A 144,179-nucleotide genomic window follows, 5' to 3' on the forward strand; every position below is an offset into this window, starting at 1 on the left:
ATTTTGTTTTCAATGGCGGAAACGTCCTGGAAGTCCACAGATTCGCTTCCGGGACGCTTTCGCCATCGAAGAACAACAATAGCCGACTCCCTGAGTCGTCAGGTCTCCGCCAACGATGTCACACATCCCATGTGCACGCGCTCTCTCGTTCTAAGGGGAAGGAGGTGCTGATCCCGTCACTTCCTGCGTACTGCACCCTGAGGTTGCCTTGAGCAGGAAGCGAGGTCATCGGGGGCAGTGATCGGATGACCCGGATGTCAACCATCTTTGCGCGTCTTGGCTCAACGCGTGCGGATTGTGAGGGTGAGGGGGGTGGGGGATGGTGGTCAGGGGTATGTCCGAGCTATAGATCTGTAACCCCACCATACAAGGGGTATGTGTGGGGGGGTTAGACTGAACCACATTCTGTGCCAAGAACAAACACAAATCGAAACTGTTGACTCTGCCTCGAAGTTGGACAGAAGGAAAATGTCGTCTGATATTTCGTAGGAGGGTGGGAGGGGTTTGCGGGCGAAGGGAGGGGGGGAAGGGCGGGGTGGGGCGGGAGAGGAGAAATGTAGCCTATTTTATATTTCACTTTATTAAAAATCGAATGCCAATTAACGTGACCAGTAATTTGCTTGAACGGAAGATTTTGTTTCCTTTTCTCCTGATTGAAGATTGAAAGATAAAGTTTCCTTTCACAGGAAGAACGTTAAAAGTCATTTACATCGGGCGACAGGTTTGAACCCATGTTACGGACCGAGAATTTAAGGCGGGGCAGACGTCTGACAAACTTAAATGTTTAAACCCAGTCCTTAATTTGAAAAGACGGTGGGCCGAGGTGCTCAAAATTAATCGTGTGTGCGAGGCCAAGACGTGGAATTTGTTATTTAAGGTGGAATGCGGTTTCGTAGAACCATAGATTTATACAGCACAGAAGGAGGCCATTCACCCCATCGGCTCTTCGAAAAGAGCTATCCAATTCAATCCCACTCCCCCCGCGCTCTCCCCATAGTCCTGCAAACTCGTCCTCCCCAAATAATTATCTACGGACGGACACCGGGAGAGTCCCAGAGAGCTGGGGGCAGATCTGTAGGTTGGACTGAAGTTCAGGTAACTCATCAAACAAACTCAACACCACTGAAACCTCAGTCATTTATTTGTGTGCGCGGTGGGGTTGGGCGTTGTGTGTTGTGTGCGCGGATGCTCCAGTGCAGTGCCGGGAGGGAGCGCTGGATCGTTGGAAGTGCGGTCCTCGGGATGAGACTTTGAACCAAGGTCCCCCGTCTGTGCCTGTTCAGGTGGTCACTTACGGCGCTACTCGAAAAGAGAAAGGAAGTTTCTCTCTCCCGGTATCCTGGACAACAATCCCCCCAAATAAAATCGGTCACTCGCTTCATGGCTGTGTCTGTGGGGAACGTCGCTGTGCGCAAACTGGCTGCCGCTTTCGCTCACAAAATACAAAAACTTAGGAGTCCCATGGCGTTGTGGTGAACTCTCTCGCAAGCGAGAGGACCCGGGTTTGATTCCCGGACAGGGCGAAACCTTAGGCACGTTTCCTTACTCTGCACGCCTCTGTTTACCGAGCAGTAAGTAAGAACCCAGTTATTAGTGATTGGCTTTCCGGGGGTAATAGTCCCTCGAAAAAAACATTTGGTCACTCAATCCACGACCGTTTGTGGGACGCTGCTGTGTGCAACCGGCTGCCGCGTTTCACCCACAGAATACAGTCAATTCACTTTATTCTGCGAAATGCTTTGAGAGCCTATAAGAATATTATTATATTACGATTGTCATTGTAACGTCTTTGAGTATCAAATCCAAGCTGAATTTAAGAAATTTTCCAGCAGTTCAGCGCAGCATCACCTTAGATTTGAAGATGCTGCATTTCCAAAGGCTAAGACTAGGTGGAATTTCAGACCCTAACCCCCCCACCACCCACCCCCCACCTCCCACTCCCATGATTGACGTTTGAAACCAAACAAACACCCGCTGCTGATCTGTGTTCACTGTCGGCTGGTCCCACAAAGAGTCGTGGATCGAGTGATCAAATTATTAATTATGTATTTCCAAATCACCGCCAAGTTTGAGCTCATCCTACTTCGCAACTCCTGCTCGTTGGCACAAGTCAGACAGACAGAACACACAGGCAGAGAGGGTCGATTTAAGGTGGAACCATTTCCCTACGCCACACGCCTCTGTTTACCTCGCAGTAAGTATGAACCCGGTTGTTGGTCGATTGCCAGACAGGGGGTAATAATCCCCTTCAAAAAAATATTAATAATTTGGTCACTCAATCCACGACTGTTTGTGGGACGCTGCTGTGCGCAATTGGCTGCCGGGTTTCACCCACAAAATGTACAGTCGCAAAATGTAGTCGGATCGCTTTACAGTATAGTCTGTGAAGCGCTTTGAGACGTCTCGAAGACGTGATAAGGCGCTAGTTCAAATGCAAGGATTATTATTATAGGATTATTATTACACGCGATGCTTAAAGTAGAGTTAGTTTATTTTTGTAATAAAAATGAGGGAAGGTATTTCAAACCACGACAGATTCTTGGGTCTGCACTCTTACACCCACCACACCTCTGGTTAACACTACAGGACGGATATCTTTAGGGCAATTTTCGTCTATAGTCACTTTACAGTCTGCGATCTTATAGACCCGCACACTGTGAAGCACTTTGAGATGCCTTAGTGACGTGATAAGGTGCTACCGACCATATCCACTCTCTTTCCGCCCATTAATAATAACAATACCGATAATAATAATAAATTTGGTCACTTTAATTCGCGACTGGTTTGGGGGACGCTGCTCTATGCAATTGGCTGCCACGTTTCACCCACAAAATATACAGTCACTACACTTTACAGTATATTCTGTGAAGCGTTTTGAGACGTCTCGAAGACGTAGTAAGGCGCAATATCAAATGCAAGGATTTTATTATCTCTCTCACTCACAAATACACACAGTGACACTCTCTTACTCACACACTCTCACACTTGTGCGGATATTTTTGACTTGCCCCCGCCAGCCACTTCTAGCCATGGGCCACAGGTTGGTCTAGGTTGATGCTCCAGTGCAATGCTGGGGTGTAGAGGGTGGAGGGGTGTTGGTGGGGGTGGGCGCTGCATTGCAAAAGATGTCCTCCAAAAGAGACATCAAACCGAGATCCCCGTCCACGCCTGTTCAGGTGCATTTTGATCCCTTCTCTTCGCGATCGAAAAGAGAAGAGAGTTCCTCTCTCTTTCTCGGTGTCCTGAGCAACAATCCCCCAAATAAAATTGGTCACTCACCTCGTGGCTCTTTGTGGGGACATTGCTGTGTGCAAATTGGCTGCCTCGTTCGCCTCCAAAGCACACAGTCACTGCGCTCGAGAATAAATCCTGTGAAGCGCTTTGAGACGTCCTCCCGGCCTTTCTAACGCAACCTCCGACTTTGAAATCTGTGGCAGCCATCAATACAGGCACGATCATTGACTTTGATACAACGTCTTTCACGCCTTCCACATTTACGCAGCAGCCTTTACTGCAGGATAGCGTCTCAGAGCGCTGCCCAGTGACAGGGTTGGGCGCTGAGCGAGGGAGAAGGGGGAGTGGGAGGGAGAGGTGAGTTCCAGAGAGCAGGGGTCTGAATAGTTGAAATGGTGGGCGGGACAGACGGGAGCTATGAAACGGGCCAGAGCCGAGGGAGTGAGGTCTCAAGGCGTTGCAGAGGTAGGGCTCAAAACGTTTCATCCACAAAATATACAGTCACTCCTCTTTACAGCGTATTGTGTGAACCGATTTGGGACGTCTCAACAGTTGGCATAGCGTGATAAGGCGCTATATCAAATGCAAGGATTATTATTATAATTATAGGGCTCCAAGGCCTGCCTCCAAGGCAATACCGTCAACTGAACGTGGCAATCGAGCCAACCCTCATTCGCTGAGCCAGGCAGGTCCGCAGTATTTCAGGGCACTGATGATGACAGCACAGCCCCAGTCTGGCTCATCAGCAGGACTCGGAAAGGCAGACCAGTCACTGGGAGCAGGGAATCATGCCACTCGGCCCCTGCTAACCCTGCAAGCCAAAGCCCTAACGGGTAGTGAGATCCCAGCTAAACACGCAGCGGGAAAGCTTGGCCAGACAGCCCTCTCCATGGCAAGCTACGCGGTTTTAGCCGGTTAGACTCCAGCAGTTACCCCCAACGCACACTCTGGGGTCCCCCCAAGCCTTGGCTCTTGCCGACCGGCGCCTAATACTCTCCAGAGTTAGGTGAGCAGGAGTGCGTCCCTCTAGAGAGAGAGAGAGAGAGAGAGAGAGAGTACGGATTCCATTCCAGATCCAGGGATACACTCTCAGTCTGGTTTGGATATTGTTAAGCACGGTGATGGGTTTCCGGGAGCGTCAGCCAATAATAAAAACTCCTGCGTTCCTAACACAGCAAACCCGAACGGTACAGAACCCGACCAGGACCACTAGATGGCGGTGTCATCCCACTGGATCAAACACCTCTCACCGGAGAGACTCAAACCAAACCAGGGGCTCGTTTCCGACCATTGCTGCACTGGAGCCACATCCTCGTCCTCTCTGCGTTCGGCACTGGAGTGAGGAGCAGAACACCGGCCGCTTTCAGCCAAGGGCCTCCCCACATTGCGGATCAGCAGAGAGCACCGGAAGCATTGTGGAGTCCCGCAGCGTAGCCGTTAGAGCACTCGCCTCGCAAGCGAGAGGACCCAGGTTCGATTCCTGGGCGGGGCGAAACCTCAGGCAAGATAATTCCTTGCTCCACACGCCTCTGTTTACCCTGGTAGGGTAAGTAGGAACCCTGTTGTTAGTCGATTGGCAGATCGCTTTCCAGGGGTAATAATAATAATAATAATTTGGTCACTCAATCCACGGCGGTTTGTGGGACACTGCTGTGGGCACTTGGCTGCTATGTTTCACTCAGAAAGTATACAGTCAATTCACTTTACAGTATATTCTATGAAGCACTTAGAGATGTCTCAATGACATGATAAGATGCTATATCAAATGCAGGAATTATTATTATTATTATTATTATTATTATTCCCCCCTGGATTAGCATAGATGGTGAGAGTAGACAATGAGAGTAGACAGGGAGAGTAAAATAAATTTTACAGAGATAAAGTCTGTATTTAAAAGCTTGCTAAATTCTGGAAGCACTGAAATGTTATGTTAACAGAGTAAATCTAGTCGAGTGGAAATTCTACCCATCTACGTGAGGAGCGAGTCTCTATTGACTAACTGCACAGTTACATAGATATATAGAATTAACCCTGGTAATTGCAATCCTTCCAGACTCTCCTGACCTCCTCCCAGAACTAAGCACAAAGGGGGAATGTCTCCAAACGTAGTCTCCTTGGAGCTAAACTGGCTTCAGGGTGACATGCCTGGCAACAGAGTGTCGCAATCGAGTCTCAGCCCTCTGCGGCGGTCTCTCGTCCGGTTCCTGAGCCAGGCGGGTCCTCAGTATTCCAGGGCACTGCTGATGTCGGCACAGCCCCAGCCCGGCTCATCGGCAGGACCTGGAAGGGCAAACCATTCGCTGGGGTCAGGGAATTATCCCCCTCAGTTCCAATGTTAACCCTGCAAGCCAAAACCCTAATGGGTAGGGTGGTCCTAGCTGGACAAGCAGTGGGAAAGCTTGCCGGGTGGCAATATCAATGACAAGCGACGTGGTTTGAGCTGGTTCGGCTCCAGCAGTTACCCCTTCGCACACTTCGGGGTCCTCAAGCCTTGGCTCTTGCCAACCCGCGCCTATTACTCTCCAGGATTAGGTAAGCAGGATGAGTCCCTCCAAAAAGAGAGTGCGCACTCCATTCCAGACACGGGGAAATTTCCATGTGCGGGTGGCATATATATGTGGAATTCTCGGTTTGGTTTGGACACTCTTGAGCGCGGTGATGGGTTTCGGCGTGTAAAACTGACCCAAAGAGCAAAACCCTCTTCCGAACTTGCCTTTGCCTCGCAGTTTGAGGTACGAGGAACTTGGGTGGGGGGGGGGGGGGGGAAAGGGGAAAAACAAACACTGAAATAAAAGCCAGGTTTAGTTTAATACAAGTTATATTCTGCATCCTATGTTGCTAAGAGTTTCGTAATGTAAACGTAAAGCAGATTTCATTAAAACAGTTATAAAACAAGATCGTCGATGTTGCAATCCATACCTTTTCTCTCTTGCTTTCTCTCTCACTCTCTCTCTCTCTCTCTCTCTCGCTCTCTCTCTCTGTCTTTCTTTTTTTTTGTTGCTTTTAGTCTATAGGTCTATAGTTGGCCGAGGTCAACTCGTAGTGTCAGAAAACAGGAATATATATATAAACGCATAAGTTACAATAATAAGTGTTACAATATAAAATGCAAAATAACCTTGATTTGAATACTTATTTCTTACAAACGCACAGCGTTCGCGAATCTACACAACTGGCGTCTGCCCCGGGTTAAACAACCACAACAACAACAACAACAACAACAAATAAAACAAACAAAAAAAATACTTTTTTGTCTCTTTGGTAAAAATGCCAATTGAAATCTTTCTCCTCTCTTTCTCTCTCATGCTGTCTTCTCCCCCCACCCCTCTCTCTGTTTCTTCTCCTTCTTTCTCCCTCTCTCTCTCTCTCTCTCTCTCTGATTCTTTCGAGAACAAATTAGGAAATAATATCTCGGGATATCTCTTTCTCCATCGCTCTTTTTCTTCCCCCTCCCCTCTCTCACCATCTCTTCCTCTTTCCTCTCCCTCGCTCTCTCTTGCCCCCTCTCTCACCCTCTCTCTTTCTCTTGCGCTCCCCCCACTCTCTCTCTTCCTCCTCTCTCCTTCTCTCTCTCTCTCTCTCTCTCCCTCCCTCCCTCCGCCGCCGCAAACCACTGCACCCTCAAAATAAACACCGCTTGATCAACCAGTTAAAACGTCATCCCATCAGGCTCACAGTTGTCCCCCAGTTTTTTGTCCACCCAAAAATTTCGCCAATTTCCAGTCCTCCAGAGCTTAGCGCCGTCGCAGCGATTGGCGTCTAGTTGTCGGAGCCGAAACTCCCAAAGTTTCAGTTTATTCCCATTTTCATCATCATCATGACCCTACCACACCTTCCCCCCCCCACCCCCCACCCACCCCACTCAACCCTGCCCTCCCCATCCCACCCTGCCCTGCCCTCCCTCCACCCTTCCCTTCCCCAATTGAAGTCCTCAGTCAATTCCTCCAGTATTTCCATTCCCAGAACAGCGTGCCGACAGGATTCAAACCGAAGGCGCGCCGATCAATAGTAGGTGCCCAGGTGCGAGGGCATGTGGGCGGACGGGTGCCGTGCATTGGGATAGATGCTTCCGGTCGGAGAGTTCCAGTAGGCGGCGGGAGCGGCGAAGAAACCGGAGGAGGTGACGGGCATCGGCGGAGGGTGGGCGCTGACGAAATTCATCTTCTGCTGGTGGGAATGGTAGGAGCTGACGTAGGAGAGATCGCTGGGGTACTTGTACATGGAGGACTCCGGGGGGTGAGGCTGCAGGGCCTGGGCAATGCCGTGGAAGTCGAACTTGTAGGCGTAGCGCTTGCCGTGGACCTTGGTCATGATGTTCTTGTCGTAGTAATAGCGCAGGGCCCGACTCAGCTTGTCGTAGTTCATGTTGGGTTTGCTCTTCCTCTCGCCCCAGCGTCGAGCCACCTCGTCCGGATCGGTCATCTTGAACTCGCCGTTGGTGCCCTCCCAGGTGATGCAGTTGGCGTTTGAGCTGTCGGACAGGAGCTCCAGGAGGAACTGCCACAGTTGGATCTGGCCGCTACCTGTAACACAGCAAGAGATGCCGTGCCAGAGAGTCAGAGAGAAAGAGAGAGAGAGAGAGAGAGCAAGGGGTGGGTGGGCATGCAGGGGCAGGGGAGGGTGTCTGTGCTAGAAGAGGCTGAGGTCACACTTCCACGAGGGGCTCGATGTCAATCCAAAGTGTTTTAGAATACAATAATCATAATAATTATAACAGGAACCCTTGCATTGATACGGCGCCTTATCACGTCTTCGAGACATTCTCAAACCGCTTCACAGGACATATTGTGAAGTGGATTGACTGTATAATTTGCGGGCGAAACGCGGGCAGCCAATTGCGCACGGCAGTGTCCTTCTGTGGATTGAGAGACCAAATTATCATATTAAAAAAAAGGTTGTTCAATTTTTTTGAAGGGATTGTTATCCCCGGAAAAGCGATCCGCCAATCAGGTAACAACCGGGTTCCTATTTACTGCGGAGTAGGGAAAGTCGCCTAAGGTTTCGTCCCCGCCTGGGAATCGAACAAGGGTCCTCTGGCATGTGAGGCGAGTGCTCTAACCACTACCCTACGGGGACTCCACGGATCCACCATCATCAGTATTGGTGACTGGGTGGGAGGAGGTGGGGTGGGGAAGGGGGGAGGCGAGGGGGGCAGTTTCGGTAACTTGCGTGTCACTATTTGCAGCCATTATCAACCTCACGTTGACGGGCACTGATAATAATCAAAGGCCTCATCACGTCTACGTGACATCTCGAAGCGCCTCACAGAATGTACTGTGAAGAGAATCGACCGTATATTTTGTGGGACTGCAATGCTTTTGACGGAACGTCATCATAATAACAATAGCAACAATAATAATCCTTCCATTTGATGCAGCGCCTTATCACGTTGGGAGGGTCTCAAAGCGCCTCACAGGGTTCACTGTCGAGTGCAGTGAATTTTCGTAGGCGATCAGTGATACGTACCTGGGTTGGCGAGTCGGCTGCTCGTTGGTCCCAGTATCTGGTAAGGATCTGTGAAAGGCAGACGAGGGTTGGTGAAACAAACTAAGATGCCTTATTTACTTGAGGCGAGGGGGGAGGGAGGGGGTTCCGGGCTCTGACCATGCATGGATCAGACCCGCGTAACCACAAGGTTAAAAGGCGTTTCGTTCCTCGATGAAGGATTATCAGTGAATGCGGTGTGAGATTGGTGCTCACTGGGAGATTGTTGGCCCAGGACACCCGGAGAGAGGAACTCTCTTCTCTTCTCGGGTCCTTGCCACGGAGTCATTAAGGACCACCGCAACAAGCATAGATGGGCCCTTGGTTTAACGCCTCACCTCAAGGACGGCACCTCCGAGAACACAGTGCTCCCCCCATATCATTCTCTACCCGCGCCCCCCCCATCCACCCTCCCACCCCTGGTGTTGTATTGGAGCTTCATTGAGTTCCAAAGTCCTGACTTGGAGGCTTTGAACCTACAACCTTGTGACTCAGAGGTGAGAGTGCAAGTGACTGACACTTGATCAGAGACAAATCGCAGAATGTCGGCTGATGGTGGGCTTGATAGGGTGGGGTGGGAGGGCACGAAGCAGGCCGGTGATCGCCGATTGAAGGACGCAAAGGCCTGGTTCGCTCGGGTTGAAGGGGGCAAGCTCGTGGAGGGAATTACGCTTTACAGTGGCGGAGCTTGACGCTGAGCTGGCAGGGGAGGAAGCAGATGACCGTAAGCACGGTCGAAGAGGAAGGTCTTCAGTTGTGATCTAAAAGAGGACAAGGAGAGGGCAAAGGTGGAGGGATTGAAGGAGAGATTTCCAAAGCTTCAGGTCGTAGCGGCTGAAAGTGCAGCCGCCGATGCTGGAGAGGAGGGGACAAGGGACAAGCAGGAGGCCGGAACCAGCCGAGAGGAGGCAGCTGGTAGTGGAGTGGGGAGGAAGGAGATCAGAAAGATAGGGAGGTGCCAGGGTGTGAAAGGATTTGTAGATAGGTGAGAGGATCTTGAAATCGATCCGTTCTGTGATAGGAAGCCAGTGGAGCCTGGTGAGGACCGGTGTGATGGGGGTACGGAGTTTAGAGCGGGTGAGAACGTGGGGAGGCGGAGTTCCGAATCAGTTGCAGTTGGTGGGTAGTGGAACTGGGGTGGCCGGCGAGTAATTGGAGTAATTGGAGTAATCCTCAAATCCAAAGGACGCACCTATTTGGTGACGTTGCTGATCTTCCACTTTGGTCACACTGGAGGCTGAAGGGGGAGTTCCTGGAAGGAAGGGAAGGAGTGTGAGACAAGGGACGTCTTAACAAACCCGCAAAGTTTTATCCCCTTCTCTACCTAACCGAACTTCGATTGTACTTTGCACATCAGAACTGGTAAGAGGGGTCTGAAATTTGATTTCCACAGCCTCATCCCCCCAACCCCTTCTCCAAGCTTTGCACGTTCATCACTCCCCAACCCCTATGGCAGGTAATTGGAGTTGAGATACAGATCAGCCATGATCTAGCCATGATAGAATGGCAGAAGGGGCTCGAGGGACTGAATAGCCTACTCCTGTTCCTATGATCCTATGTTCCCTACCCCCAGCCCAAGCAGGCTTTACTGTTTCCGCTATCTCCTCTGTCTCCCAGCGGATCAACTTCAAGATCCCCTCCCTCCCTTCCTCCCTCCCTCCCTCACCCTTACTTCGCTCAGCAAACATGGACCCTGCTGTGTGTCCTTGACCCACTATTAGCAGCTTCAATTACTATATCCCCCAACCTCCCATCCCTCTGGAACCCCTTCCCTAAATCCCCCCCCCTCCCCCATCTGTCTTGAAAAACCTCCTGAAAACCCACCTCTTCAACCGTGACTAAGGTCACCTCCCCTTCCTCCCCACCCGCCTTACACTCAGTGCCTGACATTGATTCTGTGAAGCGCTCAGAGGCATAAGAATAATAATAATAATCCTTGCATTTGATATGGCACCTTATCACGGTTGAGACGTCTCAAAGCGCTTCACAGAATATACTGTAAAGTGAATTGACTATATTTTGTGGGCGAAACGCGGCAGCAAATTCCGCACAGCAGCGTCCCACGAACAGTCACGGATTGAGTGACCAATTTACTGTTATCATTGTTTGAAGGGATTATTAGCCCCGCAAAGAGATTTGCCAATTGACTGACTTACTGCAAGGCCGGGTTCCAAATTACTGCAAGGTAATCAGAGGCGTGTAGAGTTTGCCTAAGGTTTCGCCCTGCCCGGGAATCAAACCCGGGTCCTCTCGCTTGTGAGGTGAATGCTCTAACCAATATGCTACAGGGGTCCACAAGGCACTTTACCATGCAGGTTGCCTCAGCGAGTCTCTGAAAATAAACCTAACACTCTGCCATGGCTGTCCTTCCGGTTCGCCTTCCACCATCCTAGCAGTCGCAAGTACATGTCAAACCATTACTGTACCCCGCGATATTGCCACATCTCACCAGTTCTGGCCCAGGCTCTACTGGCCCCCCCGTCACCGAAAATATCGACTTCAAGATCCTCACTCTCGTGTTCAAATCCTTTCACTCCCTGGCACCTCCCCTACCTCTCCGACCTCCTCACTCCCCAATCGACCACCCGACGCCTCTGCTCGACTGGCACCGGCCTCCTGCTCGTCCCTCGCCCCCTCCACCCCACCATGGGAGGTCGCACTTTCAGCCGCTACGCCCCAAAACTCTGGAACGTTCTCCCTCAATCCCTCCATCTTGCCCCCACCACTCTCTCCCCTCTTTCAAGTCCCGCCTGAAGATTTTCCTCTTCGACCGTGTTTACGGCCACCTCCCCCTCCCCTGTCTCGGAGTCAGGCTCCCCCACGGCTAAGCGCTCTGAGATATTACCCTGTGCGGAGGGCGCTGCAAGTTATTGTTGTTGTTGTATATTATTTCCTAAAAAGAAATCCGTGTCATTTGCTTTCGAATGAATCAACGCTTTCCGTTTCCGCCGTCTCCCTCGGGAGCCGGTTCCATACTCTTACTACTCGCACACTTTGCTCTCTTAACACAAAACTCTTTTTTACCCTTCGGCTGAGTTGCTGGATGGCTCGCCCATCCTGCCCGTCTGGCTGCGTCGTAAGGCACGTCTAAAAATAGAGGAACACAACACGTGGTTATACATCGACGAAAGGAGAGCAGCCGCAAGCCTGGACTGACCCGTTCACCACTGCTGACTATCTATCGCCTGCTGATCAGTCTAGTCTGGGCCAGGACATCTGTTGAGAGAACACATCTGGGTTATTCTCCTCCGCAAGGAGGGTAGAGCGTGGGTGGCTGGCTGGCTGGTTGGCTGGATGGCTGGTGCTGCAGTCAGGCTCCATTCCAACTGGGGAAGAAAAATAACTTGTTACATTTTAACCCCGTGAGTTAATTTGAGCCTAATTGCCTCCTCCTATTACTGCCCGTTTATTAATGACAAATAATTATATTTGTTTAATAATACGGCGCCTTTCACGTCGGGTGCATGTCCCGAGGTGCTTCACAGGATTTACTGTGAAGTGACTGTGTACGCTTAAGGCGGAAGCCGCAGCCAATTTTGCCAATTTGCCAATCGACTGACAACCAGGTTCCTACTTACTATTAGGTAAACAGAGGCGTAAGTGGAGTAAGGAAACTTGCCTCAGGTTTCGCCCCACCCAGCAATGTCAGTATCCCACAATTAGCCATGAAGTGAATGATTAATTTTACATCTAATGATAATAATCCTTGCATTTGATACAGCGCCTTATCACGTCTTCGAGACGTCTCAAAGAGCTACACAGAATATACCGTGAAGTGAATTGATTGCATATTTTGTGGGCGAAACGCGGCAGCCAGTTGTGTGTGGATTGAAGTGACCGATTTATTGATTTATTGATTTTTGAAGGAATTATTACCCCCGGCAAAGCAATCCGCCAATTGACGAACAACCAGGTTCCTACTTACTGCGGGCTACACAGAGGCGTGTGGAGTAAGGAAACTTGCCCAACGTTTTGCCCTGCCCGGGAATCAAACCCGGGTCCTCTCGCTTGCGAGGCCAGTGCTCTAACCGGTGCTTCTGTGTGAGCGATGAAACATGCGTGACGCAATACTTATACCAATGTACAGGTAGCAGGTTTTGCTTACATTGTAGTTTCCTACCTGGTCTCGCCGTGACCCTCTGGGGTGGCTCGGGATACACCGATTGGTTCGGGAAGATGAACGTTGCACCCCCTGGAAGGAAAATGAGAGACAAATGGAACCGGGCGCAAACAGGGATTGAACCGAGTTGCGGAGAGACTGTACGTCGCACATTCCTGGGCCAACACAGAACAGGAAGGAATCACAAAGCTCGTCTCTCTCCAGAGTGGATACAACTATCAGGAAAGGCTGTCGCCTTGTGACCATTTTGATATCATAATAATAATGATAATAATCCTTGCATTTGCCTTATCACATCGAAAGAACATCTCAAAGCGTTTCACAGGATATACGGTGAAGTGGAAGTGAAAGTGACTGTGTATTGAAGACAAACGTGGCAGTAAATTGGGCACAGCAATGTCCTTCTCTCGCTGGTTAACCTCTGGTACCCCCTCCCCTATCCCTCACCCCACTACCCGAGTGACTACTGTGCATGCATTGAGCCTTGGCAAGAGTATTGGGCAGCCAATACCATTTGGAACTCCATCCCACAAACTCTCCGCCTCGCAAACTCTCTTGCCTCCTTCAAAGTCCATCTCAAGACCCTCCTCATCGACCACGCTTTTGGTCGTCCTCCTACCCCCGCCCTCCCTGCCTCTCCACCCCTCCTGATCCCACCCCCCCCCCCACCCCCCACCACCACCACCCCCAGCTCAGGTGCAAATCCCTGACCATCCAGGGCCTTGGGACGTCCTCCTGAGGACGCTATACGCACGTAATTAGTTGTTGTTGAGCCTTGGTAGTGAGTGTTGGGCAGGTCACTCAACTGTAGAAGGCGTCACAGCCAAGCCTGAGCCTCTCCTCAGTCTGGTTGTCATACACAGGCACCGCCAGTAGAAGGTGCTATAGAGAGACCAGCAGCAAGAATCCCTGGCTGTTTTTTACCTCCCTGACCCTTGGGAGAACCAGAGCAAATTCAACCTCTCAAAACGTATCCGGTTAAGACCTCTAAGCCCTGCCCACCCCATGCCCCGCCTGAGTTGGGAGTTGGGGAGTGAGGGGCGGGGGGTGGGTGGCGGGGGTGTGGGGTTGGTCTGTGCTCCAATGTTTACCTGTGTTTCTGGCATGCATCAGGCGTGGTGAATTTTGTAAGGCTTTGTCAACATCGTCTGAAGTCAAATGAGGAAGTGGCGCTGCAAAACAGGAAGCGATTCAACAGTCACCAAAACAGACAGCAGCCCATTCAGAAGTGACAGTTACCAAAAAAAAAAGCCTCTTTTTTGTGACAATTTTCAAAAAAAAGAGAGAAAAAGAAAATCAAACGCCGGGTTGGTTCGAACGCTCTGGGACTCTAACCTGCGTAAGGGGCACTGTATAAATGCGAGTTGTCGTTGCTGTCGTCGTTATGTGGCAGCCTCTCAACAACGTCAACATCTTGCATTTACACAGCGCCCCTTTCACGCCGGGTAGAGATTGACCATGGCGGACTTTGACGTCTAGCTGGGGAGAGAGGGGAGGTGACCATAGAAAGGGCAGGGAACACTGTGTGAGGTGGTGGTTCTCGGTTTGGTTTGGATACTCTTAAAGCACGGTGATGGGTTTCCGCGCGTGTCAGCAACACGGCTTCAGCAAAAAAAAAACATTTTGTGACCATTGGAAATGGAAAGAGGACATTTAAACCATCAAGCCAGTCCCGCCAGTTTATTACTCCAGGGCAGATATTTTAATCCCATTTCGCTGTCTTTTCTCCATGTCTCTGATTGTCCAACAATCCCCCAGGTAAAATCGGTCATTGCTGTGTGCAAATTGGCTGCTTCGATCGCCTACGAAATAGAATACAATAAAAGATGCCTCGAAGACGCTATCAGGCATACACCAAATGCAAGGATCATCATTATTATTACATTCTTACCAGCCAATAATTCTCACCGCCCCCTGGATAAGTTTAGTCATTTGCTTTTAGACTGTTGGTGGGGACTTCAAGATCTGCTGTGCGCAAATTAGGTCCTTCATTCACCTACAAATGCACAGCGACTCCACTTCACAGCAGAATTCCGTGAAGCTCTTTGAGACATCTTAAACGCAATGGTAAGATCATCACCAAATCATCAAACGCAAGCATTATTTGTATGACTTGTAATAATCCTTGCATTTGATACTGCGCCTTATCAAGTTGTTGAGAAGTCTCAAAGCTCTTCACAGAATATATTGTAAAATTAATTGACTGTGCGTTGTATGAGCGAAACGTGGCAGCCAATTGCGCACAGCAGCGTCCCGCAAACAGCTGCGGATCGGGTGACCAAATTTGTATTTTATTATTTTTATTTTTTTGGGAGGGAATTACTACCGATCCGACAATTGGCTAACAGCTGGGTTCATACTTACTGCTAGGTAAACAGAGGCGTGTGGAGCAAGGAAACTTGTCTAAGGTTTCGCCCTGCCCGGGAATTGAACCCGTGTTCTCTTGCTTGACGAGGCGAGTGCTCTAACTATTAGGCTACAAGACTCCACTAGTCCAGTATGTATGTCCCTGTTTTCCCTTTTCTAGGAGATGAGTGAACCAGCAGTTGGGAAGGGCAGTGAATGCATTCCTTACTCTCTCTGAGGTAGTGCAGATGGGAGAGGAGCACGTCAGCGTTGTAGCTTGGGGTGAGGCGTTGAAAATCCTCCTTGGACATTTTACAGAGCTCCTTCCCGTCAATGTTCTGAAAGAGGGACACCTCAACGTCGATCAGGCTGTACTCCTTCACCGCCCATTCCAGCCACTGCCTCACGTGGTCAGTTGACCACAGCGTGGGATCTACAGGTCAGAAGCAAAAATAACGTCTGTTAGGTTGTTGTTTTTTGGACAGCTGGGTGTCTGACACACGCGGAAATCCGTCACCATGCTTAAGGTTATCCAAACCGAACTGAGAATTCCATCCACCCATCCCATGGAGTGCGTGACCAATTTTATTTGGGAGATTGTCGACCAGGACACTGGGAGAGAGAGAAACTCCCTCCTCTTTTCGAATAGTGCCATCTACCCAAACGGGACCTTGGTTTAACGTCTCATCAGAAGGCAACGAAACACTCCACCAGCACTGCATTGGAGTGTCAGCTTAGACTATGTGATTCCAAGTCCCGACGTGGGGTTTGAACCCACAAACTTCTGACTCGGAGACGAGAGCGCTACCGCTGTTCCAGGCTGACGCATCAACCATTTCCACTGGAAAGCGATCCCCCAATCGACTAACAACCGGGTTCCTACTTATTGCTAGGTAAACCGAGGCGTGTGGAGTATGGAAACTTGCCACTTGTGACGATGCAAGTGCAATACAAAATGACAGTTGTGAAGCACCGTCGGGAGGATGTCCCAAGGCGCTGAACAGTCAGGGATTAGGACCTGAGCGCGGAGGAGGTGAGCAGGAGGGGCGGAAGACAGAGAGGGTAGGAGGGTGACTGAAGGCACGATCGAATGGAAGGTCTTGAGGCATTAGAGGGTTGCAAGGCCATGGAGGGCCTTGAGGTGAGGACGAGAATTTTGAACTCGATCCTCTGAGGGATGGGGAGCCAGTGGAGCCGGGTGAAGGTGGGTGTGATGGCATCACGGAGCCTGGTGCAGGAGAGGACATGAGCTGCAGAGTTCTGGATGACCTGCAGCTTGTGGAGGGAAGAGTTGGGAAAGCTGACAAGTGGGGCATTGGCATAGTCGAGCCTGGTTGTAATGAAGACATGTATGAGGGTTTCGGCAGCCTGAGATGAGAAGCAGATGCGGAGTCAGGCAATGTTGCGGATGTGGGGGAAGGCAGAGCGGGTCATGGCATGGATGTGGTGGAGAAATGACAGTTGAGGGTCGAACAAGACGCCTAGGTTCCTGACTGGCTTGGCAATTTGGAGCGTGCATCTTTGCCTGCTGATGCTGGCGTGAGTCGATCAGGAGAGTCTCGGCCTTGCTAACGTTCAACTGTAGAAAGTTGGCTCTCATCCAGGACTTGATGTCTGACAAACATTTTGTCAGGACAGCAGTGGTCCTGGGGCGGAGGCAGAGAGATACAGTTGGGTGTCAACCGCGTACATGTGGAAGTTGACCCCAAGTCTGCAGATGATGTCACCAAAGGGGAGCATGTACAGGTTGAAGAGGAGAGGACCGAGGACAGAGCCCTGAGGAACACCGCACAAGACGGTGCGGGGGCTGGAGGAGAAGCCATTGGTGGAGACAAAGTGGAGCTGGTGTGAGAGCTAGGATCTGAACCATTCAAGGACGTAACCTTGAAGGTTAAGGTGAGGAGGAGAGGCGGTGGAAGAGGATAGAGTGGTCCACGGTGTTGAAGGCAGCAGAGAGTTCGAGGAGGACGAGGACGAGACAGAGGGAGCACTGGTCACAGATGAACAGAATGTCATTTCTCACGTCGACCAGGGCCGTTTCCGTGCTGTGGGCACGGAAACCAAATGCACATCGGTATCCAAACGCGCTTGGAGAAGGGAAGGAAGCCTTACAATTGTCCCAGCTGCAGGGGCGCTGACATTGAACGAGGGAGGCTGGCCACGGACATCTTTTTTTGGGAGTCCCGTGAGGCGACGGTTAGCGATTTAATTTGGATTCTCGGGCGAGGGGAAACCTTAGGCAAGTTTCCTTACTCAGCCCGCCTCTGTTTAGCTAGTAGCAGCGCTGCTATGAATGAATACATATAATAATAATAATTTGGTCACCCAATCCACTGATTGTGGGACACCGCTGTGCGATTGACAATCCGCTTTACAGTGTGTCCTGTGAAGCGTTTGAGACGCCTCAATGACGTGATAAGGAGCTATATCAAATGAAAGGATTATTATTATTATATTATTATTATTATTATTATTACCTGCTGGTACGATGACACGTCTCTCGTTGGTGGTCATGTTGGGAGGCGGTGCATGTTTCTCCTCCATGTAGCTGCTGTAGCTCATGGGCCCGCCCTCCGCGCCACTCACCATCTTGCCTGCCTTCGCCACGCTGCAGTTCTCTGCGGAGTTTCTGCGTAAAACAAGAGCAGGGATGAGACAAGAGGACCGGAGGGCACAGGTTGAGGTTGGCGTGGACAGACATCAGGAAGTAATTCTTTAGAGTCCCGGGTAGAATCCTGTAGCGCATTGGTTACAGCACACGCCTCGTAAAAGCGAGTGGACCCGGGTTCAATTCCCAGGCGGGGCAAAATCCGTGCATCCCAACTACACATCCCACCGAGGAATTCTGCAGCTCAGTGGTTAGTGACTCGCCTCGCAAGTGAGAGACCTGAGTTCGATTCCCAGCAGGATGAAATGTTGGGCAAGTCTCCTTACTCCAAATGCCCCTGTTTATCTAGCAGTAAGTCATCGATTGGCCGATCGCTTTCCGGGGGTAATAGTCCCTTCGGAAAAAATAATAATAATAAATTGGTCGCTCAATCCACGACTGTTTTTGGGACACTGCTGTGTCGCTCACAAAATGTAGTCAGTTCCCTTTACGGTATATTCTGTGAAACGTCTCAAAGATGTGATCAGGTTCTGTATCAAATACAAGGATTATTATTATTACTGTAGAACTCACACCCAATGCCACCGAAACCCTCACCCCCACTAAACTCCGTACCCCCATGACACCAGTCGTCGGCTGATGTGAAGTAGCGCTTTATCCCGTCGTCGAGACGTCTCCAAAAACGTTTCATAGGACAATAATAATGAGAATTATACAGTATACAGGATATACTGTAAAAGTGGATTGAGTGTGTATTTTGTGGGTGAAATCAAACGCAAGCTCTCGTCTGTCCGATCGGTGTTTGAGCTGGGAGTACGCAGTCACTACAGTGCATGTTTTGAGGCAGGTCGATGTTGATCGAGTGCAAAGGTCTTTTATCCGTCCCGTCTCCGTAACACCCAGCAGCGGAGGCTCACAGGAGATACGGGAGAACAGACGTGCTCCTGTTCTGTTCCTGTGCACAGAGAGGTCAGCGCACAGACAGGCAAAGGGAAGTGGAATGTTTTGATACCAGTGGAGCAGAAACCGAACACAGCTTCTGACCTGACCCAACACTAGGCAACTTGTGTGTGTGTGTGCGCGTATGTGTGTGTGCTCTGTATTAGCCACATCTCTACACACCGATAGGTTCCGCTGTTGTGAATAAAAAAATATCTTTTTAAACCCTTGGTTCGACACAGCGCCTTAACATGTTGCCGAGACGTCTCAAAGCGCTTCAGAGGATGTATTGTAAAGTGAAGTGACTGTGTATTTTGAGGGCGAACGCACGGCAGCCAGTTTGCACATGGAATCGTCCTACAAACAGCCATGGAGTGAGTGACCAATTTTATTTGGGGAGTGGTTGGCCAGGACAGAGAGAGAGAGAGAGAAACTTCCTTCTCTTTTCAAATAGTGCCACGGGATCTTTAATTTCAACTGAACAGGCACAGACGGGACCTCGGTTTAACGTCTCTTCTGAAGGACGGCACCTCCGACACTCCCCCACACCCCAGCGCTGCATTGGAGCGTCAGCTTAAGACTACGCGATTCCAGGTCCTGACGTGGGGGCTTGAACCCACAACCTTCTGACTCGGAGGCGAGAGAGAGCCCCACCACTGAGCCAGGCTGAGACACACGTTATATCAAATACGAAGGGAGATTATTAAGATCGAAAGTGCGGAATGGCAAAGTTACTGAAGTTTGTCAATGAACGCAAGAAACACTGCGTTCGACCCTTTGCTGTTCTCGTCTTTGGCTGCACCCAGTGCTACCTGTTATAATAATAATAATAATCCTTGCATTTGATATAGCGCCTCATCACGTCTTCGAGACATCTCAAAGCGCTTCACAGGATACGCTGTAAAGCGGATTGACTGTGTATTGCGCGAGCAAAATGCGGCAGCCAATTGCGTACAGCAGCGTCACACAAACAGTCGTGGATTGAAGTGACCAAATTATTAATTATTAAGTAACTGCAGTATTATAATGATTGTAATATTAAAATTATAAATGTGCGCCAATAAACACGTATTTGTCCCGACAGGGAAAAAAAAACAGGTAAAAAAGAGATTTTTACTTCCCAAATCTGCCCCCTACTCAATTGCTGGGGGCAAGTTTTCAGCAAACTGCAACTTGTCGGTACACTACCTGACAGGATTTAACCTGTTTTGCTTGACTCAACAATAAAAAAAACAGATTAAATTTAAGCAGCGCCTTTCACGTCCCAAGGCACTGGGAAGGGTTTGCATCCGAGCTGGGGGTTGGTACCAAGAGGAGGGGCTGGAGGGCAAGCTGGTGGGGAGGCAGAGGAGGGGAGATGACCGAAGATACGGGCGAAGAGGAAGGTCTTGAGACGGGCCTTGAAGGAGGTGAGGGTGAGGTGGGGGGGGGGGGGCGAGGCGGAGGGATTCATGGACGGAGTTCCAAAAGGGTGGGGGCAGAAAGGCTGAAGACCTGACTGCCAACGGTGGAGAAGCGGGCAGGGCGGGTGACGTGGAGTAGGCCAGTGTGGTTTTAAGAGGTCACAGAGGAAGGGAAGAGCACGAGGGCAAGAATCTTAAGCTCGATCCTCCGAGGCTAAGCTCCTCTAAGGCCGGGCGAGGATGGGTGGGGTGGGGGTGGGGGGGGGTGATCGGTTTACGGAGCTTGGCACGTGCAGTGCCGGGTGAGGGCGGGGGGGGGGTGTGCTCTGCATTGTCAGAGGCACCGTACTTCGGATGAAACATTAAACGGTGGTCCCGCTGCGCCTGTTCAGGGGGACGTTAAAAATCCCGTGGCGCTATTGGAAAAGAGAGTCCATCTCATCCCTCGCAAGGTTTGCCATCCCCTTCTCTCCCCACCCACTCCCCTCCCACTCTCCAACCTACCCCCTCACCCAGGAAGCCAGCATGGCAGAACTGTTCTTTTTTTTTTGAAATAAAATAATATATGACAGAATCGTATGACTTCCAGATGACGGGGACAGGAGTTATTTCGGCCAAGCCATCACGCTCACACACGTGTTCACCAACACACGCGTGTGTGCTCGAGACAGGCTGTAACTCTCCGAGATGATTCCGATTAGCCAAAGAGTTTGGGAATTTTTTTTTATCTTTCTTGGCAAATCAAAGAAAAAGAGACACAAACTGTCTGTAATTGTCTCTCGCTGCCCCTGAGCTCAGGCACTTTTGTGTCTGCCTTTAGAGCGACCAGATGTGCTATAAATATTAGCAGTGTGTGTGTGTGTGTGTGGGTGTTTTTTTTTTAAAAAAAAACGTTACAGTGCACAGAAGCATCTGGTTTTAGTTTGACCGCACACTATAATTCCTTCTTGTCTCGGTCACAGTCAATGTGGCAATTTTTTTCTCTCTCCCTTTCTGTCTCGTGTGCGACGTTGAGCTGAAATGATTAAAGCAACATGCAAGGCCATATCTCCTACGTATATGTTTGTTTCCGTGTGTGTATGTGTGTGTGTGTCTGTGTGTGTGTGTCTGGGTGGGTGTCTCTATCTCTCTATGTGTGTATCTCGCGCTGTGTACGTGACTGGGTGTATGTCTATGTATGTGTGTCTCTCTGGCTGTGTTTGTGCTTGTGTGTGTGTGTCTCTTGCTCACTGTATCTGGGTGTAATTGACTGATATATCTCTGTTTGTGCGTGTGTGTCTATCTCTCTGTGTATATGACTGGGTATCTGTGTATGTGTGTGTCTCTGTCTGTGTATATGTGACTGCGTATCTGTGTGTGTGTGTGTGTCACTCTATCTGTCTGTGACTGCGTATATATCTGTGTGTGTGTGTATGACTCTCCCTGCGTATATGACTGCATATCTCTGTGTGTCTGTATGTGTGTGTCTCTCTCTGTGTGTGTGACTGCGTATATAACTGTGTGTGTGTGTGCGCGCGTGTGTTTTTTTCTGACGGAAGCTTTGCAGCAAAGTTAACTGGAGCTCTCGTTTTCACTGGTGCAGGGAGGGCAGCAAAAAAAGGAAGAAAAGCACGTATTCTTTTTCCTCTTTCTCTCTCTCCAAAGAAAAAAATGATTGGGGGCCAACTGAGAGGAGAGAGAGAAAGAGACACAACGAGAAGGGTGCAAGGAAATGGGATGCGGTGACCGGGGACCGAGGTTTCAGTCCAGCCCAAACCAACAAGATTTTTTTTCGGTCAGCCTGGATGAAACATATTCTTATATATGTATATACAGTACAACAACAATCACAAATTATTATAATAATAATCCTTGCATTTGGTATAGCTCCTTATCACGTCCTCGATATGTCTCAAAGCGCTTCACGGGATGCGCTGCAAAGTGAATTGACTGCGTATTTTGTGGGTGAAACGCGGCAGCCAATTGGGCCCGGCAGCTTCCCACAAACAGACGAGGATTTGAGTCACGTTTTGAATTTTTTCTTTTTTTGGGGGAAGGATTATTACTCCCTGGAGAGCGATCCGCCAATCACCTAACAGCCGGGTTCCTACTGACTGCTGGCCAAACAGAGCCGTGTGGAGTAAGGAAACTTGCCTAAGGTTTCGTCCCCGCCCGGGAATCGAACCCGGGTCCTCGCGCTGACCACTACGCTACGGGACTCCACGGGAGTAGCGGATAAAGACCTTTCTTTTCGACCGCGCCTTTAGTCACCTTCCTCCCCCTCCCCCTTGGCTCGACCCCGTGATCCGTCACTGTGAAGAGAGCTCTGAGACGCCGACCGGCGTGGCGGGCGCTATATAAATCCAAGTTGTTGTTGTTGTTGTTGTACAAAGTAACTTGCGGCACCGATAGGCGGCAAATTCTCCCGATTTAAAAAATATGAAGCGAGAGAGCTGGTAAAAAAAACAACAATAACTTGCATTTGTTTAGCGCCCTTCACGTAGGGTAGGGTCCCGGAGCTCTTGATAGAAATAAAAAACAGATAGAGATAAATGGACAAGATTCTGCAGCGGGACGGGGTGTGAGGAGGGGGCGGGGGTGAGGGGTTGGTGGTGGAGTGGGGATCGGGAGGGCAGTGAGGAGCAGCATTCCAACACAGCCTTCGTTGGATTTCCTGCTTTATTCGCAAAGCAGATGGAAAAGATACTTTCCAATTATATAAAATTAGTTTACGATCCTGACCTATTTTGCCATGATGACTAGTAGCAGCAACTGGAGGACTTGAAGGCGTATGGGGACAGAGGGTGGTAATGGGATTCAGTAATAATAAATAATATTATTAATTAATAAGTCATATTATGAATAATTCATGTTATTAATAGCAATAATCAGCTGTAACAGACCAGATATCGTCATTAAAAAAAAGGAAATAGATTGGACATATGGTATCATTGATATGGCTATCTTAAGTGATTGCAATTAGAAATTTACAATTTACCATTGAGTCCTGTAGCGTATTGGATAGAGCACTCGCCTCTGTTTACCCAGCAGTAAATAGGAACCCGGTTGTCAGTCCATATACTTTACACTATATTCTGCGAGTTTAATACAGAGAAACAGTACCGTTATTCTGGGAATTTAACACAGATACACAGGACCGTTTATCTGCATTCAATCGCATCTATAAATACACTAAAGATAACACTTCCACTTTGAGTGCCAACCAAGAATAGTTAGTCACACTCTTGCATTTGTGTCAGAAGATTGTGGTTTCAAACCATACCAATCGCGACTTGGAGCTCAAGAGTCTAAGCTGACTGTCCAGTGCAGCATTGGGGGACAGCTGACAAAGACTAAGCTGACACTTCAATGCAGTGCTGGGGGTGGGGGAGTATGTGTTGCATTATTGGTGGTGCCGTCTTTCAGATATAACGTTAAACTGAAGTCCCGTCTGCCTGTCCAAGTGGACATTAAAGAACCCGTGGCGCTATTCGAAAAGAGAAGGGAGTCTCTCTCTCTCTCTCTCTCTCTCTCTCCCGGGGGTCCTGGCCAACGATCCCCCAAATAAAATTGGTCACTCGCTCCATGGCTGTTTGCGGGACGTTGCTGTGCGCAAACCGGCTGCCGCACTTTGCCAACAAAATACACAGTCACTCCACTTTACAGTATATCCTGTGAAACGCTTTGAGACGTCTCAACGACGTGATAAGGCGCTGTGTCAAACGCAAGGAATATTATTATTATTATTAACTCTTGCACAAGGCTCTGAATGAAACATTTTGCCACATCAGGGCATCGTGAAATCTTCCTCGATGCCCTGTCCCATATCGCTTCCCCGCTGCTCACCCCCCCCACTCCCCCCACTCCCCCCCACCCGCCCCGTCAAACGAAAAAACAATTCCCGTCAGCGCAGTTTTTTTTCTTTACCAGTTCCTGACGGGCAGATCAGTTGTTTTGGGTTTTTTTTGGCCCCTGAATGTCTGGTGCCAGGGACGGCAGAAAGAATGGAAAGCTGACGAAAGCAATAAAGGGAAGAGAGGGGTTGTTGGACTGAAGAAACAGCCTCAGTTTCCTACAGAGTGAGAAAAAGAGAAGAGAGAAGGAACAGGTCAGCATTCGAAACAAGAGCAGAAATACGGGGAAAAGGTTAGACCCACAAACTGCCAGGAAAGCCAATGGGAAAGATTAAATAAACGAACGAACAAGCAAGCAAGCAAGCAAATAAATAAATAAATAAATAAAGATAAAAGGTTCAAAGAATAAAGTTGCGGACCTGCTTGGCCCAGTAACCGGATCACAGAGATCGCCACAGAGGGTGAAAGCTTGACCGACAGGGCTCTCAACGCCAAGCTACGCGGTTTTGGCTGGTTAGACTCCACCAGTTACCCCCAACGCACACTCTGGGGTCCCCCGAGCCTTGGCTCTAGCCAACCTGCGCCTAATACTCTTCGGAATTAGGTAAGCAGGATGTGTCCATCCAGGGAGACAGGGAGAGAGAGATAGAGAGAGAGTGCCTTCCATTCCAGCAATCTATCTCTGGGATTTCCACGTGTAGTTGGGTTTCATGGAAATCCCAGTTCGGTTTGGAGACTCTTAAGCGCGGTGATGGGTTTCCGCAGGTGTCAGACACCCGGCTGGCCAAAAAAAAACAAGGAATAAGGTTGACCGGTTAATCGCAAACTCGATCTCCTCCCTGCGCACACGATTTTCCTGTCTTGTTCTCTCTCTCCAAGCTCCCACTTCAATCGCCGATTTATAACGACAATAAGAGAATGATAACCCTTACATTTGATGCGACGCCTTTCACGTCAGGAGTCTTTTTTTGGGGGGTGGGGGTGAGGGTCAGCCGGGTACCAGCCGCTTGCGGGAACTGGTGTAGGAGCAGGGGCAGGGCCCAGCGAGCGGAGGGAGCGGCCAGGTTGGTGAAGCTTTTAGCAGGTCGCAGAGTTAGGGAGGAGCGAGGCCGCGGAGGGCTTTAAAGGTGAAGACGAGGAACTTGAACCCGATCCTCTGGGGGATGAGCGAGGATAAGGGTAATCAACTCACGGAGCTCAGTGCGAATCAAGTGTAGTGACTGCGTGTTTGTAGGGAACCATCCTTTCAACAACAACAACAACAAGATTGCATTTATAGAGCGCCTTTCACGTCGGGAGGACGTCCCAAGGCGCTGGACAGTTGGGTCGGAACCCAAGCAGCGGGGAAATGGTCAGGGTGAATGCGTGGTCAAAGAGATAATTCTTAAGCCGGGTTTTCAGACTGGGATGGAGGGGAGGGAGAAGGGCAGAATTCCTTTTAGATCAGGCTGGCCCAGCTCAGCTCATGAGAGTGCCAAGAGGCTTGCTTCGTGGCGTTTCTGGCAGAGCTCAGTGAACAGCGAGAGCCACAAGGGAAGCCCACGGGATACGACACATTTCTGGGCATAAATCATCGGGAACATTGGCACTGATTAGAGTGGACCTGAGGGAGGGAGGGAGTGAGGGTGGAGTGAGGGAGGGAGTGAGGGAGGGAGGGAGGGAGGGAGGGAGGGAGGGAGTGAGGGTGGAGGGAGGGACATGGTCAAGAACCTTAGCTTGATGAAAACCCAGCAGCTCAGAACAACAGCTGCTTAGTCCATTTGGCTGCCTTGTTCGACTGCACCTCACTCACTCGTTTACTGGGACGTGTTAGCACAGCCCACGGTGGGACTTGTCAGGCAATTTCTTACACACAGTCGCTACACATCGCAAGCCCTCGGAGAACCTTCAAGCAATGCCGTTTCAAACGCGATAAGAATTATTCTTGCCAACTTGGTGGGCAATTGCTTGTAAATTTACGCAGTAGCCACACCTCGCAGAAAGAAGCGCTTGGAAGAGGTCGACAACGCGATCAGACACCGTTAAGAAATGCAAGGAACTCTCGAGGGTTTGGCTTTCTTACGGGGACGTCGTAGTGGGCAAGGCAGCCTCCTCGCTTGCCTGCAAATTACGCAGTCACTACGTGTTAGAGAAACGTTTTGCGAGGCATCAGTGTTTGAGCCATTACAGGTGTTGTGTCAGGTGCGAGGATCAATGTTCCACGTTATACCAATATCTTTCCATTTTACGTAGAGGCTTATTACGTTGGTGAGATGGCTTAGGCTGATCCTATCCCTCGCTTTTTCTGCCATCCTTTCTATAACAACGTAACGACTTGCACGTAGACAGTGACCCTCACGTGGAGCCAGGGTTTCGGAGCGCTTATCGGTGGTGGAGCCTGACGCCAAGCCAGGGGTTAGGAAGGGGGGGAGGACTAGTGGGGAGGGTGGAGGAAGGTCGAGCAGGAAGATCTTCAGTTGTGATCTAAAAAAGGGGGAGGAAGGGGGTGAAGGCGGAGGGATCGAGGGAGAGTGTTCCAGAGCTTCGGGGTGCAGTGGTTGAAAGCAACGGCCGCCGATGGTGTAACGGAGGGGACAAAAGGGACAACCAGGAGGCCAGAGCCGGCTGAACGATGGCGGTGGGTAGCGGAGCGGGGGAGGGAAGAGCCAGGGAGGTACCAAGAGCGTGTCACCTGGACCCGTTGACCTGGTTGGGGTTGTACTCCATCTTGACGGTGACGCGAGCCGGCGGGTGGGGCAGCCACTCCTGCTGCGGGTCTCGGGGGCTGATCTTCGGGGTCTGCCCGTAGTCACCGGCGGCCGAGGAGGCGGTCATCTCGGCTTTGGCGAGGTGTGGCGTTCCGTAGGCGCACTCAAACAGAGACTGGTCCTCACTGACGACAGAGAGCGCTTCCTTTATAGACGAAAACAACAACAACAACAAAAAACAAATTACATTTATACACCGCTTTCACATCGGGGAGGGAAGCTTCCCTCCCACCCACCCCATCCCATCCACGCCCCTTCCCCCCGCAAAAAAATAAATAAAAATTGGCCGCTCGAGCCACGATTGTTTGCAGGACGCCACTGGGCGCGATTTGGCTGCCGTGTTTCGCCCAGCAAAATACGCAATCAATCCATTTTACAGCATACACTGTGAAGCGCTTTGAGACGTCCTCGACCACGTGATAAGGAGCTGTATCAAATGCGAGGATTATCATTATTATTATTATTATTATTAGGATTGTCAAGGGTAGTGACCGTGTGTTTGTGGAGCACCGTGCTTTCACAGCAAACGCGCTACACCAAATGCAAGGATTATGTTGCTTGTGTTTATTATCTGCGGCCGTCTTAACCCACAACACCAACGGTGTGGTAAGCTCCGGGGCCAGGCTGACCGTAACCGATTGCCACATTGCACTAGGGCCTCTCTGACCAAACTACCGTATCGTAATCCCACAAAAGGTTACGACACACTGGCTGCCGCTTAGGAAACTGGTCAGGAGAGGATTTAGCAAAACCCTCTGGGTCTTGCGTTAGTCTCGGGTGAGCGGTGCAATTACGTAAGACCCTGAGGAGCTGTTGCATGTGGCACAGGAGTGCCACAGAGAGAGGGGGCACTGTGCCTAACCACTGGAACAACAACAGTAGCAACAACATTTCACCCACCCAATTCCACTGTTTGGTGGAGGGCAGGGAGGTCGGAGGTAGGAGGGTGACTGAAGACATGACTGTTTGTGGGACGCTTGCTTGTTCAATTGGCTGCAACTGTGCCCCTACCCATTTCTCCCCTCTCCCTCCCCGCACACCCAGCAAAACAGTGCAAAGAATTACTTTTCCCACAGAGTGTCATTTAGCGTGTTGGCTAGCGCTCTCGCCTCACAAGCGAGAGGACCCGGGTTCGATTCGCGGGCAGGGTGAGTTTCCTTACTCCACACGCCTCTGTTTTCCTAGCAGTAAGTTGGAAATCGGTTGTTAGTCGATTGGCGGATCGCTTTCTGGGGGGCAAAAATCCCTCGCCAAAAATTAAAAATGTGGTCATTAAATCCATGACTGTTTGTGGGACACTGCTGTGCGCAATTGGCTGCCCCGTTTCGCCCACAAAATACCCAATCAATCAATCCAATCAATACAGTATATTCTGTGAAGCACTTTGAGACGTCTCAATGACTCTATATGAAACCCAAGGAGTACTATTATTATTATTACTTAAACGTGATTTCTTTCAGAAGACACGAGTTGGAAGAAACAGCACAGTTCCCCCCCCAGATTGATTGTCTGGCAAAGGTCAAGCAAATCCCAGCTCGTGTCCCAAATTCCAATAAATTAGTTTTGTAAGTCCACCAACTTTCTTATCAACAGCAGCCAGGCCTGTTAAGTCCACTTCCTCTCGGCCTACCCCATCTCAATGCCTGGAAAGAAAGTGTGAGAAGGTGCTCCATCTGCCAAAAGATGCGTGGACAGAGGATCAGCAGATAGTAGGAGGTGTAACAAACACAAACAGAGCTGACTTTTGTCTGAGACGCAGAAATTTATAGCTGATGGATCACAAGACTCCCTTCGACCCATCTGATCCCATCGTTCCACCCGCCCTACGGCCTGCCCATCGAGCTGTTTTTTTAAATGAATCCCAATGTCCTGTGCTCAACCACACTTCCTGGCAGCCCCATTCCAATGACCCTCCGTCGGATCAGTCGGGAACATGACATTTAATGCGACTTAAGCGAAGTCCGAGTTGCAGGCAAAGTTGTGTAACATCGCATTTAATCAATAATCGACACGGCGTCCATGTAATTTAATGCAGCCGGTAAGTGCGCCTTTGGTGACGGGTCAAGACTACGGTTACCGCGATTCAATGCGTCTTGACCCGTCGCCGCATGTGCACTTACAGGCAAACATTGGAGTCGCAATGAATCCGACAAATGAAGCTCTTCTGCCCACCTGGCGACCGATCAACGCTACATATATTATATATTATATTATCAATTGCTGTGCACAATTGACTGCCGTGTCTCGCCCACAAAATACACAGTCACTTGACTTTACAGTATATCCTGTGAAGCGCTTTGAGACGGCTCAACAACTTAATAAGGCGCTATATCAAATGCGAGGGTCATTACTTATATATTATAAAGATAAGACTTACGTGAGTTTTACTGTATATGTTTTCTGCCATGAGGGGCAATACTGTATAGGGAAAGAATGGGCTGCCATAGCTTTAATATGCATGGGTTAAACATGGTACAGAAACCTTGCCTTAATATCACTAGCCAGTTCAGTACTCGTGTATTTGTTACGTGTACGTCACATAAAATCCGGCTCACATACTTTGCATAAAGTCACATTAAACGTATGGTCCCAACTGATACGCCTTATGTAGAGGATTACTGTATAAACGAGCCAGGTTGCAGTGCAAATGGGTTACACCGGGAATTTTATTGTGCAAATCCATGACCTTTTCAGGTCCCGTATCCTTTCATTCGGATTCCTAGGAACGCAGCAGGAAGAGCAAGTGACAAACACTGAATAAACAACTTCCACAGAACAATGCAATGGCGTAACACAGCCCATTCAGGGCCACTCAGGACATTTGCTGGCTGCGTTTAAGACTTTAACCGTGCTCATTGGAAATATAGTGCATAACTTTAATAATAATATGGAGTCCCATAGAATAGCCGTTAGCGTGCTCGCCTCTCAAGCGAGAGGACCCATGTTCGATTCCGAGGCAGGGTTGAAATTTAGGCAAGTTTCCTCACTCCACACGCCTCCGTTTAACTTGGAGCAAATAGGAAACCCGGCTGTTAAGTCGATTGGCGGATCGCTTTCCAGGGGAAATAATCCCTCCACATACAAAAAAATTGGGTCACTCAAAATTGGGACACTGTTGTGCGCAATTGGTGCTGTGTTTCGCCCACAAAAATACACAGTCACTCCACTCTGCAATACATTCTGTGAGTCGCTTTGAGGCATCTCAACAACGTGATAAGGCCCTATACCAAATGCATTGATTATTATATTATTATAATACAAAGGATTCTGAGAAATGGACATCGACGTGTTTCGGTAACACTCTGCTCTCTGAGTCAGAAGGTTGTGAGTTCAATCGCCCACATTAAAGTCACATCGTCTAAGGTGAAGCTCCAATGCAGCACTGGGGTGTGCTGCATTGTCGGAAGTGCTGTCCTTCGGGTGAGACGTTAAATCGCGGTCCCATCTGCCTGTTCAGGTGGATGTTAAAGATCCCAGGGCACTATTCGTAAAGAGAAGGGAGTTTCTCTCCTGGTGTCCTGACCGACAATCCCCCAGATAAAATTGGTCACCCACTTCACGGTTGCTTGCGGGGAAATGCTGTGCACAAACCGGCTGCCCGTTCACCGAAGATATCCACAGTCACTACACTTTATCATCCCCCCAACCCTCCTCGCCACCCCCCCCCCCCCCACCACCCGCCTCCACCCCGGCTCGGATGCCCAGTCAGCTCTATGAGCGCTGTGACACATTCAACCAAAGTAAAAGGCGCTGTATATAATATTGTTACTGCTACTAATACTATTGTGCTTATTGATAAATAATCAATAATCATAATAATATTTATTTCGCACACAAAATACACAGTCAATCCACTTTACAATATATTCCGTGAAAGTGCTTTGCCACGTCTCAGGGACGTGATAAAGCGCTATATCAAATGCAAGGATTATTATTATTATTATTATAAATCTGTGGCTCTCGATTTTCAGTCCACAAGGATTCTCAGCTTCAGTGACTCCGCACGTTCATTACTCCGCTCCTCACCAGCCTCCCAATGGATAGGCTTCCAGGACTTTACGCAGGACTGCGCTTTGAGACGTCTCAAGGACGTGATAAGGGGCCACGTCAAGTGCCAGGATTGTTGTTATTATAAATTCAAATTGTTGTTGCTGTTTTCTGACACTGAACGCTGTGGTTAGTTAATGAGGATCAGAGACGTAGAGCACCCATACATCAGGCCTTTGTTACAGCTTTGGGTTTCCTATGTTGGTTACCCACATTTGCCCATAGCAACCAATCCCACAAGATCACTTCTCCATCAAAGCAGTGTCAACTCGATTGAAAGGAGCATGTTTTGTAACGTGTTTTTCAAGTTGACACAAAAAAAATTTGGTCGCTCAATCCACGACTGATTTGTGAGACGCTCCTGTGCGCAATTGGCTGCCGCATTTCACCCACAAAATACACAGTCAATTCACTTTGCAGTATATTCTGTGACGTGATTTGAGATGTCTCCACGACATGATACGACGCAGTATCAAATGCAAGGATTATTATTATTATTATTGTTATTAAAATTCCTTGTATTTCATAGAGCGCTTTTTCAAGTTGGGAGGATTCCTCAAAGCACTTCACAGGATATAAGTGTATATATATATATAAATATATATAAATGTAGGGACTAAGTATTTCGCAGTACATTTCAAGTACATATCGAATTCTCTTTGAAAGTTATTATTATTATTAAACTTTTGGACAAACTTTGAAGTTAGGAATCATGTAATATTATCCCGAACAGTTTGACTGAGCATCATTATGAGTTAAACTTGTTAATACTAGGTTATTAGTAAATATCATTATTACGTACTAATAATCACCAACAATAATATTAAGAATAACTGAAAATTAAACTCAATTATATAAATATTATTATTGTTAGCTATTTGTACCCCAAAAAAGCAACAACAACAACAACTTGCATTTATATAGCGTTCCTCACACAAGGGGACTTGTCAACAGAGGCTTAAGGCAGTTAGAGGCAGAGTCCAATGTGGATTTGAAGAGGGAAGTAGACAGGTATATGAGATATAGAGGAGTGAAGGGGTGTGGGAACAGGGCAGGGCAGTGGGACTGAATGGAGAGAATAATAATCATTGTACAGCTCTGTTTGATATGGCATCTTACGGTGACAAAATGTCTGAAAGTGCTTCGCAGAGCTTTGGATTGACTGTGAATTTATCGGCAGGCAGCCAATGTCTCACCAACAGCCAATTTTATTTGGAGAGATTGTTGGCCGGGATTGCCTTCTCTTCTCCAATAGCACCGCGGGATTTTTAACCTCCAACCGAACAGGGCGGAGATGGGACCTGAGTTCAATGGACGGCACCTCCCCAACCCCACCCCACCTCACCCCACCGCATCACTGGAGAGTCTGCCGAGACTGCAAATTTGAAGTCCCCCCAATATGGGGCTTGAACCCACTAATCTCTGAAGCAGAGGCAAGAGAGTTATGGACTGATATTGCAGGGAAATCTGAGTAATTACACTCAGTTGGTTGAACGCCAGTTTGACATTCCATTTTGTGATCTGCGACGGTAAAGTGTTATTGAAGTATGACCTGATTATCCCGTTAGAGAGACACATCATGTTTGTGCCACAACTTCAACTCCACAACCCCCCCATCACCCCACTCCTTCCCAGGGCTCCATTAGTTCCCCCTTGCTGAACGGATCGATTTCAAAATCCTCACTCTTACTTACTTCCAAATCCATTCGTGCCATGGCACCTCCCGACTTCTCCAACTTGCTCACACCCCACTCCGCTGCCCGCCCCTTTCGCTCAGCCAGCTGAAGCCTTCTACACGTCCCCCGGCCCCTCTGCCTGCTCCACCATTGGCGGCCTTGCATTCAAACCTGGAACTTTCTGCCTCATTCCCTCCGCACCAAACTCCGTGACCCTATCACCCTCATCCTCGCCCGGCTCTATTGGCTCCCCGTCCCCCAGAGGCTAGAGTTCAAAAGCCTCGTCCTTTACTTCAAAGCCCTCCATGGCCTAGCTCCTGCCTACATCTGTGACCCGGTAACTCCACATAGCCCTGTCCGCCCCCTACGCTCAGTGGGCTCCAGCCCCACAATCGGCGGTTGGACCTTTAGCCTCTCTGCCCTCACCCTTTGGAACTCCATCCTGCAGTCCCTTCACCTCCCTCCCCTCCTTCAAGGACCGTATCAAGACCTTCCTCTTTGACCGCGCCTTCGGTCACCCTCCTAACCCCTACCCTCCCTGTCCCCCACCCCTCCTGATCCCAGCTCGGGTCGAAATCCCTGACCGTACAGCGCCTTGGGATGTCCTCCTGACGTGAAAGGCACCGTTCAAATGTAATTTGCTATTGTTGTCATCCCCGCACTCAACCTGACTCAGAAATGCTCTTTCCTCTGGGTCAGAAGGTTGTGGGACTTTGAGCTCTCAGATTTTGCTGACGCTCCAGTGCATTCCTTGGGTGGGTGGAGAGGGCGGAAGGGTGTGCGCTGCATTTGTCAGAAGTACTCTTAAGAGATGTTAAACCAAGGACTCGTCTGTGCCTGTTCAGGTGGATATTTAAGACCCCATGGCACTGCTTAAGCAGAGAAGGGGGTCTCTCTCTCTCTCTCTCTCTCTCCTGGCATCCTGGCCAGTGATTCCCCCAAATAAAGTTGTTCGCTCACTTCATGGCTGTTTGTGGTGTCAAAGCTGCGTGCAAAAATTGGTTGACGTGTTTGATTGCAAGTACAGTTACTAAACAGAACATCTGTTAAGAGCTTTAAGGTGATACAGGTGCAAGTCCTATTTTTAGGCGTCTATCTCTGTCCTTTTCAAACATGCCAATTGATTCCGCATCGCTGGTGTTGTAAATCTGCATCCAAGTGAGCTCGTACCGTTGTCTGTTACTCAAGATTATCACACTGTTCTGTGGGTGCAGGTTGACTGAGCACAGCTGCCCTGGTTATGTTGTAACCTCTCAGCTAGTCACAGATGTCGAGGGACAAGGCACGGAAACAGACCATTTGACCCAACTGGACCATGCCGTCGTTCATATTCCACACAGGCCCCTCCGATCGCTCCCTCCCGCTCCCCCCCACCGCCTCAACCCCTCACTATTCCCTCTCCCGCATTGTGTGAACAAAATAATTCGATCAAGATATTATTTCGGTTACAAAATGATTCAGTAAAAAATTATTATTTCATGTCGTTTCCGAAAAAAATAATATATAAAAGCTTGGAAGGAAGCATGAAAGGTATTGGACGTTAAAGACCCTCGTGGCGCTATTCGAAAAGACAAGGGGGCTTCCCTCTCTCCCAGTGCCCCTTGCCAACGATCCCCCGAATAAAATGCGGTTGTTCACTGCGTGACTGTGGGACGCCGCTGTGCGCAATTGGCTGTTGTGTTTCGCCCACACTCTACGCAGTCGCTTCACTTTACAGCGTATCCCGTGAAGCGATTCGAGACCTCTCGATGACATGATAAGGCGCTATATCAAATGCGAGGTTTATTATTATTATATTATTATTATTATTGTTGTTATTATTAACGGCGGGGACATTGAGGGGATATCCAAACAGGACGAAAGCACTCGGCCCAACAAGCCTCTGTGAGTGTCTGGTGCCTGCTTACCTCACTCCGTTGCACTCTCACCTCTGACTTGAAAAGATTGTGGCTCACGTGGGATGTTGAGCTCGGCCCAGTCACACAGTCTTGGCTGACGCTCAGGGGCAGAGCACTGCGCTGTGAGAGGTGCCGTCCTTCAAATGAGACGTTTAAACTGACTATGGCTATTCAGGTGGACTTTAAAGATTCCACAGCACTTTGCCAGACAGCGTTCTCAACGGAAAGCTATGCATTTTTAGTTGGTTAGACGCCAGCAGTTACCCTCAACGCACATTCCAGGGTCCCCGCAAGCCCTTGGCTCTTGCCAACCTGCGCCTAATACTTTCCGGAATTAGGTCACCAGAAAGAGTCTCTCCAGGGAGACAGGGAGAGCGTTCATTCCATTCCGACAATCTATCTCGGGGATTTCCACGCGTGGGTTGGGATGAGTGGAATTCTCAGTTTGGTTTGGGTACAACACAGCACTTTGAAAAGTGAAGGTAGAGTATTTTCCTCCGGTTGTGTTGCCCAACCGTGCTTAAATTAGCCGCCGAGTTCACGTACAGATTGGCGCAGGCACCAAACTGCGCAGTAAACCCTGCGAGGGGCTTTGAGAAATTCCGAAGGAGGTTTTCCCAAATGCAAAGATTAATTGTAATGCAACGACAGCAACACGAACAGCAACTACAACTATATAGGGGAGCTTAACAGTGGCGGAGCCTGACTCCGAGGTTGGGGGGAGTGGTGGAGGGGCGACTCTAAACACGGTTGAAGGGAAAGGTTTTCGGTCGTGATCTAAAAGAGGGGTGGGAGGGGGCAATGCGGGAGAGAGTTCCAAAGCTTCGGGGGCGCAGTGACCGAAATCGCGGCCGTCCATGGTTGGAGCGGAAGGGGCGAGGGACAAGCAGGAGGCCAGAGCCAGCCGAGCGGAGGCAGCGGGTTGGTGGGGAGCGGGGAGAAAGCAGGTCAGAAAATGTTTTGAACGCATCTTGTTGGGAAGCCACGGTAACAGGTGATTCTGAGAACGGGAATGAAACCCTCTTTGAAGTGGGGGTGGGGGGGGGGGGAGAAGGATTTTTTTTTTGGCCGGTCGGGTGTCTTTCACGTGCGGAAACCCATCAGCGCGCTTAAGGGTCTCCAAGCCAAGCTGAGAATTCCACGCTTCCCACCCGCAGACGGAAATCCCAGAGATGGTTCGTTGGAACGGAATGCGCACTCTCTCTCTCTCTCCCTGGAGGGAGTTTACCTATTTCGGGAAAGTATTAGGCACAAGGAGGAGCGGCGGAGGGAGGTATGATGACGATCCTTGCATTTGATGCCTCAAAGCGCTTCACAGAATATACTGAAAAGTGGGGTGACTGTGTATTTTGCAGCCAGCTTCGTGCGCAGCGACGTCCCACAAACAGCCGTGGAGTGAGTGACCAATTTTATTGGGGGGGGGGGTGGGGGGTGGGTTTGTTGACCAGGATCCGCATGTTTAGAATTTACCGCCTACTTGTGTTTCTCTGTAACCAAGGAAAATTTGTAAATCACGAATTAGAGCAACAGTTTGGAAGAGTAGGGTAATGGATCAACAAACTGTAAATTAAAAGGTATTAATAACAACCCTTGCATTTGATATAGCGCCTTATCACGTCTTCGAAACGTCTCAAAGCGCTTCACAGAATATATTGTCCAGCGAATTGACTGTACATTTTGTGGGCGAAACACGGCAGCCAATTGCCCGCCACAGTGTCCCACAAACAAGTCGTGACCCAATTATTATTATTTATGATTTATGAATTTATTTTTCAAGAGATCATTATCCCCCGAAAAGCGATCCGCCAATCGGCTAACTTACTGCTAGGTAAACAGAGGAGTGTGGAACGAGGAAACTTGCCTAACATTTTGCCCCGCCTGGGAATTGAACCCGGGTCCTCTCGCTTGCGAGGCGAGCGCTCCAACCACTAAGCTGCAGGGACTCCAAGTAGGTGGGCGATGCCAAGCAAGTTATGCATCACGGAGCAATCCTGCTGTGTTATTGTATAATCAGAAAGCTGTGGCGAACGGCAAGTCGACCCAGTCAGATGGCCAACAATAGAAGCAGGGGCTGAGCAAGAATCAGTTTAAGGAAGGGGAAGTGGTGTAGGAAATGAGATTAGACCTGCTGCAAGTGTTTGGCTCTGATAACCCATCATTGCAGAGAACTGGTTTAACCAAAGGCTAATTAACCTTCACCCGTCTGTCTCAAGCCAACCGTTCCACACAGCGCAGCAAACATAGAGAGAGAGAGAGAGAGAGAAAGAGAGGGAGAGAGAGAGAGAGGAACGTTATCAAATGCTGATTTCACAAATGCCTTTGCTGAGCTCTGTGCAAGGCACCGAACAATCATAGACGGGTGGAAATTTACAGCGCAGAAGGAGGCCATTCGGCCCATCGAACCGACATCGACTCTCAGAGCAAACCGTTCGCTGTATAATTGTCAGCAGCATAATAATAATAATAATAATAACAGTAATTGTTGCATTTGATATAGCGCCTGATCACGTTGTTGAGACAAAAACAACAACTTGCATTTATATAGCGCTGTTTTCACGTCAGGTTGAGACAAACGCTTCAAAGAATACATTCTAAAGGCCCCGTGAATAATGAAGATAATAATAACAATACTATTACCAATAATAATCCTTAGAATTGATACAGTGCCCTTTCACATCTGGATGAAGTCTCCGAGCACTTCATTGGATTTCACTGTAAAGTGATTGTGTGTTTTATAATAATAATAATAATAATAATAATCCTTGCATTTGATAAAATGCCTCATCATGTCGTCAAGACGTCCCAAACGCTTCACAGAATATATTGTCAAGTGAATTGACTGTACATTTTGTGGATGAAACAATGCGACCAATTGCGCACAGCAGTGTCCAAAAACAGTCGTGGATTGAGTGACTAAGTTATTATTTTTTTTTTGAACGGATTATTATTCCGGAAACGATCTGTCAATCGACTAACAATGGGGTTCCAACTTACTGCTCGGCAAACAGGCGTGTGGAGTAAGGAAACATGCCTTAAGGTATCATACCGCCCGGGAATCAAAACTGGGTCCTCTCGCTTGCGAGAACCTCCAACCGCTACCCTACAGGACTGACTCCATATTGATAAGGGCTAAAAGTAGCCGAGTTGATTGGAGCACCGTGACACCCTTTAACTGAGAAATTCCTCTGCGATAATTTCAGCTGCTGCAAATGTATTAGACAAAATATCGCCTAATATAGCTGCTAATATAGGCACGTGTTAGACCGATCTGTACCCCACTTTACATCAACTGTTTTGTGGTCAGCCGGGTGTCTGACAACAACAACAACAGCAACAGCAACAACAACAGTAAATTGCATTTACACCGGGGCCTTTCATGTCGGGAGGACTTCCCAAGGTGCTGGATAGTCAAGGGTTTGCACCCGAGCTGGGGGTGGGGATCAAGAGGGGTGGAGGTCAGGGAGAGTGGGGTAGGAGGGTGACCCGAAGGTGGGGTTGACGAGGAGGATCTTGAGACTGGCCTTGAAGGAGACAAGAGGGGGGTGGCGAGGCGGAGGGACTGTGGGATGAGTTCCAGAGGGTGGGGGTAGAGAAGTTGAAGGCCTGACCACTGATGGTGGAGCAGGGCGGGGGATGTGGAGCAAGCCAGTGGCTGCTGAGCAGAGGAAGGACGGAATGACTTCACTCCAGGGAATAAGGAGTAACGTGCTCCGGGAACTCTGCCTTCAATCGTTTACAAACCAAATATTGTTTTTTCAGGAGCAACGTTTAAGGTTTCGAGTGTTTTCTTACAAAGGAAATTCCACTTCCATCAAAGGCATTTTATTTCCTCCACAAAACAACAACAAATTACATTTGTGTAGCAACTTTCACGTCGGGAGGACGTCCCAAGGCCCTGGACAGTCAGGGATTTGTACTTGGTGTTTCTCCCCCAATCAATATGAATTTTCGCTCAAAATCCCCCCAATAAAATTGGTCTTTCGCTTCATGGCTGTTTGTGGGACACTGGTGTGCGCAAAACACACAGGTAACCAGACATCACAGCACATACAATGAAGTCCTTTCAGATGTCCTCTCGAAGGAAAGGCACGATATTAAGTGCAAGCAGTTTTATTGTTTCGTTTCATGTTGAGTTAGGGAGCTGGTTTACGGCAGTTCTTAGAAAAGAAAAGCTTCCGAATTGAGGTCTGAATTTAAGGATTTTCCACAGTTTGGGATGAAATGGCCTTTAACAAATTAAAGCCAAGCCCTCTGGGGCGGATTGGGTGGGGGTTGGGACAATGGGGGGGGAGGGGTGCGGGGGTTCGAGGACAAGATTTGGGCAACTAAACCCCCCATCCCACTACCCCGCCCGCCAGACTGCCAGTCAGTCAGGGGCCAGGCTGTGGGTGATGTCTGGGCTTTGATTGGCAGTATTGGTTGTCAGTCAGGGTCAAAGCGCTTCACAGGATAGACTACAAAATGGAGTGACGGTATTTGTTGGGTGAAACGCGGCAGCTAATTTGCACACAGCGGCGTCCCACAAACAGCGAGCGATCTTATCGGTCAATAATCATTCTCGTATTTGTCTTTCACGTCGGGGGGCGGGGGTGGGTGGGGGGGGGTGTCTTGCACGATTGTTTTGCACGAAGAAGCCCCTTCAGCCCATCCGATCTCATCCCACCAGAACATCCTCCCTACCGACCCCCCCCCCATCACAGCATCGAGCTGTTTCGTAAGTGAGTCACAGTCTCCGGGCCTCAACCACCCTTCCTCTTTGGGTCGTTAATTGCCCTCTGGATGAAGAATAATTTCCTGGTGTCTGTCGTGAAATTACCCTTTGCCTCTTCAAACCCACGTCCCCTTGTTCTACTGTTTCCTTGGATCCTAAAGTATTGATCTGGGTTTTACTTTTTCAATCCTGTTTAAAATGTTATATATTTTGTACGCGAGGTCCTCTCTGAATCATCCTTACTCCACAAGCACGCCTCTGTTTACCTAGCAGTAAGGAAGGCACCTGGTTGTTAGTGGATTGGTGGATTACTTTCCAGGGGTAATAATTCCCCTCCCTAACCACCACCGCCCCCCCCACCCCAAAAAAAAAATTGGGTCAGTCAATCCACGACTGTTTGCGGGACTCTGCCGTGCGCAACTGTCTGCCCCGTTTCGTCCACAGAATACACAGTCACTCCACTTTACCGTATATCCTGTGAAGCGCTTTGAGGCGTCTCGACGAAGCGATAAGGCGCTGTGTCAAATGCGAGGTTGTACTTCGCCAAAAGAAAAAAAGATTCCGAAACGGTTAAAAATAACCGAACGTTTCAGTCGGAGCCGATGGTCAAAGTGAAAGCAGAATGAGGACATGAGCATCAGGGCATCTGGGTGCAGGGGACAAAGTCCTCGCTGTTTCGCAGGAACCCGACTGACTTACTCACCATCAGCGGGCAGGCTTTCAGCCATTCTGTCCCCGTGCTCTCTGCATTTTCATCTCGGAGTTTCCCCCACCGCCACCTTTTACCCCCCCCCCCACCGCCCGCCTCTCCTCTCCCTCGTTTCGGAATTACGCTTTCGCTCCTCTTTTTACCCCCTTCCTCCCCCTGCCTCAATCCACACCGCTAATCAGCCCCGCTCCTTCAGGTGCTATCCTTCAGGTTAAACCGAGCTCCCGTCTGTGCCCGTTTGAGGGTTCGGTTTGAATTTTTCTGGGATTGTCGGCCAGGAAACCGGGAGAGAGAGAGCGAGAGAGAGAAACTCCCTTCTCTTTTCAGAATGCCGCGGGATATCTGATGGCCGACCTCAGTTTAACGTCTCTTCCAAAGGACGACAACTCCAACAGTGCAACACCCCCCAACACCTGCACTGGAGAGTCAGCTTAGACTGCGCGATTCCAAGTCCCTGACGTGGGGCCTGAACCCACAACCTTCTGAATCCGAGGCTATTGACTGGGATGTGTCTGGGCTGAGCCCCTTGTCCAGCGAACTTGTGAGCGAGCTGACAAAATGATTGTACTACTGAAAAATAATCTCCCCCTCCCTCTTCAAAATTGTTGAATTGCAGATATCTCTTCTGTCTCTCCCCTCCCCACCCACCCCCATCCCCACGCAAACACACACACCCACTTCCACGAAAAAAAGAGGCTGCATTTAACATTGAACTTAGTTTCATCGCCCAGTCTCGTCCCCACTTCCCCCCACTGAGCCCCCACCACACACACACACACACAGACAGACAGACAGACAGACACCAACAAGCCCCTGTCAAGCAGGGATTTAAGACTCAACCCGAAATTAAAGCAAAATACAGGTTTTGTTTTGCAACCAAACGGTTTCCGGAAGCAGACTGGTTTTGAACACTCACAATGAATAATCTCTCACACAACGAAAATGCGATCACTCAATCCACGACTGTTTGTGGGGACGCTGCCGTGCGCAATCGGCTGCCGTGTTTCGCCCACAAAATACACAGTCGATCCACTTTACAGTGTATGCTGCGAGGCGGCTTTGCGATGTCTCGACGATGTATCAAATGTGTCGAATGCAAAGGATTATTCTTATTATTATGTTAACCCAAACTTCCCTTTCAATACCACGCAGTCACAGAATCACATTGGAACAGGTTTTGTTTCAAGCTACAAGGGCAAAATTAGCGTCTCGATTGCAAAGAGAAATGAGGGAGGGGTTGGAGGCCGGGAAGGAGAGAGGAGAGTGGAATAATTTCCCATTGCAGAACCAGAGAAATTCGGCCTTAAGTTTTCAAGCTCAAAGTTTGGTCGCTCCCGAGAGGCGAGTTTGGAGTTTAAAATCAATTATGTATGTGTGTGTGGGGGGGGGGGGGGGGGAGGCCGGGGAATTAAAATTAAAGGCTGCGTTTTAAGTCATTAGCAAATTCTGGAAAGTTCTGAAACGCTGCATAAATGGATTGGCATCAGCACACACAGACACACACACACACACAGACACACACACACACACACACAAGCCCTCTTCCTCCTTCCCTCGCCCTAAAGAACAGGGGGGGGAAAGAAAGTGAACGGTGGTGGTGGTGGGGGAGGTGGAGTGGGAGAGAGTGAGAGAGGCAGAAACGCGGGAGAAAACAAAAAAGCAATTCGGTTCTTTCATCCTGGTTCTATTTGGCTCCTTCTTTCTCTTTCTCTCTATCCCTCAGACACGTTAAGGACGGCACAAGTGCAGACCAGTCACTGGGGTGCAGGGAAGCCTCCCGCTCAGCTCCTGTTAATAACCCTGCGAGCCGAAGCCCTAATGGGTAGGGTGGTCCTAGCTGGTCAAGCAGCGGGAAAGCTTGCCAGACTTCTCTCTCCAGGAGCAGTTGAAACGTCCTTGGTGGCTTTGAACTAACGGACTCAACAATGGTCTCAGGCTTAAGCCGCGTCTGTGAAACAGGGTTGGGTTTCAGGCTCTGTGCCACACAGCTCTGTTTCGCCTCCTGAGCTCCGTTTGTGCCAATCTAATCATGCCGACCGCACAAGCCAGCCAAGGAACAGCTTCTCCCTTCCCTCGCTTCTCAGACAAACCACTTGCGTAGGGGTCTCCATTTCCAAATCACGGCGCGAAAGAAAAGAGCAAGAACGCTAATCCTTGCATTTGATGTAGCGCCTTATCACGTCTTTGAGACGTCTCACAAAGACTCCCATCAACTCACAACTCACACGCACACAGCCACACACGCAAACTCTCTCTCTCCTTCCCTCAGCCTTCAGGACGTACGCAAAAAAGGGAACATGAGAGAGAGAAAGACAGAGAAACGAGGGGGGATAAAAAGCAATTTGGTCCATTGGTTCTGCCTCGAATACTCCCCGTGAAGTGTGGTTCTTTTTCGCTCCTTCTCTCTCTTTCTCGCTCTCGCTCTCTCTCTCTCTCTCTCTCACACACACTCCCTCCGACCACCACCTCGCGATCTCTATCTGAGGTTTTTCAGACCGTGCAGGATGGTTCAAGTCGGAAAAAGGAAATTTTTCCAGGGAGTTAAAGGAAACGAAAGGAAATCTGCTCACTGCCTTCCATTGTTAGAGGTGATGGCGGCAACACTGGGGGTGTGGGTGACGGGGTGGTGGGGGTGGGGGAGGGTTGTAGTGGGGGTAGGTGGGGGTTGGATGGTGGTAAAGGAAGGGAGGAAGGGAAGGATGTGGCGGCGGGGGAAGGAAAGAGCAGCGTGTGTTACTCGAAATCTCCGTTCAACTCTGTTGCTGAGAGGCAAAAAAATAAGCAAAGAGAAACGAGAGGGAGAAAAAACAAAGGACGCCTCTTACCTTTATCGTACTCGCCATTGTTGCAAGTGGTAGAGAGCGTGTTTAAGAAGGGGGTGGGTGAGGTGGGGGAACGAGAGAGCGATCGAGCGAGGGGTGGGGGAGCGAGCGAGCGAGCGAGCGAGGGGGGGGGGGGGGAGGGAGGGGGTGGGGGAGAAAGAAAGTCCGCTTTTAACGAAAATAAACCTGTTGGCTCCAGCCAAAGTTTCGAAAGCTTCTTTTTTTTTCGAGGCGGATGAGATTGTGTTAAGAGTGGGAAATGAAGTCAGCCCCCAGCAGGAAGATATTTCTATTGGTCGCTGCCTGGTTTAGCTCTAAGAACAGGATATTTTGGAGCACCGAGATAAGAGAGCAGACCAGAAAACAATGCCGCGTTTTTTTTTCTTCTTCTCGGTCATCTGGGCATTTTTTTTTGTTGCGTTGCAATGGTTCATCTGAATGGGGCAGGTGTGAAACGTGAGGGGCTCCTGGTCACTCCCTCACTCACACTCGCTCGCTCGTTCGCTCACACTCGCTCACACTCACACTCACACTCTATCCTGTGGAAGTTAACATGTGCCGCATTTTAATACACGACGCTCTGTGAAGCACTCAACGGCCTGATGAGGGGCTATATCAAATGCAAGGATAATTACTCACAGTGTTGGTGTCCAACCGACAGAAAGCTCACACAGTCTAGAGAAGCTTTTAGACAGTAAGGATCAAGCCCAATATTCCATATAAATAATAATCCTTGCCTTTGATATAGCGCCTTATCACGTCGTTGAGACGTCTCAAAGCACTTCCCAAAATATATGCTGTAAAGTGGATTGACTGCGTAGTTTGTGGGCGAAACGCGGCAGCCGATTTGCGCCCAGCAGCGTCCCACAATAAATAAATAATTCATGCATTTGATAAAGCGCCTTTCATGTCATGAGAGCGTCTCAAAGATATTCACAGGATATCCTGTAAAGAGTAGTGACTGAAGATGAACGGGGCAACCAATTTGCTCGCTGCAACATCCCACAAACAGCCATGGAGCGAGTGACCAATTTTTATTTGGGGGAATGTCGGCCAGGACACGGGGAGAGAGAGACTCCCTTTTCTTTTCGAATAGCGCCGCGGGATCTTTAACGTTCACCTGAACAGGCGCAGACGGGACCTCGGTTTAACATCACAACCGAAGGGCACAACTTCCAACAATGCAAACCCCCCCTCCCAGCACTGCGTTAGAGTCTCTGAAGGATGAGACATTAAACTGAGGCCCTATCTGCTTGGTCAGGTTGGATATTAATCGAATACAATACAATTTACACTTATACACAGGATAGCTACAGCTTACACATGTACAACAACAATAACAATACAGCGCCCTTAATACCAGACGGCGTCTCAGAGCGCTTAAACTCTGAAACTCTATTTACGGAGCTGACTGGCAACCAAGCCGGGAGGTGGTGGGGGTTATGGGGGGGGGGGGGAGGGAGGGTTGGTTAAAGAGAGTGTGTGTGGTGGGGGAATGACTGAAATCCCATCTAAGAGGTAAGGCTTGAGGTGGACTTTGAACGTGAGGAAGGAGTGTGTAAGTCGGACGGACTCCGGGATGGAGTTCCAGAGAGTTGGGGCAAAGTGGCTGAAATCCCAACAGCCGATGGTGGATGGGGTCGATCGGGCGAGGGACATGAAGCTCAACCGTTCACGTACGAGTTAATTGTTGACTTCCCATTAGTCACTCTTCCCATCCACTCCCATCAGTCGGCCTTTTAGAGGGATGAGCCACCTATGAGTAACGATGAAACAAGCTGGGGCTCTTCCAGTCTTGAGAGAAGATGACTTAGAGCGGCCCTCACTGAGGCGAGTAACATAAGAATTGTTCGGGAAAGGATCAACATTTTCTCACAAGCCCTTGCGCTCGCCTCACAAGCGAAGGGACCTGAGTTCGATTCCCGGGCAGGGAGAAACATTGGGCAAGTGTCCTTACTCCACACGCCTCTGTTCATCTCGCAGTAAGTAGGAACCCGGTTGTTCCCGACGTGAAAGGCGCTATACAAATATAATCTTGTTGTTGTTAGTCGATGGACAGATCGCTTTCCGGGGCTAATAATCCCTTCTCCAAAAAAAACAACAACAACAACAACAAGATTCCATTTATAAATAAAAAGTGGTCATTGGATCCACGACTGTTTGTGGGACGCTGCTGTGCGCAATTGGCTGCCGAGTTTCTCCCACAAAACGTAAACTATAAACTAGTTTACAATGGTCTACGTTTGGAAAGGGATTGAAAAAGTCAACCCAGATCATTACTTGGGGATGTATTAAGACGTGTAGAACAAGAGGAACACAGGTTTAGAGTTGCAAAGGGACAGGTCAGACACCAGGAAGTGTTTCTTTACCCAGAGGGTAATTAACGATTGGAACAGAGTTACCAGGAAGGGGGGAGTTGAGGCCAGGACACTGGGACTCATTTAAAAAAGCAGCTCCATAATGATAATAATAATATTAATAATAATAATAACAGTCCTTGCATTTGACATAGCACCTTATCACGTCATTGAGACGTCTCAAAGCGCTTCACAGGGTATACTGTAAAGTGGAGTGACTGTGTATTGTGTGGGCGAAACGCGACATTGATGCTGCGATGCGGACACGGTGAAGGCGGGTGTTCCGGAAGGGATGAGATGAGATCAGATGGGGCCGAAGGGTCTGTCTTTCTTTTTTTCTTTCACCTGAACAGGTCTCGCGCTACGGCGTTGTGCTGCTTGGCACGTCGTGGCTTGCGTCCTGCTCGGGTCCCGGCATCGTGCGAAATCAGCGGCGCGGTGCAAACCAAAACGGCTGAGTCGCTCAAAAAATCCCTGTGGCTGGGATAGAGTGATAACACTGCAGATTGACGCTTCCTGTTTAAAGGCCTGTCCACTTTGGCATTGTTCTCGGCAGTGGTGAGCCCATGGGCGTTCACACACAAGTTTGCTTGTTTAGTTAATGATCAGGGTGTTTTTTTTTTTCTTTTTGCTCTTTGCTCCAAAGCTCTCAGGACTCTACCATCGATGGCCAACCTTCCCCTCCCCGCACTCCCCACCCCGCTCCCCGCTTTCTCCACCGCTACTCACGGATAACGGGGCCGAACCTTAGGCGGGTTTCTTTACCCCCACACGCCTGTGTTTACCCGGCAGTAAGTAAGAACCCGGTTGTTAGTCGATTAGTGGATTGCCTTCCGGGGTTGATAATCCCTTCCAAAATAATAATAATAATAATGATGATGATGATGATGATTCAGTCATTCAATCCACGACTGTTTGCGGGACTCTGCTGCGCGCAATTGTCTGCCGCCTTTCGCCCACAAAATATACAGCCTCTATACACTTTTACGATGTATCCCGGGAAGCGCTTTGAGACGTCTCGATGACGTGAAAAGGCGCGGTATCGAATGCAAGGATTATTATGATGACTGTTATTGTAAACGGGCAGACCTTTTGGGGAAAAGGGAATTGACGGTGGGGTCGGTGGGGGTCGGTGGGGGGCGTGGGGTCGGGGGAACCGGTCACAGTGGATCGAGCTGAGTCAGGTTAAACGAAGGAGTGAGTGAAGTGCATAGCAATGCTCTCGCTCCCTTTCTCTCTGTGCGTGTCCTGGACAGGAAAATACGCACACAAAGGAAAGAGCGAGACACTTGTCCTTCCCACCCCCCCCCCCCCCCCACCACCCCCTCCTCCAGCGCATACGCAGCCCTAACTACTGGGAAATGCCATTCAGTTCATTCAGGTCCCATCGTTAAGCGGAAAAAAATCATCCAACAGCCAGCAGGAGGGTGCTTCAGGGCTAGCGAAAGCAACAGACGAGAGATGCGCTCAGCTCCACGCCAGTTTTTCAGGGCTTATTACGACCCAGAGTGGGTTTTATTACCCGCTTTGGTCACCTTCCTACCCTCCCTGCCCTCCGCCCCTCCTTGATCCCAGCCCCCTTGCTCGGGTCCGATTCCCTGACTGTCCAGCGCCTTGGGACGTCCTCCCGACGTGAAAGACGCTGTGGAAATGTAATTTTGTATTAGGGTTACTCCTGACGCTCGCATTATTGATGTGACACACTTTTCTCTCTATTGTTTCTCCTCTCTCTCTCTCTCTCTCCCGCTCTCGCCATTCTCTTTTACTTCCTCTCTTTTCTCTCTCACTTCTTGCTCTCTCTTCTATCTTCCTCTCTCTCTCTTCTATCTTCCTCTCTCTCTCTTCTATCTTCCTCTCTCTATTCTGTCTTCCTCTCTCCCTTCTGCTTCCTCTCTCTCTTCTGCCTTCCTCTCTCTTCTGCTTTCCTCTCTCTCTTCTGCCTTCCTCTCTCTCTTCTGCCTTCCTCTCTCTTCTATCTTCCTCCTTTCTCTCTTTCCTTCCTCCAGCTCCCACCGTCCATTGTGGAAGCTAAGAACAATTCACTGAAGTCTTTTCTGTTTAATAATAGTAATGATAATAAACTTTGCATTTCATATAACTCTGTATCACATCGCTGAGACGTCTCAAAGTGCTTCACAGGATGTATTGTAAAGTGGAGTCACTGTAATTTGTGGGCGAAATGTGGCAGCCGGTTTGCGCACAGCAGTGCCCCACAAAAGTCATGGAGCGAGCGATCAATTTTCTTTGGGGGATTGTTGGCACCTGAACATGCAGCCGGGAACTCGGTTTAACGTCTCATCCCAAAGGACGGCACCTCTGACAATGCAACACCACCCCCACCCCAGCGCTGCATTGGAACGTCAGCCTCGACTATGTGATCCCAAGTCCCCGTCGTTGGGGGCTCGAACCCACAACCTTCTGACTCAGAGGCGAGAAAGAGTTACCCACCGAGCCAGGCCGACACGCACTATTTGGTGACCGGAGGAACGTTCGAGCCTGCGCGAATAAAGTCGTGTGTTTCGGGGCTGACTCGGGGCTGGCTTAATAGAAGGAACGAAAAAAATGTTTGACAAAATAGCAACCAAAGAACTTTTTTTTGAACGTAAGAAAATGGCTCCTTCCGATTGCAGTTCGATTGCGTAACGTTTTACAAAGTCGGGGTGAAGCTTACGTAGCTGAACACGGAGCTTCCCCTTTTGCAAGTTCTGAGCGAGCGACTTATCCACAAACTATTGTTCTGTGAAGAAGTTCTGTGACTCACAGAGTGGAAACATGGGTGCAAGATGTCAGCCTGGCGCAGCTGATCGCACTCTTGCCTCTGAGCCAGAAGATTGTGGGTTTGAGTTCCCAGTCGCATTGTCAGGGATGAGAAAATAGGGCCTTGGGACGTCCTTCCAAACACAATAAAAGCGATTCATGATGGTTTATCGTCGTCCTCTCACCCGATGTCGCTTAATAATAATAATCCTTGCCTTTGATAATAGTCACTGCACTTTATAGTAAATCCTGTGAACGCTTTGAGGCAACCTCCCAACGTGAAAGTTGCTGCATCAAACACAAGGAGTCTTATTAGCAGAATAATAATAATCAACCTTATCGTTGCCGCTGAGACGTCTCAAAGCGATTCACAGAATACCTTGTTAAGTGGGTTTTGTGGGCGAATGACAGCAGCTAATTGCGCACAGCAGTGTCCCCACAAACAAAACATAGTCAATCCACTTTACAGTAAATCCTGAGAGGCGCTCTTGAGATGTCTTCCTGACGTGAAAGGCGTTATATCAAATGCAAGGATTGTTTTTATTGTTATTATCTTTAACGGTCACCAGAACAGACACAGACAGGACCTTGGTTTAGCTGCTACACCAAATGGCACTACACTTCAAAGCGATTCCCTGTGATGCGCTTTGTAATGTTTCAGTGTTTTAGTCGCTGTACGATAATAATAATAATAATCCTTGCATTTGATACTGCGCCTTTTCACGTCTACTAGACGTCTCAAAGCGCTTCACAGAATAGACTGTAAAGTGAATTGACTGTATATTTGTGGGCAAAACGCGGCAGCCAATTGCGCACATCAGCGTCCCCACAAACAGTCGTGGATTGAAGTGACCAATTTATTATTGTTTTTTTTCTTGAGGGATTATTATCAGGCACCTATAAAACTCCAGGGTTGTTAAATTACTGCTTCCCACACAGCCGCCGCTCACACACATTCTATAAGTAGCCCAGCTCATGTTCTAAACAAGGAAAATAAACATTAAATGCAAGGTTAATAATAATAATAATAATAAAATAATAATAATAACAGTACCAATAAAAATAATTTAATGTCACGCCTTATCACGTCATTGAGACTTCTCAAAGCGCTTCACGGAATATATTGTAAAGCGAATTGACTGTGTGTATTTTGTGGGTGAAACGCAGCCGCCAATTGCTACCACAGCGACGTCCCACAAACAACCGGGGATTGAGTAACCGAATTCATAACCCACGGAAAGCGATCCGACAATCGACTAGCAACCGGGTTCCTATTTGTAAGCAGAGGCGTGTGGAGTAAGGAAACTCGCCTACGAACCAAAACGTTGTCATTTTTTGGGGGGAGGGGGGTCAGCCTTGCGTTTGAGACACGCGGAAACCCGTCACCGTGCTTCAGGGTGTCCGAACCAAACTAAGAATTCCATGGCATCGAAGCCTGACATGTCCTGCTCCCCGGTTGCTGAACAGCACCCTCTGTTGACCGTGTGTGGGGATCGGGTGAGTGGAGGTCAAGCCGGGCTGGATACCTCCCTGCAGGCGAATGACCTGCTGAGACCCATTCCGAGCCTCGACACGTGAATTGACGGGTGGCTTTTCCGGGGGTAAGAATCCCTTCCCAACCGAATATTAAATCAAAACCCTTCCACAATTGGCTGCCACGTTTCGTCCACAATATGTACAGTCAATTCGCTGTTACAGTATATTCTGTGAAGCGCTTTGAGACGTCTCGAAGACGTGATAAGGCGCTGTATCAAATGCGAGGATTATTACTATTATTATTATTATTATTAACTGGGGCGAGAGGGGGGGAGGGGGGGAACGGATGTACCAGAGGGCAACCAGTAGCCCGTGGAGCTAAACTCCTGGGAGAGGAGGGCAGACCCGGGGCAGAGAGGCAAATGCCAGCAAGGGAAAAAGTGAGAGAAATAATTGCACCCAGTTAACTTTTAAAACTGGGAAATAATCTATCGGTTAACAATAAATAATCTTTGCATTTGATATAGCGCCTTATCATGTCATTGAGATGCATCAAAGCACCTTGCAGAATAGTTTGCCAATTGCGCACAGCAGTGACCCACAAACACTCATGGACTGGAGGGATTATTACCCCCAGAAAGCGATCCGCCAATCGACTAACAACCAAGTTCCTAATTACTGTCAGGTAAACAGAGATGTGCGGAGTAAAGAAACTTGCTATAAGGTTTCGGCCCGCCCGGGAATCGAACCCGGGTCCTCGCCCTTGCGTTAATCACAACGCTACCGGACTCCACAAACTGCTTCTTCTCTCAACAGATTACAAACTGTTCAGCTTGAGCTGGATTCATACCCAAACATCCTCTGACGGGCTCAAAGTTTCCTGTCTCTCACAGCTGTGACTCTCCAGCTCTGAATCAATGAGTTTGGGTTGCTCCAATAACCTTGCTTAAAGGGCGTTGGTCCAATGGACAAAACAGGCTATAAACAAGCTCTGTGCTGACAGATAGACTGTGGGGTTAGGATCAGAGAGTATGATACTATCTGGTGTGTCAGCCTGTCTCAGAAAGGAGCACTCTCGCCTCTGCAACAGGAGATTGTGGTTTCAAGCTCCCACGTCAGGACTTAGATCTCACAGTCTAGGCTGATGCTCCAATGCTTTGCGGAGCCCTATAGTGTAGTGGTTAACGCTCTCACCTCACAAGTGAGAGGACTCGGGTTTGATTCCTGGGCGGGGCAAAATCTTAGGCAGGTTTCCTTACTCCACACGCCTCTGTTTACCCAGCAGTAAGTTGGAACCGGATTGTTAGTCAACTGGCGATTAATTTCCGGGGGGCAATAAATTATGATTTGGTCACTCGATCCACAACTGTGCGTGGGACACTGCTGTGTGCAATTGGCTGCTGTGTTTCGCCCACAAAATACGCAATCAACCCACTTTACAATCTATTCTGTGAAGCGCTTTGAGATGTCTCAATGACATGATAAGGCGCTGTATCAAATGCAAGAATTATTATTACTGCAGTGAACTGCTGGGGGCAGCACTATCGGGAGTAGCTGTCCTTCGAAGGAAACGTTAAACCGTCTTACTGTCTGCATTTCTTCAGGTAGATTTTAAAGATCCCATGGTAATTTGAGGGCTATGGAGATATTTTATCCACAAAAAAGTCAATCCACTTTACAGTACATTCTGCGAAGCGCTTTGAGACGTCTCGAAGACGTGATAAGGCACTGGCGTGATATCAAATGCAAGGATTATTATTATTATATCGTTATTATTATTATAAGGGAATTTCTCCCATTGTTCTGGCCGACAAGATAAAAAAATCGGTCAATCGCTTCATGGTTGTCTCTCCAAATTGGCTGCCTTGTTTCGCCCACAACCTCTCAGTCTCTACCCTTGACATCAAATCCCTTGAAGTGCTTTGAGGCATCATGACGACATTATGACGTGCAAAATCAAAGGCAAGGATTTTATTCAAGCTTTGAAACCTGTTTCACACAGAGGTGTGGGCCGTTGAGGTAGAGTCCGTTCTGGGTTTCAAGCGGGAAGCAAACACGTGTATGAAGCATAGAGGCGCGAAGGGGTGTGGAGAGAGGCATTGACCGCACTGCTTTTAAATCATTTATCAATCAATCTATGAAGCAATTAAATAATTGCATTTGATACAGCGCCTCATCACGTCATCGAGACGTCTCAAAGCGTTTCACAGAATGTATAGTAAAGGGCAGCGACTGTATTTTGTGGGCGAAATGCAGCAGCACAGCAGCGTCCCCACAAACAGTCGTGCTCTGGCGAATAATCCGCAAGCGAGTGAGGGGACCCGGGTTCGGTTTTTCCTTTGGAATAATTATCAACCAATCGACTGACAACAGATCCACTAATTAATGACTTAATTAAGCTCTGGATCTAATCGTGAAAGGGAAGTCTGACCTGTTGTTGCCGAGCAGAGGGAAGGTTTTTCCGGACGGACGGCGTCATGGTCAACAGTGAGGGACAGTGCTTGCCATTCAGTCAACGAGTGGTGACATCCTCACTGAAAGATTCAATTAGCGAGCACGTCACTGTGAGATACCTGAGCACTCATTTCCCCCCGCACCCCCACCCCGGTAACGCCGAGGGTAAACAATCTTAACATCGCCTTTCACATCACGCGGAGGTCTCAAAGCGCTTCACAAGGTCTACTGTGCAGTGTAGTGACTGCGTATTCGTCGCCAGTGTGCGTACAGCAGCGTCCCACCGATAGCCTCGGAGTGAACCCTCTGATTTAATCTGGCGGATTGTCAGCCAGGACACCGGGCGACAGAAACTCCCTTCTCTTTTCGAATTGTGCCACGGGATCTTTAATAAAAATTAATAATCGTCGCGTTTGATACAATAAATAAATAACAGTATAACATAATAACAGCGCCTTATCACATCGTTGAGACGTCTCAAAGCGCTTCGCAGGATATACTGTGAAGCGAACTCACTGTGTATTTTGTGGGCGAAACGCGGCAGCCAATTGCGCACAGCTGCGTCCCCAAAAAACAGTCTCGGACTAAGCGATTCCCTTTCTTTTTTAACCCCCGGAATGCAAGCTGCCAATCGACCGACAACCAGGCTGGATAAACAGAGGCGTGCGGAGTAAGTAAACTTGCCCAAGGCTTGCGAGGCGAGTGCGTTAACCACTACGCTACGAAACTCCTGTAAGATCGATCAACGTACCCGCGCAGGGCTCCAAACCACGACCCTCTGACTTGGAAATAAAGGTGCTAACGCTAGCACACCCCCTCAGCCTCCTTAAAGCGAACGCCAAAGAAAAAAAAAATGTCTCTTCCCGTCACTCTCAAGACAAGGTCTGAGCTAAAAACGAATGGTCCCGCACCGAGCAAGCAAGGTCCCGAGACACGATACATGCAGGAATTCGGGGCTGCACTGCGCACAATTAGGAACAGCTGAAAGAGATTTTCCACTTAAACAACCCTCACATTTCTTTCTTAGAACGTGTCAGTCTCACTCCCTGGCGCGTGGCTTTATAACGGCTAAAAGGCCTGTATCACGGGTGGATCTCATTCGTACACGTATCCCGTGTCGACCTGGCTCTCTCTCTCTCTCTCTCTCTGTCTCGCTCTCTCTGGTAACGCTCTCGCTTCTAGGTCAGAAGTCTGTGGGTTCAAGCTTCCCCTCGTCAGGTGCTTGGAGCTCACACAGTCCAGGCTAACGCTCCAATTAACACCCAACGTCGGCTGCTTGAGAGACCTGTAGTGCAGTGGTTAGCGCGCTCGCCTCGCAAGCGAGAGGACCTGGTATAAAGCGTGACGCTTGATCTTGACTAGGTGTAGGTAATTGTAGGCGAACCTTGGCGGCCGGTTTGTACAACGCAATCGTAATAATAATAACAATCCTTACGTTTTGTTCTAGCGCCTGATCACATCGTTGACACGTCTCCCGGAGCGCTCCGAGATGCCGTCCAGTGCGAAGGTCGCTCTACAAAGGCAGATTTCTGTTGTTGTCTCAAAGAGCTTCACAGAATAGAGTGGAAAGTGGATCTACTCTATATTTCGTGGCCGAAAGGGCGGCAGCCAATTGTGCCCAGAGGTGTCCGACAAACAGTCGTGGTTTGAGTGACTGTGTTTTGGAGCGATCGACTAACAACCAAGTTCCTACGGCTTGGTAACCCAGAGGTGTCTGGAGTGAGGAAACTCGCCTACGGTTTCAACCTGCCCGGGGCATCGAACCCGGGTCCTTTGGCTTGCGAAGTGAGTGTTCTAACCACTTTGAATGATGCCAGAGCCATGAAGCGAGCGATCGATTTTATTTAAGGGATTGTCGACCAGGATACCTGGAGAGAGAGAGAAACTCTCCTCTCTTTTCCAACAGCACCGCGGGATCTTTAACGTCCACCTGAACAGGTACAGACTGGGCCTCGGTTTAACGTCTCATCAGAAGGAGGGCACCTCCGACAATGGAACACCCCCCCCCCAGCGCTGCATTGGGGCGTCAGCTTAGACTATGTGATTCCAAGTCCCCACGTGGGGGTTTGAACTCACAACCTTCTGACTCAGGTGAGAGTGCTACTGACTGAGCTCCTCCCTACCTCTGTGACCTGCTAACTCCATACCAGCCTGTCTGCTCCCTCCGCTGAGTGGACTGTGGCCTGCTCCACGTCCCCCGCTCCCCGACTGCCCACCCACCATTGGCCATCGAGCCTTTAGCCTTTCCACCCCCATCCTCTGGAACTCCATCCCACAGCCCCTTCTCCTCGCCACCCCCCACCCCTGCTTTGCCACCTTCAAGGCCAGTCTCAAGATCCTCGTCTTCTCCCGCACCTTCAGTCACCCTCGTACCTTCACCCTCCCTGCCCTCTACCCTCGCTGCCCTCCACCCCTCTTGATCCCAACTCCCAGCTCGAATGCATATCCTTGAGTGTCCAGTGTTTTGGGACGTCCTCCCGATATGAAAGGCGCTGTGTCAATATAATTTGTTGTGGTGATTGCTGTTGTTAATCGGGATAAGTATAGACTGAGTCGATTGAATTCTCCAAGGGACACAAGGGGATTGAAACTGCAGTGAGGTCTAGATTGACTCTGGCATTTTGGAACGTCTAGAATTTGGCAAATTCACAAACAAAGCCTTCATTTTGAAGCCGCTTTTTCTGCGAGTTGTTTTTAAGAATAACAGGAAACGGGCTTCAAGGTTAAGGCTGAATTCAATGATTTGCCAAATTCTGGACAGTCTGAACTGCTGCCTGACGTCTAGACGGGGGGCTGGAATCTCTCTAGTGCCGAGGGGGTGGGGGAGGGAAGGGGACACGTGCTCAGGACAGCGTCAAGATATAATAACAACAACAACTGATTGCATTTACACAGCGCCTTTCACGCTGGGAGGACGTCCCAAGGCGCTGCACAGTCAAGGGTTTGCACCTGAGCTGGCGGTTGGAGTCAAGAGGGGTGGAGGGCAGGGAGGGTGATGGGGGGAAGATATAATAATAATAATCCTTGCATTTGATATAGAGGCTTATCACATCATTGAGACGCCTGAAAATGTTTCACAGAATATACTGTAAAGTGAATTGACTGCATTTTGTGGGCAGCCAATTGCGTACAGCAGTGTCCCACAAACAGATATGGATTGAGTGATCAATTTTTTTTAAAAGGTATTACTACACCCAGAAAGCTAACGGCTAATAGACTAATAACCAGATCGCTACTTACTGCTAGGTAAAAAGAGGCACGTGGGGTAAGGAAACTTGTCTGGGGTTTTGCCCTGCCCGGGAATCAAACCCGGGTCCTCTCACTTGTGAGGCACATTCAAATAATAATAATAATCTTTGCATTTGATACAGCGCTTTTCACATCTTCTAGACGTCTCAAAGCGCTTCACAGAATATACTGTCAAGTGAATTGACTGTCTATTTGTGGGCAAATCACGGCAGCCAATTATCCCACAAACAGTCGTGGATTGAAGTGACCAAATTAATATTGTTTTTTTTTCTTGAGGTATTATTATCGGGTATGTGGCGTAAGGAAACCTGTCCAAGGTTTTGCCCGGCCGGGAATCGAACCCAGGTCTCTCGCTTGCGAGGCGAGCGCTCTAACCACTGAGCTACAAGACTCCACGACTCAAAGAGGAAAATCTTGAGACGGGGTAAGGATGAGGAATGCGAATGTGTGGGGACTGCGAGCGTCCTGGAGGTGTGACCAGGCAGAGTTGATCAGAGCTGAACTCTCCCTGACCGAGGTTCAGCAAAGAGTCTGAAAGGGCCAATGCAGATGTCAACAACAACAGCAACAACAACTTGGATTTATATAGCTCCCTCCACGCCGGTCGGCATCTCAGAGCGCTTCACAGTGACGGATCCTGGGGCCGAGCCAAGGGGAGGAGGAGGAAGGCGCGGTCGAAAAGAAACGTCTTCAGCCGAGACCTGAAATGGGAAGAGAGGGGGCGAGGCGAAGGGAGTGAGGAAGGGAGTTCCAGAGCCTCGGGGCATAGTGGCTGAAGTCACGGCTGTTAATGGTGGAGCGGAGGATTCGGGGGATCCAGACCCACTACGCTAGAGGGCTCCACCGTCTCTGTTTAAAGACGGCGTCTCTGAGGTTGCAGTACTCCTCCCGGCACAGCACTGGAGTGTCAGCCCTCCCCACCACACCCCTACACATGTGAGGCTTGAACCCACAACCTTCTGACCCCAGAGGTAAGTGTGCTCCCAACCGAGCCAAGCTGACACCGATGAGGTCCATTTAAACAAGTGGAGAATCTCTCTCGCTCTGACTCTCTCCCTCTCCGTCCCTTAGTCTCTTTCTACCTCTCTTTGTTTCCTTACTCCACACGCCACTGTTTACCTAACAGGAAATCGGCACCCGGTTGTTAGTTGATCGGGGATCGGTAATAATCCCTCCCCCCAAAAAATTCAATCCACGACCATTTGTGGGGACGCTGTTGTGCGCAATTAGCTTCCGCATTTCGCCCACGAAATACACAGTCAACCCACTTTACAGTAGGTTCTGCGGAGCACTTTCAGACGTCTCGAAGACGCGACAAGGCGCTCTACCAAATGCAAGGATTATTATTAATATTATTATTATAACCCACAGCCAGAAATGATTAATAAAAAAGAAAAAAAAGTAGAAGGGGAGGTCAGGCTGCCAGCAGATAGCCCAGACCTGCTGCTTCCAATAACTTCACAGTTAGACACACAGAGCAAAGTCAGATGGAGAGAGCTTGCTCAAATCTCTCAATAAATGTCTGGCTCCTGGCTGTGAACACAAGGTTACTATTTACTGCGCACAAAGACCCAGCCAAAAGGATATACGCTGTGGAAAAATGATAGGGCTTTTTACCTTACACAAGACGTGTAGCCATAACAGATAGTGTGCGGCTTAACATAATGGTGAGAGTCAGTTTCTTGGCTGGGGCTGAGATTGGCGCTAGTGTAATCACCACTCGCTGTGTGGAAAATCTTACCATTACATCAAGATAAAGAGAGAGAGACCTGAGCTGGCTACAGAGCCAAGCTCACTGCCAAGATTGGGGCTTTCAGTTTTCCTTTTGCTAATGCTGTGTTCGTACAGAAGTGATCAGACTGACTTTGCTGTTGAAACGAAATCTGCTATCGCCAGAGAGAGAGAGAGAGGGAGAGAGGGAGAGAGGGAGGAGGGGTAGGAACAGAGAAACAGAAAGCGAGAGAGAGGTAAAAACAGAGAGACAGAAAAAAGGTAGAAGCAGAGAGAGAGAGGTAGAAACCAAAAGACCGAGAGGGATAGAGAGAGAGGAAGAAACAGGCACAGAAAAAGAGAGTGAGAAAGATATCGTTAAAGGGTCAGAGTGAACAAGGATGCTGGACCATTCAGATTTTCAAGACTATTGTGGAGAGATGTTTGTTAGGTCAGGGTATCAAGGGATATGGGGCAAAGGCGAGTCATTGGAGTTGAGGTACAAATCAGCCATGTTCTTATAGAATGGCGGAACAGGCTCGAGGGGCTGAATGACCTATGGCTGTTCCTATGTTCCTACGAGAGACGAAGAGAGACGGAGACTGAGAGACACACAGAGAGAGAGAGAGAGAGAGAGAGAGAGAAAGTCAGAGCGAGAGAGCATCTCCACTTGTTTAAATGGACCTCACAGCTGTCAGCTTGGCTCGGTTGGGAGTATACCCGGCTCTGGGTCAGAAGGTTGTGGATTCGAACCTCACATGTGTGGGGATGTGGGGCGGGCTGACACTCCAGTACAGTGCCGGGAGGAGCACTGCAATGTCAGAGACAGCATCTCGGAACAGGTGGATTCCTGTAGCGTAGTGGTTAGTGCAATCCCCTCGCAAGCAAGAGGTCTCGAGTTTGATTCCCGGGCAGGACGAAACCTTAGACAAGTTTCCTTACTCCACACACCTCTGTTTACCTAACAGTAGCTTTAACCCAGTTGTTGGTCGATTGGTGGATCGCTTTCCAGAGGCAATGATCCCTCAACAATAAAAATTGGTCACTCGATCCACGACTTGCTGTGCGCAATTGGTTGCCCCGTTTCGCTCACAAAATATCCAGTCAATCCATTTTACAATATACCCTGTGAAGCGCTTTGAGACGTCTCAACGACGGGATAAGGCCCCATATCAAATGCAAGGAATATTATTATTATTATTATTAGAGGTGAGCAAAAGGGTCTTCTCCTTGGGTCCTGACAAGCAAATCTCCAAATACGTTGGTAGTGTACTGAAGTTCGGCAGAAAGCTGACTTATTTCTTCCTTGAAAATCTATTCTCCGCAAAAAGGTTGGCCCTAACGTACTCCAGCAAACTGACATCCTTAAGAGCAGCCTCCTGGCTGGAGCCAGCATGTGGAATCCAGGAGTCTAATGTGTCACAGCCTGGCTCAGTCAGCAACACTCTCACCTCCCGAGTCAGAAGGTTGTGGGTTCAAATCCTACGTCGGGACTTGAAGTCATATGATCTTGGCTGCCACTCCAGTGCAGTTCTGTGCGTGTGTGTGTGTGTGTACACGTGTGTTTGGGGGTGGGGGTTGTGGGGAAGGAGGCACTACACTGCGTTGTCAGAGGTTTCATCCTTTGGATGAGACATTAAACCCGAGGTCCAATCTGTGCCTGTTTGGGTGGTCACTGGCTCTCTATCGCCGAACGGATCGATTTCAAGACTCCCGCACTCGTTTTCAAATCCCTTCATGCCCTGGTACCTCCCTTATCTCTCCGACCTGCTTACGCGCCCCCCCAACCCACAACCCGCTGCCTCGGCTCGACTGGCTCAAGCCTCCTGCCTGTCCCTCGTGCCCTCCTTTCCACCATTGGCAGCCACTACATCCCGAAACTCTGGAACGCTCTCCCTCTATCCCCTCCGCCTTGCCCATCCCTTCACCCATCTTCAGGTCACGTCTGAAGACCTTCCTCTATCAACCGTGGCTACGGTCATCGTCCCCCCTCGCCCCGGCTCAGCATCGTGCCTCATCGCCGTCAAACTCACTGGGACACTACGCTGCGTGAGGGGCACTGTATAACGCAAGTTGCTGTTGACGTTAAAGATCCCTTGGCACTGCTCGAAAAGAGAAAGGAGTTATTCTCTCCACGGTGACAATCCCCTGAGTAAATCCTTTGTGATCGTGGGATGCTGTTGTGTGCATTTCGCCCACAGAATACACAGTCACTCCACTACACGGTATATTCTGCGAAGCGCTTTGAGACGTCTCAACGATGTGATAAGGCGCTGCATCAAATGGGGGTGGTGGTTGCGGTGGGGGGGAGGGGGTTGCACCGTAAGAGGTGCCGTCCTTCGGATGAGACGTTAAACCGAGTCCCCGTCTGCGCCTGTTCAGGTGGACGCTAAAGATCCCGCGGAGCAGAGAAGGATGTTTCTCTCTCCCAGCGTCCTGGCCGACAGTCCCCACCCACACCCCCACCAGATAAAATGAGCCGTTCTCAAGGCTGTTTGGTGGGTGAACACCATGTGCAAATCTGCTGCCTCGCTGACCTAGCAAATGACGTCTCTACGTAAAAAGAAAAAGAGAGAAACTTTTGGGGGAAAAAAATGCACGTGGGCTGCAGGCTCCATCTGATCATTGGGAGCATTGCTCCCCGAGCTACGTTCCTGCTTCAAAACATTTGTCCGTCAGCATTCTTTTGCGATTACAATCTAGCGAGTGATTTCCTGTTGCAGGCTTTGGATGGTCTTCATTAATCTCGGCTCCGCATGTGTGTGTGTGCCGCTATTTAAAGGGGCAGTGACGTGGGGTCAGCTTCCTCCAACCCCCCCACCCCCCCCCCCCACCCCATCCCCCCACTGCCGGTGCGGTCCGTGTCCCGTCGGTCCCCATCAACGATAGCGGTAACAGTAGTAATAATAATCCTTTAGATTTGTCACAACGCCCTTCGCGTCAGGAGGACGGGCTCGAAGAGCTCCACAGGGGATTTTTTTTTGACTTCAAAGTGACTGTGAAGGCGATTACGCGCGGAGAATATCAATAATAACCCTCGCATTTGACGGGGCTATAAATGTTCATTCTGCGGCTCTCTAAATCGACAACATATGAATTATTCTAACGCTGACTTATTTCATAATAAAATCCTCCCTCTACTGAAGGCCAAAGCTTGATTAATGTGTCCCGTGGAAACGCACTTACGCACCCACCTGCTGTTTAGAGTTTACCTAACCGTATGTCAGACTGGCTCAGTCGGTAGCGCTCTCGTTGCCTGTGGCTTGTGGGTTCTAGCCACGTCGGGAACTTTGAGCTCGCACGGTCTAGGCTGACACCCCCCCCCCCCAAGTGCAGCGCTGGGGTGGTGGGGTTTGGGGGGAGCGACGTTGTCGGAGAATTTGAAACCCGGCCAATTCACAAACACGTACAGTATAAAGACAGTCTCTGGTGGGTGTTTTTTCTGCACCCTCACCCGCTCGCACTCACGCTCCCAAAGTCTCCACCTTTTTAAAAAGGAAAGCTCCCTGTCCCATCCCTTCGCACTTTCCTGCACGACTGACAACATGCAGCAAATACACACACACACACACACAGGGACACACACGCAACATACATACATCCACATAACACACAAAATACACAATATACGCGCACACACACAATACACCGTACGCAAGCACACACACAGACAAACACACAACATAATAATTATCCTTGCATTTGACATAGCGCCTTATCACGCCTTCGAGACGTCTCAAAGCACTTCACAGAATACACTGTAAAGTGAATTGACTGCATATATTGTGGGCGAAACGCGGCAGCCAATTGCGCACAGCAGCGTCCCACAAACAGCCACGGATTGAAGTGACCAATTTATTATTTTTTTAAGGAATTATTACCCCCGGAAAAGCGATCCGCCATTCGACTAACAACCGGGTTCCTATTTACTGCTTGGTAAACAGAGGCGTGTGGAGTAAGGAAACTTGCGCAACATTTTGCCCTGCCGGGAATCACACCCAGGTCTCTCGCTTGCGAAGCGAGAGCTCCAACCACTGAGCTACAGGACTCCACGCACAACAAAATACATACCCAAAATACACAACACGAACACACAACAAACACGCAGAGAACACACAACACAGCACCCACACACGCGCAAGCCTGGCAACAGATCAACGCTGACTTATTCGAATCATAGAACCTTACAGCACGGAAGGAGGCCATTCGATCCATTGTGCCTGTGTTGGCTCTTTGAAAAGAGTTACCCAACCATTCCCACACCCCACCCTCCACCCCGCTCCTCTCTTACTCTCTTACCCCCCCACCCCCCCACCCCCCCACCCTCCTCGCACTGTAGGCTTGCAATTTTCAAGTATAAGAGTTTAAACAAGTCCGACTCACACACAGCGCAAACGGCCGCTACCTCCTCTCAGTGAGTGAGTGAGTGAGTGAGTGAGTGGGTGGGTGAGTGAGTGAGTGAGTGAGTGAGTGAGTGACAGGCATGTGCTCAGCCTCGCTGCCGTCAGCCTGACATCTGGAGTGCACTGGTCGGGCGGTGCTGTGTGTGTGTGTGCCTGCTGTCTATTTGGCAGTGACATCCCTGGCCCGAGAGTATCTGTGCGGAGCCTGACCAGATTTTTCCCACATGTATCCGTGGTTGGATTAATGAACGTGACTAGCCCACATTATCTCGCCACCCCCACCCCCCCCTCCCTCCACCCAATACGCCCGGGTGCCGCCTGTGTGACACCGCACGATTCCTAAAAAGTTATTTTCCGTAACAGACCTACGTTTTACTCCCGTTGGTAGCGCCCCGGCAATGCTCGTCAGCGGCGGAGCCCGACTCCGCGGAATCACCCGCGTGTTGAAGCCGCCCTTTTCCCCCCCTTCCGACGCAGATAAGCAAAAGAATAAGAATAATAAGCCTTGCGTTTGATACGGCGCCTTATCACGTCGTTGAGACGTCTCAAAGCGCTTCGCGGGATACAACCGTAAAGCGAATTAACTGCGTATTTGTGGGCAAACCGCGGCAGCCATTCGCGCACAGCAGCTTCCCCACGAACGGTTGTGGTTTGAGTGACCCGATTATTATTATTTACTTATTTATTTCTTATTTATTACTTATTTATTTCTTGTTAGACCGACTAACAACCGGGTTTCTACTGACTGCTAGGTAGACAGAGGAGCAAGGAAACTTGCCCAAGGTTTCGCCCTGCCCGTGAATCGAACCCGGGTCTTCTCGCTTGTGAGGCGAGATCTCCAAGCAAATAAGCTACAGGGCTCCACGTACAGCGACTTATCACGTCGTCGAGACGTCTCGCAGAACTTATTGTGAAGTGGGTTGAGTGTGGGCTTTGGGGCGAAGACGGCAGCCAATTGCACACGGCAAAGTCCCACAAACAGTCGCGGGTTGATTGACGGAGGAGGGTTTAATATTAAATGCTTCATTTTTTTTTTAGTGTTCGTTTTAGCCCGGCTGAGTTTCTAAAAATACACTTGAGGTTTGTTTTTCTGGCATTTTGTTTTTGGGAATAATTACGCACATTATGTCCGTCCCTCCATTGAAAAGTGAAACTGCTGGTCATCATTCAGGAATCTCTGACAACCTCGCTGGGTGGAAACAGGACAACACCCAGACACACACGCACCATTTAGTGATCTTAACCATGTTCTGGGAAGAGAGCAGGTGCCTGCGGACTTTGAAAACGTCTCTCTTCTCCCCTTCCCACTCTCTCCGAGGTCCCGTAGCGTAATGGTCAGCGCGCTCGCCTTGCGAGAGAGAGGAAACGGGGTTCGATTCCCGGATGGGGTGAAACCTTGGGCAAATTTCGACACGGATTTCTCAGCTTGGTTTGGGATATTCTTAGACATGGTGATGGGTTTCCGCATGTGTCAGACACCCGGCTGACCAGAAAAAAGACAACGTTTGGTTTGTAGTTGCCTTAATCCACACCCCACTGTTTGGTTTGTAGCAGTCAGTAGGATCCCGGTTGTTAGTCAATTGTCGGATCGCTTTCCGGGGGTAATAATCCCTCAAAAAAAAAAGATTGGTCACTTAATCCACAGCTGTTTGTGAGACACTGCTGTGTGCCAGAGGTCGGGCTCCGCCACTGCTAAGCGCTCTGAGACGCTACTCTGCGTGGAGGGCGCTATATGAGTACAAATTGTTGTTGTTGTTGTGTGCAACTGGCTGCCGAGCTTCGCCCACAAAACGCACAGTCAATCTACTTTACAAATGAAGCGCTTTGAGACGTCTCGAAGACGCGATAAGGCACTACATCGAATGCAAGGATTATTATTGTTATTATATTCTGTGAAGCAAGCGCTTTGAGATGTCTCAGCGACATGATAAATACAAGGATTATTATTATATTGTAAGATCTGACTCTTAAGAGGCTGAATTATGCATCTATCGCCGGTTTTGATTAACGCAACCGACGGATACCGAACCCGAATACCCGAATTCGTAAAGTTTAGTGTGAAGGACTCAACGGATATGAGACACTTTCCCACTAGGGTTAGGGTCTGGGGTCAGTCTGGCTCAGTCGGTAGCACTCTCGCCTCTGACTCAGAAGGTTGTGGGTGAAAGTCCCACTCACCCTCTAGGCTGACGTTGCAGTGCGTTGCTGAGGGTGGGGATGGGTGGGTGGGTGGGGAGGGTGGGGGTGGCAGGGGGAAGAGCACTGCATTTTCAGAGGTGCCTTCGGAAGAGACGTTAAAGCAAGGTCCTCTTTGCCTTGACTGGGTGAACGTTCAAGATACCTTGGCAGTGTTCAGAAAGAGAAAGGAAGATTCCTCCGGAGTCCTGGGCAACAATCCTCCCATTCACGTCTTGGCTGTTTGTGGAACGATTAACGTGTGTAAATTAGGCTCCCACTTGGGACGTTCTCCTGACGTGAAAGGCGCTCTATAAATGGAATCTTGTTGTTGTTGTTGTGGGACACGTGCATATATAATTAACTTAAATCCTACATCCTTTAATCCCGCACAGGGCTGCACGAGTTCAAAGTCCTGACGTGGGGCTTGAACCCACAAAGTGCTGAATCAAACCCAAACCTACGCAACATTATTTTGAGTCTGTAAAGTCACAATTAACCATTAAAAGCAAACGGACCACACTCAGCGAATGCAGCAGAGACCAAAAATAATGATTGCATTTAATGTCAATTTGAATTGGATTATAATAATGATAATAATCATTGCATTTGAAAATGTCACAAATTCTGGACATTCGGTCCACCTGTGACCAGGGCTCTCCCCCTGCCTCCTTGATCTCTCAGCCGCCATAGACACTGCCGACCATTCTATTTCTTCTCCATCACCTTTCCTCTCAGCTCCACCATGACGGTTTGTGTCCTCTCCCGCACTAAACTCCGCGAGCCCATCAACCCCATCCTCGCCCGGCTTCGAGTTTAAAATCCTTGTCCGTCAAAGCCCTCCACGGTCTTGCTCCTCCCTTCCTCTGTGATCTACTAAAGCTTTGCCAACTTGCCAAAATGTGCAGGGCTATGGGGTAAGAGCGGGGTAAGAGCGGGGGAGTGGGACTAGTTGGGTAGATCTTTCAAAGAGCCAGCACAGGCATAATGGGCCGAATGGCCTCCTTCCAACTGGCCGGCTCCATGTCCTACGTCCTGCCCGTTCCACTATCATCAGTCGGGCCTTCAGCCTTTCTGCCCACATCCCCTGGAACTCCATCCTGGAGCCCCTCCGCTTTGCCACTCATTGACATTTCAGAACTTTCTGTTTCCCTTTTGGGTTTCTGCCCCTGGGCCGCAGGTCGTAGGTCACGTGGTAGAGGCCACTGGCCACTGGCTATGGGTCACGGGTCATGCGCCGTGGGTCACGAGCCACAGGAGGTGGGTCAGGGGTCATTGAGACCGGGTGGGAGCAACAGAGCTGCTGCTCGCCATGTGGGGTTGGCTCTGCTTTCCCTCTCTCCCATTCTCTTTCTCTTTCCCTCCCTCTCTGCAATTCTCCCTCTCTCCCTCTTTCCCTTCCTCTGTCTCCAATTCTCTCCACCCCTCATTTTCATCCCCTTTCTCTCTCTCTCTCTCTCTCTCTCTCTCTCTCTCTCTCTCTCTCTCTCTCTCTCTCTCTCTCTCTCTCTATCTATCTATCTATCTATCTATCTATCTATCTATCTATCTATCTATCTATCTATCTATCTATCTATCTATCTATCTATCTCCATCTTTCTATCTCTATCTGTCTTTCTCCCTCTCCCTTGGCCGCTTTCTCCCTCTCTCCCTCATTCCCGGCTTCTCTCTCCATTGGCCCCTTTCTCTCTTTTTCAATCATTCCTTCCTTTGCTCTCCCTCTCTCCCTCTCTTCCTTTCACTCTCCCTCTCTTCCTTTCCCTCTCTCCCTTTGCCTCTATCTTCCTTTTCCTCTCGCTCTCTCCCTTTCTGCCTCCCTCTCTCCATCTCATTTCCCCTCCACCCCCCCCCAACCCCACCCCACCCCACCCCACAACCTCTCACTACCTCTCCTCTTCCCATTCACTCATCCCCTTCCTCTCCCGCTTCCTGTTGGGAGATGATCCTGATTTAGCGGCTGAAATCTGCAGCCCAGAAGAGTGAAGATCAAAACGACATCCCCTCCCCCAGCACCTAGTGCGGAGCAGCCAACACAGGAATGTGCAAAACCGGAAAAAATCATTCCTGTCTGTCTAGCCGGTTTCTAAATGCCTTTGCTCTCTGTGTCCCCTACCCCCTGTCTTCCTAATCCCAGCCAATTCGCTCTTGACGTCAGCCACGCTCTCCAGGCACGCATCTCAATGCACTCTTCTGCACATTTTCCTCCCTCACCCCCACCCCCCGCACTCCCCAGCGCCCACTCCCCTACCCCCCATCCACAATCTCCATCCCCAGTTCCCAAACGCCCCCCACACCGCCTCCCAACCACATCAACCACCAAAACTACCTTGCTAATGGTTTTCCGTACTGACCAGTCGGCTCCCTCCTCTCGGTGGGTACTGGCCTGCTTCATGTCCCCCGCCCTGCCTGCCCCACCATTGGCGGTCAGCCCTTCAGTATTTCCGCTCCCGTCCTTTGGAACTCCATCCCACAGGCCCCTCGGCCTCTCCCCCTCCCTTGCCTCCTTCAAGGCCCGTCTCAAGACCTACGAATTACCGAACGGATCGATTTCCAGATCCTCTCAACTGTTTTCAAATCCCTTCACGCCCTTGCACCTCCTTGTCTATCCAATCTGCTTAAACCACCGCATTCCACCACTCGCTGCCTCTGCTCAGTCAGCTCCGGCCTCTCATTTGTCCCTCATCTCCTCCGCTACACCATGGGTGGCCGTGCCTTCAGCCGCTTGGCCCCGAATCTCTGGAGCTCCCTCCCTCAATCCCTCCGCCTTGCCCCCTCATTCCCCACTTTCAAATCCTGCCAAAAGACCTTCTGCTTACGGTCACCTCCCCCCCCTCCCTCTTCCCCTGGCTGATGTTGTTGTGACTTGTTTGCAGTGACATGATGCAGGTGAGCCACGCTTCCCTTTCCAATTCCTCCTCAGGGTGTAAGTCTCCTTCAAGCTGAACTGGACTCCAAAGTGTCGTGTATTAGCAATGGATTGTCCACCCTCTGTGTGTGGTCTCAGTTCCTGAGCCAGGCGGGTGCGCAGTATTCCAGGGCATGGCTCATCGGCAGGACTTGGAAGGGCAGACCAGTCACTGGTTCGAGGGGCTGAAGGGTACTCCTGTGAAGCACTCCTGTTTTTATGGAAGACCCTCATTTTCGCCTTCATCGCATCCAGGCTCAATTATTCTGTGGCTGCTCGCTGGACATCCCAACTCTTCCCTGCACAAGTTGCAGACTATCCAGAACTCTGCAATCCGCAGGAGGCTCCGTGAACCTATCGCACATATCTTCGTCTAGCTCCACAGGCTCCCCATACCTCACGTCACATACTTTGATGAATTGAATCCCAGCAAATCTTTGCTCCATAATTTACCGCAAAAAACAAACAAACTCACAAACACCCAAACACATCAGGAAGCTCTCAGCCAGCACAGACAAGGTGGAGGGTGGTGAGGAGGGGAAGGGGAGAGGAGGGGAATATAGTTTGAAACTAACCTTACCTTGATATGAACCACTGAGTCTGGGACAGTCTGAATCATGTCCTTGTAATGAGCTGCAGATGGAACAGCAACACAGGCCTGCGAGCAAGCAAAAGAGATGGAATTACAACTAGTGGAGTCCCCCATAGCATCGTTGTTCACGCCCTTGCCTCGCAAGTGAGTGGAGCCGGGTTCGATTCCCTGGCGGAGTGAAACTTAGGCAAGTTTCCTTACTCCACATGCCTCTGTTTACCTAGAAGTAAGTAGGAACCTGGGAGCTGTTGAGGGGAGGGGACAGCGAAAGATGTCTGAAAGCGCGGACAAAGAGACAGACTTTAAGACCGATTTTGATGGCGGAGAGAGAGGAAGAAGATATCGGGATCGCAAGATGGGTTTGGACGAAGAAGGCCCTTTGACCTATCTGATCTTATCCTCCCTACAATCCTCCCATCACAACATCAAGCTCCAACTGACAGCACACTTTGACAGAGGCAGATATGGAATAAGAACAATAGATGAGAAGGTTAGATCACAAGATCTTGTCAGAGTGTTCAAGACCTAGATCATCAAAAAAAATTGGTCACTCAATCCACATCTGTTCCTGGGACACTGCTGGGCGCAATTGGCTGTCACGTTTCGCCCACAAAATACAGCCAATTATCATATATTCTGTGAAGCGCTTTGAGACGTCTCGACGACTTGATAAGTTGCTATATCAAATGCAAGGATTATTATTATCATCATCATTATCATCAATATTATTATTATTATTATAAGACAGGTTTGGATGAAGAAGGCCCTTCTGCCCATCCAATCCCTCCAGAGCACCCACCTTACCGTCCCCCCCATTACAGCATCTGGCTGCTTTTTTATAATGAGTCCCAGTATCGTGGCCTCAACCACCCTCTCTGGTGACCCTGTTCCAGTTGTTAATGGGTAAAGAAACACTTCCTGATGTCTGTCCTCAAATTGCCCCTTTACAACTCTAACCCTGTGTCTTCTTGTTCTACTGTCTTGGTGCATTGTAAAGTAATGATCCGGGATTACTTTTTCAATGCCATTTACAATCTTACACATGTCTCTAAGGTCCTCTCTGAGTTGTCTTCTCTCAAGACTGAAGAGCTCCAGCTCGTCTAATCATCGCTCATTCCTCTAACATCCTCGTCGTTAGGATTAGTATTATTTATTCTCACAGGTCACTGCTCCCATTTGGTGAGTGAATTCACTATTAACAAGAATAACACTAATCCACGCATTCGATACAGCGCCTTTCAAGTTGGGAGGACGTCTCAAAGGCACTTCACGGGATTCATGGTAAAGCGCAGCAACTGTGTATTTTGAGGATGAACGCGGGAGCCAGTTTGTACACAGCAATGTCCCTACAAACAGCCATGAATTGAACGGGTAAATTTTATTTGGGAGAATTGTTGGCCCAGACACCGGAAGCGAGAGAAAGTCCTTTCACTTTTCGACTAGCGCCGTGGGATCTTTAACGTCCGCCTGAACAGGAACAGACGGGATCATGATTAACGTCTCATCCGAAGGTTGGTGCCTCTGATAATGCAGGGCAATACCCCCCCCAGCAAAGTACTGGAGCGTCAGCCCAGAGGTACAGATCAGCCGTGGGCTAACAGAATGACGGAAGAGGCTTGAATGGTCGATTCCTCTGTTCCTCGACTGTGTAAGCTCGAACCCGTGACCCGCGAGAGTGGTTGGAGCACATCACGATGGGTTAGCTGCGTTCCTGAGCATGGGAAGCAGCTGGTGGGAGGTCAGAACTGTAATAACGGCAAACTGAGTCAAGCCGAGCCTCGAGCATCAACAACTGCATTTAACAGTAGCGTGACATCTGCTGCTGCTAACCCACTGCTGGCTCTGATCCTTTTTAATATCACAAGGGCACGTTTGATCTCCTTCCGTAGAGCAATGGTTAGCGCGCTCGCCTCGCAAGCGAGAGGACCCGGGTTCGATCGATGGGAGTACGACACGTTGGACAAGTTTCCTTACTCCGCATGCCCTCTGTTTACCCAGCAGTAAGTAGGGAACCGGTTGTTAAGCTGATTGGCGGATCGCTTTCCGGGGGTAATAATCCCTTCCGAAAAAGATTAAAATAAATAAGAATACAAATTTGGTCACTCAATCCAAGCCTATTTGTGGCAAGCTGCTGCGTGCAACTGGCTGCAGCGTTTTGCCCACAAAATGCACAGTCGATCCGCTTTGCAGAATAGTCTGTGAAGCGCTTTCAGACGTGAAAAGGCGCGATATCAAATGCAAGGATTATTCCAATCATTATTATTAATATTGATGTAGAGTGCCGATGGAGTGTCAGCCGAGACCATGAGCTCAAAGTCCCAATGTGGGGGGCTCGAACCCGCTCTGACCCAGAGACAAGAGGCCACTTGACTGAGCCAGGATGCTAACGGTAAGGTAAGATAGCGTGGCTAATGCAACAAGGAATGTAAGCTCCTTCCTCTCCCCTCTCTCCTCTCCTCTGCGGGAGATTCTGCTCCAGCCTGGAAATAACGTGACATGGTTTACAATCACACTGGACGGAGTTAAAAAAAAACATTCCTAATATTTAAAACTTCCACTATCACTCCAACTCAAGTAGAACCAAACACACAGCTTAAGTCAATCTAAACACACCGAGCAGGTCAAACCTAACTCACAATTTCCTCCTTCTTAGAAAGAAGGGTCATTGGCAATCAGCCAAGACTCCAATCCCTAGCTCCAGGTCGGGACAACCAAGGAAGGAGCCATTAGTCATTGGTTGTTTATCTGTTCTGTTGGACAGCCTTTCCCTCGTTGCTGGGGAAAGGATCAACCCTGGGGTCGAAGTTGCTGTGTTTCTTAAAGGGATAATATATAATCCTTTGCATTTGATATAACGCCTTATCACGGCGTTGAGATGTCTCAAAACGCTTCGGAGGATAAAGTGGAAGTGGATGGTCGACGAAACGCGGGAGCCAGTGGCACACACAGCAGTATCCCACAAACAGCTATGGAGTGAGTGACCGGTTTTATTTGGGGGATTCTCGGCCAGGACACCGGGAGAGAGAGAGAAACTGCCTTCTCTGTTCCAACAGCACCGCGGGATCTTTAACGTACACCTCGACGAGACAACGGGACCTCGGTGTAACGTCTCATCAAAAGGACGGCACCTCCGACAATTAAACACCTCCCCCCCCCCACCCCCAGCGCTGCATAGGAGAGTCAGCTTAGACTATGGGATTCCAAGCCCCGCCGAGGGGACTTGAAACCCACAGCCTTCTGACTCAGAGGCGAGACTGCGTGTTTTGTAGCCAAATGCTTCAGAGTCTCCACAAACAGCCATTTTATCTGGCAGGAACTCTCTCTTTCTTTACAAATAGCGCAGTGGATTTTTTAGCATCCACGTTTAACACGTTGGGGTGGGGATGGGTGGCGGAAGGGGAAGCAACCTTCACTGTATGCGTTCAAAGTCCCTGACACGGGGAGTGAACCTTGTGACACAGAGGCGAGAGCGTTTCCAGCTGAGTCAGTATTACACTGCGGAACACGATGTGTTTCGTGCATATACAGACCAGAAGGCAGTGGCGGGGTCTGACCTCGAGCCATGGTGGGGAGAGGAAGGGGGGAAGTGACCGTATGCCCGGTCAAAAGTGGGGAGGGAGGGGGCAAGGGGGGAGGGATTGAGGAAGAGAGTTCCAAAGTGTATTCCCCCCCCTGACATATTCATCTGAAGGGAGGAGCTTTATAATCCTGCGTTGATACCTTCGCAAAGCTGTAAAATGTGCCCACGAGGCACACAGTCACTACGCTTTACAGTATATCCCGGGAAGCACTTTGAGACGTCGCCCCGATGTGAAAGGTGCCGTATCAAATAATAATAATTATTATAATCCTTGCATTTGATATAGCGTCGTATCATGTCGTTGAGACGTCTCAAAACGCTTCACAGAATACAGTACACCGTTAAGTGAAGTGACTACAGTTTGTGGGCGAAAGGATTATTTACTGTTGCTGATTGTTACTGTTATTCAATTATTACTGTTATTACTGTTTATTGCTGTTATTATTACTGTTATTAAAGTGGTTCCCAAAATTTCTGTAAAGCGTGGTGACTGGAGAGCTTTGTGGGCGAAAGCGCAGTCGATTTGCGTACAGCGACATCCCACAAACAACCGTTCAATGGATGATCAATTTGACCTGGGGGATTGTCGGCAGGGACACCGGGAGAGAGAAACCCCCTTCTCTCATCGAACAGTGTCGCTGGATCTTTATGGTCCACCTGAACAGGCACAGACACAGGAGCTCAGTTTAATGTCTCTTTCGAAGGATGGTGCCTCCGTCAAAGCTATATACAAAGCAGGGAAAATTAGCCATCTGCCTTGACTGGTCTGACAGTATGAGTGAGATGCTTGCAGGCACGGTGCCAAAAGACCTACAGAAACAGCCACAAAGCACTTTAGCTTCATTGTTTATACAGATGAGGACACACAGCTGCCAGATGTGGTACCACACTCCAGCAGTGTGTCCTCATCAGTGTAGGAAGAAAGGACCTGGATTTAACTGAGTAAGTTATGTTTCCTGGACTTTAACTTTTACAATATGTTAACGAGGTAGCGTAACTTTTATTTAATAAATCCTAGGGTGTAACTATAGATGTATACATAATACAGATATGTTGTACACATGTACAGGGTGTAATGTCTCAAGACTGTCCTCTTCAACTGCGCCTTCGGTTACCCCCACACCCTCCCTGCCCTCATTCCTCCTGATCCCAACCCCCCAGCTCGGGTCCAAATCCTTGACTGTCCAGCACCTTTGGGATGTCCTCCCAACGTGACACTGATTGATATGTTACAACAACAACAACAACAACAACACATCAGGTGTCAGCCTGGCCCAGTGACCCTCTTGCCTCAGAGTCAGAAGGTTGTGGGTCGAAGTAACAGGCCATTGGAACGTGAATACAGCACTGGGAGGAGCGCTACATATTTGGAGGTGCCTTCCTTCGGGTGAGATGTTAAACCGATGCCCCGTCTTGTGCCTGTTCAGGCGGACGTTAAAGATTCCCCAGCGCTATTCGACAAGAGAAGAGAGCCTCTCCTCTTGTCCTGGTCCCCGATCCCCAAATTAAAATGGTCGTTCACTTCACAGCTGTTTGTGGGACACAGCTGGGCACAATTGGCTGCCGTATTTCTCCCCAAAAAACACAGTCACTCCACTTTACAATGTATTCTGTGAAGCGCTTTGAGACATCTTGACGGTGTGATAAGGCACTATATCAAATGCAAGGATTATTATTATAAGCATTTATTATTATTATTATTATTATTATTATCAAAGCATTCACAGGTAAGGCAGCCTTTACAAGCTTCCTAATTCTATTCTACTGTTGCTAAATCCTTTGGTTCCAATGTGTTGCTATTTGATCAGACAGATCAGCAAAGCTCACAAGATTGGTTGAATGAAGAAGACTTTTCGGCCCATCTTATCACCTTCCTCCATTCACACGAGAACTAAGGTCAGATAACCGATGGCATATTTTGTGCTAAGCAATAATAATATAATAATCCTTGCATTTGATATAGCACCTCGTCGCGTCTTCGAGACGTCTCAAAGCGCTTCACAGAGTATGCTGTAAAGTGAATTGACTGCATATTTTGTGGGTGAAACACGGCATACAGCAGCGTCCCGCAAACAGTCGTGGATTGAGGGACCAAATTATTTATTTCTTTATTTGAAGGGACTAACCGCTCCCAAAAAACAATCCGCCAACCGACTAACAACCAGGTTCCGACCTACCGCTCGGTATGCAGAGGCCGTGTGGAGTAAGGAAACTTGCTTGGGTAAACATGATATGCCCAGGAAGAGAGTACGCATTCCATTCCAACAATCTATCTCTGTGTAGAGATATCTTCCCAACGTGATAAGGCTCTATACCAAATGCAAGGATTATTATTATTATTATTATTATTAATATATCCCACAATGCAGACTGCTTAGCCTCTGCTCCACCTGGCTTTGTGTCCTGTCTGGTTAGCCCTCTTCAATCGGAGTTGAGGGAGGTGCAGACAGCCACGATCTAATAGAATGGCGGAACAGGCTGAATGGTCGACTCCTTTTCCTATGTTCCTCAAATGGTTTTCCAGGGGATTTCTTTGGTGTATAATTCCTGCACGTTTTCCAAGGTTCCTGGTAAACACAGAGCATCGATTCATCTCGATGCAAAAAAAAAACTGGGAACAAACCCACATCCTTGCAAAAAGAAATCAGATCTGTGATCTCAAACCCACTGAGCACCCAGACATCATTCCCTTCCCGCTAACACACAATGAATGCTCACAAAAGTCCTCCGATCTGTTTTTTTTTTGCTAAGCATACCTTTTCCCTCGGCTGCAAATTTAATTAAATGTTTTTTTTTTTGAGAGGATGCAGGTTAGAGAATAGCGTGAGTTGTTTCAAATCTTCAGAGGAGCCCCGTAAAGTAGCAGTTAGCGCGCTCACCTTGATACCCGGGCTGGGTAAAACCTTACGCAAGTTTCCATACTCCACGCACCTCCATTTACCTAGCGTTAAGTCCCTCCATTCCTTGGTAAATCACCACTGTTTGTGAGAAATGGCTGCCGCGTTTCACCCACAAAATACAGTCAACCCACTTTACAATATATTCTGTAAAGGGCTTTGAGACATATCAACGGCATAATAAGGCGCTATATCAGATGCAACAACTTGCATCTATATAGCTCCCTCCAAGCCGGGTGGAGTCCCAGAGCGCTTAACAATGGCGAGCCAGGGGAAGGGTAAAGGTGACCCTAGGCACGGTCGAAGAGGGAGGTCTTCAATGGCAACCTGAAAAAGGGGGCAAAGCAAAGGGATTGAGGGATTGAGTTCCGTAGGTTCGGGGCGTAGTGGCTGAAGGCACGGCCGCCGATGGTGGAGCGGAGGATTCAAGGGACACGGAGGAAGTCGGAGCTAGTAAAGCGAAGGGAGTGGGTGTTGCTGTGAGTAAGAGAGAAGGTTGGAGAGATGGGGGGGGGGGGGGGGGTTACCAAGGCTTGGAGGGATTTAAACACTAGAGTGGAGGATCTTGAAGTCGATCCACTCTGTGACAGGGAGCCATTAGAGTTTGGCACAGCCTGGAGTAATCGGGGTGTGGAGTTTAGTACGGGTGAGAATGTGGGCAGCGGAGTTTTGGATGAGTTGAATTTTGTGAATAGTGGAGGAGGGGAGAGCGGTGAGGAGGGTGTTAGAGGAGTCCAGCCAAGAGGTGACGAAGGCATGGACAAGGGTTTCGGCAGCTTGTGGAGTGAGGTATTGTCAGGGATGGGCAATGTGGTGGAGATGAAGGGACTGGACGTGGGGGAGGAAGGATTACTGGGGATCGAACCTGACGCCAAAGTTGCACACGGGTTCAGAGAGTTTTAAGGACAGATCGGGTAGGTTGAGGAGGTCTGAAGTGCAGGACAGAAGATGTCGACGGGAGCCAAAGAGTATCGCTTCCATCTTGTTGACGTTTATCTGCAAGAAGTTTGCACTCATCCAGGCCTTGATCTCTGTCAGACTAATTGACAGAACATCAGAAGACTTCGCAACTGAAGGAGTAGAGTTGAGTGCCATCCGCATAGGGTTAGGGTTAGGGTTAGGTATGTGGATGACCTCACTGAGAGAGAGCATATAGATGAGGAATAAGAAAGGGGCCAAGGATGGAGCTTTGGGGAACCCCGTAGGTGACCGGGCGGGGGCAAGAAGAAAAAACATTTACGGAAATGTAATGTTGGCGGTTTGTAAGGTAGGACTGGAACCAAGGATACTGTCTCAAAGGATACTGTAAAGTGGATTGACTGTGTATTCTGTGGGTGAAACGCAGCAGCCAATTGCGCACAGCAGTGACCCACAAACAATCGTGGATTGAGTGACCACATTTTTTTTTAACGGGACTATTAGCCTTGGAAAGCGATCTGCCAATCGACTAACACCAGGGTCCTACTTACTGCTAAGTAAACAGGCGTGGGGAGTGAAGAAACTTGCCTAAGGTTTTGCTCTGCCTGGGAATCGAACCTGGGTCCTCTCGCTTGCGAGGCGAGTGCGCTAACCACAACACCATGGAACTCTGTTAATATTTTTTAAAGCACTGGAAAATGATGCATGCCAAATTGCTTGATCCCATAAATGTGGAACAGAAATGGGGATGACAAACTAGCTTAATGGTGACACAGTCTTAAAGGAGCCAAAGACATTGAATGCTTGCTTCATCGCACACTCCGCACACATCAGAGGCAAATGACATACTTCTGTGGTAACTATGTTGTGATCTGTTGTAATGTTGATGGTAACAGGCAGCCTGGGGCCTCACCATATCAGTCCCAGTAGAGCCGCAGTTTTGCTGGCAAGGATGATGGACGCTGGCTTGTATTTCAACCCCCTCACCCACCACCTCCGCGCGCAACCACATTTCAGACTATCTAACACAGTGGCGGAGACACAGAGCAGCTCATTGCACAAGTTAAACAATCCTCGCACTTGGTACTGCGCTTATACCGTCTCCAAACACTTCACAGAGTTTCTATAGAGTGTGGCAACCGTGTATTTAGTAGGCGAGTCCGCCCAGCCAATTTGAGCACAGCAACATCCCACCAACAGCCTGTCAGCTTAGGCTCGTTCAGTAGCGCTCTCGCCTCCGAGTCAGAAGGTTGTGGGTTCAAGCCCCCACATCAGGACTAGGAATCACATAGTCTAAGCTGACCCTCCAATGCAGCGCTGGGGTTCTGTTGCATTGTCGGAGGCGCCATTCTTCAGATGAGACGTTAAACTGAGGTCCCATCTACCTGTTCAGGTGACGTTAAAGATCCCACGGCGCTGTACAAAAAGATAAGGGAGCCTCTCTCTTCCGGTGTCCTGGCCAACAATTTGGTCACTCACTCCATGACTGTTTGTGGGACACCACAGTGCACAACTGGTTGCTGCGTTTCACCCACTTTACAGTGTCCTTTGAGACATCTCGACGACTTGATAAGATATTTCATCAAATGCAAGGATTTTTTATTATTATTGTTATGTTATTACAGTTTAAATCACTCTGTGGAGGTAATTTCTAAATGTTTTTCAATGATGCTCAGCCAGACCAATAACACCCCCACCTTACATATGAATGGATGTGACTTTTCTTAATATATTTGAGCTTCCTAAAATAGCTACTTTTTGCAGGAGGTTGATATTCTGTTCACCAGGTATTTTGTCAGCCATTTCTGAACAGTCTTATTAACAGTCCCAGTTGCACCGATGACAATAGGAACTATGTTTGTTTTACATTACCACATATGTCCTCATTCAATTTGTAGATCAATATATTGCCTGATATCTTCTAGTGCCTTATTATAATCACTTGCGATAGCCACATCGATAATTCTATCTTTTGACGAGATGATAAGACTCTGTATTAAATGCAAGGAATATTATAAATATAAACTCTGAGAGCTGGGGCAGACTCAACAGGCCGAACGGCCTCCTTGTGCACTGCACATTTCTGTGACTCTGTCATTCTCCCTGGGATGAACATGCCACTGCTGTCAGTGACCTGCCTAGGAAATGCTCACGATCTCTCGATTGTTTACTATCCATCAACTTCACCACAATCTTTGCTGTCTCAGCTGCTTGATCTCTCCAGCTCCGCTTAATCACTCACAGAACACCTGTAACCAGCCGCAAGTGCCTCACAAGACACGTGAGAGGAGTCCAACCAGCGCTGTCTTCCTGAAGTGAAAGGCGTTACACAAATGTGATGGATGCATTCCTTGATACAGCCATTGGGATTAGACAAACAATTTGTTTTGCTCGGCCGAGTGTCTGACACGTGCGGAAACCCATCACCGTCCTGAGTCTCCAAACCAAACTGAGAATTCCATGTATCCCACCTACATACGGGAATCCCAGAGATAGACTGTTGGAATGGAATGTGCTCTCTCTCTCCCTGGAGGGAAGCATCCCGCTTACCTAATTCCGGAAAGTATTAGGCGCAGGTTGGCAAGAGCCAAGGCTTGGGGGGACCCCAGAGTGTGCGTTGGGGGTAACTGCTGGAGTCTAAGCAACTAAAACCACATTAGCTTGCCATTGATATTGAAGGGGTCCATTGCATTAAGTTGGAGAAGACAACGGTCAAACAATAAGAATCCTTGCCTTTGATACAGGGACATAGGATCGTAGGAATTGCTAGTCAAAAAAAGACCAAAGTCCATCCAGTTCGCTTTCCGCCACCCTGGCAATCTCTGCACATGTCATGTAGTAAGAACTACTCTTACACTGTATCCCAAAGTATTATTTCCTAAAAGAAATCTATCCAATTTGTACTTGAAAGAATCGACACTTTCTGCTTCCACCATCGCCCTAGGGAACCCGTTCCATAGATTTCCGCCTTATCCCGTCTCAATACCACAACAAGCACTTGCATTTACATTGCATCCCTCGCACAGGATATCATCTCAGCGCACTCGACAGTGGCAGAGCAAGGCACAGTTGCTCAACTTTACAGTGATATACCCTCTGGCCTCCTGCTTGTCCCTCGTGCCCTCCGTTCCACCATCGGAGGCTGCACTTTCAGCCACTATGCCCCGAACCTCTGGAATATTCTCTCTCAATTCCTCCACCTTGCCCCATCCTTCCCTATGCAAAGGATGGCACCTACAACAAAGGAGCACACCCCCAGCGCTGTATTGGAGCATCAGCCTGGATTATACGAGTACTCAATGTGGGGTTTGAACCCACAAGCTTCTGACTCAGAGGCAAGAGAGCTACCGACTGAGCCAGGCTTGCCACTGGCCCTTCACGAGGGTTCATTTACCCAAGAAACGCGTGGAAATTCACCAACTTTACCCTGTACGTTATTACAGCAGTTGGAAACCAGCCAACAGGCTCATCAAATCTGCACTGAAGAGTTGCAAATGGTCAATTTCAAGACATACACCAGAGGGAAATTAACGACTGGAACAGGGTTACCAGGAAGATTGGCTGAGGCCAGGACACTGGGATTCATTTAAAAAGCAGCTGCGAGGGGAGAAATGGTAAATTGGGTGTTCTGGAGGAATGAGATCAGTTGGGCTGAAGGGACTTCTGCATCTGAACTGATCTTATGATTTGTCTTGAAGACCGAGAGGAGCCCTCTAACCTTCGGATCTATTCTCCCTATTGCACGTCAAATGATGGCGTTAGCCTGGCTCATTCAGTAGCACTCTCACCTCCAAATCAGAAGGTTGTGGGATCAGGCCCCACGTTCGGACGCTGAGCTGACAGTCTGTACTCCTCAGCACCACCAACCCCAAACTACAACCTGATTCAGAACACCGCCGTCCTCTATTCCCACTCACACTATCCTCATCGCACCATCCTCGCCAGTCTCCGCTGGCTCCCTATTACGGAACGGATCAATTTCAAGATCCTCTCACTCATCTTCAAATCCCTTCAAAGCCTGGTACCTTCCTAACCTCTCCGACCTGCTCTCTCCCTACTCCGCTATCTGTTTCCTTCCTTTCGACTGGCCGCGGCCTCCTGGTTCGTCTCTCGTCGTCTCCTCCGCTCCACCACCTGTGGCCGTGCGCAATTGGTTTCTCCCGGTGTCCTGGCCGACAATCCCCCAAATAAAATTGGTCACTCACTCCGTGGCTGTTTGTGGGACGCTGCTGTGAGCAGCGCGTTCCGCCGTAAAATACACAGTCACTACATTTTATGGTAAAGCGCTTTGAGATCTTCTCACGGGGTGATTAAGGCGCTGCATCAAACGCAAAAATAATTAGTTATTATTATAAAAGGCGGCTCCTCCGACAATGCAATACCCCTTCCCCCCGCGTATGCATTGGAGCGTCAGCTTAAACCATGTCGATTCTAAGTCCTGATGTGGGGCTTGAACCCACAACCTTCTGACTCAGAGGCGAGAGCGTTACCGACTGCGCCAGGCTGACACACTGCCTCTAAATGCCGTATTTGCCCCAGTAACTTTCCACCCTCCTCGTTCTCGGCCAGCTCTTTTTTTTGGAGCTAAAACGGTTAAATTACGAGGAGAGGGTTGCATAAACTTGGTCTGTATTCCCTTGAGTTGAGAAGGTTGAGGGTTGATCTGATTGAGGTGTTTAAAACGATAAAGGGATTCGATGGGGTAGACACAGAGAAACTATTTCCTCTGGTGGGGGAATCCAGAACAAGAGGGTGGGGGGGGGGGTGGAGGCATCATCTAAAATTAGAGCCAGGCCGTTTAGGAGTGAAATCAGGAGGCAGTTTTTCACCCAAATGGTAGTAGAAATCTGGAACTCTCTCCCCCAAAAGGCTGTGGATGTTGGATCCATTCAAACGTACAAGACTGAGGTGGGCAAATGTTTGTTAGGGATATGGGTATCGAGGGATAGGGGGTAAAGACGGGTAATTGGGAATTGAGGTACAGATCAGCCGTGACCTAATACAGGGTGGCTCAACCGGTGGCCCGCGGGCCAATTTCATCCCCCGCCCTCCCATCCATTTTATCTTACCCACCCGCTCCCTCCATAACCCGCAAAATGTCACGTTACGTTTCTGGAAGGGAAACACAAAAATCTTGCTTACGCGGCCCTCGGAGGTCTCTCAAGTAGGGCATCCGGGCTCCTGAGCGGCCAAAGGGGTTGGACAACCCTGATCTGATAGTAATGGCGGAACGGGGCTCGGGGGGCTCAAGGGCGCAGTCCTGTTCCTGTGTCGCAGTAAATCCACCGACAGCTTTAAACGCGGAGGCTAAAGTTCCCAACCTTTTTTTTTTGCCGCTGAGCTCTTAATGAAACGGCTCGGGCTGACATCGAGCCTCTGTTTTCTCAACGCAGAAAGCGGAGCCGACGGAATCGCAAAGGCCATAATAATTAAAACCTGCAGGGAATGCAATGCCTGGAAACCACCTCCAGCCATGCAAACAATTAAAGGTCTGGATTAATAACAGGATGGATATTGTGTGGATTTAGCAGGTGAGGCTGCAATTTACACCCACATCTGCTGCTTGAGAGACCTGTAGCGCGGTGGTTCTAGAGCGCCCGCCTGGCGAGCGAGAGGGCCCGGGTTCGATTCCTGGGCGGGACGAAAACTTTAGGCAAGTTTCCTCGCCCTCTCACGTCTCCGTTTGCCTTAGCGGTAAGTTGGAACCCGGTTGGTAGTCGATCGGCGGATCGCTTTCTGGGGGGGTAATAATCTCTTCCAAAAAAAGAAGTGAAAAAATAATAATTTGGTCAGTCAATCCACGACTGTTTGCGGGGGACGCTGCCGTGCGCAATCAGCTGCCGCGTTTCGCCCACGAAACGCCCGGGTCCAATTCACTTTAGAGTGTATTCCGTGAAGCGCTTTGAGACATCTCAGCCACACGATAAGGCGCTGTATCAACTGCAAGGATTTTTAATTAGCATTATTATTACCATTGTCGAGAGACGCAGAAACAACCCGAACGGCGTTAAACTTGCTAAACGTGATGTATTGCCCTTTTAAAAAGGTTCAGGCTTTCTCTCTTTCTTTCTTTTCTCTCTCTCTTTCTCTCTCTCTCTCTCTCTCTCTCGCAACTGGTAGCAATCAGGCAAGAAGCTGCACTGGACAGGAAATCTAAAATTAGCTTTTACTACCTATAATAGAAGATTTACGGTATGGTTTAATTTGTCGTCTCCGGGCTAAACTGTAAAAGGAGAAGCAAGCCAGCCACTGGCTGGACATGAGCTCCAGGTTTCTCACGTATTGACTGGAGGCTCTCTCTGAGTTAGCTCACTCCACGTACTAACCCCACGTCTACCGCTTTCATGAACAGTGACTGCGCGAAACCTTCCGTAAAAATTGCCCTCTCATTCTCTGCTTCTATTTCTTTCTCTCTCTGTCTCTCGCTCTCGCTCTCTCTCTCTCTCTCGCTCTCTCGCGCTTTCGCTCTCCCTCTCGCTGTCTCTTTCCCTCTCGCTTTCTCTCTCTCTCTCCTTCCCTCTCCCTCTCTCTTGCTCTCCTTCTCTTTCTTTTTCTCTTTCTCTCCCTCTCTCCTTCGCTCTCTCGCTCGTGCTCTCTCCCCCTCTCTCTGTCTCTCTCACTTCCTCTCCCTCTCTCTTTCCATCCCCAGGAGTTGCTTTGGTTTCTTAATTCTAGTTTAAACTGTCTCATTCGTCCAACCACCAAGAGAGAGAGAGAGAGAGAAAGAAAGGGAGAGAAAGAGAGTGGGAACGAGAGAGAGAGAGAGAGGGAAAGAGAGGAAAAATGTGCAGTTAATAAAGAAGGATCCCGGTTGCAATTGTACACGTAAAATGAGCCAATTTGATGGATGATTCTAACAAACAGAACCTTTGACACTTAAACGCGACATCAAATGCTGACTTTTAAAATCAATTCAACTTACATTTTCACTCACTTCGGCAGCAAAAAAAAGACACCCCTTGATCCACGACATATCTCATGCTTATGATTATATTAGCTCTTATAAGGAAAATAAAAACCCTTACGGTCATGATAATCTGCATCATATTCATTATATTATTATTAATTCTGGATCATAGACATTCTTGACTAACGTACTTTCGTTAAAAAAGTGCATTTTTAAGATGATATTAATTTTTTAAAGGGAATATGAATTTTTTTGACTTTTCTAAAAATATATATATTAATGAAATTGACAAACACAGACACGGTGGGGGTGGGGTGGGGGTGAAAGAGAGCGAAATAAATATAACTGACGTCTAAAATGTATTTGATTAGAACCACACGTGTGGAGTCTGAGGTCTGGGACTTGTGAGACCATTTTAGTCTGAGACATGTGAGATCCCACAGGAACTGCAGAAAATTCTTAAATGGAGCTTTAATATATAACATATAATAATAATAATAATAATAATAATAATAATAATACTAAGACTTCAGAAATGGCTTGACAAAAAAATACCTGGTGAACAAAATATCCGCCTCCTGCAAAATGTAGCTGTTTTAGGAAGCTCAAATATATTAAGAAAAGTAACAACAACAACAACAACTTGTATTTATATTGTGCGCCTCACCTATCCCAGACAGATCACTGTATTAAGAAAAGTCACATCCAATCATATGTAACGTGGCGGTGTTTTTGGTCTGGCTGAGCATCACTGAAAACCATTTAGAAATTATCTCCACAGAGTGATTTAAACTGTAATAATGTAATAATAATACTACTACTATCTGCTAATAATAATGGACAGGAAAATCATCTAACGAACCAGATCTTATCATAAAAAAATCAAATAGATTGTAGACGTCAATATACAGTCACTGCACTTTACAGTATATCCTGTGAAGTGCTTTGAGATGTCTTGACGATGTGAAATGACGGTATATCATATGCAAGGATTGTTATTATTGATGTGGCTATCGCAAACGATTACAACGTGAAAAATAAGGAACTAGAGAGTATCGGGAAATATATCGATCCGCAAATTGAATGTGGACGTGTGTGGTAATGTAAAACAAACATAGTTCCTATTGTCATCGGTGCAACTGGGACTGTTAATACGACTGTTCAGAAACGGCTGACAAAATACCCGGTGAACAAAATATCGACCTCCCCCGAAAAGCAGCTATTTTCGGAAGGGCAAATGTACTAAATAAAGTCACATCCATTCACAGGTGACGTGGCGGTGTTTTTGGTCTGGTTGAGCATCACTGAAAACCACTTAGAAATGACCTCCACAGAGTGATTTAAACTGTAATAATAATAATATTGATAATAATAATAATCATCCTTGCATTTGATACGGCACCTTTCACATCGGTACGCTAAAGCGCTTCACAGGATTTACTGTAAAGTGAAGTGACCGTGTGTCCTGTAGGTGAACGCGGCAGCCGATTTGCACGCAGCGACGACCCACAATGACTAATGTTTACTCGGGGGGGAATTACCGGCCATGAAACCGGGAGAGAGAAACTCCCTTCCCTTTCAGAAATAGCGCGGCGGGATCATTCATGTCCACCTGAACAGAGCGCACAGCCGAGGACATCATTTTAACGTCTCAGCCCAAAGATGGCACCTCTGACAATAATAATAATAATCTTTGCATTTGATGTAGCGCTTTTCACGTCGGGAGGACGTCCCAAAGCGCTTCACAGCACACACTGTAAAGCGAATTGACTGTATATCTGTGGGCGAACGCGGCAGCCAATTGCGCACAGCAATGTCCCACAAACAGTCGTGGATTGAAAATGACCGATTTATTATTGTTTTTGTTTTTGGAGGGATTATTATTAGGCTCTGTGTGGAGTAAGGAAACTTGGCCAAGGTTTCGCCCTCTGCCTGGAATTGAACTCAGGTCTCTCACTTGCAAAGCGAGTGCTCTAACCACTGAGCTACAGGACTCAACTCCAATGCCCACCCCACGCGCACCCCCCCCCCAGCACCATGTTGATGTGTCGGCCTGGACTGTGAGCTCAAAGACTTGAACCTACAACCTTTCTGATTCGGAGGGTGAGATTGCTACCTGTTGCCAACTGAGGAAGCTTGAACAGCACAAATTGGTACATCAAGTATGGATGGTTAAGTGTGTTCTGGGATGCTAACCCTTCGTGAGGGGCTCTGCATAAATGTTGTTGTTGGTGTTGTTTGGCACAGTGTTGCTTTAGGGCAGAGAGCGAGAGAGAGAGAGTGAGAGAGCAACGAGAGTGAAAGTTGTCCACTGCGCAGATTATATAGGGTTGATGGAACAAGCCTGGAAACAGAGAGAGAGTGAGAGAGAGCGCGATGACTCCATGTGAGAAATCCAGTGATTAATAATCGAATGAGTGCATGCAAACAAAAACAATAAAACATTTTGAAAATAACTATTGCACATGAAACGAAAGGAAAGAGAAACAGAGAGGGAGAAGGAGGGAGGTAGGAAGTGAAAGGGAAAGAAAATTCTCCGAAGCAGATCTGGGGAGTGTTAATTTAATGCTTCACTAAAGTCTAAAGTAAATATTTAAAGCTGTGGCTTCAACATGAGGTTAGAATAAATGCTAACACTGTTTCAGGGTGGTTTAAGATGCAGAGAAAACTAGACTCTTTTGCTAAACAGTGCGCATTCTGACTCTCCGGTCTCAGCTGATTCGAAGGGAATTTTATTTGTGTCTATTATTCTGTTATTTCCATCCAAAATACTCTATAAACAGTGACGACTTCCCACCCATCTCCCTCTCTCTCTCTCTCTCTCTTTCTCCTTGTCCGTTTCTCATTTGATGTTGATAAAAAATATGACATAATAATAATAATAATAACACTTGCATTTGATAGAGCGCCATATCACGTCTTCGAGACGTCTCAAAACGCTTCACAGAATATTACTATGAAGTGGAGTGACTGTATGTTGTATAGTGGGGGAAATAAACACATCAGACTATTTCAACCCCGATAATTTTGCCTGACAACATTTACTTCGAAAGACGACAGGCAAAACATCTATATCGGCCACTTTAAGAAACAAATGCACAGTAAATAACACCCTCATCGCCGCCCCTCACACCCCCGACCCCCCACCCAAAAAAATAAAATTACGGTGCAAAGAAAAACTTTAAAACAAAACGTTTCGAACCTTTTTTTTCTCTGCAAAACTTTCCAAAACATATTCTCCCTCTCGAAAACTTTTTTCCTCCTTAAGACTTTTTTTGCTCTCAAAAACTTTCTCTCTTTCACCCCCCCCCCACCCACAGCCCCCACCTCACACCCCCACCCCCCCCCACCACCACAAATTCCCTCCCCTGCAAAAAAAAAAGTTTTGATGCAATTTTGGTTTCAAGAAATATAAACCATTTGGATAAACGAACTCAGTTGGCAACGTGAATTTATTCTAAATTGTAAACTTATAAGAAAGGTACTTACTTATTACGGCTTACAGGAGTCACTGAGTTAGAGAGCTGTGGATGTGTGTGTGTGTGTGTGTGTGTGTGTGTGTGAGCGTTGTGAATGAGAGAGAGAGAGAGCGAGTCAGTGAATGAAATTCCTTGTTTCCTTCAAGTCTCCAATCACGGATCACTGAGAGTGCCCAGACTCCCCATACACTAACACAGGCAGACAAAACCCAGAGGGAGAGAAAGAGAGAGAGAGAGAGAGAGAGAAAGAAGGAGAAAGAGCGTGAGAGGGAGACGAGAACGACATAAACCTAGGGATATGAAAAATGAGTCAGGCAAGGGGAGGGGAGAGGAGGGAAAGGGAGGGGGGAATAGAGAGAGAGAGAGAGAGAGAGAGAGCGAAAGGGAAAATCTGCGGGGAAAAAAGGAGAGAATTGAGGGAACAGAAGTGTTTGCGAAAGCGGCAATAAATAAAGGGAGTTTCTTTCCCCCCCCCGATGTGCTGGCCAACGATCCCCCAAGTAAAAATAAATGCAGTCAGTCAATCCACGACTCTGTTTGTGTGGGGGACGCAATTGGCTGCCGCGTTTCGCCCCACAAAATGCGCGGTCGATCCACTTTACGGTCAGTACAGTTCTGCGAAAGCGCTTTCAGGCGTCTCGACGACGCCGTACGGCGCTGGGGTCAAACTCGAAAGTCCGGTGGGACCGAGCACTGCGTTCAAAGTCACGGCACAGAGGAAGCATCGTTTTAACGGGAAAAAATGTGTGTGCGTGCGTGTTTGTTTTTAGAAACAAGGGGAGAGAGAGAGAGAGAGAGAGAGAGAGCGATCCAGGAAAGGAAAAAGAGAGAGAGCGAGAGAGAGAGAGAGAGAGAGAGAGAGGTAGAGGAGAGGAGAGGAAAGACGGACAGAGGAAAACGATGAGAGGAGAGGATACAGAGACGGTTTGGATGCTGAGAAAAAAAGGTGCGATTGCAAACCGTGAAGGGAAAAGCGTTTAATAAGTTGAATTGGCTGCCGCGTTCGCCCACAAATATACAGTCAATTCACTTTACAGTGTGTTCTGTGAAGCGCTTTGGGACGTCCTCCCGACGTGAAAAGCGCTATATCAAATGCAAGGATTATTATTATTAACAGCTGAAATGTGAGGCAGCTGTTAACTCTATCAGTGACTTCTAAACAGCTTTTGCGAACGACACGTCTCAGAGTTGGTTTGAAACGTATACGTTTGAGCGTTATAGTCTTATTCCTGTTCTTGCAGTTATTTTCCTTCGTCTTCCCCCCCCCCCCCCCCCCCCCCCCAAACCCGCTGTTTTTTTCTCTCCCTGCAGACGTGTTTACATTTCTGTGGGTTTTGTTTTTAGAGAAAAAAAATTCGATCACTTTCTCTCTCCCTCGCTCTCTCTTTTCGGAAAGTTTCGAACCAAGTTTTGCGCGCACACACCCACAAACACCACCCCCACCCCCCACCCCCCCACCCCACCAAACGCGCTCCCTCCCTTCCCCCCCACCACCACCCCTACTCCCCCCGCCTCCTTCTCCTTCCCCAAACCATTAGCCAAGCTCTCAGACATTCCAGAAGTCTGCCAAAAAATATTAGAGAGAGAGAGAGAGAGAGAAATATAGAAATAAGAACGAGGGGAAAAACCCCTTCGCTTTCCCCTCCCACCCCCTCCTCTCCACCCACCCCCTCCTCTCCACCCTCCCACCCCCCCCCCCACCCCATCAACCTCCAATCTCGCCCACATCACCAGCAAGTCTGGGTCGCACAACAACCACAACAACAACTTGGATTTATCCAGCGTTCCTCAAGCAGGGTAGTGTCTCAGAGCACTGGACGGGTGAAGTTTGAGCACCCACCCCACGCCCCCCAAACCGCCACCCCACACCCCCGCCCCCCCCCCCAACCCCACACACACATACACACAAGGGGAAGATCCCCAAAGCTTGATTTCCTGTTTTTCCCAGCACAAAAATAAGAGACGTAGCTTCAAGCAATGGGATTAGACAAGGTAAAGGGAAGGATGGTTACTGAATGCAAACTACACATTTTTTATTACAGCCACACTCTCCCCTCCCACCCTCGCCCCCTCCCCTCCTCCCTCAATTTCTTTTCTACGCTGTGTTTACTTTTTTAAAAATGTCTCTCTCTTTATTTCTCGTTCTTACTTTCTCTCTTTCTCTCTTTCTCTCTTTCTTTCTTTTTCTTTCTTTCTTTCTTTCTTTCTTTCTTTCTTTCTTTCTTACTCTCTCTGTCACTTTCTTTCTTTCTCTTTCTCTCTCTCTCTCTCTCAATCTGTCTTCTTTTTCTTTCCTTCTTACTTACTCTCTCTCTCTAATCCTTTCCATAGCCTTCGATCGGTCCCGCTCTCCTTTTTTCTCTCTCTCGCACACTCTTTCGTTCCTTGATTTTCACACTCTTTTGCTCACCTTAGTGCTCTCCTTGCTCTCTTATCGTCATTCCACTCTCACTCTTTCTTTCATTCTCTCTGTCATTCTTTTTCTTCTCTCTCTCTCTCCCTCTCACTTTTCTTTTCCTCTCTTTCTTTCCCGCAGGCTGCAATAAGATAACTGTCTGCCACATTAACATGTCCCGAACCATATCCCTTTATGCACAACCAGACAACAGCAGCAATAAAGAAAATGCACTTAATGGGTTTATAGTAATAATAATCCTTGCATTTGATATGGCGCCTTATCGTGTCATTGAGACGTCTCAAAGCGCTTCATAGAATATACTGTCAAGTGAATTGACTATATATTTTGTGGGCGAAACACGGCAGCCAATTGCACACAGCAGCGTCCCACAAACAGTTGTGGATTGACTGATCGATTTTATCCATCCACTGGAGAGGTTGAATCCTGAAATCTACATCTTAATATACTGTTATAATAAACTGAGAATTAATTATTAGTAGTTATTATTATTATTATTTATTATTATTATTTTTATTATTCTGAAGCTCAGAATTATCAATACTAAATACATCCTGAAACTGACTCCACTTTCACACAAATTCTGAACCGAGTTATGTTGCAAACACTACAATAATAAGTATGTTATTAAAAGCTCTGGAACACTACCCTGCGTGAGGGACGCTATATGAATGCAAACTGTCGTTATATTATTCATTATTGTTATTAAGCACAATGATAATAATGCAGCTCAGGGGCCCATCCCGTAGACAGACTTTGTGACATCCGCCCGACATGAAAGTTGCTGTGCAGATGTGAACGTGGAATCCTGTAGGTTAGTGCTTGGGTCCCTCACCTCACAAGAGAGAGAGGATTCAATTCCCGGGCGGGGCAAAATCTCAGGTAAGTTTCCTTACTCCACACGCCTCTGTTTCCCCAGCAGTAAGTAGGAACCCGGTTGTCAGTCAATTGGCGGATCTCTTTCTGGGGGTAAATAATCACTCTAAAACAAAATGTGGTCACTCAGTCCATCCATGCCTGCCGTGCGCAACGGGCTTCCGCGTTTCGCCCCCAAAGTACGCAGTCAGTTCACTTTACTCTACATTCTGTGAAGCGCTTAGAGACGTCTCAACGTCGTGAGAAGGCGTTATATCAAATGCAAGGATTATTATTATTATAAATTGTATGGTCCTGCATAGATGATGTCTAATATACGCTTTGCGTGTGAGTGTGTCTGTGCATGTATGTGAGTGTTTGTATGTATGTGAGTGTGTGTATGCATGTGGATATGTGTGAGTGTATATGTATGAGTGTGTGTGTGTGTATGTATGTATGTATGTATGTGAGTGTATATGTAAATGTGTGTGTGCATGTGAGTGAGTGTATAAATGTGTGTATGTATGTGAGTGTGTGTATGTATGTGAGTGCGTTTATGTATGTGAGTGTATATGTATGTGAGTGTGTATGTGTGTGTATGTATGTGAGTGTGTGTGCGCGTGTGTGTATATAAGAACATAAGAAATACTAGACGAAAAAAGACCAAGGTCCATCTAGTTCGCCTTCCACATTCCTGGTGATCACATGCACATATGTCACAAACTACCTTTGTACTATGTGAGTGTGTGTGTATGTGTGTGCGTGCATGTGTGTGTATGTATGTGAGTGTGTGTATGTATGTGTGTGTGTATCTATGTATGTTTGCTGATCCAATGAGCTCAGATTTTAGAGCAATTCTCTGTGAAGCGCATTGAGGCTGTTTTCATAGTCGCTGTAACAAATCCTGTACATTGAATGTTTTTTAGATTTGTGACATGTATGGTGTAGTTATGTACACGTGGTGTGTTTGTACACATACGTACCAATCCATACGGTGTTCTGTGTGATAGTGTATGTGTCCACAACAACAACAGCTTTCAATTATATAGTGCCCTTCGTGCGGGACAGTGTCTCGGAGATCTTAAATTATATGTGTGCATGTACACGCATGCTGTGACTGTGTGTATATATGCACATAGTATATATATGCACGTGTGTGTGTGTGTGTGTGTGGTACCATGTCACTGACTTTGTGAATAAAACACTTTGCCCAATAATTATGTTGAAGTTGTTCGCTTAGAGTTCATTCCAAATGTATCTTTCGGTGAGATTTCCAATTTACCAGTTACCTTTGAGACACCGCAGTGTCTTTTCTTCATGTCATATATTGCGACAGCAGCAGCTGTATTTTTTTTACACAGCGCCCGTCACTCAGGACAGCATCCCAGAGCGCTTGAGAGTGGCGGAGGACGACAAGAGGGTGGTGGGGGGGGGAGCGGGAGGGCCGGGAGGTGACCGTAGGCACGCTCGGAGAGGAAGGTCTTCAGGTGCGAACTGATGGCGGGGAAGGAAGGGGGCAAGTCGGACTGAGAGAGGGAGAGTGTTCGAAAGTTTCGGGGCGTAGCGGCTGAAAGTGTGGCCACTGATGGATAGAGCCAGTCGAGTAGGATGGCAACAGGTTGTGGGCTGGGGGTGGGGAGGGGGGTTCAAGCAGGTCGGAGAGTTAGGGGAGGTGTCAGTGCCTGAAGGGATTTGAAAATGAGCGTGAGGGTCTTGAAATCGTTCTGTTTGGAGGGTGACAGGGAGAGAGCGCGAGAGCAATAGAGAGAGTGAGCTTGAGAGAGCGAGAGAGCAAGAGGGAAAGCTTTAGAGAGAGATAGAGAGAGAGAGGAATAAAGAGCGAGAGTGATAGAGAGAGCGCACGAGAGGGTGGGCAAGAGAGAGCGAGAGTAATAGAGAGAGAGAGAGAGAGAAAGAGAGCAAGGGAGAGCGATAGAGAGAGAGTGAGAGGAAGAGTGATAATATCGATAGAGCGAGCGACATACACAAACACACACACATACATACATACATACATACATACATACATACATACATACATACATACATACATACATACATACATACATACATACATACATACATACATACATACATACATACATACATACATACATACATACATACATACATACATACATACATATGTATACATATGTTTACATAGAAAATAGAGAGAGAGAAAGAAACAGGCAGAATAAATCTTAAAATAAAAAGTATCCCAAAGCTATGCTCTGTACCAATGAAGAGACAGACCCTTTTTTTTTAAGCCTCATATTTTGTACAGAAGCGAAAAACGAGAAAGAGCGAGAGAGAGAGAGAGAGGGAGAGGGAGGGAGCGAGGGAAGGAGGGGGTGGGGGTGGAGAGAGAGCAACGTAGAGTCTAGACAGGGGAGATTGTGTTGAAATCGAAATCTGGAAGCCATTGGGCCGGGCTGGGAACACTTACTGAGGCTCGGAGTGGCTCAGGGAAGTGAAGGGCTCAGGTTTCACTGCTCGGCACAGCTCCATTCTCTTCATTAAAGAGAAAAAAATGAGGATTTGGGTTTGTTATATACTTCAAACACGTGATTCTGTATTTTTTGTTCAAGTATTTCATCAAAACACTGAACAGTTCTCTCCCCGCCCAACGTTTCCCTGGTATTATCAAATCCATTGTGTCTGTCTGTCTGTCTGTCTGTCTGTCTGTCGGTGTCTAAATATCTATCTATGTGTGTCTATGTCTCTGTGTGTCTAACTGTCTGTGTCTATATGTGTGTTTGTTGTCTGTCTGTGTCTATTATTCTGTCTCTCTGTCTGTGTCTCTGTGTGTCTGTCTGTGTCTGTCTGTGTGTTTATCTGTGTCGGGATCTATGTGTCTCTCTCTGTCCGTGTTTCAGGACATTCATTTTTTTACATGAAGGTGCAACATGAATATAAGTTTCTACAATATTCTCCATCTATTTATAATTATCCAGATGTTTGTCTGTTCATCTCATCAGCAACTATTCTGGCTTATCTCTCCTTCGATCCGCCTATCCGTCCCATACACACCAGCAACGTAATGGGGGTAAATACACGACAACAACTAATTGCATGCGTTCAGCGCCTTTCACGTCGGGAGGGTGTTCCAAGGCGCTGGACAGTCAAGGACTGTCACCCGAGCTAGAGCTTGGGATTGGGATCGGGAGGAGTGGAAGGCTGGGAGGGGTGGAGGTAGGAAGGTGACTGAAGTTTTGGTCGGAAGCCAAGGTCAGGATATTCTGCGAACCGCTTTGAGGAGTCTTGTAGACATAATAAGGAGCTATCAAATGCACGGATTATTATTATTATTATTATAAGTCCGTCAAGCAGAAAGTTGGCATTGTCAAGCCCGGACGTGATAAAAGCATAGAACATAAGAACATAAAAACATACGAATTAGGAGCAGGAGTAGGCCATTCAGCCCCTCTAGCCTGCCCCGCCATTCAATAAGATCATGGCTGATCTATTCTAACTCCACCTATCCGCCTTATCCCCATATCCCTTAATCCCTTTATCCACAAGAAATCTATCAATCTCAGTCTTGAATATGAGCACTGAGCATCTACAGCCCTTTGGGGTAGAGAATAAATTCACTACCTTCTGAGTGAAGAAGTTTTTCCTCAACTCATTGCGAAAGGGCTTACCCTGAATTTTAAGACTGTGACCCCGGTTATAGTTTCTCCAACCAGGGGAAAAAGTCTCCCACTATCTATTCTGTCGTGCCCCTTAATAATCTTATAGGTTTCTATAAGATCACCTCTCATTCTTCTATATTCTAGAGAATATAGGCCTAAATTGCTCAACCTATCCTCATAACTCATCCCCCTCATCCCAGGTACCAACCTAGTGAATCTACGTTGTACCCCTCCAAGGCGAGTACATCCTTTCTTAAATAAGGAGACCAAAACTGCACACAATACTCTAGGTGCGGTCTCACCAGGGCCCTATACAGTTGCAGCAAGACTTCCCTACTCTTATATTCTAACCCTTTTGTAACAAATGCCAACATACCGCAAGCCTTCCTAATTGCTTGATGTACCTGCAAACTAACTTTTTGTGACTGGTGTGCAAGGACACCCAAGTCCCTCTGAACGCTAACACTATCTAGTCTCTCCCCTTCTAAAAAATAATCTGCTCTACTGTTTTTGCCACCTAGGTGGATGACCTCACACTTCCCTACATTATACTTCATCTGCCACCTATTTGCCCACTCCCCGAGCCTATCTATATCTCATTGCATTTTTTTAATGTCATCCTCGGTGTTTACTCCCCCTCCTAGTTTAGTGTCATCCGCAAATTTGGGTATATTAAGTTCGATGTCCTCATCTCGATCGTTGATGTAGATTGTAAATAGTTGAGGCCCAGGCATTGATCCTTGTGGCACTCCACTAGTCACATCCCGCCAATCTGAGAAGGACCTGTTTATCCCTACTCTTTCTTTTTTTCCCATTAGCCATTCTTCAATCCATGCTAATATATTCCCCTTAATTCCATGGGCCCTAATCTTGTGGATCAACCTTTTATGCGGCACCTTATCGAATGCCTTTTGGAAATCTAAATACACTACATCCACTGATTCCCCCCTATCTAATCTACTTGATATGTCCTCAAAAAAATCTAAAAGATTTGTTAAGCATGACTTCCCTTTTGTAAAGCCATGTTGACTCTGTCTAATCATATTGTGATCCTCTAAGTATCCCACTACGACATCCTTAATTAAGCACGGCCATGGGAATGAACACCAGCAACAACTCGCATTTAATAATAATAATCCTTGCATCTGATTTAGCGCCTTATCACGTCTTCGAGGACATCTCAAAGCGCTTTGCACAATATATACCGCAGAGTGAATTGATTGTATTAATTTGTGGACGAATCCAGTACTATTGAGACCTCCGTGAGGCAGACTCTCTCTCTCTCTCTCTCTCCCTCCCTCTGCTCGTCCGCACGCATTTCGCCAAAAATAATTACAAGTGATTCGAGACTTTCAGTTACGCTTGCAGAACAGGGGGCTGTTGTGTATCTTAGACGCACCTACGCTCGTTGCGAGAGAGGTCGTTTTAAGGAGGCGATTTTTCTTTTCGACTGGTTTTAATTTTGCTCTGATTAGGCCCCTGAGGAAAAGCATTTCCAGAAAACACTTGGAGTCACTGTGCGTGTGTGTGTGTGTGCGTGTGTGTGAGTGTGTGTGTGGGTGCGTGTGTGCGTGCAGGGTGGTGAGGACCAGAGGAGAGGGTTTGAGGTAAGTGGCGGTAAAAGGAATAGGCATTTACCAGCTCTCGCCAGCAGGCGACGCCTGTACCCTTTTCTAATAATAACCCTTGCACTTGATGTGGAGCCTCACCAACGTCTTTGAGACGTCTCAAAGCACTTCACAGAATGCACCGTAAAGTGTAGTGACTGTGTACCGTGTGGGCGAAACACGACAGCCAATTGTGCACCGCAGCGTCCCACAAACAGTCGTGGATCGAGTGACCGAATTGTTATTTATTTGTTTTTTGAGAAGGGATTATGTACCCCCGGAAAAGCGATCCGCCAATCGACTAACAACCGTTTCACAGCTGCCGAGCCCCTCCCACCGCCCCCAAAATTCCACCCGGTCGTAGCCCGCGACACACGTTCTGTCGTAACATTTCAGTCGGCGTAGGATTGCGGTCACATTCTTAAACTCCTGCTTTTTGGAAGCTAGTTTTCCCGTGGGTCTCACAGAGAAAAAAAGAGAAATTTTCCTACCATGTGCCGTCCCGGAGCATAGTGGTTAGCACCGCTCGCCTCGCAAGCGAGAGGGCCCAGGTTCAGTTCCCGGGGGGTGGGGGGGGGGGAACAAAACCTTAGGCAAGTTATCCTACTCCACATGCCTCTGTGTACCTAAAATTAAGTAGGACTCCTGTTTTTAGTCGATTAGCATATCGCTTTCCTGCAGTAATAATCCCTTCCCTCCCCCTTCCCCTAAAAAAATGTGGTCACTCAATCCACTACTGTTTGAGGGACAGTGCTGTGTGCAAATGCCTGCCAAGTCTCACCCACCACCACCACCAACAACAACAAAATGACATTTATAGAGCGCCTTTCACTTCGGGAGGAACGTCCCAAAGCGCTGAACAGTCAGAAGTTGGGGCCCGAGCATGGGGGAGGGGTGGTGTAGGGGTTGAGGGAAGGCGGAGAGGTGGGAGGGAGACCAAAGGTACGGTCGAAGAGAAGGGTCTTGAGACCGGCCTTGAAGGATGCGAGGGAGGAAGTGAGGCGAAGGGACCGTGGGATGGCGTTCCAGAGTGCGGGGGCAGAGAGGCTGAAAGCCCGGCCACCGATGGTAGGGGGGGGTCGGGCGGGAGACATGGAGCAACATGCGTCTGATGGACGGAGGGACCGGGCAGGTTGGTAGGGAGTCAGCAGGTCAGAGAGGTAGGAGGGGGCAATGCCATGGATGGCCTTATAGGTGAGGACGAGGATCTTGAAAACTCGATTTTCTGGGGGATGGGGAGCCAGTGGAGTCGGGCGAGGGTGGGAGTGATGGGGTCACGGTGCCTGGTGCGTGAGAGCACACGAGCTGCAGAGTTTTGGATGATCTGCAGCTTGTGAAGGGAAGAGTTGGGAAGGCCGACGAGGAGGGAGTTCCCGTAATCGAGCCTTGAGGTGACGAATGCGTGGGTGAGAGTTTCGGCCGCCTGAGGGGTGAGGCAGTGGTGGAGTCTGGCAATGTTGCGGAGGTGGTAGTAGGCAGTGTCAGTCGTGGCATAAAATTCACAGTCAATCCATTTTACAATATATCCTGTGAAGGGCTTTGAGATGCCTCAACGATGTGATGGAAGCGCTATGTCAAATGCAGAGATTATTATTAATATCTAAATTAATAAAGGTAATAATAAAAATATTTGCATTTGATATCGTGCCTTATCAAGGTCACTAGGACGTCTCCAATTTTATCTGAGGGGATTGTTGGTTAGGACACTGTGAGAGAGAAAATCCTTTCTCTTTTTGATCTTTAGCGTCCCCCGGTACAGGCAAAGGCGGGACCTCGGTTTAACGTCTCATCCGAAGGACGACACCTCCGACAGCGCAACACACCCTTCCCCCACCCCCCAGCGCTGCATTGGAGCATCATCTTAGACCTCGTGATTCCAAGTCCCCGATGCGGGGGCTTGAATCCACAACCTTCTGACTCAGAGGTGAGAGTGTTACCACTGAGCCAGGCTGACATAAGGTATTCAAGGGGAATGATTTAATACAGAAGATAATGGACATGTGGAAACAGTTACCGGGGAAGGCTGGAGAGTTATTTTTTTTCTTGTTATTGCTGAGAAATCGAGCTGACAGCCAAGCTTTGTAACTAACGCAGGGCGCAGCCAAGGCTGAGTAGAGCAGGAGCGAGGGTGAGATTAATCACTCCTCTAATGGTTAGCTGACATCCAGTTCTGCTCTCTTTTAAGGGGCCTTTGTGCGCTGAGTAACGGGCTGGGCGGGCGGGCGGGCGGACGGGCAGGGGGATTTATGAATGGGTTCGGAAGGCGGCTTGCTGGGTTTCTGGGGGACGGGGAGAGGTGGGTAGGGTGGGAGTGGGTGAGGGCGGGGGGGGGGGGGTGGGGGGGTTTGGGGGGGATGGGGGGAAGGAATATACAGAGGGCCAGGACGTGAAGGGGGTTTATAATAATCCTTGCATTTGACACAGCACCTCATCACGTTGACAGGGCTTCTCGAAGCGCTTCACAGGATTTTTACTGCAAAGTGCAGTGACTGTGTACTTTGTAGGCGGATGCAGCAGCTAGTTTTGTGCACAGTGAACCCCCACCCCACACACACACACACACACACACACACAGCTGGGGCAAAACCGTACTCCACACGCCTCTGTTTACCAGCAGGAAGTAGGAACCCGGTTGTCAGTCGATTGGCGGATCACTTTTCCGGGGATGATAATCCCTCAAAGTAAATAACGATTGAGTCACTCAATCCACTGGGTCACTGCTGTGCGCAATTGGCTGCCACCTTTCGCCCACAAAATATACGGTCAATTAATTCACTTTACAATATATCCTGCAAAGCGCTTTGAGATGCCTCAACTATGTTCTGAGGTGCTATATTAAATGCAAGTATTATTATTATTGTTATTAATATTAATACAATAAAAGAATCATCCTGTGAGACCACTGGGAGGTGAGGTTGTTTCGGGTTCGCCAGGTGTCTGACACACACACAAAACGAAAACCCATCAACGTGCTAAAGAGTATCCAAACCAGACTGAGAGATCCACTTATGTACACCATCTACACACCGCACCGGCAAGCTCTGAACCGTTAGAAAAAAAATAATACGGAAATAATAATCCTTGCATTTGGTAAGGGCACGTTACAACAACAATGACAACAACAACAAATTGCATTTATGTAGTGCCTTTCGTGCCAGAAATACGTCCCATAGGTTGACACGTCGTCAAGAGACGTCTCAAAGTGCTTCGCGGGGTCTACTGCAAAGTGCTGTGACTTTACGGCTTGTGGGCAAATACAGAAACCAATTTGTACACAGCAACGTCTCCACAAACAGCCATGGAGCGAGTGACCGATTTAATCTGGGGGATGGTTGGCCAGGACACCGAGAGAGAGAGAGAGAGAGAGAACCTCATTTCTCTTTTGAAGATCTTTAAAGTCCACCTGAACAGCCCGACAGGACCTCAGTTTAACGTCTCCTCCGAAAGACGGCACCTGCGACAATACCGCACCCCACCCGCCCCCTCCCGCAAGCCTCCAGCACTGCGTTGGAGAGTCAGCCCCAAAATCCCAACGGGGTGGGGGGGGGGGTTGAACCCACAACGTTCTGACTCAGGGGACGAGAGAGCGCTACCGACTGAGTCAGGCTGACACTTCGGGCGAAACAGAAAGCAGCGGAGGCCATAAATGAAGTATGAGGTTCCTCTGCACCAGTAGAAATCTATATTGATATTTCCTGCCTGGCTTTGGGCCACATTTCCTGTTGAGTCAGTATTTCATTCTTTAGTGGAATAGATGAAAGCTTCCATCTGCACGGCATTCCTGGACAGGAAACACAGATGAATTCCATGTGGTTAAAAGGGCTTAAGCCTTGCACTTTTCACGCAGGCAACACAAAGCTATTATTAATTATCATTATTAATAACAATACGGCGCTGATAACAGCAATAATTTGATGCAGTGTCTTATCATCGGGACTTGGCCCACTTGGTCCGGACTTGGAATCGCGTAGTCTAATCTGACACTCCACCGCAGCGCTGGGGGTTGCTGTCCTTCGGGTGCGACGTTAAACCGAGGTCCCCGTCTGCGCCTGTTCGAGCGGACGTTAAAGATCCCGTGGCGCTGTTCGAAAAGAGAAGGGGGTTTCTCACTCTCCCGGTGTCCTGGCCGACAATCCCCCAAATGAAACCAGTCACTCGCTCCGCGACTGCTTGCGGGACACTGCCCGGCGCGCAATCTGCAGCTAAACGTCGACAAGTCGGAAGCAATGCCCCTTGGCTCCCGTCAACGTCTTCTATCCTGCGGCTCTGACTCCTCAACATCCCCGGCCTATCCCTCAGACTCGCTGAACGGGTGCGCTACCTAGGCGTCAGGTTCCAACCCACAGCTGTCCTTCTTCCCCCGCGTCCGGTTCCTGCCCAGGACCTGGTTTCTTTCAGCTCCCCCACATTGCCCACCTCCGACCGTACCTTATCCCAGACACAGCTGAAAGAATTGTCCATGCGTTCGTCACCTCCCGACTCACCTTCTCAAATGCCCCTCTCGCTGATCTCCCCAGTTCCACCGTGCACAAGATCCAGCCGATCCAAAACTCCGCCGCCCGCACACTCACCCGCACTAAACTCCGTACCTGATTCACGCCGGTCCTCGCCAGGCTCCGCTGGCTCCCTGTCGACGAATGGATCAGTTTCAGGATCCTCTCACTCGTCTTCAAGTCCCTTCGTGCCCCGGCACCTCCCTACCTCCCCGAGCTGTTTACCACCCAACCATCCGCTCGACTGGCTCCTGCATGTCCCTCCGTTCCACCATTGGTGGCCACACTTTCAGCCACTACATCCCGAAACTCGAGAAGGCTCTTCCTCTAGCCCTCCGCCTCTTCCTTCCTCATTTTTATATCGCGCCCGGAAGAACTTCCTCTTTGACCGTGCCTACGGTCGTCTGCCTCCTCGCCTCAGCTTGGAGTCGTGCTTCTCTTTTCCCAATCGGATTTAACGTCCACCTGAACAGCCACAGACAGGATTTGGGGTAAATGCATGCAGGCAGCACCCCATCTGCTTCGTTTGAGTTAATCTCCGCAAACCTCTCATAGGGAACTTTGTCAAATGCCTTCTGGGGGGGAAAAAAAATAGTTTAATCGCTTCCTCGTAAAATTCTGTGGGAAAATGGATTTCACTTTGAAAAATATATTAAAAANTAATATATAATAATAATCCTTGAATTTGATATAGTGGCTTATCTTCCAGCTCCATCATCACTGTTTCGCGAGCGCATTGGTTGGCTCGCTCGCCTCACAAGCGAGAGGACCTGGGTTTGATTCCCGGGTAGCGCAAAACCTTAGGCAAGTGTTCTTACTCCACAAGCCTCTGTTTACCCAGCAGAAAGTAGTTGATAGTTACCAGTTGTTGGTCGATTGGCTGATTGCTTTCCGGGGGTAATAATCCCTTCCTCCCAAAAAATGTGGTCACTCAATCCACGACTGTTTGTGGGACGCTGCTGTGCGCAATTGGCTGCCGCGTTTCGTCCACAAAATAATCAGTCAATCCACTTTACGGTATATCCCGCGAAGCGCTTTGATTTGCCTCAATGATGTGATAAGGCGCTATATCAAGTGCAAGGATTATTATTATTAAGAAGAATTCTGTCTGAGTTCTGCAAGCACTGAAATGACTTAAGCCCCAAACCAGGTGGATTTTCTGGCCTCATCCTCACATCTGGTGTGGAAGGAAAGAAACAAAATGTAGATTGCAATGGAATGTATTTATACTGTACTTATATTGCATTTATTCTGCACCTTTCATGTCGGGAGGACCTCCCAAGGTGCTGGACAGTTAAGGGTTTGCACCCGAGCTGGGGGTTGGAATGAAGAGGGCATGGAGGGTGGCAGTGGGAGGGAGACCGAAGGCGCGGTTGAAGAGGAGGATCCTGAGACGGGCCTTGAAGGAGGCAAGGGGAGGGGGGGCGAGGGGGGAAAGGGCTCCAGGTTGGGGTTTCACACGGCTGAAGGCCTGACTGACGATGGCGGGACGAGCAGGAGGGCGGAGCGGGGGAACTCTTCAAAAGTACTTGTGGGTTTACGTGTGCAACTTCTTTCTGTGTTGGACTCTCTGCGTGCTATCGATCGTGGCCTGTTGGGTGTGCTGTAACCAAACTTTACACCAGAAAACTCACGTCAACAAGGCACAACCTTCACAGTTCTCCCACGTCCTTGAAGGAATTGTTACCAATTCATCGCAAGCCCTGACCTTTGGGAAGGTCTCTGATCTGATAAATTACGATTCATATGCATTTGCATTTTGTTTGTATTCACAGTAGAATAACACGTCAACCCTGGCTCACTCTCGCCTCTGGGTTAGAAGGTCGTGGGTTCAAGCCTCCAACCCTCACCAAGTCAGAGACTCATAGTCTAGGTCAGCGGTGGCCTGGAATTTTTGGGAGTGGGGGTGGGGGTGGGATGTGGCTTCTTGACGGTCCCACGGGCCGTGGGTTGGCTACCACTGAGCTAGACTGACATCTGGTACAATGCTGGGGGATGTGCTGCATTGTCGGAGGTGCCATCCTTCGGATGAGACGTTAAACCAAGGCTCCCGTTTGCGCCTGTTCAGGCGGACGTCAAAGATCCCGCTGCGCTATTCGAAAAGAGAAGGAAGTTTCTCTCTCCCAGTGTCCTGGCCGACAAATCATCCAAATAAAATTGACCGCTCGCTCCACTGCTGTTTGTTGGGACATTGCTGTGCCCAAATTGGCTGCCGCATTTGCTAACAAAAGTGCAGTCACTACACTTTACTCTAAATCCTGTGAAGCTCTTTGAGAGCGTGAGAGGCACTGTGTTAAACGTGAGGATATATTGTTATTCTGGGATTGCGCTGCATTATTTATATTTCTCGTAAAATTTGGACGCTCAATCCACGGCTGTTCGTGGGGACGCTGCTGTGCGCAATGGGCTGCCGCGTTTCGCCCACAAAATACACAGTCAATTCACTTTACGGTGTATCCTGTGAAGCGCTTTGAATCGTCTCGATGACGTGACAAGGCGCTATAACAAATGCAAGGATTATTACTGTTGTTGTTATTAATAATAATGTCCAATTGGATCACAAGGCAGACGGGGTTCGAAACTGACGACAGAGCGAACAAAAATAGCGGCGACTCACTGTGCCACAGTCCCGGGAGTTTACGAGAAGGAGAAGGAATTGGTCCATCGGTGTGAATCCAGGCGTCCCAAAATTTTCCCAACAGAGGCCGACAGCTACATAGATATGCAGACGTAGAAACAGCAGTAGGCTCTTCAGCCCCTTGAACCTGTTCCGCCATTTCATAAGATCATGGCTGATTTATACCTCAAGCCCAGTTACCCGCCTTTGCCACATACCCCTCAGTACCCTGACCTAACAAATATCTATCTACCCCCGTCTTGAAAATGTGAATGAATCCAGGATTCACAGCCTTTAGGGGGAGAGAGTTCCAGATTTCCACTACCCTTTGCCCAAAAAACTGTCTCCTAATTGCAGCTGTCAACATCTGTTGGGGGAAGGCGCAAGAGTTAATTGTGGTTTTTTTCCCACATTTTGTTGCCTAATTGAAAAGTTCCCCGGGAGCCAGAGAGGGAATTCCCACGCTCAGAACTTTCACCACAAGCTTTAAACCAACGCAATCCCCCCTGCGCACGCCAGCCACTCATTAACTCAAGACCGTACATCACTACAGACAAAATACTGTTAATCGAGCACTCAGGTTGACAGTGGAAATTATTCAAAAACCCATACTATTCGTCTGACTCGACTAAACATAATGTAATAGTTCTTGCACTTGATGTTGCGCCTAAATCACATCATTGAGGCAGCTCATCTCGTTGAGGATATATGGTAAAGTGCAAAAAACGTGTATTTTGTGGGCGAAACACGGCAGCCAATGGCGCACAGCAGCGTCCCCTCAAACAGTCGTGGATTGAGAGACCAAATTTTGGGTTGTTTGTTTTCGGAGAGATTATTACCCCCCTGGAAAGCGACCCGCCAATCGACTAACAAGTTCCCACTTACTGCCAGGTAGACAGAGGGCGGGTGGAGAAAGGAAACTTGCCTAAGGTCTCGCCCCGCCCGGGAATCAAAACCCGTGTCCTCTCGCTTGCGAGGCGAGGGCTGCAACCATTGCGCTACGGGATTCCGTGGAAGAGGAGACTGGCGTCCTGGAGGCCTGTGACTGCATTCGAACCGCAAATGCTCTTCTCCATCAATCAGACGCTCGCTCGCTCGCACAGTAGCAATCTCTAGCGAACTGTCCGGGGAGCAAGGAGAGGGCAGGGGGAAGGAGGAGAGGACGGCCATGACGTTTGCGCTGCACTATGGAAGAGAACAATGTGAATTTATCCCCCCCCTCAGATTAATTGTTTTTTATACGAATGGTCACGGGAAAAATTATTCAATCCCCAGTATTCAATAACACTTTTCATATTCTTAGATGAGGAACTCCAAACGGGTTTGGGATTTCAATGCGGGGGTGGGGGGTAGGGGAGGGGATGGGGTTTGTGTTGTCGGAGGTGCCATGGAGGTCACTCCATTTCACAGTATATCCTGTGAAGAGCTTTGAGATGTCTTGACGATGTGATATGGCGGGATACCAAATGCAAGGATTATTATTATTATTACGTTACAGGATGTTAAACATTGTACATTATAGTGGAGTCCTGTAGCTCAGTGGTTAGATCACTCGCATTGCAAGCGAGAGACATGGGTTCGATTCCCTGATAATAATCCCCAAAACAATAATCAAATTGGTCACTTCAATCCATGACTGTTTGTGGGACGCTGCTGTGCGCAATTGGCTGCCACTTTTCGCCCACAAATACACAGTCAATTCACTTTACAGCATATTCTTGTGAAGCGCTTTGAAACCGAGAACACGTGAAAAGCGCTATATCAAATGCAAGGATTATTATTATTATTATTATTATTATTATTATTATTATTATTATTATTATTATTATTATTATTATTAAAGCCGTACAGAGGGTCCAGAGGAGATTCCAGTTCACGCGTTCTCATATTCAGACTCTCTCAGGGCAACACCTGGGAGCGCTGAACAGTGTCGGAACCTGATTCCGAGCCGGGTGGGGGGGAGGAAGGGGGTAACTGATAAGCACGATTAAAGTGGAAGGAATCTGATCTGATAGAGGGGAAGGAAGGGGGCAAGGGGGGGGGAAATTGGGGGAGAGAGTTCCAAAGCGTCTTAAGTCTTTTTAAAAAGCAAATAATTTGCAAGGAAACGCGGCATTTTAAAGAGGAGCTCAATTAATCACTGCCACGTTTCGCCCACAAAATACACAGTCACTACACGGTTGTGTATTATCCTTGTGAAGTGCTTTGTGGCGTCTCAACGACATGATAAGGCGCGATTTCAAATCGCAAGGATTATTATTATTAAATGTACACACACATATATAGTTAAAATCCATAGATCAACACAACGTAAAAATCTATCTCTCCCCAAAAATATGTATTGTATGAACTCGAAGCTTCGCACAGGAAGCATTTACAGTGGAGCCCTGCAGCTCAGAGGTTAGAGCACTCGCCTCGCAAGCGAGAGACCCGGGTTCGATTCCCGGCAGGGCAAAACCTTGGGCCCTTTTCCTTACTCCACCAGCCTGATAATAATCCCTCCAGAAAAAAATAGTAATAATTTGGTCACTTAATCCACGGCTGTTTGTGGGACACTGCTGTGCGCAATTGGCTGCCGTGTTTCGCCCACGAATACACAGTCAATTCACTTTACTGTATATCCTGTGAAGCGCTTTGAGATGTCTCGAAGACGTGATAAGGCGCTATAGCAAGAATTATTATTATTACTATTATTATTATTATCAGTGATTTCTGTGTTTGAATGGATAGAGATCAGTGCCAGCCAAAGGCAAGAGAAACAGAGAACGTCACCAGGGGGTTTGGTTAACAAGAGAAAAATACATTTTACCATCAAGATTCAAGACGTAATTTCCCAATCTCTCCATCAGAGAGAGAGAGAGAGAGCGAGAGAGAGAAAAAGGGGGCAGGTTACTGTGATTCGTAAACTAGTAAACCCAACCTCTTTTGTGCTGCCTCCATCCAATGAATAAAAGTTGGAGAGAGAAAAGAAAGAGAAAAGATGAAGCAAAAGGCACAGCAGTAGGAGAGGAGATAGATCTTCGCTGAAGGAGGTTGCGTCAAGGAAAAAGGAGAGAGAGAATTTGGGGGAAAAAGAGTGTGTTGAGACTATTAAATTTGACGAGATCTCTGTATTTGCATCAACTTTTGGAGACTGCAACAACATTAACAACAGCAGCAACACAGCGAGAAGTCTCCTCAAAGCTCTGCGCTCTACATTTGTCTGTATTTATTGACTTGGATTTTCAAGCAATCGGCTTTGGGGTTCGGCTGTGGAATTTGGTGTTTTGCCTGCAGTGACTTTTCAGAAAAAGTTACAGTAAGTTTCCATATAATTTTCTTTTTTTGGTGGGTAGATAGAGAGAAAGAGGGTGTGCATTGATTGATAAGAGCTCAGTCTATTTTTCTGTGAGCGCGTGTTTCTTGTGTGTTGAGTGATTTTAGTTTGTGGGTCTTTTTTTTTGGTGCAGTAGTGTGTTTGAATGTTCACACACGCACAACACAAAGACACACACACACACACAACAAAACACACTCACAATACACCAAACACACACATATACCACACACAAAATACACACACAACACGACACACACACACAAAATAAAGACACACACACACCGTACGCACGCAGAACACACTCACAACACACAAAATACACACGAACACACACACACACACACACAAAAGAATCACTGGTGTGTTTAGTTCTGTTGCAAATTGGCTTTTTTTCTGTGTGGGGAATCACTTTTCAACAATAACAACAACGAACTGTGTGACAACGAACTAAGTGTGTGTGTGTTATTATTATATTATATTCATTATTACCTGTATTATAATTATATATGTCATTTTACTGGGAGGTGGGAGTGGGGGGTGGGGGGGGGGGCATAACTTAATAACTATCTGAAGCGCCCACAGTTTGTGCAGGAGTTAGCAGTCAGTTAACTTTTTTTTCTTGTGTGTGTGGTGGGGGGGAATCTCTTTTCTACAACACCAACAACTTGCATTTATATAGCGCCCTTCATGCAGGATAGCTCCTGGGGGTAATTTTGGAGACTTTAAGCCGGGAGAGGGGAGGGAGAGAGAAATAGGGAGAGGGGGAAAGGACTAGTTCGATGACCATTTAAAGGGTTGTGTTTTGGCTTTTTAAACAAAAACAACCGATTACATTTGTATGGGGGAGTGGGGGGTGGGGGGTGGGGGGAGAGTGAGGGTGGGGGAGGGGGTAATAGCCGACGTTTAAACATTTCTGAAGCGCTCGCAGATTGTATAGGAGTTTCAAAACTTTTTGCCTCGGGACTTCGGTTCCCGCAGACAAAGCCGGACTGTTGGCCACAGATCAGATTCCTTTCCCTCACCCCCCCCCCACTACTTCTCCCCTCCACCCCCAGCACACACACAACGCAGAGGTTTTGCATTGTTATTACCCCTGTGCTTGCAAGATTCGGGCTGGGGAGGGTGGGGGAAGAGTGCAAGAGTTAATGTGAGTTGGGCGTTTGTATCAATACATAGATAAACGGACAGACTAGAGAAGCTGGGATCGTTCTCCTTAGAGCAGAGAAGGTTGAGGGGAGATCTAATAGAGAGGGTCAAAATTATGAGGGGTTTTGATGGAGCAGATAAGGGAGGAACTGGTTCCTCTGGTGGGTGGGTCGGTAACCAGAGGACACAGATTTAAGATAGTTGTCAAAAGAACCAGAGGGGAGATGAAGAGTGTTTCTTTTACGCAGCGAGTTGTTGCGCTCTGGAACGAAAGGGTGGTGGAAGCAGATTCAATAATAACTTTCAAAAGGGAATTGGATATGGATTTGAAAAGGAAAAATTTGCAGGGCTTATGGGCTCAGAGCGGGGGAGTGGGACTAGTTGGATGGCTCTTTCAAAGAGCCGGGACAGGCACGATGGGCCGAATGGCCTCCTTCTGTGCTGTAAGATTCTATGATTCTATATTAGGATAAACTCCTTGGTAACTTGTCGCTCCGAGGGCGAAGGGTTCAGTGACGAGTTATCAGGAGTTAGGCGCAAAAATACATAAATAAATGCGTTCGGGATGGGACAGCACAATGACTTGCATGGTGGTGATAATAATAATAATCCTTGCATTTAATAATAATAATATTTGCATTTGACATAGTGCTTTATTACGAATCAAAACGCTTCACAGAATATACTGCAAAGTACATTTTGTCTGTATATTTTGTGATTTTTATAATTGACTGTATTCCTTGACAAGTTAAGCCAGGCTCGAGTTATTCAGAAGTTTACTGTTAATTATTATCGATAATAACAATTCTCGCATTTGAGACGGCACCTTTCACGATCGGGAGCTCGCTTTGCAGTTGCAGAGGACTCTGTGTTTTGTGGTAAACAACTGCAACCCGTAAACCTTCCCCTCTTAGAAGACTGGGGTTAAGATCGCTTTACCTGTGACTTACACCTCTGCTCGTAGCATAGGTACTGTGTCTGTGGCAGTTCAGTGTGTGTGTGTTTCCAGTGAGCATATGTCTAGAGACAGTGCGGAGGGAGAGTGATCCCCAGTGTTAGAGGAATGAGCTGCGAGCAATGATTAGACAAGCGAGAGCTCTTCAGTCTTGAGAGAGGATGATTCAAAAAATAAACCCAGATCACTACTTTAGGCTATACCATGACAGTGCAGCATTTGTGGGACACTACTGTGCGCAATCGGCTGCCGTGTTTCACCCCAAAAATACACAGTCAATTCACTTTACAGTATATCCTGTGAAGCGCTTTGAGACATCCCAATGTCGTGCTAAGATGCTATATTTGACTGTACATTTTATGGACTGTATAAATCGTGTTATTATAATTACAATTTGTTTGCCCACAAAACACCCAGTCACTGTGTTCTGTTGCAAGTCTTCGTGTAGCACTTTGATATGTCCTCTCGACAAGAAAGGCTCTGTATAAAATTCAAGGATATTATTGATAATTATTATAATAGTAATCCTTGCATTTGATATAGTGCCTTATCGTGTCTTTGAGACGTCTCTATTAGGATAATTAATAATAATAATTTGGCAAATTGATGAATTTGTATCAAAGTTTTTTTCTCTCCCTGTACAGTGGTTTCTCAAAAGAAAACTTGCAGAAAATTGGCTACAAAATCAAGGCCGTAATTTAAGAATTTGCCAAATTTTGGATTCTCTGAAGCGGCAAGAAAATATACTAATATTCCTTGCGTTAGATACATACAGTGCCTTTTAGTGCGTGTTTTGAAAACCTTTCAAAGCGCTTCGCGGGATTTTACTATAAAGTGACTGTGTTTGTAAGGCGAAGGTGGCAGCCAACTTGCACACAGCAACACCCCAGAAACAGCCAAAAAGTGAGCGATTTTATCTGGGGGATCGAGTTTTCGGATAGTGCAGTGGGATATTCCAGCACTGCACTGGAGCGTCGCGAGGGAAGCTAGTAATCCCTGGGGTGGAATTTCTACCCCGGAGATGGACATGGCTTAGCCATCGCACGAACCTGAGTGGCCCCCGGCATAATCTAAATAACTCTGGAGGTTGTCAATGTCGCGATAGGGCAGGCAAATTAAAGGGCTTCAAAATCAAGAATGTATTGAACAATTTAAGCGACATGTGGCGTAGTGGTTAGAGCACTCGCCTCGCAAGCGACAGACCTGGGTTTGATTCCCAGGCGGGGCGAAACCTTAGGCAACTTTCCTTACTCCACCGTCTCCAGGTTACCTAGCAGTTAGTAGGGACCCGGTTGTTAGTCGAATGGCGGACTGTAACATAAGGTCACTCCACTTTATAGTATATTCTGTCAAGAGTTTTGAGACGTCTCAACGACGTTATAAGACCCTTTGGCCGGGATACCGGGGGAGAGAGAAACTACCTTCTCTTTTCGAATAGTGTCCCGGGATCTTTAACGTCCACCTGAATGGCGTGTAAGGACCTCGATTTAACGTCTCATCTGTAGAACGATGCCTCCAACAGTGCAGTGCTCCTTCAGTCACTCCATTGCAGTGTCAGCTTAGACTATGAACCCAAAGTCCCGATGTGGGACTTGAACCCACAATCTTCCGACTCAGAGGTGAGAGCGCTCCCGACTGAGCCAGGCTGTACACATACAGGTGCATGGCTGGTGTATGTTAGTATAACTTTCGCCAGATTCGGTGGGTCCTGCATAACAGTACTGTACTGCTGTATTTGTGGGCTTTCTAGAGATCAGTGGACTTAGATCATGCATTGCTGGCATGAGAAAATCACTTATAAGCCTGTGATGGAGCAATTGGTAATTTACATAACGTGTCAGAGGTGCAAAGTAACCCTAACCCATCAATCCTCAGTGTGGCTCAATTGCCTAAACTTGGGCCAACAGTGCAGGCTGACGCACCAGTGTGATACTTTGGGATTGCGTGTAAACTCTGCATTGTCGGAGGTGCCGGCCTTCAGAAGAGATGTTAAACCGAGCTCCTGTCCACCTGTTCAAGTGGACGTTAAAGATCCCACGGCACCACTTAATAATAATAATCCCAGTATTTGAGACGGCGCCCTTTTCACGTTGTTGACACGTCTCAAAGCGCTTCACTGAATATACTGCAAAGCGAATTGACTGTGTATTTTGTGGGTTTAAATGCACCAAATTGCACACAGCAGTGCCCCACAAACAGTCATAGATTGAGTGACCAAATAATTTTTTTGAGGGATTAATACCCCAGGAATGCGATCCGCCAATTGACTAACAACAGGGTTCCTTCTTACTGTGAGATAAACAGAGGCGTGTGGAGTAAGGAAACTTGCCTAAGGTTTCTCCCCACCCGGGAATCAAGCCCTGGGTCCTCTCGCTTGCGAGGCGAGCGGGCACCGTTTGAAAAGAGAAGGGAATTTCTCCCATTGTCCTGGCCAACAATCCCGTCAGATGTTTTGATGCGATCAGGAAAATATCAAACTCAAGGATGGTTAATGATTTTCATTGTTACTTAGAGGTAAAGGAGCTCAATACACAAGGTAATCTGCAGGCTCCGTCAGGCTTGATTTGATTTCTTAAGGTTCAGTCAAATAAAACCCATCAAACAAGCCACGGCTGGGGATGGGCCATGACCGCTTTGTTAAACAGTAATCCTATTGGAACCTTCTTCCTTTCATGGTAATAACCATAAAAGTGAAGTTCATAATTCATCTGCTATTCGACCCACCCCCCCCCCCAAAAACACTTTCTGTTGCGTTAAACATCAATCGGGATGTTTAACTGAATCACTGTAACATGGACTGACTCTTATCACCTGCGCGAATAATACTACTACTAATAATAATCCTTGCATTTGATATAGCGCCTTATCGAGTTGTTCAGACGACTCAAGCAACGTACTGTAAAGTGGATTGATGTGTTTATTTTACGAGCAAAATCTTAAATAGTCCTCAAGCTCAACCACCGCAAGGGCACGTTCTCTGGACACCACCAATACCCCTTTAAATGCAGGGGGAACCTTACGAGACGGGTGTCTGATACACATGGAAACCCATCACTGTGCTTAAAAGTTTCCAAAGCAGACTAAGAGTTCCGTGCGTCTCACCTATACATGGAATTTTCCTGGTGTCTGGAATAGAATGCGTACTCTCTCTCTCTCTCTCTCTCTCTCTCTCTCTATCTCTCTCCCTGGAGGAACGCACCCTCCGCTTATTTAATTATTTAATCCAGAGCATTAGGCGCAGGTTTACGAGAGCCAAGGCTTGGGGGATTCCGGAGGGGGTGCATTGAGTTAACACCTGTTAAAACTACGCAGCTTGTCATTGAAAACACTTTGCAGTAAATCCGGTGAAGCCCTTTGAAAACATCTCAACAGCACGGTAAGGCTCTCCAATTTAGACAAAGGGGGACTTTGTGCTGCCACGTTTCGCCCACAAAAATACACAGTGAATCCACTTGACAATATATTCTGTGAAGTGCTTTGAGACGTCTTCTTGGCCTGCAATTGAAGGGGGAGTAAATTCAAAACCAAACACTATTTCGGTGAGCGAGTGGTAAATGTACGGAACAGGCTCCCGAGGGAGACGGTGGAAGCAGAAAGTGTTGATTCTTTCAAAAGCAAATTAGTTTAATTTCCTTAAGGAAATGATATCGCTGGATACAGTATATAGTTTGGGATATGACATGTGGCGGGCGAACTAGATGGACCTTGGACTTCTTTCGTCTAGCAATTCAATTCTTATGTTCTTTTGTCGGAAGCAAGGATGATTATTATTATTAGTCACTTCCACAAACAGATGGAAATCTCAGTAGGTTGGTTCGGATATTCTTAAACCTGGCGATGGGTTTCTGTCTATGACAAGACACACAGCTGACAAAAATAAGTCAAGTCTCACTGACTTGTAAACTGCATTGCCCTGCCTTCCCGCAGTAATCTTGTGGCTGTATAAATCCTGCTATGTTAATTACTATCTTGTGGAAATGGCATGTAAGTACCAAACCCAAGTGTTTAAATAATATCTCATTCGACACAATGCGACTCCTTGTACTGTGAAACAATTATAATTGAAACAATATAATAATCTTTGCATTTGATGCAGTGTAATATAAAATGACGTTTGTAAAGCGTCTTTCATGTCGGGAGTACATCCCAAGACGCTGAACAGTCGGGGATTAGGAATTAGGAACCGGGTGGGGGGCTTGGGATCAGGGAGGGTGGAGGGCAGAGATGCTGGGGGGGTGGCCGAAGGCATGGTCAAAGAAGAGGGTCTTAAGGCGGTAAGGGAGGGAGCACCTTACCACATTGTCGAGAATAATAATCCTTGCATTTGTTACAGTGCTTTATATGGAGTCCTGTAGCTCAGTGGTTAGAGCACTCGCTTTGCAAGTGAGAGACCTGAGTTCAATTCCAGGCAGAGGGCGAAACCTTGGGCAAGTTTCCTTACTCCACACAGAGCCTAATAATAATCCCTCCAAAAAAAACAAACAATAATAAATTGGTCATTTTCAATCCACGACTGTTTGTGGGACATTGCTGTGCGCAATTGGCTGCCGCGTTCGCCCACAAATACACAGTCAATTCACTTTACAGTATATTCTGTGAAGCGCTTTGGGACGTCCTCCCGACGTGAAAAGCGCTATAGCAAATGCAAGGATTATTATTATTATTATATCATTGAGATGTCTCAAAGCGCTTCACAGGATATACTATAAGGTGCAGTGACTGTATTGTGTAGGCGAACAGGCAGCTAATTTGAGTAGGGCCTTGTCCCACAAAACGTCATGGAGTGAGTGACCATTTTTATTCGGGGGATTGTTGGCCAGGACACCCGGAGAGAGAAACTCTCTTCTCTTTTTGGATAGAGCCACGGGATCTTTAAGATCCACCTGAACAGGCAGACGGGACCTCGGTTTAACGTCTCATCCGAAGGACGGCACCTCTGACAACGCAACACACCCACCAGGCACTGCATCGGAGCGTCATCTTAGACGATGTGATTCCAAGTCCTGACGTGGGACTTGAACCCACAAACTTCTGACTCAGGGGCGAGAGCGCAACTGACTGTGCAGCACAGCTGGAGCACAAACAATGAGTCAAATTGACATTGCATTAGCCCAGAAATTCCAACCACATTCAAAGAGACGAGAGCCCATCCAGTGAGCTGAAATCTACACCAGTCACGATTCATGACTGAGCAGCCAGACATCCCACCGAGCAGGAGTCGTTTTTTTTTCCCCTTAAACTTAATTTTGCCCGGAATTTGCAGGAAATGCCCAAATCTGGATTTTATTTGGAAGCTCTCCCCCCTTTCCTCAATAATAATGATTATCATTATCGTTCTAGGATTTACTCCACACGCCTCATAACAATCCCTCAAGAAAAAATAATAATAAATTGGTCACTTCCATCCACGACCGTTTGTGGGGACGCTGCTGTGCGCAATTGGCTGCCGCGTTTCGCCCACAAATATACGGTCAATTCGCTTTACAGTCTATTCTGTGAAGCGCTTTGAGACGTCGAGAAGACGTGAAAAGGCTCTATATCAAATGCAAGGATTATTATTATTATTATTGTCGAGACGTCTCAAAGTGCTTCACGGGATTTTACTGCAAGGTGTGATTGTGTAGATTGTGATTGTGTCACTGTTAATATCAGACTATATAGAGGTTCTCACTGTTAATATCAGACTATATAGAGGCTCTCACTGTTAATATCAGACTATATAGAGGTGTCACTGTCAATATCAGACTATATCGAGGTTCTCACCGTTATTAATATCAGACTATATAGAGGTTCTCACCGTTATTAATATCAGACTATATAGAGGCTCTCACTGTTAATATCAGACTATATAGAGGTGTCACTGTTAATATCAGACTATATAGAGATTCTCACTGTTAATATCAGACTATATAGAGGTTCTCACCGTTAATATCAGACTATATCGAGGTTCTCACCGTTAATATCAGACTATATAGAGGCTCTCACTGTTAATATCAGACTATATAGAGATTCTCACTGTTAATATCAAGACTATATAGAGGTTCTCACCGTTAATATCAGACTATATAGAGGTGCTCACTAATAATATCAGACTATATAGAGGTGCTCACTGTTAATATCAGACTATATAGAGGTGTCACTGTTAATATCAGACTATATAGAGGTGTCACTGTTAATATCAGACTATATAAGGTGTTCACTGTTAATATCAGACTATATTGATGTGCTCACTGTTAATATCAGACTATATTGAAGGGCTCACTGTTAATATCAGACTATATAGAGGTGTTCACTGTTAATATGGAGTTAACACTGTTAACAGTGGAGTCCTGTAGCTCAGTGGTTAGAGCACTTGCTTTGCAAGCGAGAGACCTGAGTTCAATTCCAGGCAGAGGGCGAAACCTCGGGCAAGTTTCCTTACTCCACACAGAGCCTAATAATAATCCCTCCAAAACAAAACAATAATAAATTGGTCATTTTCAATCCACGACTGTTTGCGGGACATTGCTGTGCGCAATTGGCTGCCGCGTTCGCCCACAAATATACAGTCAATTCACTTTACAGTCTATTCTGTGAAGCGCTTTGGGACGTCCTCCCGACGTGAAAAGCGCTATAACAAATGCAAGGATTATTATTATTATTATTATTATTTATGTGGGCGACGTAACAATTTGAGACAAAATGCTGCTCGGAGGCTAAATCCGGGTGGAATTTCGGGACAAATATTCGTCACTGACTGATTCAGCTAAGACCCTTATCGGGGAGAGGGAGCGGGTGATGCATTTATTTATCCCCCTCCCGTGTTTTGACTTCAAGCTCCTCACACTCGTGTTCAAATCCCTTCACTCTCTGATACCTCCCCCTACCTCGCCGACCTCCTCACTCCCCAATCTACCGCCCGGCATCTTCGCTCGACTGGCGCCGGCGTCCTGCCTACTCTCTACCCGCGCGCCCTCCGCCCCACCATTGGAGGTCGCGCTTTCGGCTGCTACGCCCGCAGACCCGAAACCGAACGCCCCCCCGCCCCCCCCCCCCCCCTACAAAGCACAATCTAAATAAATCTGGAGGCTGTCAATGTCACGACAGGGCAGACAAATTAAACGGCTTCAGAATGAAGAACGTATTCGACAATTTAAGTGTCACGTGGCGTAGTGGTTAGAGCGCCGTGGCTCGGACTCAGGCTCCGCCACTGTGAAGCGCTCTGAGTCGCTATTATAAGTGCAAATTGTTGTCGTTTGTCAAGGGGAAAGATTCACTCCCCACCACCACTCCCACCGGGCTTAGAAGGTAAAATTACGAGGACGCAGGTTGCGTAAACCTGGCTTGCATTCCCTTCAGCTTAGAAGGGTGAGGCGGTGATCTGATTGAGGTGTTCAAAATGATAAAGGGATGTAATGGGGCGGGGACAGGCCGTGGATTCTGGATCAATTCAAATTTTTCAAGACTGAGGTCGAAAGGCTTTTTTTTGTTGGGTAATGGATATCAATGGGTATCAAGACACTCGCACGACCATCATTCCGGTCCACGGACTCCCTAACAAGACCAAACAGATCGATTTCAAAATCCTCACACTGGTCTTCAAATCCCTTCAGGCCCTGGCACCTCTCCACCTCTCTGACCCGCTCACTCCCCGATCCCGGCGCCCGCTGCCTCCGCTCGACTGGCTGCCGCCTCCTGCTTGCCCCTCGTGCCTTCCTATCCACCATCGGTGGCCGCACTTTCAGCCACTCCGCCCCGAAACTCGGGAACGCTCTCTTTCTCTCCCCCTATCCCTCCGCTTTGCACCTCCTTTCCCATCTTCAGGTCGCGCCTCAAGACCTTCCTCTTCGACCGTCCTCCTCCCTCCAACTCGCTATCGTGCTCCGCCACTGTCAAGCGCTCTGGGACGCTTACCTGGAGCGAGGGGCGCTCTATAAGTGCAAGTTGTTGTTGATATGGAGCAAAAAGGCGAGTAAATGGAGTTAAGGTACAGAACAGCCAAATCTAATAGAATGGCGGAACAGGCTCGAGAAGCTGAATGGCCTCCTCCTGTTCCCATGTTCCCACCCTTGTAGTGATGGGTGGTGTGTGTGTGTATGTGTGCGGCTTTGGGAGTATGTGCGGGGGCATGGGGGTTTGGAGTTGGGGGGTGGGGGGAGAGGTGGGTTGTACCCAGAAGGGAATGAGCTCACCGTGTGTAATGCTCGGCGCTGACTCTGAAGGTTCTGTCTGTTGGAGGGGATCCAGACTGTTCCTGGAGTTTGTCTGACTCACGCGGACCTTGTACTCTTACCAGGTGGAAAATAGAACGGACTGTTCCATCGTCTCTAGCCAGAGCCCAGGTTCCCCTCCGCCACCCAACCCCCCCACCCCCCACCCGCCACCTCCCTCCCTCCCTCCTTCCCTCCCTCCCCCGTGCTGACAGCCGCCAGCTCAACAGAACCCAGTCACTTTTGGCTCCGCACCTTATCTTCTTTTGTATATTACCCAACGAATGATCATCAAGCACCTGAAGCGGAGTGGAAGGTCCCTCTGTATGTTTTTTTTCCGCGTGGCTCGGACCAGCTTGTGAACCTGGCTTTACGTTAGATTCTCTTGTTTTCTTCTCCGCAGACCAGCAATGTGTGATTTTGGAATGGATCAAGTGGCTCCCGTTTGCAAAGAACCCCGAGCAGTGCTTAAGGTAAGCTCTCAAAGTCATGACACCACTCACCCCACCCCACCACCACAAACCCCCCCCTCACTCCACAACCAACCGCACCCCCCACACCCCCCCCCCCACTTCCACCCCCGTCTTCTTTTTTCAACGGCTTAAAGAGGCGTGTGAGGTGTAATGGAACATGTAGAGACAGGACAAGATAGTGCAGAGATTTACACCCAGGTGCAAGGGCAACTCAACACCCGCGCTGGTTAAGAGAGAGGCACGCAGAACACTCACTCGCATGCGGTTGCCTTGTGGTACGGAGGCTTTCAGGACACAGCAAACAGTCAGTGTTTGTTTGCAATGAGTCCATTTCCATGTTGGTTAACGTTGCCTTTAACCTGGTAGATATCGCCACTGTGCAATGGCTATGATCCCTCTGACTCACCCACTCTCCACCACCCCCAGCCTGCTACTGACCTCTTTGACCGCACTTTATGGTATAACAATAATAATAATAATAAATGAAGCACCTTATCACGTCCTTGAGACACACACATCAGAGCGCTTCGCAGAATTTATTGTAGAGTGGATCGACTGTGTATTTTGTGGGCGAAACACGACAGCCAATTGCTCACAGCAGCGTCCCACAAACAGTCAGGGATTGCGTGACCAAATTTTTTTGGAGAGGGATTATTACCCCTGGAAAGCGATCCGCCAATCGACTAACAACCGGGTTTCTATGTACCGCTCGGTAAACAGGCGCGGGTGGAGTAAGGAAACTTGCTTAAGGTTTCATCCTACCCGGGAATCGAACCCGTGATCTCCCAATATGGGAGTCCTGAAAATGATTGGCCAAATGGTCTATCTTCTGAGCTGTAAATGTCTGTAGCTGTGTGCTGTGAGCCAAGCAATCGTTGTGTGTTGATGTCTGCATTGAACTGACTAGTTTTAACAGGCACAAGCAGTTCAAGACGGGCTGTTTAACAGGGATCTGTCAAAAGGAGAGTGACTGAGGGGGAGGAAAGACAGATTGGTCTTATTACTCGCACATACTCATACACACACATACATGCTCACACACACAGACTCTCGCACACACTTTCTCGCACACACATACACTCTCATACACACTCTCACAAACACTCACTCACACACTCACACTCTCTCACACACACTTACACACACACACACACTCACTCACACACACACTCTCATACCCACACGCACACTCGAAACTCTGGAGCGTTATCATGTGCTGCTCTGACTGATTGACAAACAGATTTTTTTTAGGAGGCTGGAAGCACCATTTTCTCAGCCAAGCACTGTTAACGATTAACTTTATAATAGGGTTTGTCAAACGGGGGAGGATGAGGAGGAGGAGACAATGCCATCGATCCTCATCAAAATTACATGGTTATAAATTAGGTCTATCACACACTTACACACACTTACACACACAGAGACACACACACAGAGTCACGGAGACAAACAGACACACACAGACACACAGACATACACCCACCCAGAGACACACACACACATACAGAGGCGCGCACACTCCCACACGAGGTACTGAGCCACAAAGACGCACGTGATCGATGATTGGCCCAGTGAGTAAGTGTGAACTTGCCCATCATGTTACACAATCGACTTTTCCCATTTCGCAATGTATTCGGTACTGTAATCTGTTATCATCAAAGCACATAGCAGTCAACTTGGCATCTCAAGTTCCTCAGTTGTGAGTTGGAAAATATTTACCAAGGGTTCATAGAGCATTCGACTATTTCCTTCAGTAGAAAGTTGTCGATAGACCATTTGTTAGTCGGTTGACCGGGTATAATAATCCCTCTCCCCGCCAACCTCACCACTCAATCCACAACTATTTGTGGGACACTGACTACCACAAAATACGCAGTCAAACTACTTTACAGTATATTTTGTGAAGCGCTTTGAGACGTCGGAACAACGTGATAAGGTCAGTGCCTTGGGACGTCCTCCCGACTTGAAAGGCGCTATACCAATGTAATTTGTTGCTGTATATCAAATGCATTATTATTATTATTATATTATAATTCACAAATTATCAAACCAGTCCGGACGCAAGAGGCAGGAACACAGAATGAGCAGCCAAGTAATCTCCTTGTTGGGAGTGAATGAAGGTGTTTTCTGGCCCAATACGATACCCAGTGTGTTAAGAGCCTTTTCCTCTTATTTTCTCTCTCAGCGCCAGTCAGCGTTCGACACGTATGAACCGCTCGGCAGCATCTTTGCCGGGTTGCTGTCGTATTTGGACGAAGACCAGACGTTACAGGAGGTACCGACGGGCATGGCTTCCCTCTTATACGGTAAAGAGCTTAACGGCTCGGGACGCTGCCTAGTGCGGCATTGAGCAGTGCGCAAGCTCGGTGTGCTGCACTTCGCCCACAAATTACAGTCACTCCACCTTATAGTGCAGACACTGCTGTGCGCAATCTGTCTTAGCTGACACTCCAATGCAAGAGTGTGGGGTGGGTTGCAATGTCGGAGGCGCAGTCCTTTGGGTGAGACGTCAAACCCAATATCTGACTGTTCAGGTGGATGTTAAAGATCCCGCGGCGCTGTTCAAAAAGAGGAGAGAGTTTCTCTCTCTCTCTCTCTCTCTCTCTCTCTCTCTCTCGGTATCCTGGCCAACAATCCCCCCAAATAAAATTGGTCGCTCGCTCCATGGCTGTTTGCGGGACTCTGCTGTGCGCAAACCGGCTGCTGCGTTTCGCTCACGAAATTACACAGTCACTCCACTTTGCAGTATATCCTGTGGAGAGCTTCGAGCCGTCTGGACGAGGCACTATATCAAGGGCAAGGATTATTCTTATCGCTCTGCGTGAAAAAAATTCTCCTATATCTCCATTCGCTCTTCCCGTGACTGTCTTACACCTGTGTTCCCCAGTCACTGACTCCCTGACCACTGGAAGTAGCTTCTCCCTGTTCACCCTGTCGAAACCCATCACTTTGTACACATCAGAAACAACAAATTGCATTTCACTTCGGGAACACGTCCCCCAGGTGCTGGACGGTCAGGAATTGGGACCCGAGTTGGAATCAGGAGGGTTGGTGGGCAGGGAGGGTAGGGGTCGGAGGGTGACCGAAGGCGCGGTCGAAGAGGAGGGTCTTGAGACGGACCTTGAAGGAGGCAAAGGAAGGAGACTGTGGGATAGAGTTCCAAAGGGTGGGGGCAGATAGTAAAACGGGGCAGTGGGATTGAACTGAGAGCCGGCGCAGATCCGATGGGCCGAATGGCCTCCTTCTGCTCTGTAGATTGCTATGATTCATCCTGTCGCCTTTGTGATCTGACAGGCTGCACAGCCTGTGGCTGACCCGGGGGAAGCTTCACATGGCCCAGATCTCTGGAGCAACCGCTGAACATTTAACTAATGCAGCAACAGCCATCCCCGTGGCCAAACATAACATCTTTTAACTCCAGACAGACTGCAAACTGGTGCCGTTCCAGTCTTGCGGCTGTGGGTTACAATCTCTTTGCCAACCTGGCTTTTTGGCGATTGCGATTGCTATTGGGAAACGACACAGATTCCTTTCCGAAGTTCAGGCTGCACTAACCAGCGATTGGGGTCCATCGAGTCAAGATGATACATATACAGTGGAAAAAAACAAGCTGCACTGTTTTATAGTCAGCCTACAAACGCACAGTGACTGCATTTTACAGCAGACCCTGTGAAGCGCTTTGAGATGTGTCAGCGTGATAAGGCACCAGCTATATTAGCTAATTATTAATTACTGCTATCGATATATTTAATTAGCTGCCGGGTTTTCCCGCAGAATACGCACAGTCACAACGCTTTATAATAAATCCCGTGAAGCGCATTGAGACATCTCGACGACGGGAGCGGGAGGGAGACAGACAGCGAGAAAGAGAGCGAAACACAGACAGAGTGAGATTGGCATAGAGAGAGAATTGCTGGCACAAGGCAGTACTACAATCACAGTATAACCTCCGATGGAATATAATATTAATAATATTAATAATTCTAAGAACCTTATCACGTCGCTGAGACCCCTGAAAGCGCTTCACAGAATGTATTGTAAAGTTTATTTTTGGTGGGGGGGGCAACACGCGGTAGCCCGATCGGGCACGGCAGTGACCCACAAACAGTTGCGGACTGAGGCCACCACATTCTTTTTAATTATTAATATTATTTGTTTGGAGGGATTATTACCTCCGGAAAGCGATCCACCAACCGAGTAACAGAGGTGCGTGGAGTAGGAAAACTTGCCTAAGGTTTTTTTTTCCCCCGCGCGGGAATCGAACCCGGGTCCCACTCGCTTGCGAGGCGAGCCCGCTACCCGCTACGCTACGGGACTCTCCTCGGGTAAACAGTGCGCTGCTCGCGGTACCGCCTCTCACTGCATCGGTTCTGCTCTCTCCCTGCAGACGTCGGCACCAGTGAGGTGCCTCTCCTCACGCCGGGCAGCAAGGCCGTCATGAGCCTGGCTCTGAAGGAGAGCTTCAGCGGCTTCGCCAAGGAGCAGTGCCGTCTGGGAATCGCCAAAGGTAACTCGCCGGCGCCTCAAGAAACTGGCCACGCTGGCTTTACGTTACACCTCGGAGAAGAGATTGGTCTCACGTCCGTTGGGGGGGGGGGGAGGGAATGGGGTTGGGTGGGGTGGGGGAATTAATGGGAAAGCGAGCTCCGTGAACCTACCACCCCAGGTTAGCAACATTTGCAGTTTGGGGTTAACCCCATGCGAACGCACAGGGTTTGCCCTCAACTATGCCAATCCACAGCCAACGAGAACAACGGCAGCAGCAACACCAACATGTTGGGCCTTTCGCGTCAGGAGGACGACCCAAGGCGCTGGACAGTCAGGGATTTGGACCTGAGCAGGGGGTTGGGATCAGGAGGGGTAGGAGGAGGGCAGCGGGGGGTAGGAGGATGACTGAAGCCACGGTCGAAGAGGGGCCGTGCCTTGAAGGAGGCAAGAGGGTGGTTGGGGGAGCAGGGTGGGGGGTGGGGGTTGTGGTGGGCTGAGGGGAAGGGATTGTGAAGGGACTGTGTGAGGAGGCTTTACAAATTCACCTGGCGTCCTTTTTCCATTGGTCACAGCAGTATCTACAGTAACTAACTGACAACGGCTCGCGTTGCACTGCGCAATGCGGTGGTGGGGCTGGAGCTAGGAAGATGGGGGGGGAGTGGGAAGGTCGCCACAAGCGTCTCACACATATCACAGCGTCACGTTCCGTCGCAATCTGTGTGATAGTAGCGTTTAATCTTGTGACGCTTCCCTGTGCCGGCGAAAAAATGGGAGTCAAGTCCACCCTCTGTGATGGTCTCCAGGCCGGTTCCTGAGCCGGGTGGGTCCTCAGTGTTCCAGGGCAATGCTTACTTACGGCAGCCCAGCCTGTTCTCGACGTCAGGACTTGGGAGGAACCCGATCCGATTTGGCTGCCGCTTCAGGTTCTTTGAGCTCACGTAATTTAGGCCGACCCTCCAAATTGATAATAATAATCCTTCCGAAAAGATAATAATGCAGTCGCTCGATCCACAGCTGTGCGGAATTGGATGTCGCGTTTCGTCCACGAAATACGCAGCCGCTGCACTTTACAGTATATTCTTTGAAGCGCTTTGAGACGTCTCGAAGGCGCTATATCAAATGCAAGGATTATTATTATTATTATTATTATAATGCAGCGGTTGAATTGTCAGAGCTGCTGTCCTGCGGGTGAGAGGTTTAAACCAAAGCCCCGTCCATTGCCCTGTTCAGGCGGACGATGAAGATCCCGCGGGAGTGAGGACAGAGGATCTGGGTTCGGAGACTCCCAAATACCTCGGCGATGGTTTTTTTTTACTCGTCCGGAATAAACGAGCGTATTGCGTATCTCCTCTGACCTCTCCCCAGATCCTCACGTGTGGAGTGAGCGGCAGGTCAGCCAGTGGTTGCAATGGGCCATCAATGAGTTCAGTCTGGAAAACGTCAACTTCCAAAAGTTCAGCATGTCCGGGCAGGCACTCTGTGGCCTGGGTAAGGACAGCTTCCTGGAACTGGCGCCCGATTTCATCGGAGATATCCTTTGGGAACACCTGGAACAGCTAATGAAAGGTACAGCCCTGGTTATCCCATTCTCGAGACCTTCCTTGTTGACCGCAGCCTTCGGTCATCCTCCCACCACTACCCCCCAACCCCGCCCCACCACCCCCGGCCTTTACCCTCCACTCCTCTTGATTTCCAACCCTCAAACGCCGATGCAAACCCTTCACTGAATGTAAACCGCGCGATATTAATGCAATTTGTTGTGGTGGTTGTGGTTAGTCAGAAGGTTGGGGGGTTCAAGCCCCCACGTTGGGGCTTGGAACCACATAATCTTGCGCTGTGTTGGGGGGGCGCGGTGTAGTGGGAGGGGGGTGTGGGGTGGGGGGGTGTGTGTTGCATTGTCGGAAGTGCCGTCTGCTATTCAGGTGGACGCACTATTCGAAAAAAAGAAGAGGGAATCTCTGTCTCCTGGTGTCCTGGCCAACAATCCCCCAAATAAAATTGGTCCTGAAAAACACAAGTCACCGCGCTTTACAGTAAATCCTTTGAAGCGCTTTGAGATCTCCTCCTGAATGACACACAGAGCATTACGTCAAACGTACGGATATTATTATTAATGATTACACCCATCCTCACATTTGCTGGAGCGCTTTTCACGTCAGGAGGGCGTGGAGTATAAACACTGCTCGTTCATTGCGTATAATCGCAAGTTGCTGTTGACTCACCGACCTCTCGTCTGGAGAGATATTTTTTTATAAAACAATGTGATTGATTGCTTCTCTTTTCTTTGTCTTCCCCCCCCGTTCCTCCCTTTTTTGAGTCCAGCTTGTCAGGAGGAGCCGCAGTCACAGTGCCTGGGAACTCCGACACACTACTATTCCAACTCCCATTGGATCAGTAGCCATTCGAACGGTAAGCCATTCAAAATCAAACTATTCCAAAACTCCGCTGCCCTTGTACTCGCCTGCTCCAAACTCCGTAGAGTGGAGTCCCGGAGCTCAGCGGTTGGAGCCCTCGCCTCGCGAGCGAGAGGACCCGGGTTCGATTCCCAGGCGGGGGCAACACGTTGGGCAAGTTTTCCTTCCTCTTCACATGCGATGCAAGGATTATTATTATTATTATTATTATTATTATTATCGTACCAGTGCTCGTCAGACTCCACTGGCTCCCTAGCACAGGACGGATCGATTTCAAGATCCTCTCACTCGTCCACAAATCCCTTTTTTTCACCCCGCACCTATTTCATCGTTGCCCGCAGGTATCAGAAACAGCCATACCCAGTGCGGAGAGGGAGCTCTCTCGGGTTACATCGAGACCAGCCTGCACGGACAGATCTTGTCAGACTTAAGAAACCAGGAGTTCCTGAACATGACCCACGACTTCCAGCTTCAGCCCAACCCGACGGCACCTCGTGCTGAGATGAGCTATTACCCCCCGCAGCGGCAGCAATTGACCACCGACAACCTTCTCCAACTGAGCATCATGGGCAGGGGTGAGTCGAACAGAGAGAGAGAGAGGAGAGAGAGAGCCCTGTGTGGTCAGGTCTGAACTAAAGGCATCAAAGTGAAGATACAGTAAAATTCCCATCTTATACCGTGGAGTCCCGTAGTTTAGTGGTTAAAGCACTAGCCTCGCAAGTGATTCCCGGGCGGGGCGAAACCTTAGCCAAGTTTCCTTCCTTCACAGACCTCTGTTTACCGAGCAGTAAGTAGGAACCCAGTTGTTTGACGATTGGCGAATTGCCAAGGCTAATAATCCCTTCAAGAAGACGACTTGATCGCTCAATCCACGACTGTTGGTGGGACGCTGCTTTAGGCGATGGGCTGCTGCGTTTCGCCCATAAAATACTCCACTTTACAGTATATCCTGTGAAGCGCTTTGAGACGACTCAACGACGTGATAAGGCGCTGCTTCGAATGCAAGGATTATTATCATTATCTTTATAAATTGTATAATCGCCCAAGTCATTCATGCACCCGAGTCCTATTCAGTTTCCTGTCAAACCCACTTAGATTTCTTTGCGCCACTCGTATTATGACCTCCTAACTCGTAACACCCCTCCCTTACCCTCCATTACCTCCCCCACTTACCAGCTGCATTGAACCACGGGAAATGAGGTCCTGAGCCGTCGACCCGTGCACACACACACGCATACACGCAATCGCACACGCAAACACACGCAGAAGAGAGCTTCCATTTCCCGCGATTCCAATGTGATCAGGCGCTATATCAAATGCAAGGATTATTATTGTGATTATAATGCCAGTCTGTTGTTGTCGTCATCATTAGCTGGACCCCAGAAGCAAGCGTCCCTGGAAAGCGTGGACAGTTTTGACAGCTCAGACTCGGTGCTGAGGTCGTGGGGCAGTCACTCCTCGCTGTGTGACACCCAGCGCGTCCCCTCGCAGGACAGCTTCGAGGTGGAATGCAGCCAGTCCCTGTGTCCCAGCAAACCCAACATCTCCTTCAAGGACTACATTGAAAAGAGGAAAGAGCCCCTGGAGCTGGGGAAGCCCGTCATTCCTGCCGCTGTCCTCGCTGGGTTCACAGGTGAGGCCTCGTTCCATTCCCTATGGTGCAGTGGTTAGAGCATTCACTTCGCAAGCGAGAGGACCTGGGTTCGATTCCCGGGCGGGGCGAAACCTTAAGCGAGATCCTGTTTACCCAGCAGTAAGTAGGAACCCTTGTCGTTAGTCGATTGGCAAATCGCTTTCCGGGGATAATAACCTCTTCAAAAAAATTAATAATTTGGTCACTCAATTCACGACTGTTTGTGGGACGCCACTGTTCACAATTGACTGCCACGTTTCACCCACAAAATATACAGTCAATTCGCTTTGCAGTATATTCTGTGAAGCGCTTTGAGACGTCTCAACAATGTGATCAAGCACTATATCAAATGCAAGAACTATCATTATTAAGGGCAGAGGTGCCGTCCTTCAAATGAGACGTTAAGCCAAGGTTCCCGTCTGCGCCTGTTCAGGTGGATGTTAAAGATCTCGCGGCACTATTCAAAAAGAGAAGGGATTTTCTCTCCCCCGGTGTCCTTGCCAACAATCTCCCCTCACCCAAAATCAAATTGCTCACTCGCTCCATGGCTGTGTGTTTGGTGGGTGAACGTGGCAGGATGTTTGCGCACAAGACAAAGATCCCATGAGGTGAACCCATGATGGCTGGCAAAGGGAGAGAGCTTTACAAAACAGGAAACTGCTTTGCTTTTTCCTTTGAAGAAAGGGAAGCCGAGGCCCTGTTTTGATGTCTGTTGTGAGTCTGTTTCCCGTCATCCCCGGTTGACTTCCACTCTCTGGTTCCTGTGCAGGAAGTGGGCCCATTCAGCTCTGGCAGTTCCTACTCGAATTATTGACAGACAAATCGTGCCAGTCTTTCATCAGCTGGACCGGGGACGGATGGGAGTTTAAGCTGACCGACCCTGATGAGGTAAGGGTCTCATTTCTACCCGACAAACGCATTCACCCTATGAAACAACAAGCTCCATTGATACAGCGCCTTTCACATCAGGAGAATGCCCTAAAATGCTGGACAGTGAAGGGTTTCCACCCAAGCTGAAGGGTTGGAGTCATGAGGGGTGGTAGAGTGGTGGGTGGGTGACCAAAAGCACGGTCAAAGAGGAAGGTCTTGAGACGGGCCTTAAAGGAGGCAAAGGAGGGGGCGAGGTGGAGGGGCTCCAGGATGGAGTTCAAGAGGATGGGGGCAGAGAGGCTAAAGGCCACCAGATCACCAATATAGGGTGGGCAGGGTGAGGATATGGAGCAGGCCAGGTTCCACCGAGCGAGGAGAGCGGTGAGGTTGGCAAAGTTTTAGTGGGTCGCAGTGGTAAGAAGAAGCAGGACCGTGGAAGGCTTCAAAGGTGAGGACTCTGAGAGTGTGTTGTATTGTCGGAGGTAATCCTTTGGATGAGACGTTAAACATAGATCCCTGCTGCCCCTTCGGGTAGACATTAAAGATCTCAACGCACTGTTCGAAAAGAGAAGGGAGTTTTTCTCTCTCCCCCAGTGTCCTGGTCAACAATCCCCAAATAAAATTGGTCACTCACTCCACGGCTGTTTGTGGGGACGCTGTTGTGCGCAGTTGGCTTCCGCGTTTCGCCCACAAAATACACAGTCAACTCACTTTACAATATATTCTGTGAAGCGCTTTGAAGCATCTCAACTGCGTGATAAGACTCCATATCGAATGCAAGGATTATTTTTATTGATTTATTTATTTTTTATTTATTATTATCATTAATATTAATAATAACTGATGTGCTTTCCATGGCTCAGGTGGCCCGGCGATGGGGCAGGAGGAAGAACAAGCCCAAGATGAACTACGAGAAGCTGAGCCGTGGGCTCCGCTATTACTACGACAAGAACATCATCCACAAGACCGCGGGGAAGCGTTACGTGTACCGCTTCGTGTGCGACCTTCACAACCTGCTGGGCTACACAGCGGAGGAACTGCACTCCATGCTCGGTGTCCAGCCAGACACCGAGGACTGAGCCCCAGAACAGGCCAGCCCGTGCCCCCGCCCTCTCTTCTCCCTCCCCCACCGCACACGAACATATATGCCATTTTATTTCACGGCCCGGACACACCCCCACCCACCCTCCTCCGGGATCACGAGACATCTTTTTTTACCGTGAGAGATTTAAAGATGTCCCCTCTCCTCCCCACCCCCCCATCCCCTCATTTCCCGACATTACGGACTGATAACACAGCTCGACGCTGGTGAATTAAGCGGGGAGACTGGCGTGGGAAGACGGGAGCACTTTAATCCGTAGCTCTTTTTCTGACGGTGAATTGTCTCTCTTTTTTTATTTAAAACACCCGATATCTTTTGTCCATCCGTCTGTTCCCTGTTCAGGCAGACGTTAAAGATTACTGCGGCGATACCGCTGTCAAGAGAAGGGGAGTTTCCCTCTCTCTCTCTCGCTTGCTCGCGTTCTCTTCCGGTGTCCTGACCTGACAAACCTCCAAATAAAGTTCAGGCACTCGTCTCGTGGCTGTTTGTGGGGGCGCGAGAGGGGTGGGGGGTGGAGGGCTGAGGGTGTTGTCGCTGTGCGCAAATTGGCTGCCACATTCGCCTGCAAAATGCACACAGTCACACAAGACACACAGTTGCTGACACTTCCCGGTATAAAATCCCCCGAAGCGCCACGAGACGTCCCCCTGACGGGTGAAAGGCGCCGTGTCGAATGCGAGGATTATTCATTGTCGTGAGTCGCGACGTTAGTCCCATCAAGAGTCGTAAATAAAAATATGGACCCTCTTGTTACCCCGGAGGGAATCTCAGTACAATAATAATATAATAATATAATAATAATAATAATAATCCTTGCATTTAAAGTAACAACCGGGTTCCTCCATACTGCTGGGTAAACAGATGCCTGTGGATTAAGGAAACTTGCCTAAGGATTCGTCCTGCCTTGGAATCGAACCCAGGTCCTCTTGCTTGCGAGGCGAGTACAGGACTCCATACAAAGCAGCTGGTTTAACTGCATCGAGTCGAATGATTGTATAAAGCAAACAAACCAAAGGAAACTTTTTCCTCGAAAGCGGGTCCTCGCGAAGTTTTGGTGGTAAAAGGAAAAACCTATCCACCTACACCTTCTGTACAGCAACGTGAGTTTTTAATATTGAACGTGGATGTTATTTGTATAAATGGTTGTGGTTTTGATATATATATTTTTTAAATAATAATAAAAAAAAGAAATGTTTTCTCCAACAATTGGCTCGAGTGTTTTTTTTTGTCCCTCGCTGAAGTCATAAGGTTGGAAAGCGACTGGTCATTTTGCTGAGAGAGCGACGCAGGAACAGGAGGAGGCCATTCAGCCCCTTAAGCCTGTTCCCCAATTCTATCAGATCATGGCTGATTTCTCCATTGACCAGTCTTTGACCCATGTCCCTCGATACCCCGACCTCAACAAAAATCTATCCATCTCAGTCTTCAAAATTGGACTGGATCCACCATCCACAAATTTTGGGGGAGAGAGTTCCAGATTTCCACCTCCCTTTGGGTGAAAATGCGTTGATCAGCCCATTGGGTTTTTTTTTGGGGGTGGGTGGGAGCGGAGGAGGGAAATGGAGGGGTAATATTAAATTATCTTGCTTCGGTCGGAGGCCATCAAGAGTTTCCTTGGAGCTGAACTGGCTCCAAGGTGCCCTGCTTGTCAGAATCGAGCCCACTCACCCTCTGCGTTGGTCTGAAGGCTGTAGATTCAAAACTGAACCCCAGCCCAGCCCTGTCGGGGCGGTGGGGGGGTTGGGGGGAGCATTGCACTGTCAGGGACGCCATCCTTCCGGTGAGATGTTAAACCAAAGTCCCGCCTGTGCGTGTTCAGGTGGACGTTCCTCCGGCTCCGGTCTGCTCCACATCCCCCGCCCCAACCACCCTACAATCGGTGGTCGGGCCTTCAGCCTCTCAGCCCCCAGGCTCTGGAACTCCATCCCCCAGTGCCTTCGCCGCCTCCTCCCTTTCCTCCTTCAAGGCCGGTCTCAAAACCTTTCTCTTTGACCGTGCCTTCAGCTCCCCTCTCGACTCTCTTCCCCTCCTCGCTCCCTCCCTTCCCTCCCCTCACCCTGACCATTTCCCCCTCCTCGCTCCCTCCCTTCCTCCCCTCACCCTGACCATTTCCCCCCTCCTCGCTCCCTCCCTTCCCTCCCCTCACCCTGACCATTTCCCCCCTGTGCTCGGGTCATGACCCAACTGTGCAGCGCCTTGGGACGTCCTCCTGACGTGAAAGGCGCTTTATAAATGGAATCTTGTTGTTGTTGTTGTTGTTGACGTTAAAACTCCAGCAGCGCTACTTGGCTGTTTGTGGGACATTGTTGTGGGCAAACAACAACAACAACATTATCTTAAAACGCAAAGCACTGAAGATGCTGGAAATCTGAAACAAAAACAGAAGTCGCTGAGGAACAATGAGCGGGTCAGACAGCATCTATGGAGAGAGGAAAGTGAGTCAATGTTTCGGGTCCACGACCCTTCGTCGAAACCCATCTTCGTCGGAACTTTGTTATGCGTCGAGGAGGTTATGGTAACCAATGCTCGGTGCAGGTGAGTGCGGACAGCAGAGTCCCCTTTGGGGGAAGGAGGGCCATCAGCTTGGAGTATAATTGTCTGGTGTGTGAGGAGTTGTTGTTTGTGGAAGATCTGGTATAAGAGGGTGTGGCGCAGGGAGTCAAAGCAGTTGGGTGGGAAGCAAGAAGCACCCAGGATTCTCTGGGAGGATGTACGTCAACAGGACTTAATTAGGAACCAGTTTCTTATCCTCCCCTGGCAGCGCCAGTCTGACACGTTGACATTACTACAACAACAACTTGCATTCACACTGCGCCCTTGATCCATGATAGCATCTCACTTGCGGGGTTGGACACCAAGCAAGGGAGAGGGGAGGTGACCAAAAGTGCATAGGCCAAAGAGGTCATAGGAATAATAATAATCCTTGCATTTGGTATAGCACATTGTCACATCGTTGAGACGTCTGAAAGCGCTTCACAGAACATACAGTAAAGTGGATTGACTGTGAAATTTGTGGGCAAAATCTAGCAGTCAGATTGTGCACAGCAGTGTCCCACAAACACCCGTGGAGCGAGTGACCAATTTTTATTTGGGGGATTGTTGGCCAGGACACCAGGGAGAGGAACTCCCTTCTCTTTTCGAATAGTGCCGTGGGATCTTTAGCTTGAACAGGCAGAAGGGAGCTCGGTTTAATGTCTGAAGCGCTTTGAGACGTCTTAATCACGTGATAAGGTGATACATCAAACACAGGGATTATTATAGTAATTAATACCAATCTTGAAAGGAAACGTCTGAGAGAGGGCCTTCTAGAGGTGCTTAACAATATTTTACATAGGAATAAGAGATGCATTGTATTGTAAACCCAGAGCAAATGTAGTAAAATCCTATGAGTGGACTTTGAGACGGCTTGAAGACGTGATAAGGCGCTGTATCAAACGAAAGGTTTATTATTATTATTACCTGTATGGATTATTATTCTTATACTTGGAAGAGATTCTGTCTCGTGGATCAACATGTTAAGACACTTCACACGGAGGATAATGAAAGTGATGAAATTGGTAGCAATTCCGTAAAACGTTTCCGATAAGCACAAGTCATAAACCACAAGAACAAAGCTGCGCAAGATTGCCACAGTTATCCGGTTCCAAGAATAAGATTACTGCCATGAAATGACCTCAAGTGATCTATTTTGATGTAGGTTGTTGCCAATGGATATGGTATCACTGCTCAACCATTGAAATTAATCCTTGCAAACAATGCTGATGGAATAACCCAGCTCTTGTCTTCCTTCGGTGGTGGTGGTGGTGGTGGTTGGGTGGGGTGGGCAATAAACTGTGTCTACTCAGGGATAAACTGGCTCCTCAATGACGTGCCCAGGTACCCAAGCCTCCCTCCCCGTAGCCTTGAAGATTTTCTCTTTTCAAGTATATTTCCAATTCCCCTTCGAAAGTTGTTATTGAATGCGCTTCCACCACCCAGTGCATTCCAGATCATAACAACTCAACCTAACATTGCCCCCGCAAAACGCACAGTCACTCCGCTTTGCAGTACATCCCGGGAAGTGCTTAGCGACGCCCTCCTGTCGAGAAAGGCGCCGCATCTAAGAATTAGCTACCAGCAACCGAGCCACTCCACAACAGCAACAAATTACATTTGTATAAATGTAATTGTAATCCCAAATCACATTGGGAGGAATCCACAATAATGAGCGGAAATGTTTCAACAGGAAGGCAGCTCTATAAAAAGAGCGCACATTATAGGCTATGCACTTGAGTATCTGGTGATGAATGCCAATGGCCCGACAATGAGAAGGGAGATCCCATTGAAAACATTCCTGACTGATGACCAGTCTGCCTTCCTTGGTCCAAAGGTCAACCTGCCCCAAAACCTATAATTATAATAGTCATAATCTTTCCATTCAACTTAGGGTCATTGAGATGTTTCAAAGCTGTTCGCAATTGGCTGCCATCAATTCACTTTACAGTATTTTCTGTGAAGCGCTGTGAGATGTCTCAACGACACCATAAGGCGCTATATCAAATGCAAAGATTATTATTGTTACTATTAAAGCTACAGCTTACAGTGACAAATCTCACTGTTCGTGTGTCCGAATGATAATAATAATAATCCTTACATTTTATACAGCACCCTGTATTGTTCAATGCCTCACCGGATTTCACTCTAAAAGTGTAGTGACTGTGTACTTTGTAATCAAACACAGCAGCCAATTTGCACTCAACAATGTCGCTCAAACAGTCATGAAGCGTGATCAATTTAATCTGGTGGGCTGGGTGGGGGGGGGGGGCAGGGAGGTTGTTCCCCCGGGGCAATGGGAGTGAGAACCTCCCTTTTAAACAGGACAGATAGGGCCTTGGTATGACGCTTCATCTGAAGGACCGCACCTCCAACAAGGCACTCAACCAACCCCCCACCCCAGCACAGCACTGAATTGTCAGGCTTGTCTATTTGCCAGTGGAGCTCTCTCTCTCTCACACACACACACACACAGCCTTTGTCAGTCTGCTCAGCTCCTAACAGAAACTAATGACCAGGGTTTAAAATATGCTCAGTGCCTCCACTATTGCGCCAGCACCAAATACCTGTGGTCATTGCTCAATGACAACAGCCCAGACTATTGTAGTCCTGAAATACCCACTGACTAATACCATCTCAAACACTGAGAGCTCACAGTGACAAACCTCTCTGTGCCATAACAATAATAATACAGAAAATGCCTGATAACTCAACCCGGGCTTAACTTGTCACTATCACTTAAGTCAGCGTGCTGTCAAAATCCCGGCCACATTTATATATTTACAACATATGACTAACTCACCACTCCTGATAACTCGTCACTGAGCCCTTTCCCCTTGAAAATGACGAGTTCTTAGGTGTCTACGGTAATAATAATCCTTGCGTTTGATATCGGACTTTATCGTGTCATCGAAACATCTCAAAGCACTTCACGTGATTTACCGTGAAGTACAGTGAGCTGTGTATTTTGTGAGGTGGATGCAGCACACAATTTGCACATAGCAACACCCCACAAACAACCATGAAACGCAAGACCAATTTTATCTGGGAGATCGTTGGCTATGTCACCGAGAGAGAAAGAAACTCCCTTCTCTCTCTTTTTTTTGAATAGTGCCACATCCATCTCAACAGGCAGTGGAGAGGAAGTCAGAAGGTTGTGGGATCAAGCTCCCACATCAGGACTTGGAATTACATAGTCTAAGCTGACACTCCAGTACAGCACTGGGAGTGGGTGCTGCATTGTCAGTGGTGCCGTCCTTCGGATCAGACGTTAAACCGAGGCATGTCTGCCTGTTCAGGTGGACGTCAAAGACCCTGTGGCACTATTTGAAAAGAGAAGGGAAGTTTCTCTCTCCTGGTGTCTTCGCCAACAAATCCCTCAAATAAAATTGATCACTCGCTCCACGGCTGTTTGTAGGACATCGATGTGCGTGAACTGGCTGCCGGGTTTCGCTCGCAAAATACACAGTCGCTCCACTTTACAGTATGTCCTGTGAAGCGCTTTGAGACGTCTCAACGACGCGATAAGGCGCTGTATCAAATGCAAGGATTATTATTAGTTTTAAAATCTGTGACCGTTTTGCATTCCTCAGCCCGCTGCTCAAGTGGGTGTCTCTGTGTTGAAACCTGCCTGCTCTCCATCGCTGGAATGCAAAGTTGACAGGCTCTGAGCCATCGATAAACAAACCAGTGAGTCCGTACCTGCCCGGCTCCGTTTCAACACGGTACGGGTCCTTCTTATGCAAACTCCTAAATATCTCTGTGTGCCTCTGTCTGCCGTCGACTGGGCAAGAGAGAGAAATTACACCAATCTTTTGCAAGTTTCCACTTCGTAGCGGTTTATGGGCGAAACGTGGCAGGCAGCTTTGCACGCAGTGAATCCTTGACTGCCCAGCAGGACCTTGGGAACGTCCTCCCGACGTGAAAGGCGGCGCTGTGTAAAAGTAATTTATTGCTGATGTTTTATAGGGGCTGTCGCTTTGCGCAAACTGCCCGTTTGGTTCAGTACGATACAGTACGATTTATACAAGGTTCACGGCACTTTCAGCCTTTCACATCGGGAGGACGTCTCAAAGCTCTTTGCACTGCAGGACTGGGGCAACCGAGCTGGTGGTGGGGCCCAAGTGGGGAGAAAGGGGAGCTGCAAGGATGGGGATGACCAAAATCCCGGTCAAAGAGGTCGGATGATATGTTACACCAAGGTCCCATTTGCCTGTTCAGGTGGATGTTAAAGAGAAGGCAGTTTCTCTCTCTTCCGGTGTCCTGGCCGACAATCCCCCAAATAAAATTGGTCCCTCACTCTGTGGCTGTTTGTGGGGCACTGTTGTGTGCAATTGGCTGCCTACAAAATACACAGTCACTCCGCTTTATAGTATATTCTGTGAAGCGCTTTGAGATGTCTCAACATGCGCAAACGCCTGGGCGGGGCGAAACCTTAGGCAAGTTTCCTTATTCCACCTGCCTCTGTTTGCCAAGCAATAAGTAGGAACATGGAATATACTCCAAAGTGAAACGACTGTGTATTTTTTTGTGGGCAAAACTCTGCAACCAACTGCGCACCGCAGTGTTCCACAAACAGCTGTGGATGGAGTGATGAAATGATTATTATTTATTCAGAATTATTTATTTACTTATTTATTTTTATTACACTGGTAAGTGATCCGCCAATCAATTAATAACCGGCTTTCTACTTACTACTAGGTAAGCAGAGACAGGTGGGATAAGGGAAGTTGCCTAAAGTTTTGCCCCACCCAGGAATCAAACCCGGGTCCTCTTGCTTGTGAGGCGAGCTCGCTAACCACTACACTACAGGACTCCTGTATTATAATAAATCTGTAGAAAAACAAAAAACATCTTCCGAGTCGAGACAAGATCTTGGAAATTTTCCCCAAATTCTGCGTAATCTTACATTAATAATCAAAACAATCCTTGAAATTCCTTTCAGATCAGGAGGGTTTCTCACAAAGCGCTTCGCAGGATTTTACTGTAAAGTGGAGTGAATGCGCACTTTGCAGATCAACAAAGCAGCCAAGCGATGCATAACAGCAGCCCCGCAAATAGCTAAGAGGCGAGTCTAATTTTGGCTGGGGGTGGGGTGCCAGGGACGCCGGGAGAAACTGTCTTCTCTCTTCGAATAACATTGACTGAACAAGGAGACGAGACTTCAGATGAAGGTCTCAACTGGAGAACGGCACCTCCTACAATTCCACACCCACTAATTCCCACCACCGCCACCACCAGCAACATTTATGAGGCGCCATTCGCGCAGGGAAGCTTCCCAGAGCCCTTGACAGGAGTGGAGCACAATGTCGAGACGGTGGGAGGTGGGGGGGAGGGGAAGGTGACCGTAAGCACGGTCTGAAGATGGGAAAGGAGGGGGCAAGGCGGAGGGATAGAGGGAGAATGTACCGGAACTTGGGGGTGTAGCGGCTGAAAGCTCGGCCACCGATGTTGGAACGGAAAGCACGAGGGACGAGCAGGAGGCCGGAGCCAGTCGAACGGAGGCAGCGGGTTGTGGGTTGCGGGGGGTTAAGCAGGTCGGAGAGGTAGGGAGGTGCGAGGGCATGAAGGGATTTGAAAAGAGTGTGAGGGTCTTGAAATCGATCTGTTCGGTGATAGGGAGCCAGTGGAGCCTGGCTAGAACTGGTGTGATGACGGAGTTTAATACGGACCACCAATATCAATAAAATGAGCCAATCAATTGCGGAACTCCTTTTTCTTTCAAGATGTTAAACCATATGGGGAATCCCGTAGCGTAGTGGTTAGCGTGCTCGCCTCACAAGCGAGAGGACCCGGGTTCGATTCCTGGTCGGGGCAAAACTTTAGGAGGGTTTCTTTACTCCACACGTCTCTGTTTACCTAACAGTAAGTAGGAAGCTGGTTGTCTGTCGATTGGCGGATCGCTTTCCCTTAAAACAAATATGGTCACCCATTCCACGACTATTTGTGGAGCACTGCTGTGTGCAATTGGCTGCCACATTTCGCCCACCAAATACAGTGAATCCATTCAACAGTATAGTCTGCGAAGCGCTTTGTGACGTCTCAACGACGCGATAGGGCATTGTATCAAACCAAGGATTATTATTTATTATGATTCGTTTACATAATTAGCAACAACTATAATCTATTAGTCAAATGATTGCCAGGACGGTGGAAGGCAAACTACCTGGGCTTTGATCTTCTTTCGCCAAGTAAATTCTTACGTTGTCATATAATATTTTGAAAAGTAAAAAAAAAATGTTCCCTGGAGATTTAGAAACAGCCTGCAGCATGTTGCAATGGTTGTTACTTTCTCTTTGAGGCATGTGCTCGCATAGGTTTGCTCCTCGCTGGACACAGCTCAAAACCAGAGCCTTGGCTTCCATCCAACTTGTTAGATCTCTGTGTGGGCGATGTTCTCAGAACAAGGGTTCACTGTTGCAGAGTCAGGTCACTGTGCTCCCAGAACTCTGCTCTTCAAAAATAAATAAGAATAATCCTTGAATTTGATTATGTCCAGACTTGTCTTTTCTACCTCGCATCCATTCCATGACCCGCTCTGCCTTCCCTCCACCTCCATTACATCGCCCGGCTCTGCCACTGCCTCACCAAAACCGAAACCTTCCTGGCAATCACTTGACTAATAAATTATAGTTGTTGCTAATAATGTAAACGAATAATAATAAATAATAATCCTTGGTTTGATGCAATGCCCTATCGCGTCGTTGAGACGTCACAAAACGCTTTGCAGACTAGGCTGTTGAATGGATTCACTGTATTTGGTGAGGCTGCCGAAACTCTCATTCACGCGTTCATCACATCTAGGCTCGACTGCACCAACTCCCTGCTTGTCGACTTTCCCAACTCTTCCCTCCACAAGCTGTGGATCATCCAGAACTCTGCAGATCGTGTTCTTTCCCGCACCAGGCTCCGTGACCCTATCACCCCCACCCAGCTCACTGGCTCCCCATCCCCCCCAGAGGATTGACTTTAAGATCCTCGCCCTCACCTTTAAAGCTCTCCCCACTCACACTAAAACCTCACCAACCTGCCCGCTCCCTCCGCTCAGCAGGCACTGGCTTGCTCCATGTCAACCGGCCTGACCACCCCACCATCGGTGGTCAGGCTTTCAGCCTTTCTGCCCCCATTCTTTGGGAACTCTATCTCAGAGCTGCTCCGCCTCACCCCACTCCCTTGCCTCCTTCAAGTCCCTTCTCAAGACCATCCTCTTCAACCGCATCTTTCGGTCATATTTCCCACCACCACCTCCCCGTGCTCTCCACCCCTCTTGATTTCTCCCGAATCTATTGAGGGTGTTGACTGGGTGTTTTGTAGGCAAAACGTGGCAGTCAGTTTGCTGTTTGCCCACAGCAGTGTCCCCACAAACAGCTGTGGAGTGTGAATGATCAATGTTTTGTGGAGCTGTGCTGGCCACAGCAAAGTAAAGTTTCTCTTTTCGAATAGCAATGCAATCTTTCACAACTGCCTGAACAGACAGCGTAAGCTACAAGGTTTAACATCTCATTCAAAAGACTGTGCCTCTAACACTGCAGCCCCCTATTACAGTATTGGGCTTGGAATCCTGTAGAGTAGGTGTTAGCACGCTCGCCTCGCAAGCGAGTGGACCCAGGTTCGAGTCACGGGCTGGTCGAAACCATTGACAAGGTTCCTTACTCCACGCGCCTCTGTTTACCTGACAGTAAGTAGGAACCCGGTTGTTATTCGATTGGCGGAACACTTTCCGGGAGTAATAATCCCTCCAATAATAAATAATTTAACAACTCAAACCACAGCTGTTCGTCATAGACTGCTGTTCCCACTTAGCTGCTGCATTTCACCCACAAGATATACAGTCAATTCACTTTACAATATATTCTATGAAGCACTTTGAGATGTCTCAACGACATAATGAGGCCTATATCAAAGGCAAGGATTATTATCATTATTATTGTATTCTTATGTTCTTATGTATCTGAAAGATGCCTCTAAAAATCCAGTGCTCTCCTCTCTCCCAACATTGCAGTAGAATGTCAGAATCGAACCAGCCCTCTGAACTGATTCCTAAGCCCAGCAGGTCCACAGTATTCCAGGTTACTGCTGATGACAGCACAGCCCAGCCTGACTCATCAGCAGAACCTGGAAGGGCAGATCAGTCACTGGAGGCCGGGAGTCTCCGCGCTCAGTTCCTGTGAACACTGCAAGCCAAAGCCTGAACAGGTAGGGTGGTCCAATTGGACAATCAGCGGGAAAGCCTGTCAGACAGTGCTCTCGATGACAAGCTATGCGATTTTAGCTGGTTAGACTCCAGCAGTTACCCCATTGCGCACTCTGCGAGCCCCAAGCCTTGGCTCATGCCAACCTGCGCCTAATACTTAACTCCCATCTGAACAGGCACAGACAGGACTTGCCAAGATCTGCCAGTGTTTACACTCTACATTATTCCTTTACTCCCTCCCACAGTTTCTAATCCCCTCTGCCTCATGTGAAAGCCTGGCTTCCTCTTGAATGCAACTGCACTATGTGATTCAACCAGGGCTTGACCTTGGTTTAAGCTTTCATCCGAAGGATGGCACCTCCGACAATGCAGTGCAACCCCCACCCACCATGCAACTGGACCCATAGCCAAGACTGTTAGTTCAAAGTGCCGACATGGGAGCTTCAACCCTTTTCTTCCATGCTGATCTGCCCGCTCCTTCCGCTCAGCGGGCACTGGCCTGCTCCACATCCCCCCCCCCCGCCCACCCACCCCACCATCAGCCATTCCGCCCCCACCCCAAAGTCCCTCTAACTCGCCTCCTTCAAGGCCCATTTCAAGATTTTCCTTTTGGACTGGGTCTTCAGCCACCCTCCTACCCTCCGCGCCTCCTGATCTCAACCCCCAGCTCGGGTGCAAATTCTTGACTATCCAGCGCCTTAGGACATCCTCCTGATGTGAAAGGCACTGCGTACGTGTAATTTGTTGTTGCTGTTTCGCAGTTATAGCTCTCAGCAGTCACACTGTGTAAGTATGGGAATATCCAGAACAGCTCAGTTCCCACGGCTGTAGCTTTCAATGACAATAGTGTGTGTCACCCTGCAAGTGATAGTGTAAGGCGTTAGTCAGCGGAGTGCACAGGGTGTATCATTGCACAGGTATCTGATTCATCCCATCTGTTTGTCTCGTTGGCACCAAAATGCCCTCACCAATACACTCCAGAAAAAGACCTTGCAGCCCATCGTATTGTTTCAGAGCAAACCTTTCAGTCCCATTTATCTGCGGTTTCACCCCATACCTCTGTAGCTTAATGCTTGTCGTGCAGCGCCTTGGGACGTCCTCCTGACGTGAAAGGCGCTTTATAAATGGAATCTTGCTGTTGTTGTTGTTGCTTTTTAAGATGTCTTTAACATCTAATGGTTTCAAGTCTCATACGAAAGACGTCACCTCCAACAATGTAGCGCTCCCTTTAGTAAAGCACGGGAACGTCAACCTGGACTGTGAGCTCAAAGTCCCTGCCTGACGTGCTTTCCCTCAACAAGGACGGCTCTACCCATTAGTACTTTGGCTTGTAGGTTTAACAGGAGCAGTGACTGGTCTGCCCTTCCAAGTCCTGCTCATTTGCCAAGCTGGTTGCGTTCTCTCGCCCTGGAGGGATGCATCTTGTTTACCTAATTCCGGAAAGTATTAGACGCAGATTGGCAAGAGGCAAGGCTTGGGGTCTCCAGAGTATGCGTTAGGGTAACTGCTGGAGTCTAACCAGCTAAAACCGTTGCCATTGGGAACATTTGTGTGGCAAGCTTTCCCGCTATCTGTGTGGAGGGCGCTATATAAGTGCAAGTTACTGTTGTTGTTTCTTGTCCAGCTAGGACCACCCTACCCGTTAGGGCTTTGGCTTGCAGGGTTAACAGGAGTTGAGTGGGAGGTTTCCCTGCCCCAGTGACTGGTCTGCCCTTCTAGGACCTGTCGATGAGCCAGGCTGGGCTGTGCTGTCATCAATAATGCCCTGGAATACTAAGGACGCACCTGGCTCAGGAACCGGACTAGAGACCGTCACAGAGGGTGAACCTGATTCTGACATCCAGTTGCCGAACACGTCACCTTGGAACCAGTTCAGCTCCGAGGAGATCCTGCTTACCTCCCCCACCCCACCATCACCACAGAAGATAACCTTCAATGTCCCAAGGCCTGACCCAGAGAGGCAGAAAACGGCTCCAAAAAAAAAAAAACCTTGGATTCCCTGAACTCGCCTCTTGCAGTGATCAACACAAGAGGAATCTATTTTTAAAATTAACAGCAGGAAAAGCACTAGAAATTTCCAAACGAGCGACAAGGGGGCCCTCAGAAACCCAGACTCAGAAAAACAAACTCAGCAAAAACTGAGCAGGGAAATGAGGTCTTGAGGGATTGCTTCAGCTTCAAAGAAATAACTATTTTTTCTACAAAACCTCAAGGCTCATTCACTGGCCCCGAGAAGTCCCTCCACTGTGATGAATACAGCAGGATTTTGCATTGTGCATTTTTTCTTTTTGCCTGGGAGATGATCCAGATTCTATTTCACCTGCACCTTCCCCTCACCTCCGACAGTCCTCTCCTTCCTGCACTCCCTTACGTCCTTACCCTCACACCACTCTCCCCCACCCACACCCCCACAATCACCAGTCCCCTCCTTCTTGCATTCCCATTTCCCTCTCTCGCCCCCCCGCCTATTCCCCTTACCCTTGCATCCCCCACTCCCAATCCCACTCCTCCCCTCACTGGCCAACCTTCCCAGCCTGGGATTATTTGCATTGCCACAGTCAGTATGTTAATATCCAATAAACAATTTGAGGTTAATGTGTTAGTTCAGTTCAGTTGGTCGCGCTCTCGTCTCTGAGTCAGAAGGTTGTGAGTTCAACCCCCCACGTCAGAGTTTTAAGCTTACAGTCTAGACTGAAACTTCCAACACAGCGCTGCATTGTCAGAGGTGCCATCTTTCCAATAAGATGTTAAACCAAGGTCCTGTCTATGCCTGTTCAGGTGCATGGTAAAGATCATGGGGTTCTAAACAAAACGAAAAGGGAGTTTCTCTCTCCCCGTATCCTGACCAAATATAATTGCTGACTCACTTGATGGCTTTTTATGGGTTGTCACATTACGCAAATTGGCTGCCACGTTTGTCCACACAATGCCCAGTCACTGCACTTCCCAGTAAATCTTGTGAAATGCTTTGAGAAATCCTCATGATGTGAAAGGCGTTGTATAAGTAATAATTATAACAATCATAATAATCCTTTGCATTTGATATATGATATCATGTCATTGAGACATCTCAAACTGCTTCACAGAATATATTGCTAAAGTGGATTGACTGTATTTTGTGGGCAAAACGCGGCATCCAATTGTGCTCGGGAGTGTCCCACAAACACATACAGGCGTGGTCAAAGAGAAAGGTCTTCAGGCGTGACCTGAAGATGGGGAAGGAGGAGGAAAGGTGGAGGAGAAGAGGTGTTCCTGAGTTTCAGGGTATAGCGGCTGAAAGTGTGGTCACCGATGGTAGAACGGAGGGCACGAGGTTAGTGGGTTGAGGAGTAAGCAGGTGGGAGAAATAGGGATGTGCCAGGGCATGAAGGGATTTAAAGAGGAGTGTGAGGATCTCAAAGTCAATCCATTCAGCGCTAGGGAGCCAGTGGAGTCTGGAGAGCCTGCACTAAACTTCAAAAACAGCCTAAAAAACGAGACTACATTGGTCAGCCTGGGCAATCTTTGAAGCATTTGGAAGTGTTGTAGAGCCCCTTGATGTGGGGGAAGGGGGGGAGGAGGGATATTGGGGGGAGGGAGAAGGGTTGGGGGGGTGGGGGTTAGTGGGGGAGGTTTCCCTCTGCTGCCTTGTTACCTTAAAACTGCTGCCGAGCTAAAAGGGAGGAAAATCCCAGACAGCAATAGAAAACAAATGGGAAACATGTGGTAAACATTTTGTGGTGAAACGACTGTGGTCAGGTCTACCAGCAAAGAGAACACGGCTTTGTTTCTCAGCTAAAATCACATTTGTCCTCTGCTTTTGCTTTAGACTCGCTGCAACACAAATGCACAGGCAGTTAGTTTCTCCCCAGTGTCCTGCCCAACAAACCTCCCCCCCCACCCCCCCACAATAGCACCGTGGGATCTTTAAAGTCCACCCGAACAGGCAGACAGGACCTCGGTTTAACATCTCATCAGAAGGACGGCACCTCCGACAATGCAACACCCCCCAGCATTGCATTGGAGCGTGAGCTTGGACTGCGTGATTCTACATCCCGATGTGGGCTCCGGCCTGATTCACATCCCCCGCCTCGCTCGGCCCCACTATTGGCGGGCGGGCCTTCTGCCACTCTGCCCCCACCGTCTGGAATTCCATCCCGCAGTCCCTCCGCCTCGCCCCTCCCCTCTCCCTTGCCACCTTCAAGACCCTCCTCTTCGACCGTGCTTAACATCTCCCCGTTTCCCCCCCCCCACGGCCCTCCACCCTCCCCGACCCCGAGCTTGGGTCCGAAACTCTGTCTGTCCAGCACCTTGGAACGTCCTCCCGCCGTGAAAGGCACTGTACGAATGTCATTTTGTTGGTGTTGCTGTTGTTGTTGAACCCACACCCTTCTGACTCAAGAGGCGAGAGCGCTAGCACTGTGCCAGGCTGACAGACAAATATTAATATTACTGGTAGTATAATAATCTAATCCCACTCTCCTGCAGCGCTGCTCTCTCCACACCCTATTAATCCCGCTCTTTTCCAAGCGACTATCTAAATTCCCTGTTAAAAACATGTTTGCAGGCTGTGCTTCAACTATGGCCTGTGGGAGAGAATTCCGTGTCCCGCCCCCTCTCTCTGAATGCAAAAGAATTTGTTTTGTCTAAACCTCCCTTTTTATTCCTATGGTTTTGTGGTCCTGCCTTGCTGACTGGATGACCATTTTGCAGTGAAAATACTGTACTGTGATCCGTTGCTATTTGTGTAACCCTTTCATTATCCTGGGTAACTCCATAACTTTCTCAACCCCAGTGGGGATGGTCATTGTCGGCCAGGACACCAGGAGAGAGAGAAACTCCCTTCCATTTTTGAGTAGCGCCGGGACATCTTTAATATCCAATGGACGGACACAGACGGGACCTCGGTTTAACGTCCCATCCGAAGGACGGCACCTCCGACAATGTAACACCCCCCTCCCCCCGGCACTGCATTGGAGTGTCAGCTTAGACTATGTGATACCTGATGTGGGGCTGCTTCGACCTTCTGACTCAGAAGAGAAAGGGTTAACCTGGCACAGCAAACTTCTCAAGTCTCTTCATAACTGAAACCCTCCGTCCCTGGTAAAATCTCAACGAACAATTTGCCATTGACACAGCGCCCTTCGCACAGGATAGCGTCTCCGAGCGCTGCACAGTGGCGGGGTTGGAGGCCGAGCGAACGAAAAGGTGGAAGGGGCAGGTAACCGTAGGCGCAGCCTAGAGTTCAAGAGGTAAGTCTTAACGTGGGGTTTAAAGATGGATAAAGAGGGGGCGAGATGGAAGGATTGAGGCAGGGAGCTCCAGGAGTAAGGTACGTCCTCCCGACGTGAAAGGCGCTATACACATTTAATTTTGTTGTACGAATAGGTCAGCGAGTTCGGAACCTTGAATCGGCTGCCGCATTGTACTGTACAAAATACAGTCACTATATTACACAGCAATTCACTTGAGGCACTTTGAAATGTCTCAACGGCATGATAAGGCGCTAGATCAAAGGCAAAAATTGTCATTGTTGTTTACTATTAATAATTACACTGACAACGCACTTGAATGAGATACCGAAACATGTGCAGGTCTAGGATGCTGCAGTCAGTGCCTAAAACGAGAGCGGAGAAAATAGCTGCAGTCTGAGGAATTGTCCCTATTGCTCAGCAGCATCTGTGCAGATATTGTCTCACGTAATCCAAGTGATTAAGCCTCGTTGCTGCAATCTGTGTTGGCAGGCCAGATCTGGCCGAGTGACTTCCCAGACACTTAAATGCGAGGTGACGAAGCCCCTTTAAACTGCTTTTCCATGAAGTCCTGCCAAGTAATTTCCTGGCAACACGTTAGACACCAGTGTGTTTGCGGACGCCCACACGTTTCAGAAGGCTCAACGCACTTTGACTTCTACCGAGAAGCTTGATACCAGCAGGTACACATTCATGAGCGAACTGTAATCTTGCCTTTGTATTAAGTAAACTGAGGCCAGGTTGAATATTCAATAAACCTTGAATTATTATAGATTTTTTTTGCCCACAAAGCACACAGTCACCGCACTTTACAGTACAGTATATCCCGCGGAGCACCTTTGAAGACGTCTCGCCCGATCTGAAAGGCGCTGTACTGAGTAAGGGTTATATTTATTAGATTTATCACATCAAAAGAATAGTCTGGACCCTGAACCCGAGTCCCATAGTCTTCTGACCTTGCGTGCTAAATTGCTGAGTGTAAATTGGAGCGTAGTAGTTAGCGAGCTCGCCTCGCAAGCGAGAGGACCCGGGTTCGATTCCCGACGAGGGCAAAACCTTAGGCAAGTTTCCTTACTCCACACACCACTGGTTTACCGAGCAATAACTAGGAACGCGGTTGTTAGTCAGTTGGCGATTGCTTTTCGGGGGTAATAATACCCCTCACCTCCAAAAAAAATCAATCCATGACTGTTTGTGGGACACTGCTGTGTACAATTGGCTGCCGCATTTCATCCACAAAACATACAGTTAATCCATTTTACAGTATATTCTGCAAAGCGCTCCGAGACGTCTCAACCACATGGTAAAGAGTAAAATCAAATGCAAGGGTTATTATTATGGAGGCACAGTTGGTTCCACTGTGAGTTGGAAGATCGTGGATTCAAGCTCCATGTTCGGATATGAAGCTCACATTTGACGGCCAACCTTTTGTGGTTGGACAATAAATTACATTTTGTCGATTGAATATTTCTTGAATTATGCCATTAAAATAAATCAAAAAAGATTCAATGAAGAAGTAAACTGAAAACACATTACCTAGCGAACACAGACTTGGCTAGACTTGTGTGGCGAATGTTCAGGGAGTGGGGTGGGGAGGTGGTGGGGTGGGAGGTGGTGGGGTGGGCTTCTTGAAGACCCACGGCTGCCTTCCGGCCCACAGGCCACACTGGGCGAGACTGAAATTCCAATATGCGTGGGTGCAGGTGCCGTCCTTCAGATAAGATATTAAACAGAGGTCCTGTCTGTGACTGTTCAGGTGAATGTTAATGATCCAGCGGCGCTATTTGCACAGAGAAGGGAGTTTCCCCACTAATGTTCTGGCAAACAACTTGAGCAGAGAGCCCACCAATGTGAGGAGGAAACCGAGTGGTGAGGTGGAACAGAGTGAGAATTCTGTTAAGGAATTTGGTGAGAGTGGGAATTAGAGTGAGGTAGAACAGAGTGAGAATTCTGTTAAAGAATTCGGTGCAGAGGGAGAAAGAGGTGCAGAATTATAATATATAATATTTATTGGTTCAATTCCAGGCAGAGGGCGAAACCTTGGGCAAGTTTCCTTACTCCACACGCATAATAATAATCCCTCCAAAACCAAAAACAATAATAAATTGGTCATTTTCAATCCATGACTGTTTGTGGGACGCTGCTGTGCACAATTAATTGGCTGCCGCATTTCGCCCATAAATATACAGTCAATTCACTTTACAGCATATTCTGTGAAGCGCTTTGAGACGTCTAGAAGACGTGAAAAGCGCTATATCAAATGCAAGGATTATTATTATATTAAAATAATATAAAACATGTCTGGGAATATGGCAGGGCAGCTGAGACCTGTTGCATGCACAACATGTGCCACGTGGGAACTCCAGGATGCTTTTTGTGCCCAAGACAGACATGTGTGTAGAAAATGCCTCTGGCTGCTCGAGTTTGAGCTCAGATTTTCTGAGTTCAAGGAGAGGCTGGTGTCACCATATAGCCTATGGGAGGCTGAAGAGTTCATGGATCGAATGTTTCAGGAGGTGGTCACCCCACAGCCACAGAGGCTTCGGAGGAAGAGTGACTACCCGGCATGGTAAGAAGAGGGATGGGCAGTGCAGAAATCCCCTGAGAGTGTGGCACTCACAAACCGGTTCTCTGTACTGAATATCAGTCAGGGGAGGGGAGTCAAAAGAAAGCAAATGGATGCACAGGGGGACACAGGGAAGACTGTCAATGCAATTGTCATTGGGGACGCAATGGTGAAAGGAGTAGACAGACGCTTCTGCAACCAAAGACATGACTCTCGCATGGTATGTTGCCTCCCTGGTGCCAGGGTTGAAGACATCACAGGTGTAAAACGTTCTACAGGGGGAAAGGGAACATCCAGAAGTCCTAGTCCATGTTAGGATCCATGACGTAGGGAAAAAAAAGGGCTGAGATCCCACAGGGAGAGCATCAGAAGCTAGCGAAAAAGCCAAGGAGTAGGTTGTGATCTCTGGATTAATCCCAGTGCCTCATGCAAGTGAGTATGACAACAGCGGGATCAAACACATAAATGCATAACTGGAGAAATGGTGCAAAAAGGATTCAACAGGGGAGAAATGCAGAACAGACTAAATTAGTCTTGGAGTGCATGTGTGTAAATGCACAGAGTGTGACAAATAAGATTGGTGAGCTGTAGTCTCAAGATACCACATGGGGTTATGATCTGGTGGCAATAACGGAGACCTGGCTCAAAAAAGGGCAGGAATGGGAGCTGAATATTCCTGGCTACAATGTATTCAGGAGGGATAGGGAAGGGAAAAAAAGAATGGGGTGGCAATATTGATTAAAGTCACTGTTACGGCCCTGGAAAGCAACCATGTGCTAGAAGGTCCAAAAACAGAATCTATTTGGTTTGAGTTAAGGAGCAGAAAAGGAGCTGTTACTCTGTTAGGTGTATACTATAGACCACCAAATAGTGGGAAGGAGATGGGGGACTTCAATTACCCTAACATAGACTGGCAAAATAACAGTGTAAAGGGCAAGGAGGGGGAAGGATTCCTGAAATGTGTGCAGGATAACTTTCTGGATCAGTATGTTTCCAGTCCAACGA

General features: G+C 48.4%; 2 protein-coding genes across 6 annotated transcripts; one reads left to right on the forward strand and one right to left on the reverse strand.

Moving 5' to 3' along the window:
* Window positions 1–7,155: 7,155 nt before the first annotated feature.
* erg (ETS transcription factor ERG) lies at window positions 7,156–84,647 on the reverse strand. Of its 5 annotated transcripts, none has more exons than XM_007909470.2 (12): window positions 84,447–84,647; window positions 66,644–66,721; window positions 51,599–51,701; window positions 26,639–26,859; window positions 17,662–17,813; window positions 15,414–15,617; window positions 13,930–14,010; window positions 12,839–12,910; window positions 11,743–11,805; window positions 9,911–9,970; window positions 8,701–8,748; window positions 7,156–7,757 (listed from the first exon to the last, which is right to left on the reverse strand). In XM_007909470.2, the coding sequence occupies exons 3-12, from the start codon at window positions 51,644–51,646 to the stop codon at window positions 7,237–7,239; spliced, it is 1,470 nt and encodes a 489-aa protein (XP_007907661.1). In that variant the 5' UTR covers window positions 51,647–51,701; window positions 66,644–66,721; window positions 84,447–84,647; the 3' UTR covers window positions 7,156–7,236. The 5 variants fall into 5 exon arrangements, with proteins under 5 accessions (XP_007907661.1, XP_042190482.1, XP_007907663.1 ...); XM_042334548.1 differs by having other exon boundaries at window positions 12,824–12,910; XM_007909472.2 differs by lacking the exon at window positions 13,930–14,010.
* Window positions 84,648–102,908: 18,261 nt separating this feature from the next.
* ets2 (v-ets avian erythroblastosis virus E26 oncogene homolog 2) lies at window positions 102,909–124,837 on the forward strand. Its single transcript, XM_007909468.2, has 10 exons — window positions 102,909–103,360; window positions 114,075–114,144; window positions 116,330–116,450; window positions 118,532–118,651; window positions 119,998–120,198; window positions 120,955–121,041; window positions 121,388–121,621; window positions 122,419–122,679; window positions 123,449–123,567; window positions 124,413–124,837. Exons 2-10 carry the CDS (start codon window positions 114,082–114,084, stop codon window positions 124,626–124,628), a joined length of 1,422 nt encoding a protein of 473 aa, XP_007907659.1. The 5' UTR covers window positions 102,909–103,360; window positions 114,075–114,081; the 3' UTR covers window positions 124,629–124,837.
* The last annotated feature ends 19,342 nt before the right edge of the window (window positions 124,838–144,179 follow it).

This window comes from Callorhinchus milii, unplaced genomic scaffold (assembly GCF_018977255.1).
Source record: "Callorhinchus milii isolate IMCB2004 unplaced genomic scaffold, IMCB_Cmil_1.0 Scaffold4, whole genome shotgun sequence".
Lineage (NCBI taxonomy): Eukaryota > Metazoa > Chordata > Chondrichthyes > Chimaeriformes > Callorhinchidae > Callorhinchus > Callorhinchus milii.

What these genes read in the sequence shown, in the direction of transcription:
- erg (XM_042334548.1), bottom strand. Translation starts at nt 51,646, where the DNA reads ATGACGCCGTCCGTCCGGAAAAACCTTCCCTCTGCTCGGCAACAACAG. An exon ending in ACGTGTCATCGTACCAGCAG is followed by an intron (nt 15,618 to 17,661) that starts GTAATAATAATA and finishes TCTGACCTGTAG; the next exon opens with ATCCCACGCTGTGGTCAACT. An exon ending in TCAGCAACGTCACCAAATAG is followed by an intron (nt 8,749 to 9,910) that starts GTGCGTCCTTTG and finishes TGCCTTTCACAG; the next exon opens with ATCCTTACCAGATACTGGGA.
- ets2 (XM_007909468.2), top strand. Translation starts at nt 114,082, where the DNA reads ATGTGTGATTTTGGAATGGATCAAGTGGCTCCCGTTTGCAAAGAACCC. An exon ending in CATGGCTTCCCTCTTATACG is followed by an intron (nt 116,451 to 118,531) that starts GTAAAGAGCTTA and finishes CTCTCCCTGCAG; the next exon opens with ACGTCGGCACCAGTGAGGTG. An exon ending in CCTGGAACAGCTAATGAAAG is followed by an intron (nt 120,199 to 120,954) that starts GTACAGCCCTGG and finishes TTTTGAGTCCAG; the next exon opens with CTTGTCAGGAGGAGCCGCAG.